Below are 144,179 nucleotides of genomic sequence, written 5' to 3' on the forward strand. Positions count from 1 at the left end.
GCTGGTCAGTTGGTCTTCGGAGACTTTGCTCTAGCGGCGGTGGGGAGGTAGTGGGGTGCGGTGGTGTTTGGTGTGTTTCTTGAATGTGAAGTGGACGCAGTGGTGGTCAGTCCAGTGGAGTTCGGTGGTGTGACTGAAGGTGACGTGGTTGCTTGCGGAGAAGATTGGATCGAGCGTGTGGCCGGGGATGTGGGTGGGTGTGTTGACCAGTTGTCTGAGTCCGAGGTTGGAGAGGTTGTCGGTCAGTGATGTGGTGTTGGCGTCGTCGTTGTTCTCCAGGTGGAAATTGAGGTCTCCAAGGAGGATGTAGTCCGTAGAGGCGAGGGCGTGGGTGCTCGTGAGGTCGGCAATGGTGTCGCTGAAGGGGGCTCATGGTCGTGGGGGTCGGTAGATGAGCGTACCCCTGAGGGTGGTGTTGGGGTCGGTGTGGATCCGGAAGTGCAGGTGTTCAGCTGTCTTGAGGGTATCGTCCGTTTGGGTGTGGATTTTGAGGGTGGATTTGTGGGCGATGTCTATTCCTCCTCCGATTCCATTGGTGCGATCTCTTCTGGTGATTTTGTAGCCGTCGGGGATGGCTATGGCGATGTCAGGGGCTGAGGAGTCGTTCCACCAGGTTTCAGTCAGGAAGGCTACATCTGGGGCGGTGGTGTCGAGCAGGTCCCAAAGCTCGATGGCGTGCTTTCGTGCAGAGCGTGTGTTGAGGAGGATGCAGTGGAGGTGGTTGGTGTTGGTTGTTGCAGGCTTCTTTGTTCTGTTGCAGGTGAAGTTGCATGTGCGGCAGGAGAAGGGGCCTTTGGTGTTCTTCGGTGTGGCCTGAAAGCAAGCTGTGGCAGGCCCGGGGTTGAGGGCGAAAGGTTCGCTGGCTGAGTAGCGGCGTCTGGTGGTGCGGGGGCGTGCGGACCAGGGGGGGTGGCGCTGGGCGCGGACGGGCGCAGACGGGCGCAGACAGGCTTGCCTCTGGGGTGCCTCCGGTGTGCCAGCGGCACGGACACGCAGCGCCAGCCATTAAGAAGGGAGGGTGGAGGGAGGAGCAGCTGGGAGGCGGGAGAGCGCAGCGAATGGAGGCGCGAGGGGGGCGGGCCGCAGGGAGGCAGCGGCAGGGGAAGCGGCAAGGGGGAGCGCCCAAGGGGCGAAAACAGTCAAGAGGCACAAATGGAAGCAGAATGGAGCAAACGGCACAAAGAGCACAAAGTCACAGTAAAAGTGGCACAATGCACACGAGTATAGCGGCGCTGATATGGGGCAAAAGGCACAAAATACAGTCAAAGAGTACCGTAAAAGCGGCACAATGGACACAAGTTTAGCGGCGCAGATATGGGGCAAAAGGCACAAAATACAGTCAGAGAGTACAGTAAAAGCGGCACAATGTACACGGGATCAGTGAAGCTTACCAGAGCCCACTAGACAGGCCTCGAACACGCTAGCAGCAGCGTGGGTGGGGGTCAGGGACACGGGCACAGCAGGTTGGTGCTGCGGACGTGGGGGGAGCGAGCTCAAGACCGAAATCAGGTCAGAGGTCGCTCCCCCTCGACGCGCAGCGCCAGCCGTTAAGAAGGGAGGGGGAGGGAGGAGCAGCTGGGGGCCGGGAGGGCACGGCGAATGGGGGCGTGAGGGGGGCGGGCCGCAGGGAGGCAGCGGCATGGGAAGCGGCAAGGGGGAGCGCCCAAGGGGCGAAAACAGTCAAGAGGCACAAATGGAAGCAGAATGGAGCAAACGGCACAAAGAGCACAAAGTCACAGTCACAGTAAAAGCGGCACAATGCACACGAGTATAGCGGCGCAGATATGGGGCAAAAGGCACAAAATACAGTCAAAAAGTACAGTAAAAGCGGCACAATGCCTACGAGTTTAGCGGCGCAGATATGGGGCAAAAGGCACAAAATACAGTCAGAGAGTACAGTAAAAGCGGCACAATGTACACGGGATCAGTGAAGCTTACCAGAGCCCACTAGACGGGCCTCGAACACGCTAGCAGCAGCGTGGGCGGGGGTCAGGGACACGGGCACAGCAGGTTGGTGCTGCGGACGTGGGGGGAGCGAGCTTGAGACCAAAATCAGGTCAAAGGTGGGATCAGGGGTCAGCTATTTTTTTTAGAAGTGATGGGGGCCATAGGGTGAGGGGTCACTCTGGAGTCCGGCTTTAGGGCTCAGGGCAGGGGTTGGGTATTTTTTTACAACAGCTGGGGGACAGGGGTGGGTGCACCGGGGTCTGTTTCTAGGGCTCAGGGTAGGGATCAGGAAAAGCCTTTACCACACATATGCCTTTAACACTCATACTTTAAAATGAAATTTGTTGTAAAGGCATGCCTGGTAAAAGCTTATTTGTTGTAAAAAAAAAAAAAATGCATGGAAAAGGTTATGCGTGGTAACGACATGCGTTGCAATGGAATGCATTGTTACATCATACAACTGTTAGGTGATATGTCCCGGCTGGAATGGAAGGACAAATTCCTGTATGACTTCCGTCCATTACCTCTCCTACGTCCAGTTCTGTACAATATCATGAAAGACCTTACCTATGTCTTTTTTATTGCACTGGAGTGGGTCAAGAGAGGGTGGTACCTGAAGCTCTTGGGCCTGCACATTTGTCCTCTGATCAGGCTTCCACTTCAGGAGGGCCTCCTGTCTCAGCAACATGGTGTGGTCTACCATCTGAGTCTCCACAACTTACTCCTTCATGTGTGGAGATTTAGCAGCAGCAGCTACATGCAACTGACTTGCTGACTGAGGTGACGGATGTCAAATATGGGGCCAAACAGCCTTCACAAGTCTGTCTATGCTGGGGGCTAGGCAATGCTTAATTTGAGCTGGTGGGTTCTGGTGCTTGGCACCTGCACTTAATTGGCAACTACAGCACTCGTGACAGTCTGCCAGAAGGTGGGGCTGTCTGTCTAATTTAGAGATGAGCACAACAAGAGTTGATTATTAATTCAATATACATTAAAATTACTACCCAAGTCATTCTTTTAGCTTTGGAGGACTGGAATAGCCTGAATTGTCACACTTGCAGGAGTGTGATGGTTAGTAGTTGCGTTGTTACTACCACTGACAGTAGTGGCAGGGGCAATGTGTGGTGCAAGCTGCAGTGGTCTCATGACGAGAGTCTTGGCATTTATATTTTTAGAAATTAAGCACAAGTGCATGGAGTGGTGCCAGAAACCTAGTGCCCTGCTAATCTAAATAGCACATTGTACGGTGGAGGGCAGGAGGGAGAGGCAGGTGCAGCACATGGAGAACAGCTGGCAAGTGGGAGGGGACAATAGCTGTAAGCTGACCACCAAGGGGAGGCAGGTGGGCTTGGGCAGAATACAGACAATGGGGGACAGACAAAAGTGGAAAGGGCAGCAAAAAGATAGTGGAGGGCAGACAAGAGGGGCAGGAGCAGCAAGCTGACCATGGACGGTAGGTGGGATGGGCAGGGGTACACAGTGGACAGTAGTTGGAAGGGAGGAGGGGCAGTGGAAGCACACAGATAACAGAGGGTAGGGAGGAGGGACAGAGGCAGGAAGCGGACAAGGGAGGATAGAGTGGGAAGGAAGCAGCAACAACCTGACTAAGGGATGGTCTGGGGCAGTAGACCCTGTGGCCAGCCAGCACTATGCAGCATATAGACTGTGGTCAGTGGGGGCTGGCCAGTTGTTGTGGGTGGTTACAAGGCCAGCTGAAGGCCATGCGCATTAGGGGTGCCTGTAGAGGGAGTGTTGGATGCAGGGCTCGGCCAAAAACTGTGCATAACTGGAGGTAGTGGGTCTGGGTCAACCCCGAAGTGCCTAGCCAAAGGTCAGGTGCAGAAGGGGTGTTGGCTGAATATGATGAAAAAGCTCCAGAAATTCACTGAAAAACAAAGGTTAGATATTTGTTATAGTTAGGTATGGAAATAGGATTTTAGCTTTTGTTAACAAAAATCTAAAAATTCCCTAAAAATCAAAAGTTAAATGGACATAATAATTAGGTGCTGAAATTAATAAAAATTAGTATTTGAGAACAGCGGCTCACATAGCGGCCGAGCGTGTGACCCAGTATGAAGATCTATAAACCCATCATCCCCTAGCCCCTGAAATACAGCACTCCATAATGTGGGTCCTCTGGTGCGCCTGCTCTTGCCAACCAACAGCGCAGAGCTAGATCTTCCCCTAACCAAGCAGGAGAATCATCTGGCAATGACCGAAATGCAGTCAGGGAAAACCCTTGGCCCCAATGGTTTCTCCTTCAAGCTGTTCAAACAGTGCTCTTCTCTGCTTGTCCCGCATTTGTTGGCTCTCTATGAAGAGGACTGGAACATGTGATTTCCACCTTATGACTTAAGAGGGGTTTCCATAACATTAATTCTCAAACCTGACAAGACCCATGTGGACTGTGCCTCCTATTCCTCTATCTCCTTAATCAACATGGAATGTAAAATCCTTGCTAAGGTACTGGCCTCTCGCTTGGCCTGACTAGTGCATTCCCTGGTCCACTTGGACCAAACGGCGTCATGCCCAATAGGACCTCCAGAAATTGCCTCCACTGGTTACATCTGGCCTTGGCTCGGATGGATGAGCTGGTGGATTACAGCACCCTCCTCTTGGTAGCCGTGGAGATGGCGTTCCTAATAGCGGTTCTGCAAAAAATCTACTTTGGTACATGCTTTATTCATTGGATCAAGACACTCTACACTGACTTATGGGTCCAGGTCCATGTCAATAGAGTATTGTTGGCAGCTTCTGCCATCTGGGAATGACTATTGCTCGCTCCCAAAAGTGATACTGGGAACTTTCTATATTTCCACTCCTGTCTAAAATTAAAAACAACTTTAAACTTTGGACGTCCCTACCGCTCTCTCTGGCTGACCAAGGGGCGCTTTTCAAAATGGTGACCCTGTCTTGCTTCTTATACGTCTTTCAGCACTACTCACCTGCTGCACTCATTTTTCAATGGGTTACGGCCTCAAATTAGCTCATTCCTTTTGGCAGGGAAAGTTCCCTTTGTCCTCTTTGAAAAATACCTTTTTATGACATACAAGGGGAGATTGTGATTGCCTGATGTCCAGTTGTATTACTGGGCATCCCAGAGGGTACAAATGAATGACTGGTTCTAAGCAGACAGAGGTGATCCCGGTCTTCAGTTAGAGTTTGACCTCATTGAACCATATAGTATCCTTAACCTGTTGCCCTTTGCTGGCACGACGCATTAAAGCACTTCAAATGTAACAGCAATATCATTGTGGCAACATTGCTTTGGCAGGGTACCTGGCCATCAGAGACGGCACAGATTTCAGGGTTTGTGAGCTGTGTCCTGAGTCGCATCTCCACGTTGGGAGATGTCTGGACAGGTAGCCATATTTGGTCCTTCCAAGAGCTTGCCAGGGAATTGCAAGTTAGCTCCTCGGAATTCTACAGATGTTTACACCTCTGGCATGCCATTGGCGCCTACATGGACATGTCAATTGTATTAACGTGCAGTTTTATTGGCAAAACAACAATAAAAAGTGTTATAAAAATAGCATTTGGAAACCAAAAAAACACTGACATTCGCCAGCTATAGTTCACTGAGTTAACTATAACTAGTGCCCCCACCATGCACTGCTTGTGATCTCAATATTACATCACTCATGACATGTTAAATCACTTCATTGATAATATCACTGATGACGTCTCAAATGACATCATTGATAACATTTGAGGTGACCAAACAATCCTAAAAGGTTAGTTAGCTCTCAGAAACATAAACCATCGCTCAGCATTGCTGTGAATCAGCCTTGTTTGAGGTTATTTGAACGTGTTTCATTTTTTGTGCAAAATTATTATTATACTTGAGAGGCGAAAATGTATTTGCAAATTATGTTTGGACTTCGCAATTTGATCAGCATACCTATGTTCATATGTTGAAATAATTTAATAGAGCATGATAAAAGTAGTTACACGATTCTGATTGCAATAATATTAGAACCACAACACTGTTGTTAGAAACATATTTTGGTATCTGGTATTTTTAAAATAAAAATTGTATTCTTAATTTAATAAATGTAAATCATTGCAACAAAATATGCAGAAGAATTCCCTTCATAAGTGTTCAACTCAGAAAAAAGCTGGTATCAGATTATTGTAAAAGTGATGCTACTGTAAAAGCCTTAAAATCTGCAACCACATGAGGGAATTAGTATTTATCTTGTTTCGCATGACAAAATAATACTTTAGGCAAACGTTAAGAAAAAATATGAATAGAATATCCAAACTTCTTTCATTCACATTTGCCATTGTTACGGTATTTATTGCCTTCCTGCTAGTCAGTAACACTCATGGCACCGTGCAAACAGCAGTTTTGGAATCCTTTGAGTTATTGTACCATAACGTTTCACTAAGCAGTTAATCAGGCCGTACCACAATAAACAGGAAAACCTCTTTTTGTATCCTGCCACCTTCCTGGATTTAGGCATTTAAAATTAATTCTCTATTTCATGATTTACCAAACTTGATGCAAATTAAAGTAAATAGAAGTTGCAGTAAAAATAATCATATAGATATGTTTCAAAATTAAGATTTCTTATGGATAATTGTTAAAGCCTCCTCTATTTGTATAAAGGCCAGTGCGTCGCTTTAACCACTCAGCCCCATCTACACTTATGGAGGTGTCATCAGCATAATCACATTAACGACCTTGATCTGGTAAATCAGGTTCTGTGTTGACGTTTATGTAGATATCGCCTTCTCCAAGGAACACAACTCCGACCAGTCATCACTCACGGGGTGCCATGTTCAGTCCATAAACATCACGAACTGTAATGTGGGTGACCTGCATTGACAGGGTGTCTCATCAGCACTTGCACATCACTGTCACACTGAGTGCTCCCATTCCTCCCTCAAGCAAATGAGCACTCTGTCTTCTTTCTGATATCTTCTGCTGCCAGCTCCGGGTGCTGGTGAGAGGTACTGCTTTTGGGGCTTATGTGCAGAAATGCCATGCGTGTGGGACAAGGTGGCAGCATTGGTGATGCTACTTCAGCCCACACCTGAAAATAAAACAACCATTAGGGTCCTTTTGCATCCTCTTGGACCTAATGCCCATATGATTTTAGTCCACAGAAAAGTATCCTGAGGGCTAATCCCAAATATGAATGAATGATACTTTATTCATGCAATGGTTAATAGAGACTCACTCAAACCAACCAATGGCTGAAAGTGTCTGACCCAAATACTCTGTGTATATTGTTTATCTATGATCACAGGTGCGTTGGCAGACAACTAAAGATGTCTGAGGCCAGATCTAAGAAGAAATGTGTAAGAAAAGGGAGAAACTTTTAGTAAAAGTAAAGTAGGAATCTCTGTATTTAGGAAAAAGGTGTCAGTGAGTGATAAACTGATGGCAATAAGCAGACAAGTGTGGAGCAGGTGTCCACAGCATGCACAGTACAATAGCAAATTGTGGGAAATACTTTTTTTCTGCGTGGTCAACCCACATGTTTTATCCTCACTGGACACTATTTTTGTCTGCTGGCTTTAGAACTCTGTGCACTTTAGCCCTGCTAGGCCGTCGTAAAGTACCTGTGCTCCCCATTTAAATATGGTCAAATAGGAAATACTCCTAACTGATATATTTATCTTGCCTTTATGTCCCTAATGTATGGTGTAAAAAGTGTACTCAGAGCCTGGAAGTTAAATGCCACTAGTGGACTGCAGCACCTATTGTGTCATCTTCTACAGAGGCAGCAAAATCATGGCTTTAGTCCTACCACTGTAGACTGACTGTAACTCTGCAAAACATGCTCTGCAACCTATTAATATTTTGACTTATAAATACGTCCCTTTTAAATATTAGTAAGTCACCCCTATGTGAGCCTTGTAGCCCACAAGGTAGGGTACATGGGATTTAAAAATAGAACATGAAGAAAATGAATGCTATTTTTTTTCTATGGTTACAAGGCCCAAAAAAGTTATTTTCACCGTATCGGGCTTAGGTGTCTTGTGTAGAAAACCAGAGTACACGTTGAAACACTAATATTTTATCCCCAGAATTGGTCTAGGCAGAAGAACAATTAACTGTTTAATTATTAAAAATCCAATTCAACTGAGAAATTGGATTTTCAATAACTATTAAGGAAGAATAACTTTTAGAATATTACTATTTACCTGCCTGAACTGTCAAAAGGCTAGTTAGCACAATCTTCTGACAGCTCCTAGCGTTTACTCAGCCATGAATAGGTGTGAAATGCCTCACAGGAGCAAACAATAGGCTGACTTAAATGGAAAGAGATGACTCATCTGAACTTCATACAATTTATGTGGGTAGGCTGTGGACCTTATTTTGACAATACAGTATCAAATTTTGCTTGACATGTCTTTTGAGCCACATGTAACACTTGGGGCACACATGAAAGGGAAAGTCAGTATCTCTGTATCCACTGTCTGGTTGTTGGAGGACCCTGCTTTTGACCTACCAGATTTCTGCCTCTGATTTGTTGTGGTTACGCTGCCTGCCCCAAACTGGATTTTTATGTATGGGAGGACACTGAGATTACCATAGTACACTCCCCAACACACACTCAGAGCAGAGTCCTAGTTTAGTGCAACCGTATAGTTGGTAGGGTTGGTCCCAGGAATTTTGACCCCTTTTGCCTAAGGCGTTCCAAGGAGTCACCCCATTCTCCTAGCTGGTTCCACATGTAAAGGTGGCACCTTCAGGCACTCACTTCAGAACACGCTCTGGGCCTGTGGAATATCAGAAGAGGTTTGGACCTGTTGACTGTGACCTGAAAGGAACACTGAATGATTAGACCTCCTCCCTCTTGTAGAAACAAAGAAATTAACTCTAGGGGTCAGTTGCCTCACCTCCTGTGTGACTACAGAGAGAAAACAAATTACAAGAGGCTTTTTCCTAGAACTACCCAGCTAGCCAGTGTCAAAAGGACATGACCTGAACAAATGAGCTGGCCTTTGCCTGACACTCTGCGAGTCCCTAACGCCACCATTTGTGCGCCATATCTAAGATACAGTGCACCATGGCGGTAGTTAGGGAACTAGCATTAGAATTTCTTATGCTAGTTCGGAGCTTTGCAGGATTAGTGTCAAAAATGTTGATGCTAATCCTGCAAACCCCATTGTAAACAATGGTGTGCCTCCTTTTAATGCCTGCTCTGAGCAGGTGTTAAAAGTGCAGAAAACATTACACAAAGAAATCTCTTAGATTTCTTTGCACCATTTTTTCATCCCCCCTAACGGGGAAATTAAAACATTGTGTCTGGTGCAGGCATAATGTAGCGCAAAGGGTTACAAAGTGCTGCAATGCATGCATTGCGCCTCTTTGTAAATTTTGTGCATCGATTTTGGCCTTGTTGGCCCACATTAACGTTTAAAAAAATGAAGCTAATGTGGTGTAAAGAGGCGCTAGGGGCTCTTAAGTCTGCCCCTTGGTCATATTTCTTGAATTCCATTTTTTCCATCATTTAACCAGACATTGTAACCCTTGACATAAGTGATTTTTTGAGGAAACGACCACGTAGTCAATTTACCCTCATTACTGGGTTTCACCCAATCTCCTTCTTGAAATTTTGGAGGATTTTTTATAAGCCTCCTGCTGTGCCTTGCTACATATTTATTCTGGTATTCTTTTACTCACTTCTTTAGTTTGTCACTGTCCACGCGCAATTTGCTCATCTAGGCAGGTGCAACTTTGGTGCATGCTTCCCTGTCTCTCAACACTCTGAACAGTGTCTCATTAGTTGTTGTGTCAGGTGTGTTGCGATAACTTCATACCAAGTTCCTAATCTCGCTTTTGCTGTCTAAACCTGATTCCATCTCAATTGCACGCATTCCTTCAATACTCTGCTAAACCGTTTCACAAGACCATTCTCCCGTGGATTATACACAGCTGTTCTATGATGCTTAATTCCATGGCTTTTGAGAAATTTTGAAAACTCATCTGATGCAAACTGCGGTCCATTATCTGACACCAAACACTCTGGGTTCCCTTCCCTCCTGAACACTTCATGACAAATCGTTATTATTTCAGAAAATTTTATCTCCTCTGTAAATGCCACTTCTGGACACTTGGAATAGTAGTCTACGAGTACCACAGAATACATTTCTTCAATCCCATTAGCATGAAATGGATCACAAATATCAATTCCTACCCTTTCCATGCTTTTGATGGAAACTCATTAGCCCTAATAGGAGTGTCAATTGGAAATTGTCCCTGCATGCACACACAAGACAATTTCTCACCAACCTGGCTTTTTCTCTGCCCGTCCCAGGCCACCAGAAATCCATCCTCGCTCTTCTCTTCATGGCAGACATGCCATTGTGCCCTTTGTGTATCAGTTCCATAAATCTAGAACACAATTCTCTTGGCACCACTAACCTACCACACCCTCTGAAAATATCATCCACCACAGATAATTCTGACCATATATTAGAATAGTCACACAATTCGGGCCACTCTTCCTTGTTGACCTTCGGATGAGATATGTTCAACAGAATTAATTGTAAAACTTTATCCCTAGACACTGCCTGTTTCCATTCTTTTTGTGAAATTGCACCTTTAGACACATCTTCTACATTAGCCACCACCCAATCTTCAACAGCTTCACATTCCCTTTGATATGAATAGGCAGTCGAGACAAATAATCTGCGTTTACATTCCTCGTGTCTGGAACATTCTTAATTTTAAAATTGTGCTCCTGTAACTGAAATAATCACTTAGCACTTCTGGGGATTGGTCTTGCTGCTCCACTTGTGGAAAATAAATTTACTGGTGGTTTATGATCTGTGCGTAACTCGAATGGTGCCCCACACATACATTCGAAGTGTTGCACTCCCCGCCAGCAAGCCAGAGCTTCTTTTTCAGTGGTGGAGTATGTCCCTTCCATGTATGCGATGCAATAGCAACCACCCTCTCCTGATTGCCTTTCACTTGCATCAATACATCCCCAAACCGTACATGATTGCAACCGTAACTACAATATTCTTATCTTGAGGATTAAAATATTTCAAGACGACTGCTTTAACAATGGCTTTTTTATGTACTCAAAAGCAGACTGATATTCCTTGGTCCACTCATACAGTACTCCCTTCTTCATTAACACTCACAACACATGCACTCTTTCAGAGAATCGTTCCACAAATTTAGAACAATATTCAGCGAGACCCAAAAATGATCTGAGTTGATCCCTATTTGTCGGCGGAGGTACTTTTTCAATTTCTTCCACTAATTTTAATTTAGGTCAGATTCCATCACTCGACAGAGCGTGCCCAAAGTATTCTACTTCCTGGACACAAAATTTACATTTTTCTTTGATTACAGTCAATCCTGCTTTCTCAAGCTTTTGCAATACACTGTTTAACACTTCATTGTGGTTCGGTACATCAGGCCCCCACACCAAGATATCATCTTGGAAATACAACACATTTGTCAGCCCTTGTGATATATTCTGCATTACACGCTGAAACACTGCTGACGCATAAGCTAATCCAAATGGCATGCTCACAAATTGAAAAGCACCTTCCGGAGTGAAGAATGATGTGAGATGTTTTGACTCAGTGTGCAGTTTCACCTGGTAATAAGCACTGGAAAGATTTAGTGATGAAAAATACTTAGCATCCCTTATATTCATTAACATCTCGTTTGTGCATGGCAGTGGATGTCGGTCCACCCAAATGCGCTCATTTAGGTCCCTGAGGTCGACACACATTCTGATTTTGCCATTTGTCTTGGTCGCTAAAACCACCGGACTTAACCATTCGGAAAATTCTATTGGTTCTATTACTGCTGCTTCACATAATCTATCTAGTTCTTCCTTCTATTGCCTTCTCAATGCTAAAGGCACATTTCTGACCTTATGCACCTTGGGAAGGCTGTTTTTATTCAATACAATTATGTGCTCAAATTGTTCTAAGCAACCCAATTGATTATCAAATAGTTTGGGGTACTTATTGCACCAGAAAACCCCAGCATAGATTTATCTGTTACTAGTCAGAGGTACTTGGTCAGGATGGTTAGGATCTAGGACTATGCCTAATGTTTTTTGTTCCTTCCACCTCTATAATGCTTTTGCTTGTTCTACTACATAAACCTTTGTTTTTGCCACTTGCCCTTTATACTCCAGTTTGGACTAAAAAACACCCAATCAAGGTATCTTACCTTCTGGTTACACATCAGGAGCAACGAGATCGGCATTGGGCGTTCCTTCTCACATTGCTCGGTTAATGATAGTGTATGGGGAACATGAATCTGCCCACATGTGCATCTCCTTGCCATTTACCTTTAACCAGCACTCAGGAGGATGATAATCTCCTTTAACATTACCCACAAGATTTCCCTGTTGATTATAGTTATTCACAACTAATATTTCAACCTTGCTATCATCAAACAAACTCTCATTCAAGCCTGAACTATTGTTACACACCGTTTCTTGCACAGCATTTACATTTCCGTTGACAGTATGTGTACCTTGTTTACACATTCTCGAAAAATGCCCATTCTTTTTACATTTAAAACATTTGGACTTGATGGCAGGACAAAAATCAGGTTTAGCCATGTGTCTTCTTCTTCCAAATCGATAACACTTGCATTTATCAGATTGACCTCTAAATGACTGTTTGGTGCTACCAACTTCTCTCCGTGACCCAGATTGCTTTACAGGTTTCTGTATCAAGTGAATATCATCAGTTTTAATTTTATCCCTTGTTTGTCCTTCATTCAACTCCTTCACATATCTAGACATGTTCTCCATATATCTAGCTATCATTATGGTTTTGTTGAGTGATGGATTCTTTAGCCCGTATAGTTTTTCTTGAATTTTGGTACAATTTGTTCTATTTATATACTGATCTCTCACAATTTCTTCTTGTAAGTCTTTAAACTTACATGTGCTAGCTAATATTCTTAACACAGAAATGTACAGCTCCACACTTTCACCGGGCTGTTGTGATCTTGAAAAAAACTTGTGTTGTTCAACTACTGTGCTTGTTTTTTCCCAAAGTTGTCCTCTAAAGCTTTAATAACTTTTTCATACTCATCTTCTAACACTTCATCTGGTTCCGAAGATTCATCATCTTCATTGTTATCATTGTTTGTTGAGATAGGCAAGGTATTCAGTACTTTTTTCCATTCTACACCCAAATTATATTTCAAAATTGCTAACTTTCGCTTTGTGTTGAATACGTCCCCATGTACTGCCTCTAAATAGGTCTCAAAAGACTTCTTCCAATCTTCCCATGGCATTACGGGATGACCTGGATTTAGCAAAAGTTAGTTGGAGGTGTGATTGATTGCATTTTCATGTTCACTATTGCTATGCCTTACACTGTGCATTGCAAATATTAATGTTCATGAAATGCTAAAATTGTAAGCTTATTAACGACTATTAAACTGTAATGGACCTGTCAATCAATCAATAGATCATATTTATAGAGCGCAACTACTCACCCGTAAGGTTCTCAAGGCACTGAAGGGGTCAGTCCTTTGTGCTTCAGTCGAAGAGCCAAGTCTAAAGGTCCTTCCTGAATTGAGGCAACAATGATGAATGCCTAAATGAAGAGGCAAGGTGTTCCAGCTCTTTGTTGTGAGGTAGGTGAAGGATATTCCTCTGGCCAAGATCTTCCATATGCGGAGTACTGTGACTAGTGCTTGTTAAGCAGAGCAGAGAGGTCTGGCTGGGGAGTAGAAGGTGATGCAGTGGTTGAGGTAGGTAGGTCCTAAGTCGTGGAGTGCCTTGTATGCATGGATGAGGAGTTTGAAGTTGATCCTATTCTCGACGGGGAGCCAGTTAGGTGTCTGGTGATGTGTTTGCGGCAGGGGACATCCAGGATGAGTCTGGTGGAGGCATTTTGGATGTGTTGTAGTTTCTTCTGGGTGGTGCCAACGTAGAGGGTGTTGCAATTGGCGAGTCTGCTAAGGCCAAGACGTGGGTTGTGGTGTTGCAGCAGTCATTTGGGATCCATTTGAAGATCTTCAGAGAAGTCGGAGTGTGTGAAAACAGGAGGATGTGACCGAGTTGACTTGACGGGTCATGGTGAGCAATGAATCCAGGATGAAGCCGAGGTTGCATGCATGGTTTGTTGGGGTGGGGTGCCCAGGGAGGTAGGCCACTAGGAGTCCTCCCAGGCTGATGTGGAGGGTCACAGGATGAGGATCTTAGTCTTGTCCCAGTGGAACTTGAGGCAGCTGTCCTTCATTCAGTGGTGATGGCTTCCAACCCGTTGTGGAAATTCTTCTTGGCGGTTGTGGGGTTTACAGTCAGTAAGATGGTCAGCTGGGTGTTGCATAGGAGACAATGTTCAGTCCGTGGTTCCTGATGATGCATGCAAGTGGAGCCATGTAGACATTGAAGAGTGTAGAGCTCAGGGAAGAGCCCTGTGGGACTCCACAGTTGACCTGTAAATAACACTAATAATAATGGTGTACTATGTTTTGACTAATATAAGAAACTAAAACAATAAAAGTAGTCACAGTGGTCTAGTTGCAAGTCCTCTTTCTATTGCTAGTACTCCAGATTTGACTTGTCCTTCCTCAATTTCAAAAAAACTATTACTTGGGGTGGAGTTTCCTGCTTGGAATGGGCTGTAGTCAAGAAAGGAATGTGCTTGTGCAGCCCGAATGGATTGCCTCACCCCTGCCTTAATGTTCCCTGCAGCATGCAGTGCGCATCGCCGAGGGAAACACTGGGTAATATATCTGTATGCTGCTGCTGCACACGAACCATTCACGCTGGATTGATCAAAAGTATCTTGATAGGACACTTGCGTGTTACGCGCTGCTTCTAGTACACGGCTCTTCAACAGTATTCACACACTGCCCCCTCCACGCACCTCCACAGAACAATCATTGTTTACACGTGCTGCTCTTTGCGAGCAATCTTGTTTTCGTTAAACTGTGGCCGTGTGTCCTCACGCGGCATGCACTTGCTGCTCCCTGTGTGCTTTGTCCACACATCAGCGCAGCTCGTGCTACTGATGACGCAGAAAATGAAGGTTTTCATTTATTGACGCTTAAACGTAGTGCTGCAATAATCATGTGTGACTTTAACCGAACTAATAAAGATTGTACGGGGACAAAATGTGCCCTCAGAGTAGTTTGCCAACATTTATAAGCGTGCTTTATATAACGTGGTATATTAGAATTGCACTAATCCGACATAATCATAAACGTGTGCTACGATTTGCTTGTTTGAAATGTTTTAGCTTAGCATAACTTTAGCGGAGGCTTTGGCCTAGTTGCCTGGTCTCACGGTTTAGATGCTCGTATTTTTCCAATGTGCTAATAAACGTGTATTTTTGCTTGAAGCTGTACTTTTCCACTGAGATCGTTCACATGCTTATCTTAAGGTTACGTGCCAGCCTGGCATTTTTCTCTTTGCTCCAAGGTCAATCTGCAGGTGCGGACAATGGAAGCTCTGAAAGTGAGTTAATTGGTATAAAATGTTGCAACTTGCGTACCCGTCTCCAAGGATAATGTATGCCTAAGTAAAAGCTTGAGAACTGTTGTTTTTGATTGGACAATTTGAAGCCAACCTATGAACCCTCCAATGGAAGACCCTACTGGATTTGAACTGTTGTCTATTTAAACCAGGTGCACGAGAGGAAAGTAGCCATTACAGCCATTACAGCCCGATACCCGCCATTTTGCAGGACATTGCAGTTATGGCCCACCTTGCTGCGACGCCATTTTGAAAGCGACTTTGATGCTTTCTCTAATCGAGAGAAAGAGACTTTAAATGATTCTTGCCCTAGAGACTTTAACTTTGATCCCTTGCATGAAGTAGTAGTTTTATCTTGCCGCCTTGAGGCAATTGCCCCGTCACCCTTGCCCCCTTGCCCCGTCCCATGCTGATCGAGAAACGGTACCTGTGAGACGAAGACTTCCTTGTATGCTGATCGTAATTGGTAAATATGAAAGGAAATTGTAAAATTGCATTGTGTTTCTTTTAGGTAACCAACTGCTGATTTTGATAAGATCCCTAGTTAGGAGTTTTCCAAATTTATGTTGCTAAATTGTTTTTGCATGAAGACCCACATGCCGATGCTAATTTGTGGTTAGATGAGGATTCTTTTTGTTGCACGATGCAATTTGAGACCTTGTTATGCTGACTAAATGTATGCAATTAGTTCATTACAGATTATAGTATTAGTGATTTGCATTGCTATTATCGAATGCCTTGTTATTCAAATGCTGCATAGATTGCACCTGTTTCGCCGTTATGGACAGCTATTAAGGTTCATTTACGTTTATCATTTGGTGTTGAGACACATCTATATTGTGCTAGCTTTGTTAATATAGGGAAATAAATTCACTAACTTTGAATAAACTGGTGTGGTTATTCCTGACTGAAAGGTCAGGGTTCGCCGAAATGTATTCTGGATTAATTGTTAAGTGTTATGTTGATCAAGGTATTGCTTATGTTCGTTATTGATTACCAATTACATTAAGTTGGCTGGTCTCGGGTGAAGAGAGTCCCACTTAGCCAAAAGATTCATCGGCCTAAAGAGCGTCCAAAGTACGGGTAAAATTATCTGTACGGATCGCTCTATCACTACACTAACGCTTTGCTTAATGATGCTTGTGAACACTCACTTGCCCAAAAACATACATTTGCCTCTTGCCTGAAGGATTTGTAGGATACAGCTCACGGTGCTCTACAGCGATGCCGTAGCAGTCAACCAGCGCAGCCAGATTCTCTCTGTTAATGTCGATAGCAATTATCTGCCAGTGACACAGTGCGACACCAGAATTGTTGACCCTTCCTTCAGGGGTTGACTCACTTCTCCAGGGTCCCGTACTTGTCGCCAATTTTAGGATGAGGTCAAGGCCGAATTAAGTAGGAGGACTTTATACATGAGCAAGTCATGCACAGTCAACCCCTGGCAGATCTCTATCCTTTTCCGTGTTAGAATCTTCTGCGTCTTTAAGCAACATTAGAATTTCACGTCATGCTAATAATTACAACCAAAACATAGCATCACTGTTTTAATAGTGAGTAAATGCTTTACACGTTGCCCCAAGGTAAGCCTGTCTTCTCTGTGCCATGGCTACCAGATGGTTGAGCTCAGGCTAATGTAGTGACTTTGAGGTTTCACCCTGACAAGGGTTGTGATTATGCTTGAAGTAGTAGTCGCCCAACCCAAATAATAATCAAATGCCTTGCGCACATCATTTGATTCTGAAGGAGGGGTGTAGCAGTAAGTACAAGAATGTGAGATGCGTGCTGCATCATCTTAACACTCCTATTTTTGTTTCCGTTGGTTATGGCGCACTAATTTAACAGTTTCTTAACCAAATTAGAAGCGTTGTCGAAAAATTGCACATTTGTGCTCCACATTAACACAAAGGCTGGATAAAGGGAGATATGAGACATGATGGCCTAATGCTATCAATTTAAATTAAAGGAAAACCGTTTCCATGCCACAGGTCGAAAATACAGCGTCTCCCAGGTTTAGGCCCGAAAATCAGCAGCGAGGTGGTCTAGATTGCGCTGTTGCACTGATAAATAGAGACGCTCCAGATGTAATATTAGATGCATTGTATACATTCCCTCTTTAGTAGGTCCAATTATCTTAATGCGTGTTGTAAACGAGACTGATTCAAGGGCTGAAGTGCAGGCAGAGGTTCAAAGCCACAAAACGGAGATGGGTCCAGGGACCAATCCAAGCGAACGACTCCGCAGTTCGTTTGCTTCAGCGGGCAGCTTCAGGGATTATCTTGACGGAAATTAGGTGATTGGATGGGGTATACAGAAACGTACTTATTTTCCTACTGTCAGCCCCCGAAATTTGTTGTTGGGACTCGATCCATGTTTTGCGAAGGGTCAAATGAGCACCGGCTCCAGACGAAAGCGGTTAAAAGGAGTCTATTCTGCTAACAGAAAAGAAACATACGTGAACTATTCTCAAGCACAAAGGCAGAGCCCCGCTCAAATATGTTCGTGTAACATGGGGGAGATAATTAACTGGGTGATGCAGAGAATGTCTGTGTCGTTACAGAGCCGCAGCACAGATTAAAAATCGGAAAACTGAAACGCAGAAGAATGATACCAACCAAGGTCTGGTGTGTGTGGTTCAGGTGCACTGTTTGCTTTAAAGAAAAGCCAGTTATGGCAAGCGACTATCACCATTTGTTCCAGCCCATCAAAAGCCGTGTTGTTAAAAGTATGATACTTTTGGTTTCCCTGCAAAGATTGAATATTTAATCAGTAATAGTAATATTTCAATCGGAGACGTTTCAAGGCATGGGCAAAGTGGGTAATTGTCCAGGGCTTCTATCTTCCAAGAGAAAAGTGAACTGTCTCTCTATTTGGCATCTATCCTATTTCTTTTATCTAAACTTCTCACTGCCTATCTACTTTTGACTCATGATCCAGTGCTATTTTAAGGATGTTTGGGTGCCCAGGCAAGATATATTTTAACTGTTTTCATGACCCTGTTGAAAGTTAACAAACAGCTTATTATTATTAGGCATCACCCGGGTTTGAATTCGCATGAAATCTGCAATAAAGTTACATTTGTTTCTGATCATGAACCTTCCCAAAATGCATTGCTTGGGGGCTCTGAACACTTTAAGATGACACTGATTTCACTAAACGCATTCCACCATTTGTGTGCACTCTTCCTCTGCACATGACCTCTAATCACTCCTGTTGCCTGAAATCCCAAAACTGAAACAGGTACAAAAAGCCGTCAAATATGTGTTTGGTCACAAATTGGCCAAAATCCCAATATAAAATGGGTAGGGAAGAGCATTCTCTTTTTTCTTAGGGGTTGTCTGAAGAGGAAAATGAGAAAAGCAGGGTTAGATAAACAAAGATACCATTCCTATTATTGAAACAATCATTTGCAAAGCCAATAGGTCTGGTGGTGACCTCCAATCTTTGTCATTGTCCATACCCTGACGTTTTTTGTGGTTGTTACCTGCCTCTAGCCACCATGAGGTAAAACATGCCTGTTCCCATTAAAATACTAGGCAAGTTAAAATTAAACTAAATAAACCAGAAAAGTGTAACCATTACTGGTACTACTCTCACATCTAAGGAATGGGTGGATGCAGCTATCCTTCATTCCCTGCATCCTGACTTTCTTCTCCCAAGCCATCTGCGACTTCAGGAAGCTAGTAGAATGGGAAGTGTAGGAGGCTGGCCTGGCTTGTAGTGGGTACCAGAGGTACTTACACCTTGTGCCAGGTCCAGTTATCCCTTATTAGTGTAGAAGAGGTGTTTCTAGCAGCTTAGACCGATAGAAGGTAGCTATGGCAAAGCAGCTTAAGCTGAACTAGGAGACATGTAAAGCTCCTATATACCACTTATATCATATGCACAATATCATAAGAAAACACAATACACAGAGTTACTAAAAATAAAGGTCCTTTATTTTTATGACAATATGCCAAAAGTATCTCAGTGAGTACCCTCAGTAAGAAGGTAATATATATACACAAGTTATATGTACACAAACCAAAATTAGGTAAGTAATAGCAAGAAAAGTAATGCAAACAGTGTAGAATCACAATAAGTTGCAACAGGAGCACATAGGTATAGGGGCAACACAAACCATATACTCCAAAAGTGGAATGCGAACCACAAATGGACCCCAGATCTATGTGAGCTTGTAAAGGGTCGCTGGGACTGTAAGAAAACAGTAAGGGTTAGAAAAATACCCCACCCCAAGACCCTGAAAAGTAGGAGTAAAGTGCACCTACTACCCCCAGAGAGCACAGAAGTCGTGATAGGGGGATTCTGCAGGAAGAACACACACCAGCAGTGCACTGACCATGGATTTCCGGACCTGAGTACCTGTAAGACAAGGGGACCAAGTCTAATAGTCGCGACAGTGTCGAGAGGGGGAAGGAGGCCAGGAAATTCCAGCTGAAGGTGCAAGGAAGTTGCCACCGGTTGGAAGAAGCTTGGAGTTCTGCAAGAAAGAAGAGGACTAGGAACTTCTCCTTTGGAAGACGGATGTCCCATGTCGCGGTGAAGCTTGCAGAGGTGTTCCCAAGCAGAGAGACTGGAAACAAGCCTTGCTAGCTGCAAGGGTCGTGGTAGAGGTTTTTGGGTGCTGCAGGGGCCCAGGAGGGACCAGGATGTCGTCACTTGGAGGAGGAGACAGAAGGGGCGCTCAGCAACTCAGAGAGCCCGCACAGAAGCAGGCAGCACCCGCAGAAGTACCCCAACAGGCACTTGGAAGTAAAGTGACCCGGAGTCCACACAAAGTCACAAAAGGGAGTCCCACGACACCGGAGGACAACTCAGAAGGTTGTGCAGTGCAGGACGGAGTGCTGGGGACCCAGGCTTGGCTGTGCATAAAGGAAATCCTGGAAGAGTGCACAGGAGCTGGAGCAGCTGCAAATCACGAGGTACATAGCTTTGCAGTCTAGCGTGGGGAGGCAAGGATTTACCTCCACCAAACTTGGACTGAAGAGTCACTGGACTGTGAGAGTCACTTGGACAGAGTTGCTGTGTTCCAGGGACCATGCTCGTCAAGATGAGAGGGGACCCAGAGGACCAGTGTTGCAGTCTTTTGGTGCCTGCGTTAGCAGGGGGAAGATTCCGTCGACCCACTGGAGATTTCTTCAGAGCTTCTGGTGCAGTGTGAAGGCAGGTTACCCCCAGAGCATGCACCACCTGGAAACAGTCGAGAAAGCCAGCAGGATTAGGCGCTACAATGTTGCTGGTAGTCGTCATACTACTTTGTTGCGGTTTTGCAGGCATCCTGGAGCAGTCAGCGGTCGATCCTTTGGTAGAAGGTGAAGAGGGAGATGCAGAGGAACTCTGGTGAGCTCTTGCATTCGTTATCTCAAGAATTCCCCAAAGCAGAGACCCTAAATAGCCAGAAAAGAAGGTTTGGCTACCAAGGAAGGAGGATTGGCTACCAAGAGAGGTAAGAGCCAATCAGAAGGAGCCTCTGACGTCACCTGCTGGCACTGGCCACTCAGAGCAGTCCAGTGTGTCCTCAACACCTCTGTTTCCAAGATGGCAGAGGTCTGGGGCACACTGGAGGAGCTCTGGGCACCTCCCCTGGGAGGTAATGGTCAGGGGAGTGGTCACTCCCCTTTCCTTTGTCCAGTTTCATGTCAGAGCAGGGCTGGGAGATCACTGAACCGGTGTAGACTGGCTTATGCAGAGATGGGCACCATCTGTGCCCATCAAAGCATTTCCAGAGGCTGGGGGAGGCTACTCCTCCCCAGCCCTTCACACCTATTTCCAAAGGGAGAGGGTGTAACACCCTCTCTCAGAGGAAATCCTTCGTTCTGCCTTCGTGGGCCAGGGCTGCCTGGACCCCAGGAGGGCAGAAACATGTCTGAGGGGTTGGCAGCAGCAGCAGCTGCAGTGGAGACCCCGGAAAGGCAGTTTGGCAGTACCTGGGTTCTGTGCTGGAGACCCGGGGGATCATGGAATTGTCACCCCAATACCATTCCATGATCTTAGACATTTTACATGGCCATGTTCGGAGTTACCATTGTGACGCTATACATAGGTAGTGACCTATGTATAGTGCATGCATGTAATGGTGTCCCTGCACTCACAAAGTCCGGGGAATTTGCCCTGAACGATGTGGGGGCACCTTGGCTAGTGCCAGGGTGCCCACACACTAAGAAACTTTGCACCCAACCTTCACCAGGTGAAGGTTAGACATATAGGTGACTTATAAGTTACTTAAGTGCAGTGGTAAATGGCTGTGAAATAACGTGGACGTTATTTCACGCAGGCTGCACTGGCAGGCCTGTGTAAGAATTGTCAGGGCTCCCTATGGGTGGCAAAAGAAAGGCTGCAGCCCATAGGGATCTCCTGGAACCCCAATACCCTGGGTACCTCAGTACCATATACAAGGGAATTATATGGGTGTACCAGTATGCCAATGTGAATTGGTAAATGTAGTCACTAGCCTGTTAGTGACAAATCTGGAAAGCAGAGAGAGCATAACCACTGAGGTTCTTGTTAGCAGAGCCTCAGTGAGACAGTTAGGCATCACACAGGGAACACATACAGGGCAGATACTTATGAGCACTGGGGCCCTGCCTGGCAGGGTGCCAGTGACACATAGACTAAAACAACATATATACAGTGAAATATGAGGGTAACATGCCAGGCACGATGGTACTTTCCTACATGAAGGACTGACATAGTTCTAACTTCTGCCCAGAAGACTGTTTTTGTGTGCCAGTGGAAAAGATAATGGCACCGCCCATGGAAAACTCATGCATTGGCTCATATTCACCGGCACTGTGCCTAGTGTCCCTGGTTGGATATGTATTAGATGCTCAGCCAGTTGTCTGCTAAGGCTGGACTTGTAACTCTGATATTGGTAAAGTTTGGAAGGATGCTACCATCATTATATGAAAAAAACATTCACCACATGCTTGTAATTGAAAGAGAAGGCCACGCTAAAATGCCCTGAGTCAGGGCAGAGAAAGACCAGGAAAACAGGAAGAGAAGCCAAAATAATTATCTAGAGTGTAAGGAAATTCCTCTTTTTGCATGATCATCCCCAATGTTTTGGACCAATGCTGTTTTTTTATTTTATTAGTCTGAGAGTTCACTGAGGCCTGCTAACCAGATGTCAGTGCAAGTGTTCTAACCTCTTCCAAAGTAAATGTTGATTTGACTACCCCAAATTGGCATAAACTGACTTACATATAAGTCCCTAGTATATGGTGCCAAGGGTACTCAGGGCTACAACACTGGTTGTGCCACCCTGTGCCACTGCAGCCTGGAAAAGCAGTTTTAGACTGCTGATTCGACTTTGCCATTTAAGTCAAATGGCAAATCCCTCACTTACCTTAACAATTAATGTATATCTCCCCTAGGGAAGGCCTATGGATCCCTGAGGAAGAGAGCAATATATTATTAAGTAGGACATATCCTTTTTAATCTGTCCTGACAGCAACACTTCCAAATTGTTGTTTGCTGTGGAAAGGTTAGTAGCCCCATTGGCTAACACAGAGTTACCAGATGGCCCTCCAGCCCAGCTAACTTCTGAATGGGACTACTAAAATGAGTCCTTCAAGGTCTCAAATTAATTGTGGCATTAAACCCGACTTATTGCCCAAGTCGAATTTAATGTAACTTTTAAGGAAAAGCAACTTTTAGAAAGTTGCCACTCTGTAGCCCAGTTTGTCCAGTGGTCTCATATGGTTGATGGCCACCATACAACTTTCTGCCCTCATGGGCAGCTAATGGGAACAACTCCAAGGCTTAGCAATAATGGTAGCCTGCGACAGAGAGAGTAGGAAGCCACTCAGGATGCTGGCCCAAAAGGCAAGCTTCAAGGGTGAAGCGCCCTTCAGTAGGCAAATGGTGATCACATTGCTAATGGGTTGCCCTTTTGCTCAGGTAAACAGACTGGTGGTGAGAACAGAAAGGGGACACCAAAGTTCAAACTGGGGCCTATATTTATACCTTTTTAGCGCCGTATTTGCGTCATTTTTTGACTCAAAAGTGGCACAAACTTACAAAATATAATTGTATTTTGTAAGTTTGCGCCACTTTTGCGTTAAAAAATGAGGCAAATGCGGCGCTAAAAAAGTATTAATATGGGCCCTTGTCTGCAACTGGGAACTGCTGGCCATCTCCCACAACAGCTCTCTGTTCCTGATCAGCTATTTGTGTGCTATGTAATTGCCTATACCAACAACCAGTGCCACAGCAGCTGCCTTGCTGGCAGCAGCCCTGCAGAAGTACTGTGCTGGGGAGATGAGAGGGGCAGCGCTGGAAACTTCATGTAGTGGCTGGCACAGTATGAGGAAGCAGTGGCTGCAGCACTTGTGGGTGCATCAATGGGGCAACAGGAGCCAGGCAGTAGCACATATTTTAAAAAAATGATAAAATCGGTGTTCCGCACTAATTTAAACAACATAGTTCCTAATGTGTGACAGGACAGGTCATCCATTAAAAAATAAAAATAAAGTCGTTCTGAAATAATGGGTAAAAATAGCTACTGCATAGATTTAAAAGTACTTGGACAGTGCTCTCGGGGAGGACTAAACACCATAAGAGGCATGATGTATGCATGCCCTTGACAAATGTGGAGAACAAAAAATTGAGCCATGATGGTGGCAGCAAATGAGAAGCGATGATCGTCTGCAAGCCCACAAAGTAGATACAGCAAGTCTCTTAAGAGACTGCGCATGTGCGCTGTCTAGAGCCAAGACCTAACGAGATTACAGTCGGAGCAGTGTCAATGAGCAATAGCTGTTGTGGTGAAGCAGTGGAGCTCACAACCAGAAAACATGCCTCCCACCCCTGACCGGTTTGAGAAAGGTGCTGCCGGACTGGGCGTTCAAGGCACACTTCTGAGGTGTGAAGTCAGATGTTTTGTGGAGTTGATCCAGAGTCTCATGCCCTGCCCTGGTATGAACTTTGTGGGGGTGATTCAGGCTACACCCTTGACTGTATAATATGAGTAACCCAACCATGAACCAGAGGAGAGGAGAAAGGGGCACCAGGAAATGCTCTGGAATGTTGGTTGAATTCACACAGGCAGATTGTGCAATATGAAAACTTCAGCCCTAAGACTCTAATTCTGCCATAGATGTGGGCACCGGCTCTGGTATTTAGTGGTGAATAATGTATTAATGTATGAGAAACTGCCTCTACTCACTTTAAGCCTATTTCCTGATGGTAGATTTGACATGTGGAAAGAGAACAACTTGCTTTGTTTTCACCAGTGACACTGAGCCAATACTTTTGGGACACTGTTTCACAGGAGCTGCCCATGAAAAACTATATGAAGCTTGAAGGTCCTAGCACCACAGAAGCGAGGGTGCTTGCAGATGCAAATTAGACCTATCGCTCAAAAAAAGATTGCGACATACTGCAGATGGAGTGCTACAATAGCACTGACATTGAGATGTGTGTATGATGGCACTGAGAAAGACGCATTGTGCACTGTGGGACCATGCTGCAAGTGCAGCAGCCGGGGTACTTCTTTTCTACGATGGCCAAAGCGAAACGTGGATAAGAGCAAACAAGCAAGGATGACATTGCAGCTCTGGCGGAGTGCAGCAAGAACAAAAGAAAACCACTACACTACAAACAAGGAACAGCTCTTGAGGAGCACACAAAGAACTTTAACCGAATTATGTAAGCTATCCTGGACACAAAACAAACCACATTGACACAGTGGAAATTGATGTTGAATTTTTAGGAACGAATCATAAAAGTTGTCTGAGATTGTTACACAGTCGGAGTCTGCAGTGGCAATCATAAGACCACTAAGAACAAACTGGAAAACCGAGTAAAACACCTCTGTGCATCTGTAAAGCTGCCACGGGAGAGGGCTGACAATGCTGAAAGTTGCGCTCCCCGTCATAACATTTGTAGTGTAAGGTTGCCAGAAAGACTAAAGGGTCAGACTCCTGTCATAGTTATCAAAGAATGGTTAATGCAAAATATACATGCGGACACTCCCTCTGAGTTTTTTTTCTATTGAAAGTGTAGACAGGCTCTCATGATTATCGTTAGTTGTGGGAAACCCTCCCAGAACTATAGCAGTCAGACCTCTTAATTTCAGAGACAGAGATTGGTATACTGCAAACAGCAAAAATGCATAAGCCTTTGCACCTGGAGGGGAATAAAATCTATATTTTCTTTGATTACACCTTGTCAGTGAAGAAGCAGCAGAAATCATTCCTGAAGGTCAAAATGAATTTCAATTTGCTACTGATAAGAACTGGATGGAGGAAACTGGGATTTACTTTGGAGGTTGTCTAACAGGCCAACCCACAAAACGAAAATTGTTCAAAATTATCAGTGGAGAATTGTGAATGATAATCCTGCAAAACAACAATCCGCTTTAGAAAGGCCATATTCAGTAGAAAAATGTGTCTGAATACAGAAATTCTTGAGAACTGGATTCTGATGCTTTCAGGACATTAATGGAAATGCAGATGACTCTGTCTCTGAGGCCATAGTGGCTAGAGTCACTCCCATAACATAAGATGAGTTCCTCTACTATATTATTGCTTGTAAATTATTGAACAACACCATTGACCTGGCGGCAAATATGTAATATGAGATAGAAAGGTCGATGTGGGTGCGGACTGAATAGCGGACATTACAGTAATTCTGTTAAAATTGTAAGAGTGAGAGGGGGTTGCCTGCGATGGCTGTGACTGTCAGATACCCAAGGACTGGACGGTATGTTAACAGTGCTAAATGTTTTGGCTGAAAATTATTAAGCTATTAGTTTAGTACACAATAATACTGAGTTGGTTATTTGCTTTATATTGACATGATCTCATGGCAATACCGAAGACAATCATCTGACTGTATATGTGAAAATATTTGCACTATGATATGTTAACAATAAAAGGAAAAACTGAAAAAGATTTTTTTACTTTATTGTTTATGCGTCCAACAAATTTAGTATAAAAATGTTTTGTTTGGTTAAGGTGGAGAGCCGCAGTTGACCCATACCAGGAAGTTGGGAAGTAAAGCATTGAGAGCTACATTAAGTGGAATTTTATTGAAACCGGAGATGGGAATTGGGCGAGGTATGGCTTGTCTGCAATGCAGGGAATGTCTGGTGAGGGCTAGACTGGTGGAGGGTTGAGAAACAAGAGAAGACATTCCTATTAGGCATTTACCCATATAATTCTTGTGTTCGTACATGTAACAACATAACCTGGAACATAAGGGGTGTGGTAACTTCCACTAAACGTTACAGAGTGCATGCTTTGTTAAAAAACTGGAATGCACATAAAGGCCCTCACTATGACATTGAAGGTAAATGCCACTTACCATTGTGCTGAAGGCTGCCAACTTACTGCCGCGCTGGCTAATATCCGTTCACCATATTATGACACACACACCCCAATCCGATAGAATACAGCCACATACAGAAATCCACCAGACCCAAGGTCAGTGATAAAGTGGCGGTCCCAAAACCCACACCGTTACACCAACAGAACAACGCCCGTAACATTATGACCCACGAATCACCACAGTGGACATTCAACGGCAGTAAACCATTGGCGGTACATACCGCCGCGCTCACAATGGACACCCACATACAAAACAACACTACATTGGTTGATTCAAACAGCACACACCTGACACCCATACACACAGCATACCTACACCACTATAAAACACCCACCCACATTACCCACAACCCTTTACCAATAACTATTGTCACCACAAGACTGAGAAGAAGAGCACAGAGACAACTAGACACACACCACTCACACCCATACACCCCTCACGCATTCCACATCACACACCCCACCACATTACCCAACACACCCTCACCAACACACATCACACAACGCCTATGGCACCACAAACGCACCCCCGTTTCACTGAGGAGGAGTGAAGGGTCGTAGTCGAGGAAATTGTCAGGGTAGAGCCACAGCTCTTTGGAGCACAGGTGCAGCAGACATCAATAGCAAGGAAGATGGAGCTATCGCAGAGAATCGTGGACAGGGTCAACGCCATGGGACAGCATCCATGAACAAGAGATGACATCAGGAAGAGGTAGAACGACCTACGGGGGAAGGTACGTTCCATTGCAGCAAGACACCAGCTCACCATACAGAGGACTGGTGGTGGACCCCCACCTCCTCCCCCACAACTCACAGCATGGGAGGAGCAAGTCTTGGCATTGGTGCATCCTGAAGGACTCGACGGAGTTGGAGGAGGACTGGACACTGGTAAGTCTACTTTTAACAATTATTACCCCCATACCTGCATGCCATCACACACCCTCATCCTCCCTCCCATCACTCCACCACATCTCACACACCCCACCATCACATCTCACTAATCACAATGCCAAGCCCTGCAGGGACACTTATCACCAAAGCATGCACAGCAAAGGGAAACTAACATAACCACAATACACCAACATACACAAGCAAAAGCTGGCAGGGGAACAACAACCATAGAGGGGAAGCTACAGAAGTACAAATGTCAGATACCTGAAGCATAATACATCATTTACATCCCCACAGGTACCCCAGCCAATGTCACTGGAGAGGAGGTGCCACCACTAGCCAGTCCCTAAACAGAAGAAGCCCACAGTGATGACAGTAACTCTGGACTTCAGGATCTGGACGATCTACCTGGCCATCAGGGACCACTGGACAGCCGGTCACCCAAGCCCACTCAAAGACCACCACAGGGCCTCCTCCATCAGGATCCAACACCACAGCACCCACCCAGCGTATTCACACCTCTGCCCCCAGGGCACGTCAATCAGCAGTGTGCCCACCTGTACAGGGACTCCAGGCCACACCTCGCGCACAAGACAATCAGGGACCTAGGGTCAGTGGCAGTGGGCACACTGTTCAGGGGACAGAGGGACAGGCCAACAGGGACACTGGGAGGAATGCTTTACACCAGGGGGAGGACAGGAGCAGGGAACCGACTCTCCAGGAAGCACTCTCCGAGATCCTTGGAGCCTACCAACATTGCCAGGACAGGATGGGCCAGATCCTAGACAATGTGCAGGAGAACAGGTGGCTGCAGGAGGGACAATATTAGGGGATCAGCACCCTGATCTCCATGGCAGGGGTGCTGGCAGACATGGCCAACATCATGAGGGAGGCAACAGCACACCAGCGGGCCCCTGCCACTAGCCAGTCATCTGAACAGCCCTCAACTTCCGCTGCCGCTAGCGGCCAGGAGGCCCCGCCACAGGACCAACAGGCCACCATCACTCCTCCCCCTGCAGAAGGTGAACCACTCCGCAAATGTTCCCTGTGAACCAGACAGAAGCCAGAGACACTTGCCAAGACTACTGCCAGGAAATTAGACTCTCCGGATTGTCCCCCTTGTGTCCCACTCAGTCACCTTGTACTGCCATTGCTCCCCTTCCTATGTCTCCATGGACAATGCACCTGTGCTACAAACAGACTGGAACAATACCCTGGACTTTCTTCCATCATCATCCCATTCCATTGCACTTTACCCTCTATATTTTAGCACAACAATAAACACCCTTGGATGAAAATCGACTATTAGTATTTCATGTATTGCATATTTGTATTGATTGAAACAGCTACAACCATTGCAAACTAACTGTAAGTACTATGAGCATAGAATTAATGACCTGTATCTAGCTGTTGTGATCACACCAGGAGAATGTTGTCATATCACCAACATCTGCAAACTGAATATTCCTAGGTAACAGTAAGTAGGGTAAAGAAGTGGATAATGCCAGTGCCACACCGAATACACCAATACTCATAGAAATGTGAAGTTGCACCATCTCACCTGTGTGTCATGGGATGTACTACGTATCACTGATGTTCTGTTGTCCCCATCCTCATCCCCTGCATCCTCATCCTCACTGTCCTCAGGGTCCACTGCTGCCACAAAGACATCTCCAGTCTCCTCCTCCTGCAGAAAAGGTACATGCCGTCTGAGGACCAGGTTGTGCAACATGCCACTACTGTTGGACCTGGCTTTTTGACAGGGTCATCCCCAAACTCTTTGCCTCCTTCCTCCAATTTTTCTGACCTGTTGTTGTTGGCTTTTGAACTCTGGGCACTTTACCACTGCTAATCAGTGCTAAAGTGCATATGTGCTCTGTGTAAATTGTACTGTTGATTGGTTTATCCATGATTGGCTATTTAATTTACTTGTAAAACCTTAGTAGAGTGCACTATATGTGCCTAGGGCCTGTAGATTAAATGCTACTAGTGGGCCTGCAGCACTGGTTGTGCCACCCACTTCAGTAGCCCCTTAACCTTGTCTCAGGCCTGCCATTGCAAGGCATGTGTGTGCAGTTTCACTGCCACTTCGACTTGCCATTTAAAAGTACTTGCCAAGCCTAAAACTCCCCTTTTTCTACATATAAGTCACCCCTAATGTGTGCCCTAGGTAACCCCTAGAGCAGGGTGCTGTGTGGGTAAAAGGCAGGACATGTACCTGTGTAGTTTATATGTCCTGGTAGTGTAAAACTCCTAAATTCGTTTTTACACTACTGTGAGGCCTGCTCCCTTCATAGGCTAACATTGGGGCTGCCCTCATACATTGTTGAAGTGGCAGCTGCTGATCTGAAAGGAGCAGGAAGGTCATATTTAGTATGGCCAGAATGGTAATACAAAATCCTGCTGACTGGTGAAGTCAGATTTAATATTACTATTCTAGAAATGCCACTTTTAGAAAGTTAACTTTTTATTTGCACTTAAATCTTTCTGTGCCTTACAATCCACGTCTGGCTAGGTTTAGTTGACAGCTCCTTGTGCATTCACTCAGACACACCCCAAACACAGGGTAGTTTAGTTTAGTTTAGTTTTCAGAATTTGTAAAGCGCATGGCGGCCCGGAGGCATCCCAGCGCTAAAAGTAACGAAACACAAGAAGGAGAGAGAGCCTGTATTAGTTACAGAATAAAAAGGTTTTAAACTTTTTCCTAAAGAGGCGCTCGGAAGGTTCCAAACGGAGCTCCGTAGGAAGGGTGTTCCAAAGGTGGGAGGCTCTAGTAGAGAAGGAGTTATTACCCCAGGCTCTCTTGAAGCGAGAAACATGTGCATACCTAAGAGAAGAGGAGCGAAGGCTCCTGGAAGGGATGTAGAGGGGTACTCAGCCTCACTTGCATACATCTACATTTTGAATGGGTCTTCCTGGGCTGGGAGGGTGGAGGGCCTGCCCTCACACAAAGGACTGCCACACCCCCTACTGGGACCCTGGCAGACAGGATTGAACTGAAAGGGGACCTGGTGCATTTCTTAGCCGCTCTTTGAAGTCACCCCCACTTCAAAGGCACAATTTAGTATAAAACAGGGCCTCTGCCCTACCTCATCAGACACTTGCTGGAGAAGAAACCTGAACCAGAACCTGCATCCTGCCAAGAAGAACTGCCTGGCTGCTCAAAGGACTCACCTGTCTACTTTCTACAAAGGACTGCTGCCTTGCTGTTGGCCTGCTGCTTTGCTGAGCTATTGTCTGGTTGCAAAAGTGCTCTCCAAGGGCTTGGATAGAGCTTGCCTCCTGTTCCCTGAAGTCTCAGGACCAAAAAGACTTCTCTTTTTCATTTGGACTCCTCGTGCGCCGAAAAATTTGACGCACAGCTTGCTCCGCAGTGAGAAAATCGCTGCACGCCGATCCAGAAAGACGCCGCTCGACGCAACGCCTGCGGTGCGACCGGAACTTCACTTGTTTCCTGACCTTCCATAGGAGAGTACCTAAACTGCATGTGCTGCTGTGACCTTTGTCTGGAACCTACCATGGCCTGTGTGACCAGTGAAAGGGCCCCAGCCTTCATTTCTGAGGAGTTGGAGCGACTGGTGCATGGGGTCCTTCCCCAGCACGGATTGCTGTATGGGCCTCCAGACCAACAGGTGAGTACACTGTGGGCACGATGCATGTGGCATGAATGCATGGAGTTGTGGGTGAAGGCATCATGTAAGGGGCGTGGGCGGATGTCTTCTTGGCAGTGTACATGTTGTGGGCTGGGCTATGTGTGTGCCAATGGTGATGCAAACGGGTATGGTGGGCCATTTGTGTGACAGGCTGGACTGTTTTTCTAATGGTATTCTCCTGTCTGTATTGCCTCTGCAAAATTGTCATCCTGTCCTTATGTGCGTTAGCATCATCTGGCGGAGGAGCAGAGGTACTGGTGACAGAGGGAGCTGCATCCCACAGGACCCTGGAGGCAGAGCCCACTGACGCTGAGGGCGCCAGTGGTACGGAGGGCGAGGGGAACACCACGGTGGAGACTGGAGGGGACAACACAGACTCTGATACCTCCTCCAATGGGAGCTCCTTGGCAGTGGCGGACACCTCTGTGACCACCCCAGCTACAGTTACAGCTGCCACCCATGTACCAGCACTGCCCTCCCAGTAACCCCTCAGCAAGTTGCCCATGCCCGCTCACCCAGGAGGTGGGCATCTCCTTCGCCCCAGGCACCTCAGGCCCTGCCCCAGTGAGCCCCGCTGCCCTGAGTGAGGAGGCTAGTGACCTCCTGCGATCCATCTCTGTAGGGCAATCAACCATTGTGAATGCCATCCAGGGGCTGGCATCCCAGATGCAGCAATGGAATGCATTGATGGAGGGCATTCACGGTGGATTGGCGGCCCAACAGAGATTGATTCAGGCTCTGGCCTCCTCTCTGATGGCAGCCATTGTCCCTGTTTCAGCCACCCCCTCTCCAGCTTCCACTTCCCAGTCCCATTCTCCTCAACACCAACCCATCCCAAGCACACAGACACAGAGTGGCACAGGCAAACACAAGCCCCACACTTCATCCCACAGGCACTCACACAAACACCATTCAGTTGCAGAGACGACAACATCCACTGTTTCCACTGTCTCCCCTCCTCCTCCTCCACTTCCACCTCCCACCCAGTTATGTCTACACTCACACCTGCATGCAATACATCAATATCCACTACCAGCATCATCAACACACCAAGCAGAACACACACCTCACTGGCAGACACCGCCACAACATCCATGCACCCATCCCCTATGTCCTCTCCCACCGAGTCTGTCCCCCCCTTTCTAAAGGACACAAACGCAAGCTCCCAGACACCCAACAGCCATCCACCTCACAACAGCATACAGCACATGCACCTGCACCCAAATCCAGCAGAAATATACCTCCAAAGACCACTCCCATTACTCCTCCCTCTTCCCACCCCAACATCCCTAAAACGCATTTCCTTTCCACGATTGACCTCTTCCTTACCCCTCCCCCTATCCTGCACGTATGGGCAGGGTAGTAAGGACCCAGCCCAGCACCTCAGCCAAACAGTCCACGGGGCCAGTGGTAGCACCACCTACTCATGGTTACAGGGATACTAGACCAAGAATACTGAAGGGTAAGGAGGCAGCACAACCTGGGGTGAAAAGGAAGAGTCCGGCACCAGCTGTGAAGAAGGGGATGGAGCCTGCCACAGATGCGAAGAAGGGGAAGGAGCCTGCAACAGCCTAAAAGAAGGGGAAGGAGTCTGCACCACTAGGTAGAGGTGATAAGAGCCAATGTACTCCTGCCAGGAAGGGTAAGGGATCCCCAATTCATGACCAGGAGGAGAGGAGGCAATCTACGCCAGCGGAAGTTGTCAGCCAAACACCACCACCAGCTGTCACAGGGCCCCCATCACCAGCCTTGGTTGTGCAGCCATCACAGAGTGCAGGGGCTGACCAGGAGCCTCCCCCAACCACCACCAAAGTGCAGCCATCACAGAGTGCAGGGGATGACCAGGAGCCTCCCCTAACCACCACCACAGTGCAGCCATTAGAGAGTGCAGGGGCTGACCAGGAGCCTTCCCCAACCACCACCACCATGCAGCCATCACTGCCGGCGGATACCATGTAGTCCAGCCTCCAGGGGCTACTGTTTGGCCTGCCTCCTCCAGAACCAGTGGGGAAGACACCCACTAAAGAGACTGTGGCCTTGCACTCCCCAGGACAAAGCAGTGGGCATGTTGCCCCCTCCAGAACCAGTGGGGAAGACAGCCAATTGAGAGACTGTGGCCTTGCACTCCCCAGGACAAAGCACAGGACATATTGTCCCCTCCAGAACCAGTGGGGAAGACAACCACTAGAGAGACTGTGGCCTTGCACTCCCCAGGACAAAGCACAGGGCAAGTTGCCCCCTCCAGAACCAGTGAGGAAGACACTCACTTGAGAGACTGTAGCCTTGCACTCCCCAGGACAAAGCACAGGGCATGTTGCCCCCTCCAGAACCAGTGGGGAAGACACCCACTTGAGAGACTGTGGCCTTGCACTCCCCAGGACAAAGCACAGGGCATGTTGCCCCCTCCAGAACCAGTGGGGAAGAAACTCACTTGAGAGACTGTGGCCTTGCACTCCCCAGGTCAAAGCAATGGGCATGTTGCCCCCTCCAGAACCAGTGGGCTTGTTCCCCCATCCGGCTGAAGTGCCCTTCTGAGGTGCCTGCCTATTTAACAACTGATGCCCCTGCAGTGTTCTATCCAGATTGGTGCAGGATTCAAGTAGGGCCTTGGACTGTGCCCTGTGGCCATGTGGGCCCTTTGAACTATGGGCTGGGCAGTGTCCCTTTTTTATACATGTGTAAATATCTGTTTCATTGCCAAATTTGATTGTTGATTTTATTGTTGGACTGATTACAATCACTTTCATCAGTTCCTGTTGTCCTTGCATTATTCTGCAGATTTTCGGGGTCTACTTGTTTTTGTAATGGAGCTGGTTGAGTGTATAGCATCTGTGTGTGTCGATTGTGTGTTGTGCGTGTGTGTGTCACTCTCGTTTTCCTCCCACCCTCCCTTGTGTGCTAGGTGGCTGTACTCACCGCCGTCGTATTCGCTGGCGCTGGTGTTCCAGGTGGAGCACAACGTAGAAGGTCATTGGGAAGACTTGCAGTTCGGGTTCCATGGTGGCATGGTTCTTCCCTTTGTCTCCAATGGTAAGTCCTTTGACTTTTGTGCGGTTTCCACCAGTCTTTTGATGGCGTTGGTACCGTCCCAGAAAAGGTGGAGGTTTGCAGGGTCAAAATATGGTGGGTGGTACTTTGTCTTCCGTCTGGCTGTAGACGGCTACCGCCGTGGTGACTGTTGTTTCCGCCCTGGTGGTCAGTGTGGTACATTGGCTGTCTATCGGAGATATCACCACCATGGTCATAATTCGGTGGTAATTACCGCCAGCCTGTTGGCGGTATTAATGCCACTTTATCACCCTCCGCCAGGGTCGTAATGAGGGCCATAGTGTACTTACTGGAAACCCATTTGGCTAAAAATTAATTGATTAAGTTAGGTAAGAATGAAGAGTACATATAGTTGGAACAACTAAGTCAGATTTCTCTGGGGGCTCACTTATAAGCTTAGCATAAGGTGTGCTGTTCACATTTAAGAATAGATATATTGATGAACGGGGAGGTTATGCCTTGTAGGAAGAGTTGCTGAATGGCAAAGAAGTGACAGTAGAAAGTATATATGATCATATAGTGAATCAAATGTAATATCTTAATTCCTGGAAGATGTATATCTAGTTGTGCAGACTGTTCTGGCACCAGTCATAACATTTGTACACTCTCTAAATAGGCAGTTATCCAATCCAGTGAGCATGAGGATACTATGATATGCAGCAAATGCCCTGTTAATTTCAGTTTGCAGATTAGTGACAACCCTTCCAAGACGGCATATGGCACAAATGGGTTGTCTGATAGTGTTCACCCATACTACGCAACATCACAATATAAAATGTTAGACAGAGTGTTGAAACTTTTCAAATACTCACCACCAATCACAGATCTGGGCTCAATCCATCATTATTTTGCCTGCACATTCCCCCAGTTTGGCGCCAGGCCAGCCATATGCAAATCAGTCTTGCCCTGCTCCCTATAGGAGCAGTCCAGCCCAAACTGCCAAGCCAGGTCCTCCCCGGACAGGATTCAAGGATCCTAAGACCAGTTTCAGAGTATCACCCTTCATCAGCCAGGCTAGCTTGAATCCAGTGGCACAGAAAGCAAGGGACCCAGGTCTGGGCAGCCCGAACTGCCAAGCCAGCTCCTCCCTGGACAGGAGTCAAGCATCCTAGGACCGGTTTCAGGACATCACCCTTCATCAGCCAGGCTAGCTTGAATTCAATGGCGCAGCAAGCAGGGGACCCACATCTGGGCATACCCTAGCCACTTATGCCCATTATTGTACTTTTTGATGCAAAAATGATATTGCGCAGTTTTGCGTAAAAAAGTACAGCACCGGCTTGCACCATTCCAGGATGCCAGCCGAGCCACAAATTTATGGAATGGCACAATCCAGTGCAAAAGGTGGGCTAGCGTAAAAAAAAAATGACTTTAGCCGGGTGGGGATGGCGGTATGGGAGAATGGGGTTTTGCACCAACAAATGACATTAGGCTGATTCCTGTAAGGAAGTGCCATGGACTAGATCGTTCGTGAACCTTAGCAGTTCGGAGCATTTACGCCCAAGCGCATTATATATGCGCACTAGCTAAGTGAAAGACTGAGTATCTTCCCATTCCACAATCGGTGATAAAAGGTCAGATCAAAGAATGTGGATGCAATAAACACAGTGAATAAAAGGCATTGTGGTCTCCATTTGTCCTGATGAGGCCCAAACACGAAGGGGCCAAAACGCATCAACATTTTTTGTTAGATTGCGAGGTTGCATGAAAGATTTATTGAACCTTTAAGGGATGCACTACGCAGTTATTGATGACTCAGAAGGAAAAGTTTATAGCGGGTCATATGCGTATTGTCTATAGCACAACCATCGCAGATATGTGGATTATTTCTTTAAGGGACTATGGCCCGTATTTATACTCCGTTTGCGCCGAATTTGCGTCGTTTTTTTCGACGCAAATTCGACGCTAAACTAACGCCAACTAACGCCATATTTATACTATGGCGTTAGAGGCGTCTAGCGCCAAAGTTCCCGGAATGTGCGTCATTTTTTAGCGTGAACCCCTTCCTTGCGTTAATGATATGCAAGGGAGGCGTTCCCGTCTTAAAAAATGACTCCCAGGCCTTTACGTGGTATTTATACTCCCGGGCAAAAGAGATGCCCGGGAGTGGGCGTGGCTAAAAACGGCGCATTTGCGCCGCTTTTTAACGCCTGGGTCAGGCATGGCGTTAAGGGACAAGTGGGCTCAAAATGAGCCCAGAGTGCCCTCCCCTGCCCCCAGGGACCCCCCCTGCCACCCTTGCCCACCCCAGGAGGACACCCAAGGACCGAGGGACCCATCCCATGGACATTAAGGTAAGTTCAGGTAAGTATTTTTTTAAAAAATTTTTGTGGCATAGGGGGGCCTGATTTGTGCCCCCCTACATGCCACTATGCCCAATGACCATGCCCAGGGGACAGAAGTCCCCTGGGCATGGCCATTGGGCAAGGGGGCATGACTCCTATCTTTACAATGATAGGAGTCATGTTGATGGGGGATGGGCGTCGAAAAAAAATGGCGCAAGTCGGGTTACGACGATTTTTTCGACGTAACCTGACTTGCCCCATTTTAAGACGCCCATACGCCATTTTCCCCCTACGCCGGCGCTGTCTGGTCTACGTGGTTTTTTCCCACGCAAACCAGGCAGCGCCGGTCTGATTGCGCCGTCTAACGCCATTCCATAAATACGGCGCCCGCATGGCGCTTCAGAATGGCGTTAGACGGCGCAAAATTTTTTGACGCTAAACTGCGTTAGCGCAGTTTAGCGTCAAAAAGTATAAATATGGGCCTATATAACCACATCGTTTGCAAATGTAGGAGAGCAATGACATAAATTATTCTTGTGACATTCAGGATTTTTGAATTTATATGTTTGTATTTGTGTGTATTTATGTGTATTTAGGATGCTTTTCCTTAATGATTTCTCAACCATTTTTTCCAATGAATAAATGTTGACATTTACTTTCATGACCATGGGAGTATTTATAACCCCTTAGTGTATGAATTTAATTTGTAGATTCTTTCCTACTAGTTGACCATACCCATTTACTGTATTAGGCTGATTGGGGGCAAAACAAATGCCTCTAACCAGCCTGGTGTCATTTTCTGATGCAAAACCATCCATCCCACGTGACTCCTGTCTTAGAAAAGACAAGAGTCATGCCCACCACCCCAAGCCAGCACAGGGGACAAGGGTCCCCTGGGCATGGCAATTGAACCCTGTACTATTCTATACTTACCCTACCCTACGTACCCGGGATGGGGTCCCCCATCCTCCGGTGTCCCTCTGATGTGGGTGGGGGTGTTCTTGGAGCTTGAGGAGGGCGTTAAACCATGGAAATGGGTCCACAGGTCCCCTAATGCCTGGTTGAACCATTATTTGGCCCCTCCTCCCACCCGTGCGTCATTTTAGCATGGGGGATAAATATGGGGCTAAGGGATTAGAACCATTTTTAGATGGAAACACCTACCTTGTATCTCATTGACGCAAGGTAGGTTCACGCGTCTGAAAAATGGGGCAAACTCCAATACTTTGATGTTAGACGGGTCGAGCGTCAAAATATAAATATGGAGTTAGTTTTGTGCCGAATTTGTGTAAAAGAATAATGCAGATTTGGTGCAAATGGAGTATAGATATGCCGCTTAGGGCGCACAAGGAAACATCACAACTGATCCTCATGCTGGAGAGTCAAGACTGATTTGCATATGGCTGGGTTCAAACTGTGGTGGCATGGTGAGCAAAAGAACAATGGATTAAACTCAGATCTGTGATTGGGGTGAGTGTCTGAAAAGCTTCAGCACTCCGTCCATCATCCTTTTGTATTGCTAAAGTTGCCCTAAGTGGGAAGGGTCTGCCCAGACATGGGTCCTGTGCTCACTGTGCCACCGGATTCAAGCTAGCCTGGCTGATGAACGGTGATACCCTGAAACCAATCCAAGGATGCTTGTTTCTGGTCCACGGAGGACCTGGCCTGGCAGTTTGGGCTGGACTGTTCCCATGGGGAACAATGTCAAGACTGATTTGCATATGGCTGGGTCCAAACTGGGGTGGCATGGTGAGAATGATGGATTAAGCCCAGACCTGTGACTGGGGGTGAGTGTTTGAAAAGTTTCACTACTCTGTCCATCATCCCTTTTATGTTGCTAAAGTTACCCCTTGCTAGCCATGCCTTGATCCAATGCCAAAATAAAATGCATTTGTGTGGGAGTAGACTTCAAAGCAGTCCTGGATTGCAAAAGTGACAGGTCCAATCCCCCATCACTGGGATCTCAGTATAGAATACTATCACACAGAGTCAAAGATTGGACTTGTCAATGGCAGCTGGTTTGACATATGAAGAATGTTTCATCCTGAATCTTTGGAGTACTCATATTATTCTGCAGTACACGAACTTTATTCTACTTTAAATACATTTCTCAGGGGTTAGGGAATGGAAAGCAGAATTGACAGAGTTGCATATGTGGCTGGTACTGAGTCTGACCATAATCCTTTGTGAGCAGTACTGTCATGGGGAGGAGTAACAACCTTGGTCCTGACAGGGCAACTGCAGGTGGAGGCCTCACATGATGGGCCAATGAAAACAGAAATTGGGGAATAGATTCATAAATGCTTTATGAAGAACGCTGACAAAAACAGCAGTTGGGCCATAGAGTGGGATGCATTTAAAGTGGTGGTACAAAAGATTTTAATGAAAACAGTAAATGGTGTAAAGTTGAAATTAAATAGAGAAATTGGAGAGATTGAGCAAAAAATAGAAATAGAGGAACTTGAATCCCAACTTGTTATAAGTTCTGAGTATATGCAAACACCGACTGTGGCCAGGAATGGGTAAGATATTTTGGTGGGAAGATTCCAAGGGGCGAACTGTAGAGCATATGCTGCCAGTCAGCATGATGAAGAGGACAAAGCGGGAACTTACTGGCAGGGCTAGTGAGGGGGAACACCACCAGACAGCTCATTTGTGCCATGCCATGAAGGAGGGGTTGTTGCTAATTTGCAGACTCACAGAACATTAACTGCATATCATAGGATCCTTATGCCCCCTGGAATGGATAACTGCCTATTTAGAGAGTATTCTGACGGGTGCCAGAACAGACTGCACAACTATATATATATATCCCTAACAGTTGAGGGAGTAAATAATGTACTAGATCAATTGTTCACCCCTAAGACACATGGATATTTGGTTCACCACCAGAGTTTTACAAGATTCATGAAAATGATTTGCCCCAGACTTTTATTGCTCTAAATTGAGGACCTGGAGACAGGAGACTTGCCAAAATCTACAAGTAAAACCTTTGTAGTGATACCACTGAAACAAAGCTGATACACCTTACGTGATAGGTCTTACCGGACACTACTCTGTTGAACACTAATTTTAAGATAGTGGGGAAAATATCAGGGAATAGATAACTACTGATGATTAAGAACTTGATACATCATGATCAAAACAGGTTTATCGCTGACGCTAGCACTGACAACTATGTGCGATATTTTGTTTTGAATGTTTGGATAGGCTCCCTAGCCCACCAGCAAGCAATTGTTGCATCACTTGCTATCAAGAAAGCATTGAGTCCACAGCTTTGCCTGTAGCAATTTCAAGTTATGAAAAAAATGGGACGGGGAGCAGGGATCCAGAACTGGATTGAGTTACTTTACTCTCAGTCAATGGCTAGGACATTAACAGGAATGATTATTGCAACACAGTGGGCAATATGTAGGGGAGCAAGACATTTCTGCCCACTCTCTCCACTGGTTTTTACAATGGAGCCCCTGACTTGTGTGATTAGAATGAGGGGCCGAAATTGGGGTATACATTTACCATACTTTCCATTCTATATTAATATAGGCTAATGAGGAACGTCTATTTCCTGGACACCACATTAGTTGGGCTCACTCCAATTAGGGTGCCTGAGTTTAAAGGTATTTCTGCTATCAAGGTAAACGGGAAATGTCTTGTCTGTTTGCTTTCAGGTTGATGGCTGTTTTGGAGCCAGCTCTGGACTTGCTTGCACAATTGAAATGGGAACAGGAAATCTTGAAGCATTTAGGGGTTCAAATCTATCATACCGATTAGAAACTTATGGTGGGAAACCTAGGTAGGGAGGTCACAGCAGTCATTTTGATGTCAGCTTCCCCTTTTCCACTTAGGTGGGGTAGCAATAGTGAAAATATTGATGCTGCTTATACAGTTGTATGTTTTCTGGCATTACCTCTTACAATCAGAACAGTCCTCAAGGAATTGAACACACCTCTGTCAGAGTTGATATGTGGTGGTACCCGTAAACGTATTTCATTAGAAAAAATCATGAGAGCCCTGGATAGGGAAATCAAATAGGTGCCTGTTAGAACCGAAAGCCTTTGGTGTGGTCTTCATGCAACCTTTTTGTCTGTTCACATTATGTTTGCAGAAATTCCTTTTTGTTGGTCTTAGGACTCTCTGTACTTTCCTGCAGCTAACCAGTGCTGAAGTGCTTGTGCTCACTCCTTTCAGCATGGTGAAATTGGTTAATTGGCACATTAATTTACTTGTAAGTAGCTAGTAAACTGGTATTACATGGACCCATGGTTGTGTAAATTATATGCTACTAATGGGCCTGTAACACGTGTTGTACCACCCACTTAAGTAGTCCTTTAAAACATGTCTCAAGACTACAATTGCAAATAAACTTTTTGTCAAGCCAAATACTCAGGCCCGTATTTATACTTTTTTAGCGCCGCATTTGCGTCACTTTTTGACGCAAAAGCGGCGCGAACTTGCAAAATACAATTGCATTTTATAAGTTTGCGCCGTCTTTGCGTCAAAAAGCCGGGCAAATGCGGCACTAAAAAAGTATAAATACGGGCCTCAATTTTTAATATATATAAGTTACCACTGTAGCAGGCCCTAAACAGCCCATAGGTTAGTGTGCATTGTATTTAAAAGATACTGAATGTTTTTTTAAGTTACACATGTCCTGCTAATAAAAAAGCACCTTCATTTGTTTGTCATTACCCTGAGGCCTACCTATCCCATAGGATAACATTTGGTTACCTTATTACATTTAATAAGTTGACTTTTGATTGGGAACAGGTAGCAATCCCATTTTTGGTTTCAAAAGAATTGTGATTCAGAATAATTTTTAATGGTTAAGTCCGATTTTAAGTTGAACCATTTGATGCCTGCAGAATGTGTGTTGGGTTGCATAACTGGGTGTAGTTGGCAGTTGACTTCTATGTATTTCTACCAGACACTGTGGCAAAGGGGGACTAGCTGTTGGCAGGATGGCCCATTCTGCCAGGATGGGTGTGGCAGAGCTGTTCCCTGCCCCACTTACCTTTCTAAGAGGCTGCCTTCAGCAAACTCATAAAGAACTTGACAGTGACTCCAGTCGTTTGTCACCCTAGACATCTTGGAGCCTAGACAAGGGAAGGGTAGATATTTCCAGCACCAGATGTAGACAGGCTAAGAAGTTTCTCCCACTTCAAAGGCTAGCACCAGATATAAATATTGAACCCTCAGACCAACTCTTCATCTTCAGTTCACTTGTGGACCTGTGAAGGAGTCCCAGAAGGAAGAGATGCCTTGTGCTTCATAGGACTGACCTGATGCTTAAGACCTGCTTTGTGCCTGAGAGGACTTCCCTGCTGCTACCAGAGGACTATCCTGCTGCTTGAAGCGTGGCTTGTACACTCAGAGGACTGCCCTGCTTCATTAAAGTCTCCCTTGCTGCTTGATCCCAGGACTACTGGAGTAGCTCCAATGGATATTAGACTGGCCTCCTGTTCTGGGCTACATAGAAACAACCAGCTTCAAAAACCTTGTTCTCACACCTGGGCCCTCCTTCAAATAAGTCCTGCCCTCCAAGTGTGCCCCACCAGACCCAGACCCCTGGAAGTGGTACAAAAGGTGCCCAAACTAGCAAAGGCTAAAACTTGGGACTTTCTACCAAAAAGTGGACTGATAACTAATATGAGACTAGGACCTACCAACTCGCCAACTGGCCCAAGGTGCATCAGTAGTCAGCCTTTTTAGAATTGTTTTGGTCCTCCTATCACCATCCAGCTGCATACGCTAAGACCCAAGCACATCCGTCTATCCTATGTGGCATGTGTCACCGACAAGACATTCATTTGCTTCTTGCTCTTTTGCGCAGCAGTACCTCCAATCTCAAGCCCAGAGAGAGAGTTGTAATCATTGGACCATTATAATATGTTTTGCCCATTTTGCAAGGGATCCCATTTCATCCCATCTGAAGGGGACTTACTATCTGCATCCAGTCTACTAACATAACTGACAGAGCACAACCATTCTACAACTGTGGGAGGGTCCGGAGTAATCCATTTATTACAGATTTCCCTCCTTGCAAGTAACATTAGGAAGACCAATGACATTCGTGCCTTGGTTATGTAGCAGCACAAGGCTGGATCAACCCCAAACCTTAATGTCACAACTCATGATTTCACGAAGGATCTTAGTTACACCCCTCCAAAATAAGGTTAGTGCCGGGCATTCCACAAACATATGCTTATTGCCTTCCCCACACTTCTTGCATTCTGATGGCCTGGCATAAACGTAGCCCACCTCAACAGGGACCAGTAGGCTTAATGAAGGGTGAACATATGATTATTTTTGAGTGTTGCAAGTTTTACAGTAGAGTACAGTAAATCTAAGGATACTCGCTATAAATGCTCTTTGTCCAGCTCTGAAAATGATTTTTCCCTATGTGCATGTGGGGCTCTCATTTTCTCATCAGCTGCGGTGATGATGGTCCAGTATTAGCGAGCGCTCTCGTTCTTGAGTTGATCCTTAGCGACATATGTAGAAGCTTTTGGCGCAGGGCAGCGTCGCAAGCCTTCTTGTTTCACTGCACTGTCCTGCATCAAAAGAAAAGGGCAGAAATGCACCATATCTACAAGATATGGCACATTCCTGTCCTTTTTCACTGTGATGGCTCTCAGAGAGCTACTATGCGCTAATGCAGGTACCCTTGCACCATGGTGCAAGGGACACCTTCCTGCACAAAAACAATCAAGAGAGGCGTTTTCCTCTTTCTATGTGTGCTTCAGAATGCAGCACACATAAAAAAGGAAACTAGAAGGAGAAATAAAGGTATTTCTCCTTGTTGTGCCTCCCTTACACCTCCCCTGGGTAGGCTTAGGCTTTTGACACATTCTCAGGTTTACAAATCCTTGTAAAGCTGGGAATGCGTCAAAATCCATGGGTGCTGCATGGGAACATCCACTGCAACACCCATGGAAAGGCTCCCTTTCCTGCCATGAAACCATCTGATTCTCCTTCCTAAAGTCTCCCCAGGTATAACCGTTTTGGTTTCAGAGGGGCAGGCTTAGTTAATCCTTAAGCCACTCCAGGGGCCCCAAAGAGTCCAAAATTGGTGCTGGGTCTGCATAGTAGTGTATCTCAAGAGCTTTCCTTAAGTATACCCACATCCTTAAAGCCGTCAATAAAACTTTCAACCTTACACGGCTAAGGAATTTCAGGTCTCTGAATTTAAACAGAAACTTTCTAGGACCAATATGCCTCATCATAACCCTGTACAGTTGTCCCATACAAGAGTTATCAAGCTCCCCTGCCAAGAGACGGAAGTTCTCCTGTTGAAATGTATATCAGTAGGCCTGGAAATCTGGGAGAGCCAGTCCCCTCTGCTTTAGCTCCCTCCGAAATTTCTTACAGGTAAAGCTACTGACTTGCCTCTGGAGAATCTGCAAATACTTTTTAGAGAACGGTAACGGTAGAGAACAAATCATATTAAAAAGAAAGTTCAGCACGGGTAGGACCAGCATCACTCCCACAAATACCTAGGTGCAAGTTTTCACACTTTCCAAGGTAAGCATCTATCCCTCTACTGAACCTAAATAAATTGATTCCCCGCAGCTCTTCCAAACTCTGTATGATCGTAATCCCCAAGTATCTAATTTGGTGTTTAGCCTTCTGCATTGCCTTCTCTCTGCTCCATGACATGATCTCTGTCTTCCCCTTGTTAACTAAATATCTTGACATACTTCCAAACTCTTCTGCAAGTGCCTCTAGCCTGGCACCAGAAAGCGTTGGATTTGCGGTATATAAGATTATGGCCCTCATTATGACTTCGGTGGTCTATTACAAAGACCGACAAAGCCACGGGTGCCAGAAGACCACCATATTACGAGTACTGAGGGATTTCTGCCACACTTGGGGTGGAAATCCTTCAACATTCATGCTGGTGGTCGGTGGCGCAGAGGCGGTTCCACAGCTGTCACCACCATTCCAAAAAGACTCTGCCCGCTGTATTACGAGCAGTAATACGGCATGATGGTGTCCTGATGGCGGGCCACTGCTGGCGGTGGAAGCACTGGGTCCCATTCCCTGGTGGGCAACCTCCTCGCCTGACAAAGTAAGTCAATCGTCGCACACACAACATCCCTCTCCCCTGTCAGACGATCGACTTACCTTGTTCTGATCAGGGTGTATTAAAGTTTGGATGCCACTTATTAACCTTTTAGCCAAGATGCCTGCAAAGACTTTATAATCGCAGTTCAGCAGGGATATAGGCCTATAAGAGTCCACTGATTTAGGATCCTTTCCTGGTTTAAGCATCATAACATGCCCCATGATGTCAGGATTGCGGTGCCCTCCCGATAGATGTTGTTAAATAGTACTCCTCAAAAGGGCACCAGTGTGTTTAACATGTATTTATAAAATTCACCTGGGATCTCGTCAGGGCCTCGTGCTTTCCCATTGGCAAGACTGCTAACCAGCTCTCTGATCACGGCATTTGTGATCTCATCCTGCAGAACTTTCCTCTGCACTTCTGAGAGGTGGCAAAGATTCCTGCCTCACAACCACTGTTCTACCAATAGGGAATCTGTGACCAACCCTTCGCTGTAAATACCACTAAGATTATGCAAGATCTCTTTTTTGATTTCCTCCAATTCGTTCAGTTCCCTGATTGTTCCTAGCTATACCAGCAACTCTATATTATTTCTGTTCATGTCAAATCTCACCTTCCAGGCTAATAATGCTCCACTGTTCCTTCCATATTCAAAATGTTGGAGCTTGCTGCCTCCCATTTGACTTGCATCCTTTTCTCCATAGTTGCCTTGTGTTCCTCCTGTAACTGCTCCAGCTTGAGCCTCAAAGGAGAATTAGGTTTCAGGTTCTGCCTTGCTTCTACCTGCAGTGCTCTTTCTTTCTGCACAATTTTTATCTCCAGATTTTTCTGCACTTTTTAGGCTTTATTATTTTGGATATGTGATATTTTTTAAATACAGCCTTGGATAAAGAACATATATGCATCCCATACCACTGTGTTGCTTGCCTTGCCGCTATTGATATCTATGTACTCTCTTATTTGTCTTCTCAATGTCTCCATAGCTTCCTTGTCCTGCAAGACCTCCCTTCTCAGTGTCCGTCATTGAGGCAGGTTTACAAGTGGCAGGTTTAGTTAAATCCCCACTGAGGAGTGATCGAATAGCACTGCAGGTACATGAGATATTGCAGTGGACTGAATGAATTGGAGAGCAGTGTACAACAAAGAAGTTAATGTGGTAATGATGCTTGTACATTTTTCTATAAAATGTATAGTGTCTCTCTGGTCCCCCCTCCTTACTCTCCAGATTTATACTAAGCCCAGGGCCACCATTATAGCCTTTATTCTTTTCCTGACTCTACTGGAGGCTGACTGTGTCTTGGGTACTAGGTCTTCTGCTTCCTCCTTCATCCTAAGATTAAACATCTAATTTTTTCAGATGACTTTCAGGATAGCTGGAAATTTAAACTGCACCTTAGCACCCAAGTTTCTAAGTGTAGCCATATTTTCTCCTAGCTCCCATTGCTGTAATCCTCTATACGTCATACCTAGTCTGGTATGTGAAGGAGTCGTGCACCAAAGAGACCATTTTTTAGGGCAATGGATAGAATTTGCTCCTTGCAGTGTATGACTGAAAGTTTATCAAGATCTTCCTGTGTGTTTTACTATTGGGTTCAGCTTAACTGGCTCTCTGTGGATTTTCTGGATTTCCCTTTGCTGTTTTTGTTACTCTGGACACTTTACCACTGCTATCCAGTGCTAAAGTGCAAGTGATCCTATGTAAAATGTATGTGTAATTGGCTTTCCGTGATTGGCACATTTAATTTACTAGTAAGTCCCTAGTACATTGCACTAGAGGTGCCCAGTGCCTGTAAATCAAATGTTACGAGTGGGCCTTTAGCACTGGTTGTGCCAACCATATTAGTAGCCCTGTAAGCATGGCTCAGACCTGCCACTGAAGCTTTAAACTGCCAATTCGACTTGGCAAGTGTACCCACTTGCCAGGCATAAACCTTCCCTTTTTATACATGTAACACACCCCTAAGGTAGGCCCTAGGTAGCCCCATGGGCAGGGCGCAGTGTATGTTAGAGGTGGGACATGTACGTATGTGTTTTACATGTCCTGACAGTGAAATACTGCCAAATTCGTTTTTCACTGTTGAAAGACCTGTCTCTCTCATAGGTTAATATGGGGGCTGCCTTTAAATGTTATTGAGGTGCAGATTCCATTTGGGAGCATAGTGGAGTTGATTTTTAGATTGTGTGTTTGAAAATGCCACTTTTAGAAAGTAGGCATTTTCTTGCTTATACCGTTCTGTGACTGTGCCTGTTTGTGGATTCCCTCTCTGGGTCAGTTTGACAGTTGGGCTGGTTGCACCTCTCTTTAGACAGTGACACAAAGGGGGCTGAGGTGTAGCCTGCATATGTTGATGAGCCATCTGTGCTGGGTGGGAGGGGAGGAGTGGCCACTCACACCTGAATGAGCTGCGCCTGCCCTCACACAATGCAGTCACCAACCCCCTGGTGTGTGGCTGGGGCCTGGCCTGGACAAGAAAGGATCTTACAAACACTTGAGACTTTAGATTGAAGTTTGCCAACTTCAAAGGCAGAAAGGGGTATAAGTATTGGACCCAAAATCCCAGATTTTAGATTACTTCAAGGATTCAAGAGGAACCTCTGCCTGGAGAAGAGCTGAAGAACTGAGGAGAAGTGCGGCCCTGGCCTGTGACTTTGCTGTATTGGCTATCCTGCAGTTGCTGCTTCTGCCTGTGCAAGGGGACAAAGACTGGACTTTGTTCCATTCCTGCTTGAGAGGTAACTTTAAGGGCTTGGAGTAGAGCTTGCCTCCTGTTTTGAAGCTTCAGGGACAGCAAAAGCTTCACCAACGTACCTGAGTCTACTTGATGTGGACTCTAGCTTGCCAGAGGGCGCCATTCCAGTTCCTGGAATCCTGGAAGTGTATTCCTGGAGAAAAAACAGTCTAATGACACCAAACGACACCGTGCAACTTCACAAAAGACGCCACTGTCCGGAACCGGAATGCTACTTGCCCTGAGGTCATGGGCCTTGCTGAGTGCGACGAATCCAATGACCCTGTAAGCTGATGCCACTACGCCGGAACTGTAATGCCGCCTGCCCAGAGGCTGTGGACTTCGTAGAAGTGTGACGACCCTGTAGGCCTCGCATCGCTGCAGCCGTTGATCCTGCCCAACTTCACTGACACCGGAGTGTCATAAGTCCAACGTCCGTGACGATCCAATGTCATCACAGCACCTGCTCCCTGTGATGTAATTGCGACCCGTGAGGTTGCCCCACAGCATCGTGACTCTGCCGGACTTTGCATCTGCCAGAACCCGACTTCGCATCTGATGTTGCTTCACCTCATCTGCCCTGTAGTGAGGACCCGACGCCGCTATCCTTCTGCCTCGTGGCACCGGAACTGACGCCGCATCAGATGCAGTGACGCCGCTCTACCCGACTCCATGCACCGGCCTGTTTTCTACTCGTTTGTTAAGGTACTGTATCTGTGGGTTGAACAACTCCGTAAACTGCACCATTGGAGTTGCATTGTAGGAAATGACTCCATCACGATGCTTCAGTATTTATGCCTCAAGGCACTGTTTTCATGCTTTTAAGTGCTAAGTTTGTATTTTTTAACTGTATGTTGTGGAATTTTATCGTATTTGGTCTTGTTTATTTAGATAAAATAATTACTATTTTTCTAAACCTGTGTTGTGTCATTTTGTAGTGGTTCACTGTATTACTGTGTGTGTTTGTACAAATATTTAACACATTGGCCCTCATTCCGACATTGGCTGGCGGCGGGCGCCGCCCGCCAAGCGGAAGCCGCCATTTGGCCGCTCCGCTGAGGCCATTCTGGCTTTCCCGCTGAGCCAGCGGGAAAGGCCCTGCAACAATGAAGCCGGCTCCGAATGGAGCCGGCGGAGTTGCAGGGGTGCGACGGGTGCAGTTGCACCCGTCGCGATTTTCACTGTCTGCAATGCAGACAGTGAAAATCTTTATGGGGCCCTGTTAGGGGGCCCCTGCACTGCCCATGCCAGTAGCATGGGCAGTGCAGGGGCCCCCAGGGGCCCCACGACACCCGTTCCCGCCATCCTGTTCCTGGTGGTAAAAACCACCAGAAACAGGATGGCGGGAAGGGGGTCGGAATCTCCATGGCGGCGCTGCAAGCAGCGCCGCCATGGAGATTCAGCCCAGCCAGGGGTATTCCGGCGGGAAACCGCCGGATCCCCTTTTCTGACCGCAGCTTTACGGCCGCAGTCAGAATGGGCATTGAAGCACCGCCAGCCTGTTGGCGGTGCTTCCGTGTCCCTCCACCCTGGCGGTCCATGACCGCCAGGGTTGGAATGAGGGCCATTGTCTCTGGGTTAAGCCTGCCGGCTCGTGCCAAGCTACCAAGTGGGTGAAGGGGGTTTAACTGAGTGTGATTCCCCTTTACCCTGACTAGAGAGAGGGTCCTTGCTTGGACAAGGGGTAACCTAACTGCCATCCAAAGACCCCATTACCAACAAGTGACTTACAATTTAAGGCACTGCATTTGAGCCAAAGTTCAGGAAGGTTAAGCACAGTTTAAGTTAGTGACTTTTGTAGTTTACCCTCACAAGGATTGTGGTTGTTACTTGAGAAGGGTTCAGACCCTCAGAACCAAAAACCCATTTTCCAAAGAGCACATCGGAACTTGCTGTGTACGAAGATCGGTAGCCCAGACAAAGTTGGCCTTCTACTGGATGAAATAGGACTTTGAGGCACATCGACCCCTGTGGCAAAGGTTGCCCCATTTTGCTAGTGGAGCCAGGAATAACTGGAATGACACCACTGTTGACTGCAGAGCACCCAGAGCATCTTTCAGCATCCTCAGCATCCTGCATCCCCAGCATCAGGGCCATTCCATTGAAGTATATGGCGGTCTTGATGTAAAGTGTGGAACTACACACACTTTGCTTTGGCAAACAGGTCATTGTCCAAATAGTCCTTAGTTGTGACCCTGACCTTTTCTCTGTCAGATTTGATCGTCCTATTGGGCCAGAGTAACTGAACACAACTCTTTCAAAATGTTCAAAAGTTTATAAATTTTACGTTTATCATTGCTTGTTTGCAACTTGGACTAAAAAGCTGGAATCTATGTTTTTATTCAAATCTAAATTTCCGGAACCTTCTGGTGGATTTTGCTCATCTTGGTGTTTACAAATTCATAAAAATATAATCAATTTTTACAAATAGTGTTGGATTTTGTTAATTTTGTGTGACTTTCTTATTTTGTTGTTTGGGGCCTTAAATGCTTTACACTAGTTCCTTTGTTTAATCCATGCTGCTCAAGAGCACAGATACCCAGGGTTGAGCTAAAGATTTTATAAACCAGCCTGACTGGATCCAAGACAGTTTTGTGAACGTATTGCACAGTAAGGTTGCACAACCATACCATATAGTACACCACAATCCACACACTTGGCATTGCATAACAATTGGGGTTAAATCAGTCCAGCTCTTATCAATGAGCCAGTTGGGCAATTTTTTGCTTGTTGTTCTTGGAAATAGCAGGTATTTTGTTTTCATTTATTTAATCTTCAGGTAGGAGGTGTACATCCAAGTTTTCCTGGCGAGCTTGGGATGTTGGATTTCTGGAGAAAATGAGACAAAGAAACTTAAATTTATAGTTGTGTAACATTAACTGTTCATGATTGCGATATTATTATCTGTAAGTAGTGTCACAATAGGCAAGGGACAAACTGGCACCCTGGCAAACTCCTCTAGTGACCAGATTCTTCTGTGACCTAGAGATATCTCTGTGAATGAGCTGGTGCAAGTAGTGTCTGAATGAGGTGCTTGCAGTACCTGGACTGGTGAATTTTTGGAGCAGAGGAAATGTTCAAATATAGATGTGGGTTGTTAACTTATTGATAACTTTAAAGTTATTATCTGTGAGTACAGTACTAAGAAGTTCCATATAGGATTTAAGATTACAGGGGACAGTATGGAACCCTGGAGCACTCCACAGGTGATCATGATCTTCAGGGACTTGGATGTGTCAATGTGGTCAAACTGGTATCAGTTAGATAGGTATGAGGAGAAACAGTGAGGGATGTTTCTGGTAAATCCTATGAAAGAATTCAGGGTATGGGTAAGGGTTGTGGTCAGTGGTTTTGGAAGCATCTGAGATGTACAGCAAAATCATGGACTAGGAATAATTCTTTTAGCAGCAATACTTACTTATAGGATAAGAAAATTATATTCACACAATGTTCACCTTATGTTTTACTTATTCAGAGCAACAAAGACAGTTTTTGTGTGATGTTTTAAATACCACTTTAGATTCAAAGGGCTTCAATGTTCTTTCACACATAATTCTAGTCCCAGATCGATTATTTGGCAATCAATAAATTGCTTTGGTGGGGATGATAAGATATGTTTATCAATATCTTAATGAGTACTTTATTTTAACAATTAAATGATGTAAATTTGCATTGAAAATGTTCCACTGAATATATATTTATCATTCTCACAATCAGAATTTGCAGGACTTTTATTCCACATGGCATTTCTCTGATAGACTTAATCTCTTGGGGGCTGGTTTTGAAAGCCCAGGGCTGCTCCGTGTGCCTCTATGTTTTTTCCCAGAAACCCTAGGATTATTACAGCATGCACAGTTAGGCTCCCGGAGAGAAAGAGAGTGATAGAGAGAGGGAGGGTGTGGGTAAAGCAGAGAGAAATTAATCAGAGAGGAAGAAGAGAGAGGAGGAGGAGGGGAGAGAATGGATTAATGGAAAGAGAGACTGTGCAAGGAGCTGAGGGAGCAGGTGCTGGCTTGAGCTTTTTTCTGCCTATGGTTTCCCAGGCCAGCCATGATCACAATACGGAATGTTGAGAAGGTTGTTCTGACCATCTAATCCACATAGATTTTTCACTTTTTGATCACCTGGTTTTAGACCTTTTACTGTAGGGGATCCTCATTACCTGGAAATCACCCACAGTAAACTCATTGCAAATAGATTGCGTATGTCTACCACCAGTGCCGTCGTTTAGACTACTGCAGCTCAGCTAAAGGTGAGAGGCAATTGGCTGGTTACACGTGAATACGTGTGTACCCAAGTCTACACAGGTGTGATGGCTCTGTGTAGTTCTTGGGCTGTGAGAGACCTGTCGTACACAGCCCAGGAACTGTGCACAGGTAGCCTGGCACAGAAGGGACAATGCAGGCTTGGGTATTGACCTGGGATAGGCCTTATAATGTGGGTGTACACAGATAGGGAAAGTCAGTGTGGTTTACTATCTTCTCTGCAGTCTGCTCGAATTTAACCCAAGACTCCAGAGTTGCACTGATGTACAGTGAAACCTGTCTGAAAAGAACAATTCTGAAAAGTCCAAAGACATATATGTGCAACATATAGGTGATCCAGGGATGACATTTTTCTCTAGCTCAGCTCAGGATCAGAGCCCAGGCATTTTGTCACCCTGCTGGGCTGGGTTATTTACTTTTCTCCCCAGCTGCAGGAACAAAGGACTCCCCCACAGAAGAAGCATTTAACAGTGCTTATGTCAGCTCCCGAGAAGGAAAAGGGTGGACTGCTCTACATCAATAAGCCAGCTGTCACTCAGTGCCAGAAAGAGGGCCTGCCTCAGGCCACTAAACAAAGGATGGAGTCCAGACTTCTGGAGCTAAACCAGGAGGAGGAACCCCTTGACTGCCGGATTGACCCAAGGACCTGTGAGGCACTCCTTACACCCTCTGTGGACCAGTTGGGAGAAAGACTGGTCTTCTGCGCACAGGGACGGAAATGCCCAGAGGAAACCTAAGCAATTGCTGGTGCAGAAAGCCTGTGAAACCAGCTCCATGCAAAGTTCGTCCCCTTTGAGGCCAGAAGGATGAAGAAAGTGCTCCAGGTGGTAAGGGCTCACCACCAGAATAAAACCAGCCATTAATCATCAAACTCAGCCCAATGGAGCCTGGGTTATGGCTGTTTGAATTTAAGTGACCTTTAAACTTTGTCTGGGCTGGGGACAAAGCACTGGGGCTCCGCCGCTGTAATTCAACCTGCCACCGGGGTGGGCAAGGCTGCTCCCAGAGCAAAAAAAAAAAAAGCAGGGAAGTGCTGTTGTGCTTTCCCTGTGAGAAAGAGGAGTGTGGGGGAGGTTCATTGTGCCACTGGGATATGACAAAGGGGGCCAGGACCCCATCCCTGGGTCCCATGCATATGCGAAGCGCAAGAGAGCGCCACCTTGCACCTCACAATATGAAAAAGGGGCCTAGGACCCCCTCTCTATGCCCTGTGAAGAGATACTGGTGATTGCACCCCCCCCCCCACGATTACAGAAAGGGGGCCAGGACCCCATCCCTGGGCCCCTGTGTCACAGGAGAGAAGGGGGAAGGGCTGCTGCACTCCTCCCATGTGGCCAGCCTTCCTCATCCCTTAGTACATATAAGTGGGGGAGCAGAAAGGCAAGCCACATTGTGCGCATCTAAAACCGCCAGCTTTTGTGACTGCACGCAGAGGTGATGTCAGCATCCGAAGCTGTTCCTGGCATCCCGAGGCAGGCTCCTGAAGCTGTCCCACAATGTGAGATCTAGTGGGGGATCTAGCTGGCTGCTTGGGTGGGAAAGAGCATCAGAACCCAAAGAAAAGGGCTTGCAGACAGATACCACCCAGCTCCAACTTAAGCAAATAAAAGGAAAAAGGCAAGTCAGAGCAACTCCCCCTGGGGTAGCAAGAGAGCCCCAGCTCAAAAATGTATAAAAGTGCATGTGGGACACCCCATAATGCCCTGCAGGGCCTGCCTGCATTGTTGATTAGACAACACTCATTTTGGCTTTGTGGTGCCTCCAGGAGAGCAGGCTACTACCAACATGTAACACAGGTGCAGGAGGAGTTGCAGGAGAAGCACAGCCGCCCCACAAAAGAATTCCAGAGTCCCTATCCTAAGTTGGGTAGGACCCTAAAATGATAACCCATCAAGGCCGATTAAATAATTTTTAAGCACTCCCCAGGCTGGCGCTTTCGCTCTACAGCTGCAAGTGCTGTGTTCTCTAAAGGCAAAGATTATGGTTGCAATCTTTGTGGCCTGAAGTGGTTCAAAGTGAGGTTTCATGCTCACAGACACTCTCTAGGGTTAAAAGAAGGTAATTGTACATTGCTGTAATTCTAAACATTACACTTTTTAGGGGCTATATATGAAATGCAGTATTTTATGCTAAATGTTATTAACAGTGTCTGCAAACAGACAGAGAGAAAACATCTAATTACTCTGAGATTATAAATGTGATATTTAAATTGTATTATTCATTATCAAAGTTATGTTGAATTCACCAATTGCCCAGACATGCTTATACCCTTTCACTTGTGAATGTTTAATGAATACATGACACCGACAATCATTCATGTTGAAAGCAGGCATATTTTAGTGGCAATGTTAAATGTGTTCCTTCAAATTGATAGTCCATCATGGCATTTTCACACAAGTAAATGTTTTGACATGTGGCTGTTGACCTTGACCTCCTTTTTGTTGGAGCAAGATGGATTACACAATGTCACCAAGAAGCATTTCCATCCACTTTTGTATATTTGTACATTTCTCCACAGTATTGAGTAGTGTGTTTGTAATAAATTTACTTTTCCTTTTTCAAAAGAAAAAGCACAGACTGGACAATCATTTATCGAGTGTTATTATTATCTGTGAATAGGGATTTCTCGCTCACACCACCTCCCTTGAGTAGGCCTTGGAATGCTTTGCTTCGCTACCTGTGAGAGTTAAGTGCTACAGTGGTGTGTTTGGCTCCCAGTGGAGGAAAAATGTGGACCCATTACTTGTGCAGGTCACACAACGAATGTCCCATTTTCTAAGAGAAAGTAATAACATTTGCCTAGAGTTAAATGTGAAATGAGGATTATACCCTTAGCGAGAAGCTTATTTTAAATCTATCTTTAATTTTATGCAATATAAATCATTTATTAAGGAGAGTGAATCTTTGTACACAACTAGCCCAGGATAACAGATTTATACTGCCTCGCTTCCAGTAAGATGTGCTTTCTTAGGGACATGTTCACATGCCTGTGGTTGGAAAAGTGACAAATCTACCCCTACATGTCTTTCCTGCAATTCAAATAGATTTCTATATTCGGTTAAAGAAACAAAGAATTCCAGGGGTAATATGGCAAGTGTAAGACAGACCTAGATTTACAAAGAGACTCCAACATCACAAATTGACGTCAGTGGAATTTCTCTGTAGGTGGAAAATACAAATAAGGAAAAGTGTGTTTGAGGTGTTGTTTTCATCACTACGGGGACATAGTCTTCCTGTGGCTGAACCCCTTCCCCTTCTCCACAATGAAATATGTGTGTTTCCACAGTGGGAAACAGTCCACAGAATGTTTGTGGGTCCCCTCAGTCTTCAACGTTTGTGACAATTTACTTTTCAGCCCTACGAAGAACGCCCTCAACAAAGAATCATTTTCAAAACTGGTGGAAATTCCAGCACTAAATATTCATGAATGCATTATCACACGCATGTTAGAATTTATTACTTCAAATTGCTTTAATTGTCTACATAACTCTTGCATACACATCAAGTTGTGAAGTAGGTCCTTAGTGTAGCAAATGGGTTCCATGCATTTAGCTCCATGGAGTTCTTTGCAATTGATTACCATTGTTTTGGATTTTTACTGTGAGCCACTCTAACCACCTCAGTCTCATTCTCAGTAAATTGGCAGTAAATGGACAGAATGATAACTGCTATGGTCCACTTTTTAAGATAAGGGTACTAATGCTCAACCAAGGAAGAGGCTCTGAGCTGATTACCAGTGACCATGTGAGCAAATCTGTTTCCACATGTTTGCAGATTGTTTGTGTGTGGCTACCATCTTGTACCTGTGCACAGGTGGCCAGCTTGCAGAAGGGACTCTCAAGTGAAATCTGCACCTAATTATTGCTTCACTCCACTAAGGCTGACAGGGTCAAGCAATGTACAAGTCTAGAGGTAAACATGTACCACAAGTGTAGAATTATAGCACCTACATCATACCTACACTCCATATGACACATTTAAATTTGTCATATGTCTCTGGCTTAGCTTAGAAGCCACTCACTTCAGAGAAATGAACATTGTTCGGCACAGTTCCTGGTTAAGAAAGGGACACAGAGAACATCTGCATTGGTTAATTAGCTTGTCACGCTGCACCTGGGCTTGGACAGCCCAGGCTCACTGGAATAAAAGCAGGGGCAGAAATCTGGAACCAACACAAGAGAGACTTACCTTTGACAGTTTGATGCAAAGTGATCATACAGCTGTGTCAATTATGGGCAGATTTGAAACTCTTGCAGCAGCTATTTCCATAGACATCTTACATATTAGATTGATCTAGAAAGCAGTGCATGAGTTTGGGGAATTGGTGGAGTGATGATATGGTACTCTACTATTGACTAGGTGTGCCTGACCTCTAAACCTTCCACTTCCACTTAAAAAACACTGCACAAGAGAGGAATACATGAAAAGCTACTGGACCTGGGAGCAAAAAATGCAAGAGAATGCTCAGCTGGAAGGAGAAGTCACCTAATGCCCAGCAAGGGTGGACTTTTGGGCTTTAATGGTAGCAGACCCTCAGGACTAGGGCAGGTCTCTCAAGGACCAGTCGTACTGTCCCTGTTATACCCCCTGAGAAAAGCTGGGGGAATAGAATCCTGGTGGACCATGAATAATTTCCTTGGAACCTCTGTGGACCTCTGTGGACTACCCTTTGACTCAAGTGACAAAAAGGTGACCTGTAAATAGCCAGGAGGCTGTGGGACGTGGAACTGTGGCAGGAGAGATGTTCTGCTTGTTCTTGTTGCTTGCAGAAGAGCTAAACAGAATGACCCTGCACAAAACAGCACCGGGAGCCAGGCAGAAGAAAGGCGTGGTGTAAGAAGGCTTAAACACCTAGCGCCCAATGAACATCACCTTTAGAGGCCATGTGTGGTGAAGGAGCAAAAAGATACCCCCTTAGAGAAAAGTGGCCCACCTGGGTCAAAAATATAGGCCCTCTTTACGACTTTACGACTTCAGCAGACTTTGTCTTCTGACCGCCATATTACGAGTACTGAAGGATTTCCACCACAATTTGGGCAGAAATCCTTCAGCATTCGTGCTGGCAGTCGGCGGCACAGAAGCAATTCTACAGCTATCACCTCCACGCCAAGAGGACCCCTTCCGCCGTATTACGAGCAGTTATATGGCGTGGCGGTGTCCTGATGGCTGGGCACTGCCGACAGTGGAAGTGCCGGTTCCCGTTCCCTGGTGGACAACCTCCTCTCCAGACAAGGTAAGTCGATCGTCCTAGAGGGAGAGGGGTGTGAGGGTGGGGGTGTTGTGTGCATGTGTGAGTGGGTACGCCCACAGCAACACCCACTGCACGCCCCTTCCATGCACAGTGCTGCATGGAAAGGGGCCGTATTTACAAGGTGGCGTTAAGCCACAAAAAGTGCTGGTAGTGGTTCCAGTCTAAACATGGTGAAGTGTATCTCTGTCTCTCTCTAACTCTGTCTATGTCTTTTTCCTTCACACAGTCTTGATCTGTTTTGCACACTTTGTTCGCGATCAGAATTTCCTTTCTTCCTGAGAAATATTTTTCATTCTAAAACGTCACAGGTGGTCAAACAGTTCCAATGTAAAAACGTTGTTACGGCAGGAAAATTACCGCTTGAGAGTCAGTATAATACTGAAGTAAGGTACCAAAAGCGATTAGCTTATGCAACTAGAGTAATTTCCCAGTCCGTAAAAAGTGGCAAAAGCTACATTTCTACATATTCATGTGAAAAATCAGTTTAATATAGTGCTCTGTACCCTTGTTTTGAGGGGCCCTCTCTTATTTTATTGTTGCTATCCCTAGAACACCTCCCTGGGCCTTGGGCAGAGTATCCCAATGCAGTGATTTGTGCTGCATTGTGTTACTCTGGATTTATCAAGCTACTCAGGACTATGCAAGGTGGCCATGCATGGCTTGAGAAATTGTATTTGGTAGTTGGTTTTGCTTGCACCCCGCTGCATGGTGCAAAGGTGATCTAACTGCTTCATGAATAAATATAGCCCTCCATATCTGAGACTACATAGCATTAATATCATTTTTTTGTACTGCCCATTTTTGAGGTTTTGTAATAAAATATTTGATTTACTCTGCTAATTGTTTGGGATTGATGTCAAAGAGAGTGGTGACTCCTATCACTATATCAAGGGTGCAGTACCCGAGCTGCCAGATGTAAATTTTAGGATTTTCAAAATATTGGGGTTTGGCTTCCACAGTACATCAACTTGCTTGATTGCGACAGTGGGAAATTGACCCACACCTTGCATAAGGCTGAGAGGGATATTGAAAAAAAAGTCTAAATGGAGAAGCTCCTAATGTGTAAACTCACCATCTCCTCCATGGCATGCAGAAGTGCGCAAGTCAGTCAGGAACTGATCTGCTTCCACACTCCTGCACCCTATTCATGATTAGGATTGATGGCAGTGGGGCTCTGGTCAGTAGCACCTTGTTCATTTACTGCAACTTAAAAAAAAGTTATTTCCCTCCTACCATTTGTGTGGAGACAGTGAGTCATGTCACATATACCAACCCAGGGCAAGGCATGGCTAGTACTTAAGTGACAACCCCTACCCTTGAAGAAGGGGGGTCAACAGGGCTATAATTTCCCTTTCCGAGTTTCAGTAGGCATTGCACATCTTCTTTTCCCAGAAACATTGTGTCATTGAGGTAGGACAAGGATAACACGGATGCTCCCTGTTCATGATTATGCTGCAAGCAACAGCGACCATTTTTCATGAGATTAATGCCATCTTTCACCAATAAGAGAAGCTCAATTGTGACATTGTTCCCTCTCCACTCTCACCTCTTCTGCACTAGCCTAATTTTCTGTATCATTGATGGTGTCATAGAGGCATGTGACACTCCTCTCAGTGACACCGTAGAGGCAAGAGAATGCCTTTTATATAGTGTGACATGACTGCTGCCAAGGACATCACATGTGGGTGGAGCTTAAACCCTCTCTCAGTAGCACTTCTCAATCCGGTTTTCCTGATTGGTCTTGTGACAGCTAAGTGAAGCAAGATTTTTATGTTCTATTGTTTTATAGCTAATTGTATGTGATAATGTAACCACAATCATCTGCCCCTGTTTTTGATTGCTATTCAGGGGCAGAGGAATAATGGGGAGCCAAAAATAACCTTTCCCAGCCCTAAATGTAAAATAATTACTGGCCTCCAACCACCCAATTCACCCAACTCTCTGCCATCTCACTCCCTCCACTCCCAAAGCTGTGCCCTCTGCTTTCCATGAAATGACAAAGCCAGCGCTGGGCTGACAGGCTCTCGGAGAACCCTTACAGAGGAGCGTGGAATTATTTTATGACATAGCAACACTTGTAACAGCTTTTGTTATCCACTGTCACTATGTCATAGCAGTGAATAACCACATTTAGACCCATATTTTTACTTTTTTAGCGCCACATTTGCACCACTTTTTGACGCAAAAACTGTGCAAACTTACAAAATACAATTGTATTTTGCAAGTTTTCAGAAAATGACACAAATGCAGCACTAAAAAAGTATAAATATGGGCCTGGGTTTCCAGGTAGACTCTACGGTGGGCTACCAAGCTCCCAACATCCAAGGAACTGTTCAGACATCTTGAGAGTGGGCAAAATAGTGCCCTCTGGTATTGTTAGATGCCACACATAACCGGAAGTCGTCAGAAGGTGGGAGGGAACCTGGTTGCCCATTGGCTAGTGACCATTTCAACACTCCAGGGCACTTTCTAAATTTGGCACCCTGAACCTCAGATCACGTGAGAACTGGAAAAAGGACCAAAGAATGACTGCCCTGCTGACACCTGGACCGAGCAAAGGGATGCAGCACTGTCTGCTGGACTGCACCTTGCGTACTCTTGGGCAAGGGGCTTTTGGTTCCAGGCTCAAGGAAAAGATGATTCTGAGCCCCAGACAAAAGAAGTGACTCTAAGGTTCAGTCGATTGGCCTCCTGCAACCAGTACCAGGACCCCATCAAAGCTGAAGAAGCCTCATCCGACAAGTTGGTAGCTACATTCCTGGAATCATCACCATCCATCATGAGTAACTGATCTTCGACAGCCAAAAGTTGCACCAGAGTGAGCTGGACTGGGAGTCTTGTCTGAGTCCTGATTGGTCACCCCAAGGCACACAAATCTCCACCAAATGATACCACTGGATACGCTGTTTACTGAGACAGGTAGCCCAGTGGCAACTGGCCTTCTCCTGCCTCAAAGAGGACATTGAGGGACCCTGACGTTTGTGGTTAAAGTCACCCTACCTCATCCATGGACTGAGAAGTAACTGCAAGGAAACTACCATCAACAGCACAGCACCCAGAGCATCCTCCATCTCCTGCATCCTCAGCATTATGACCACTCCATTGAAGTCTATGGGGGTTGTGCTGTAAAGTTCAGAACTGAACTGGAGAACACTTTGGTGACCAGGTAACTGTTCAACTACTCCATAGTAGCTCCACTGGCACTCCTTGTTAGATTTGGTCTCCCCCAGCTGGGCCAGAGTAGCTGAACACAACTCTTTTAAAGTTTTTTTGCTTGTTTGTTTGTGGTTGAACTTAGGTTTACATTTTCTTATCTCTGGAATCCTCCAGTGGATTTTGCTCATCTTGGTCTCATAAAAATTAAAAAACTATAATCTATTTTTTTTGTTTAATGTTATGTGACTTTCTTTTTTAGTGGTTTGTTTAAGCCTTCCTGCTCAAAGCCACAACTACCCAGGGTTGAGCCAAAGTTTTTGCAAATGAGCCTAAATGGACTTAAGACAGTTTTTGTGAGTGCATTGCAAAGTACACCCAAACCCTCACATACAGGCACTGGGGGCAAAAAAAACGTCAAAAATATAGACGCAAGGAGGTGGTGAATATGATAAAATAAATATTAAAAAGTATTGAATTGTCTTATATAAGAAAGAAATAGGGAATTACTAAGGGTGGGGCGAGCGCCGCTTCGCTGGTGGAACTAACAGAGTTTTTGGCACTCTGTTGGAGCACTGAGTTCACCCAAAAAACTCTGCTAGACCTGCCAGCAGAGTGGAGCTCACCGCCTGCGCACTGCAGCCCAGTTATAGACAATCTGCGCTTGCACTGTGTAGCCCATGACTGGGCTGCAGTGCGCACTCTCGGGCCATCGTTGGCACGGCAGCATGCAGCTGCTCCTGGCACTAGCTGCAGATTGGATCTAGCGGGGGCAGAGAAAGGCAGAGCATAGCTGACAACAAGGACCCAGGTGAGTCCTGTTTTTTTATTTGTATTTTTCTCTGTGCACACTTGTGCACAAGAGGCTTGAAACAGCAGCTTTTGCTGCCTATGGCTCTGGCCTAAATTCAGGCCAGGGTCATAGGCAGCAAAAGCTGCCATTTTAGGTCTCTTGGCAGGCCTGCCCCGTGTGTAGTGCACCTCATGAATGTGCCCGATCTTGGAAGTGCCTGACCCTGCTTAGCGCTTCTGAGATCGGGTGCATTCAGGACTCTGCGGCTCACGGAACTCCACCTCCATGGAATTCCACTGAGTTTTTCATCAGTGGAACTCTGTGAACTCCGCCCGGGCCTAGAAATTACATCACTTGTATTTACAAGCATCTTGGTTTGGGAGAAATTCAGCTTCTACATATGGCAATGCCTATCATCTTGCATTGGAAATGGGTTAAGCCAGACCCCCATTCTTTCCTTTCCTCATGGAGGACAGCAGTAGTGGAGAGGAAGGTCTGCCATATTGAGGGTTGGTATTATGTTTTAATGTGCTGCTATTGAGCTATGCCACCCCCTGGCAATGCCATACTTATGTGGCATGACCTGTGGATCATCTGTGTTGCAAATAGTCTGCAAGACCGCTGGAAGAAAGAGTACCATAAGTAGACCGGCTATTAGGCTGCCTCAGCTTGGGGGGGGGGGGGAAGGCAGGGGTCGAGTAGAGGACCTGATGTGATCCCATAGCTGACCTGACCGGTGGACCACAGGAACCCACTCGTGTAAGAGGCAAGGTCCACAAAGAGGCCTCCAGGGTGGGAGTATTCATTGAATTTGCACACAACAAATCTAACTTTTTAAAGAGAAAGTTAAATAATGAAAGATATCCTACCAATATTATGTTTGTGGTGTATTCAAAGTCTGGGATATGTGGTAAAAGATAGCTAAATAGACACTGGTGGCAGTTATGATGCATGAGGCCTGTCTGGCCTTCCATTTCTTGTTTGGTGCTTTACTTTGTTAAGGAAGATAAAGAAAGAAAAATACAACTGCTATGGCTCAAACTTTTTTCTTAAGTAGCAGCCAATGCTACCCATGGCCATTGCTGGTGCTGCCCTTTTCGACCAAGGTGGCCACCTGTTAAATGCAATTGATTGCCATTGATGCCTGGTCCACTTATTTACACATTGCCATTTGGAAGATGCATTCGGAATTATTTTACAGTTATTATCGTCGTCATGTTGGGGTCACTGCATACTGTATTGCACATCGGTATGTCTGACTGATTGCAACAGATCGCTAGGCATAACTGAGCACCTATTTCCAAAGTGCCAACTGTAGATGGTGTTTTCCTTTATATTAATTACTGTTCTGTCCATTACGTTGGGCTTACTGCATATTGTACAGGGAGGCAGTGTACAAAAAGATAAAAGAAGCCTATATTTGGCCAATAATTTAGTCTATATTTTTTCAGTTATTACTGCCAAAATTGTGGTGGTAATAACTGTAAAATATAGATTAATACAACTTCCAGATGGCTCCACCAGCGCCTCAGTTATAACTATCAATGAGTTGTATCCAAAAAAGTAAACCACAATCGGTGTTTAAAGGTCTCGGCTACGACTGCCAGGATGGAGCAAGCTGCAGCAGTGCATGTGCAGTGGGAAGGCAGGCAAGGAGAACGCCAAGCTGCTGTCATGCACCGGATCAAACAAGTCGATTAGATGCAGATCAGCAAAATGCGACTCTCCTACTTGGAGGAGTGACAATGCTAGGACACAACCAGTGAGACAAGTTGTTAGCGTCATCTGCTTGACACTTGATGGCATCCAAAAGCAAGTATCTTTAACTTTGACAGGCTAGCAGCGCAGTGCATGAATAGGCGAATGGGCCCAGTCTATTAATTAGGTCAGCTCTATTAAATGCCCTCGTTACTAGCACTGTAACTCACTAACTTTAAGAGCTCTTGCCCTTATATAATTGATCTTAGTGCTCAGCATCTGTAAGCACCGAGCCAAATCAATCACTGCATATTGTTTTCCTTTCAAGCTCTGTCTTTGCTCTTCCACTGTAAATACTTTCACTCTATTTGGAAAACATTACCACCACTACAATTTTAAAATTACAGTTTGTAAAACTACTGATAGGACTTATGTCCCTCTTCCTTTTATACCTTACACAAGCAGAATATTACATAAACAAAATATGTTTCCTGCTCCACACAGATCCATTGTTTTGCTATAAATACAACCCTACCCCTTTTGGTTTTCCCAACGCAAGTTTGTTTTTTCACCCTACATCAGTGAGGTGGTGCTTGGTGGTGGTCTTGGTAACAGCAGGGACGGCTCTAAGGCGGTGCGACTGTGCTACCTCCCGGGGCGTTGACTTCAGGTAGGGCACCTGTTATGGTTTTGAAAGCACCTCCTGTCATGTTCCTTGCTGCCAGCAATTTTCAACAATTATAATGTCAAGATAACTCCAGTGATTATTGGACCTTCTAGAGAAAGATCGAATTTTGTCTAGTGGAAGTTTTAACTCATCATAAGGTAGCGCTGAGGGTTAATATGCCTGCTGCAAAGAACTTATACCATACAGACCACAAAGTGCATATAACGTAAATAGGTCTTTGAGTTACTGCTTTTGTTGGAGATATACTTTAGTTACTTGCAGTTTATAACTTAAAATCCTAACATAGAACAGTGATCTAGAGAGTATCATCAAGGGGCTGTGTGGAAACTGCAAGGTATAGGTTAGAGAGTTTTGATATTTTCCCCAGTCTTTTTATTATCCTCATGTTGCAAACAGTGTTCATTTGGGTAGAAATAAATTCTTATTAGAAAAGACAACTCCCAACTATGGTTGTACTTTTACAGTCTGAGTTTGTGTTTCTGCAGATCAAGCACTCAAACTATACTGCCTACCAGTATGGATGACATGCCTCCTACATCTCATATTCCTTGGTCTTACGTAACATTTCCTAAACACTGATTTACACACAGATCATTGATTTGACTTTGTATAATGTGTTTGTGATGCAAAGTGCTCTGACATGCTTCACTATTATGAGTGGCGCTATAAAACTGATTAGATGCATCTGAGAAAGAGTGGTTATGGAGACTTGCGGGCACTGTTAAAGGGTGTTGGTGAGGGAATCTGTGGCGAAGATGGTTATTGGGGGATGCCAACAAACATTGTCGCACTGCGTGTCACCAATGCTAAAGCCAGCCCTGGGTAACAGTATAGCATTGGTTTTGGTGGGGTGCAATGTGGTGGTGTGGTATTGGTGGTTGTATTAGTGGTGTTGCTTATATTGATATTGGTGGTGGTATTGTTGGGGATGTTGCAGCTAGTGATGTTGACAGTATTGGGGGTGATGGTAGTGGTGATTTAGTATTGGAGGTCTTGTGTTATGGTGGTGGTGTGGAATTGGTGGTATGGAACTGGTGGTGGGGTGGTAATGCTATTGGTGATATGGGTGTTTTTGGTGGGCATGTTGCTTTTGGTGCAGTTATTTGTGGGGGTGATATTTGTGGTGGTATTAGTGGTGTAGTGTGATGGTGATCATATTGGTGGAATTTGTGTTGATAGTGGTATTGATGGTGTTATTGTTTGTGTTGATATTGGTGGTTAGTAGCAGTGGTAATGTTATTGATGGCATTGGTTGTGGTGCTAGTGGCAGTGATGATATTGGTGGAAAAGGTAGAATTCCACGTGTGACGTAAAGACTTGAATGTAACAAACAGTATAATGTTTGAGTGACTTTGTATATGTAAAATAGTCCCTTAGGTACTGCAATGCAAGCACTTCATATGAACGGGAATGATACCCCCAACCACCAGTTGAATGAGGCGAGCAGCAAATACCCCTCTAGGTGGAGCCGAAGCCCACTCTATATATTTGAAATTGCATTAATGTATATTTTATAAATAATTGATGCCAAGGGCTCAGTAGGCATCAAAACCTATCTGCAGCGAAATCTAAAAATTGCCATTGATAGGCTCCACTTCTAGCCACCAGAATATGATACCTACTAGCAACCACTAACTTTATAATAATAAATCTAACAATATAGAACCACAGCCCGACTAGAAAATCTGGACGAGAACTATAGTCTCCGTAAAAAACATACTTACTGCCAGCACATCTCAAACTGTCTTTGTTTTATCATGATGTAGCAGCATTTTATGAAAGAGCGCTGTGTGATCAAGGCAGATGCTTATGAATGCAAGCTGTATTTCTGATGCTCGACAAAGAAGTGAATCAGCATTGCAGCAATGCTTCCAGAAGTGCCTTCTGCGAAACCAGGCTGTCCGATTCATTCTGCCTCTCCTCAATCACTAACAGTAAAGCCTTAGGCATGGCCGTCTAAAGGCAAAGGCCGTAAAACCGTGTCACTCGACAAAGGGGAGGTGAACAGACCAAAAGAGTCTTTTGTTCATAAAACCACCCAGGTTGCAGAATCAATGGAGTGGCGCAAACATGTGTTTACAAGGAAGCATGTGGCTAGCAGGCTGGTCAAACATTATAGTATCTACAGACACCTAAGTATATCCCGGCTTTGAAACACAACTCGGAGTCACACATTAATAAAAAAAAGCAAACAGTCACAAACAAGACAGCATTCAACATAAAATGCGCCATTGCTTTAGGCCAGTTGTCCTTTCTTTAGGACACACGGTTTCAGCCTTCCTTTTGGTAAGTAAACAGCTCTCACTTTTCTTGTCCTTTTGTGTGTAAATTAGAAAAGTAATAACATGAGGGAAATGTTCAGGTGAATAAAAGTAAACAAATATATGCACATTACCCTATTTCACTCCCTGCAGTCTCTGACCATGGTTTAAGTTGTGTATAGCCAACATTGCTGACCTGTTTGTTAAAACGAGTAACAACAGGGAATTTCCCATGACACCCTGCCAGCAGGCCCAAAACATGTGGGTATGAATGGTAATGTAAACCTAACAAACAGTGGATATTAGTGTGCTTCCTGGCCACTATAAGTAATACTGTACTGAAAAGAGGAACAAAAAGGCCCTCAGTTAGGGTTTTGCACTGAGATTATTTCTAGCATTTCATGCATCCATTTTTGTAGATTTCAGTGCAGCGCCCTAATTGGGATGGGTATTTCCAAACGTGGGTCTTCTGCACACTGTGCTACTGGAACTAAGCTATAGCTAACTGAGGAGCTCTAAAAAAGGGAACACGCGTTGGCAATACCAATAGGTCTGGCTTTTAAAGAAAGTTGTGTTATTGTGAAATATTGCAAATAAATAGCATGGGAATGAATACGTGTGTGTATGGAAGTAAACAATTGTAGAAAGGAGGTGACAGTTACACTGCCAGGCCAGAACGAAAACTCCATGTAGGCTAATGACAGTCCTCCCTTCTGTGCTGCTGCCAGAGAAAAGCAACATAAATTATCTAGTTATGTAACACACTTTAACAGCATTACAATGTAATGTGTGTGCCCCTGAGAGTTCAAATTTATGCAGCTGGATAAATTAACAAAATGAACACGCTGCATGGAGGGCATGCACTTTTTTATGGAAGCACACAAATTCTGCCCAATCAAAACATGTACTCCTTGCTCCCAATATGTGGACAGAGTCAAAGCCCCTCTCTAGTAATGCTCACATAACTGTCTGGCGACAGCTTTGCTGTCAAGCCAGACCATAAAAATCAGTTTTGGGTTGCTTATGTTACAGTTCAAGGAGAACTTGGCCCTGCAGTTTGGACTGGACTGTTACTACTGGAGCAGGATCAAGATTGATTTGCTTACGGGTGGGTTCAAACTGAAGTGACATGGTGTGCAAAACAATGATGGCCTGGATGTGGCCCCAAGTAATTACCAGTGCCTGAGATTATTCAAGCGTTCTAGCCATCACTTTTTTGTATGCCAGATTACAGAGCCAGGGCAGGGTTAAGAGAAAAGAGTCCCCAGTAATGCAGACTCAGCACTTGCAGCCCATAGCCCTGGCCAGGGGGGGAGGTACATGGACCAAACTGACCAACGGCATCAAGTTGAAGCCAGGAACCTGTAGGGGCAAAGACACCGCCTTATCAGTAACAAGAACAAGGACAACGAAATAGTTTCATGATCTTTGAAATCATAATACTGAATTTGCCTGACAATTAATTTGCCTGACCGGCCTGTACGTTGTGACTTGAGATTATGTTTTGGAGGCGTAATACACTGAGACAATTTACTCTAGAAGACGTCTGTTTTATCTTACCCAGTCTTTAATGGGTCTAATGTGGGGTGTATGGCCGAGTGTTCCGACTACACAGGTTAAGTTAAGCCCTGGGTTCCAAATTTTGGAACTGGGGGCCGGCGCTTACATTTCACACATCAAACACTGAGCCTGCCCTATCTGCATTTGAGAAGCATTGGACTGTTCCGGAAATGTCTCTCTTTACGCTTCAAGACTCTCCCAGCACAACTGCGAAAACAGAGTCAGGATTCTTTCCCGGGGCTGGGTTGCTTTTCCATGAGAAAGAAAGTAAAAGAAAATATAGTCCCAAGAAAACTGCTGAAAGAAGTAATCCATCAGGGAACAAACTAAGTAGGGCAGAGCTCCCCAAGCAACATTCGTCCTGCTCGCGAAGGACAACACCAGTCCACAAAACAACACTTATGGGGAAAAGGTCAAGTTAGTTGTGACTAATGAGGTCAGTAGACGAGGGATTTGTTCAGGTTTCTGTGCTTCGGGGCAGAGGTTGTAACGACCTTTCACAGACTAATGAATTGAATGCATGTCGTACAGTGGTAAAATGCAGGAATGCATGACTAACTGCTGTTCTCTCAGCAAGACTTTATTTATAGCCGCAATACAGCAGCGGCATCTGAGAGCGTCCTGGCGGTGGATTTTTTTAAATTATTTTTTTATTATTGCTTTATTTTAAAAGGCCCAGAGATCTGAAGCATTCTCAGCACACACGTAAGCGAAGGAGGACGCGGTTTCGGATTTATCTTCAGCGAGGGATGGTTATCTCTTAATTGAAACATTAGCTTTCGTGATGACCTCATGCCTTAGTGAGATGTGAGGAGAGACGCTCGCCTAGGATCCACTCGGGAAACGGAACCTCTTGCCGGACAGGAAATGCAGCGAAGTGCCCTGTAATGAAGGCACTAGAAAATAAACGACATCCCAAGTGTGCCGCTGACCTGGTTATCTCCCCACTCAGTGGTGCGTTAGGCTGGACTGTTTCACTTCTGAAGACGGGGCCCGAGTGCACCCTTCCATCCCTTAGTTGTTTCAGAAGTGGGCTCTTCTGCACATGCAGTATCCTATTTCAGTTGAAGATTATTCTGTCAAAATGTTGGGGCCGGGGTGAGTGGGGGTTGGGTGGGTTCCTTCAAAGCCACTTGGGAAAAAATAAATATTTTCGCAGCAAGCGTAGCGAATATCTGATTTAGTGGATATATGAAAAGCGTATTACATTGGCAGATATTGCAAATATACATTTATCGCTTCGACTTTACTCCGAAGTGAAAGAAAGACGAAGTGGGTTATTTATTAATGTTTTCCAATGGCGCTCGAATTGTGTAAAGGACGCAAAGCATTACATTACATCGATATACTTACTATGAAAAAAGCGTAAATTGTGCAGTGCCACATTAGTCCCGTGTACCTGTTAGGTGTTTTACACCGCAAACCTGGTGCTGTGAAAACACTGAATGTAAAAAAATGGTTTTCCTCTTTATAGACTGGCACAGAAACCAGTGCAAAAGAACAATATTGTTAACAGTAAAGGTTTGTACTACGTGCTGAAGTGGCAGATAACAGCTGTTACTAATACCCAGTATAATAGTTCACAGTTCATTGGACTCAGGAGTACGTACAGCACAATCTGTCAAGCCGCGAGTCAGAATTGTGAGTTATGGACCAACATATATATCCGTGGCAAGATTTGATTTCACACAATCATCCTTCCGACATAGCATGACTGGTGGATGCGGCATCAGCACAAACCAAACACTGAGCGACTGCACTAGTTCAGTACCATAGACTTAATTGTGTGAATGACTATAGCGAGGACAGACTATCAACATCCGTAGGTAGACCGAATCTGTAGGTATGAGAGAAGGGTTAATAACACCCCCTTATCAGTAACAAGAACAAGGTCTACGAAATTCCAGCACAGAAGTTATCACTTTAAAAGTACACTCACACATACAAGAAAACCCCACACAAAAACATTCTTTGAAAAAACAACATTGTTCAAACGAACTATGCTTAGCTGCCCAAACATAATCTACCTTCGTGCACTGCTCACACATGATACCACTAATCACTAATGCCATCTTCAATCAAATCAGTAATGATATCACATAACAACAACTCAGCGATTACATCATCAATGGCATCACTATAATCCCACTGCTTTTTGAGAGTTGGTTTTATTTATTGTATTCTGCTGGTATCTGATGTAATTTATTGTTCTCACATATCAGCTTCCATACGACCAAGCATCCAGCCCTTATTCGGACCTAACCAACTGCACATGACCTTCCTCTGGGAGCAGTGGGATTTACACCCAACTTCCTGTGTTGTCAACCCTTGCTGTTGAAGAAGTCCAATCACTGCAGGCTTAACCAAAACAACCTACCATGTGACAAACTCCTAGTTGGGAAGCCATTGGCCATCACATTTGGTCTTTGGCAAGGTCTTGCATCCACCCTCGGGGCTATTTCTGGGGCCTTTCCAAAAGCCACCATGCTGCCCATTCCTTTTGCACTTGTCTTTCAGTTGTGTGCTGCAGAGATAGACAGGCTATCATGTACTCAACATTGAGGGTGGCCAACCGCTGCTGCACACAGCTTTTGGTTGTGTACAGCCTGAGCTGGTTTGCAAACCTAGCCTTCGGCCAGGTGATGCACCATTTCAATATATTTCCCATATGGCCAACCCTGCTACCTACACATTGAGCAAATTAAGCTAAATTTTTGTAAACCAACTTTCACGCAGAGCTGACATTCTGCACCATAGTTATTAAAAATCTAAACATACGTGTGTCATTTTTATTGATTGTATCTTCAGCAATGTGCACAGGCAATACACAATAATCCACAGTAAAACTGTTTTGCAGCATACATTCGAAATTCATATTTGCCCACGACATGCGCAGTGTTATCATCAATAATGTCATTTCAGATGTTGCAGTGCATGCTATCAATAATGTGATCAAACATGTTATAGCTACTCGAGATAACTAAAAGTGGTGAATTCTAGTGGTTTTGTTAATTCAAATTGGTATATGTTAACTCACATTTTCACCTAATTATAAAGTCCCTTTGACCTTTGGTTTTATCTGTGAATTTCTAGGTTTTTTTCAAATGTTAACTTAGATATTGCTACAACTCCTAACTATAACATCTTCTTAATCTTTGTGTTTTTTCAGCCGTGAGTGGCAGAAGGTTCGGTGCCCAACCGCCTCCCACATGTGCCCTTTTGCCGTGCACAGTGGGCCGGTGGGCGCAGGTCCAAGCCCTATGCCCTGCGCTCAATTCCCCACAGGTGCCAACCCACTTTATTTATCATTTTTTTTGCAATACCCCAGATTCACTGTGATTCTCCCGGGGGGCCATGCAGAGCTCACTGGTGGATCTACAGTAACTATGACTCTTGCCTCCACCATACACATTTGTGTCGTCAATGCTGCCAGTTCAGTTGTCATCAGTAATGTCATCAGTAGTAGTGCAGAACATGTCATGAATGTGTAATATGCAAGGTCATAAGCGGTGCGTGTCAAAGGTGCAAGTTATGGTTACTAACTATAATATCACTTTCTCCTTTGTTTTTTTGAGTGAATTTCTTGGGGTTTGTTTAACATAAAGCAATGTTTTATTACCATACATAAGGCCAACCCTCTACTGAGCATGACCTTTGGTGGGGCATGGTGTAGGTGGGATTGGCTGCAGGGCCTGGCCTGCGGCCCACCCTGTACCCTATCCTCCACCAACAGCCAACCCTGTGCCACACGCAGCCTTTGGCCGTGCACACCAGGGGTTTGGCTGCTGGGCCTGGCCAACCCTCTGCAGACACTCAGGACCCACCCTCTTTTAAAAAAAAATTCTGATCCCGCAAGACTCTTGGAGGAGCAAGAGTGGCACCAGCACTTCAGTTGACCTCTTGCAGCGGGCCAGGATACTGCGCTGGCTCTCGTGGAAAACCCACGGGATCGCAGAAACCCCCAAAAGATATTTTTTCAAAGTTTCGCCCACGGGGATGGTGTCCCTCTGGGTCACCACCATAACGGTCAGAGGGTCAGGGTACCACCACCCTGCCACATTATACCTTATTTTTTACATTTTCAGGATACAAAGACCAGGTCACTGTGTCCTGAAATGGCAGCCTCAACAAATCTTTAATGATGCCGCCAACCAATCAGAGCGCAAGCTCTAACAGGAGTTTGCGGGAGCCTTTAGATCCAGATGAAGTGAGGCAGATGATGGGGAAAAATAGCCCCCTCGGTAATCATGTCTCTCGATTATTTGAAGTTACATGATCGCAGGACTCTCACAAGCCTCTCACGAACCCAACTATACAGATATGCAAAGTTTTTGAATCTTAATTTCCAAAAATTACTTAACAAATTTATACAAAATGCAAATTTTCTGGACCAAGTTTGACCTTTCTGCCAATTCTGTTCAGCTTTTTTCGTAGTATCGCTGTTCAATTTTCTTAAGGAAAATTTAATGTAAAAAGTTATTTTTGGGACTCTCCACTTGTTTCTCAGCCACCGCTTGGCAAATCACCCTTAAATGTTCCAGGATGGAGCAGAGGATTAACTTTTTTTTTAGTTTTTTTTTTTAGAAATGTTCAAGAAGATTTGTCGAACAGGGCCAGTTATTAACAAACCAAAACATGCTTTTTCCTATGGTAGCTAGGTCCTAACTATAATTATCCAGTGATGGCCACCACTTTGGTTTTTTTCAGTGAATATATGTATAACAAAGTAACATTATATTTAGGTGAATATATCAGTGACCACATGAACATTTTGAACTAGAAAAAACAGACCTTCACCAGTTATTGTTAGTGGTGCTAACTATAATTTGTGTCCCCACCATGCACTGCTTAGGATCTTATATATTACATCACTCATGATATGTTCGATGGCATCATTTATGAAATCACTGATGCTATCTTAAATGACATCATAGATGACATCACTAATGACATCTCTGATGACATTGTCCAAACATCTTTTGCTCACATTGCTCCATTAACAGGTATTGCATTAGTGCTATCAAAGTACCTGCAAAATAGCTTAGAATAATGTGAAGCATCATTAATGCCATCACAGATACAACTCCCTTAGCTGTAGTAAGCATGTGTTATGTGCAAGATTTACCTTATACCATACACTTCACTGGTATCCTAGTTCACATTAACAATCAACCACAGATATATGGGAAGCCCTCATTACAGACACTGTTCACTATGTATACAAATGTGCGGAGAAAGTCAAGTACCTCAAAATACTCAGGGGCATATTTATACTCCGTTTGCGCCGAATTAGCGTCGTTTTTTTCGACGCAAATTCGGCGCAAAACTAACGCCATATTTATACTTTGGCGCTAGACGCGTCTAGCGCCAAAGTATGAGTAAAGAGCGTCATTTTTTAGCATGAACGCCTTCCTTGCGTTAATGAGATGCAAGGTAGGCGTTCCCGTCCAAAATGACTGCGACGCAAATGCGTCGTATTTATACTCCCGGGCAAAAATCACGCCCGGGAGTTGGCGGGGCAGAAAACCCCGCATTTGCGCCACTTTTTAACGCCTGGGTCAGGGCAGGCGTTAAGGGACCTGTGGGCTCAAAATTAGCCCACAGCTGCCCTCCCATGCCCCCAGGGACCCCCCCTGCCACCCTTGCCCACCCCAGGAGGACACCCAAGGATGGAGGGACCCACCCCAGGGACATTCAGGTAAGTTCAGGTAAGTATTAATATATTTTTTTTTTTTGGCATAGGGGGGCCTGATTTGTGCCCCCCTACATGCCTCAATGCCCAATGACCATGCCCAGGGGACATAAATCCCCTGGGCATGGCCATTGGGCAAGGGGGCATGACTCCTGTCTTTACTAAGACAGGAGTCATGTAAATGGCGTCTGGGCGTCGTTAAAAATGGCGCAAATCGGGTGGAGGCGATTTTTTGCGTCAACCTGACTTGCACCATTTTTAAGACGCCCTAGCGCCATTTTTCCCAACGCCGGCGCTGCCTGGTGTACGTGTTTTTTTTCCACGCACACCAGGCAGCGCCGGTCTGCTTGCGCCGGCTAACGCCATTCAATAAACACGGCGCCCGCATGGTGCTTCAGAATGGCGTTAGCCGGCGCAAAATTTTTTGACGCTAAACTGCGTTAGCGCAGTTTAGCGTCAAAAAGTATAAATACGGGCCTCAATATCTGTTCCAAAATTAATGCTCTACTATGGAAAGCTTTTATCTCTATCAAACCCCTGACAGTCACAGAACTTACATTGAGAAATGAAGTTGATACAAGTAGAAAAGTGGGTACTGTAAATCAGTGTTTACTCTATGGAGAGGGTTTACTTTGTACCACACTGTTTGCAGACAATGAAACTCTCATGAGAAATACACTACGTAGTATTAAAAGGTATCTACTAGGAATAGTGTACACTTTATGGAACACTTGGCAAAATAGACACTATTCACTTAAAATAACTAAAGACTGGAGGTGGTAAAAATCATATCACCTGCAGCCTTCACACTGTGGTGAAAACTTCACAGATAGCTCATCTTCTGAAGCAAAGGAAGCACATGTACATAGATTAACACCCGGTGCCCAAGTCTTCTATGATGTAGAAATCGTTATGCTTAGAAGATTCTGGGCCTCATTCTGACCCTGGCGGAGGGCGGAGGCCGTCAGCCAGGGTACCGCCGCTGAATGACCGCACCGCGGTCAAAAGAACGCAGCGGCCATTCAGACATTTCCTCTCGGCCGGCGGGCGCTCTCCAAAAGAGTGCCCGCCGGCCCAGAGGAAATGCCCCTGCAACGAGGACGCCGGCTCAGAATTGAGCCGGCGTAGTTGCAGGGGTGCGACGGGTGCAGTTGCACCCGTCGCGTATTTCAGTGTCTGCTTAGCAGACACTGAAATACTTTTCGGGGCCCTCTTACGGGGGCCCCTGCCGTGCCCATGCCATTGGCATGGGCACGGCAGGGGCCCCCAGGGGCCCCGCGGCACCCCCTACCGCCATCCTGTTCCTGGCGGGCGAACCGCCAGGAACAGGATGGCGGTAGGGGGTGTCAGAATCCCCCATGGCGGCGCAGCAAGCTGCGCCGCCATGGGGGATTCTAAGGGCAGCGGTAAACCGGCGGGAGACCGCCGGTTTGTCTCTTCTGACCGCGGCCGAACCGCCGCGGTCAGAATGCCCTGCGGGGCACCGCCGGCCTGTCGGCGGTGCTCCCGCCGACCCTGGCCCCGGCAGTCTTAGACCGCCGGGGTCAGAATGACCCCCACTGTCTAATAACTCAAAGCTGCTTACAATATTTGGTGCCTCATTTATGAGGCCCTAGTTGCACACTGTGCCACCGGAGTGTAATTTTTTAGTTAGTTCTGCTAACTACAACTGGGGAATTTCTGTGATTTATTTAGTTCAAAATGTTAATGTTTTCACTGATGTATTCATCTATCTATAACATCACTTTAACCTTTGTTTTTTCAGCGAAAATAGGAATATTATATAATATTGTTTTATATTACATTATATTATGTTATATTACATTATATTAATGAACCATATGATTTGTAAAGCGTAGGTTGTGACCTTGGGGGAGGGGAGGATGTCCAGGCGCTATGAGTTGTTGCTGCAAACTTCTTGTCGAAGAGCCATGTATTGAGCTTTTTCCTGAAGTTGGGGAGGGTGTGAGTGGTACACAGGTGGCGGGGAAGGTCGTTCCAGATCTTGGCTGCATGGTAAGAGAAGGATTGACCACCGCTGCGACTGTGGCAAACTCTCAGGACTTGAGTGAGGGTGAGGGTTGTGGAATGGAGTTCCCTAATAGGCTGGTGGAAAGAGAGTCTGTGATTAATTAGATTAGGTCCGATGTTGTGGAGGGCTTTGAATGTGAGAGTGAGAACCTTAAAGTTGCACCTTTTGCACATGGGCAGCCAGTGGAGCTTTCTGAGGTGGGGGGGTGATGCTGGTCAGCCTGGGGAGGTCAAGAACGTGTCTTGCCACTACATTCTGTATGGTTTGTAGGTGGTGAGTCCGATGTAGAGGACATTTATATTATTAATATATGAATATATATATATATATATGAAAAACCATCCCCAAGTATAGCCAGGAAGAACGCGCTCAATCAGGAGAAGATGGTGCAAAAATATTTATTCCAGAAACCTCATGGCATGTTTCAACTCCATAAGCCTTGTTTTCGATATGGTACATTATAACCCAAAGTGTGATATACAAACATAAGCATTAACATAGTGGAAGGAGACACACATACACCATGTGGGTGCCATAATGGAATTGATTAAAACATAATACATGAGTTTCCCAGTTGTGTCTCAATGAGCTGTCAATAAATACATGAATATTTTCCAAGGGGAGAGGATGTCAATGTCCATTCTTACAATCAAATAGCATACCTTTGAGCAAGATATCTAACATTCTAATATTAAACACAAGGATGTAACTCGAGATTCTGGCTTAGCCAACTCATGCCTGTTAGAAATTTGGTCTCTAGTTGACAGAGGTATGCATCCTGTCCAAGCAGGGACCACAATCCTAGTCAGGGTAAGTCAGATACACACCCTAAAATAATCTGTTCTCACCCTCTAGTAGCTTGGCCTGAGCAGTCAGGCTTAATTTGAGAGGCAATGTGTAAAGTATTTGTGCAACAGTTAAATTGCAATAAAAAGTGAAAACCACACAAAAAACCCCACAGCAGTTTAGAAACATAAACACTATTTTTATGAGTAAAATAAGACCAAAATGACAAACATCCAATAAGTAGAACTTGAGATATGAATTTTTAAAGAATAACTGAAATATAGTGCTTTGAAGTCAATAGTGCTAAGGTTCGGGTAAATCCAAAGTTCAGGCCGGCTGAGATGGAGGGCAGGCCGGTTAGAGGACCCACACAGGGCCCACTGAAAAGTACCTTGGATGAATGGTCGTGTCGACGTCAGAGAGGCAATGTGAGGAGATGTGTCAATTTTGATTCGCCCAGTCAGGGATGCGTCGTCATTGAGCAGCGCAGATATTAAAGCGGTGTTCTTGAGGTGAGGCGTTGAACCATTTGCAATGAAGGCGATGCAGCTATGTGAAGGCGACGGGCCGAGGCTGGTGGTGAGGCGTTGATCCTGAGGCGTGCAGTCGTCGATGTCGAGACCTCATCCTCGGTGGCAGCGGCAATGCATTGGTATTGAGGGAAGATGCTGCAGTTCCAATTGATTTTTGTAGAAGAACAGCTGTAAAGCCTTCTTCCAAGGCCGAGGACTGGATTGGCTTCTCTTAATAGGGCAGGGCTCACAGTTGAAGCAGGATGGAAGGAAGTCTTTGATGGTTCTTTGATTTCAGAACAGGAGGTAAAATCAGCAAGCTCTCTGAGTCACTTAGGGGCATATTTAAGAGCCCCTAGTGCCATTCCAATGCCACTTTAGCGTAATGTTTTTATGCTAATGTGGCGTTAGAAGGCCACAAATGCCACGCCATATTTACAAAGAGGTGCAATGCATGCCTTGCGCCACTTTGTAACCCTCTGAGCTACATTATGCCTGTGCCAGGCATAATGTAAGCAAAGGGGGCGTTCCCCCATTGGGGGAGCAAAAAAAAATGGCACAAGGAAATCTAACAGATTTCCGTGCGCCATTGTTTTTCAGCACTTTTAACACCTGTTAAGAGCAGGCATTAAAAGGAGGCATCCATTGGTTACAATGGGCCTCTTGGTGCTTTGCAGGATTAGCTTCCAAATTTTTTACACTAATCCTGCAAAGTGCCGGACTAGCGTAAACAATTCTGATACTAGTCCCCTAACCACCACCCTGGTGCACTGTATTTTAAATACAGTGCACACATGGTGGCTTAGGGGGTGCTAAGGGGTCAAAGAAAAGTGGCACTGCACTGTGTGCAGCACAGTTTTTCTTAAATATGTCCCTAAGTTTCTTGGAGGATGTAGAGAGTTAAGTCCAGTACTTCTCACTCCCAAGCAAGAGGCAGTAGGCAGTAGGCAGCAGGCAGCAGGTCAACACAGCAAAGCAGTTGAGCAAAGTAGCAGTCCCTCCTGCCAGCACAGTAATCCTTCTTACTGGCAGAATGTCCTCAGATCCAAAAGTGGAGTGATTTGGTGGGGTTTGGAGTCCAGTACTTATACCTAGTTGAGTGTTGGAAGTGGGGGAGACTTCAAAGAAAGGCCTTTGAAGTGCACATGTTCCCTGCCCTTCCTTTCCTGGCTCGAGACATTCTACAGGGGGTTATTAAGCTCTTTGCATAAGGACAGACACAGACCTATTCAGGTGTAAGTGCTAGCTCCTCCTTCCCATCTAGCCCAGGAAGGCCCATCAGCCTGATGATGGGCCATCACGATGTAAATGTCATACCCCAGCACCCTTTGTGTGTGACTGTCTAGAGGGAATTCACAAAGCCCAGCTGTCACCCACCCCAGATGTGTCTTTAGAGACAGGAAGAGGAACAGAATAGTTAAAGTTAGAAAATGTCAACTTCCTAAAAGTGCTGTTTTCAGACTTACAATTTAAAATCCGACCTCACCATAAGTTGTTTTTTTAAATTGTGAGTCCAAAAACAGCAAACTCCAAATTTCTATCTTTTCTTAACTGGAAATCACACTTAAAGACTGTTTCAAGGTAATCCCAATGTTATTCTATGGGAGAGATAGGCCTTGCGATAGTTAAAAACAAATGTAATAGTTTTTCACTACAAGCACATGTTAAATGTAAAAGTACATGTCCAGCTTTTTAAATACACTACACCATGCCTTTAGGGATAGCTACAACCTACCTTAGGGGTGACGTTCATGTAATAACAAGCATTTGAAATGCAATCGGTCTCGTATTTGAGAAGGTTAGAGCTCTTGGCGTTGCAAATAGCATTTTTTTATACTTTTGTTTTTTGTATGCAGTGGAGTGATGATATTTGCATAGCGCTATTGTCACTCGTATGGCCTTGCAGCACCATAGAACAGTATTTTCTGGTTCTCCGGCACCACAAGCTCTAACTTTCACAAATGCGAGACTGATTGCATTGCAAATGCTTGTATCTTTTTGCCAAAAATAATGCGTCGGCTGGCTTTCATTGGCTTCACCCAGGTTCCGCACAAACAATTCATGGGATCCTAGAGTGAACAGCTGAATTTCCAGGACTGACTTGACAAGAACCAAGAACACACTTCTCAGAAAGCAATGGGTTTCCAATGTAAAGCTTCGGACTGGAAATCCATGTCCTAAATTACACATCACACTGTGCCATGTGATGCATCATATAACCTTAAAACTGATGCCACCACTGGAAAATACGTCACATGGCTATTGGCTTGAGAGGTAACATCACAGAAAATGCTATGAAATGGGATCTATGTCAACAATTTAGGGGATGTGATTGCATGTTTTCTAGTTCATGTAATAACAAGCATTTGAAATGCAATCGGTCTCGTATTTGAGAAGGTTAGAGCTCTTGGCGTAGCAAATAGCGTTTTTTTATACTTTTGTTTTTTGTATGCAGTGGAGTGATGATATTTGCATAGCGCTATTGTCACTCATATGGCCTTGCAGCACCATAAAACAGTATTTTCAGGTTCTCCGGCACCACAAGGTCATCCGAATGGAAATAGTGCTATGCAAATATCATCACTCCACTGCATACAAAAAAAGAAAGTAAAACAAAAATGCCATTTTCAACGCCAACAGCTCTAACTTTCACAAATGCGAGACTGATTGCATTGCAAATGCTTGTATCTTTTTGCCAAAAATAATGCGTCGGCTGGCTTTCATTGGCTTCACCCAGGTTCCGCACAAACAATTCATGGGATCCTATAGTAAACACCTGAATTTCCAGGACTGACTTGACAAGAACCAAGAACACACTTCTCAGAAAGCAATGGGTTTCCAATGTAAAGCTTCGGACTGGAAATCCATGTCCTAAATTACACATCACACTGTGCCATGTGATGCATCATATAACCTTAAAACTGATGCCACCACTGCAAAATACGTCACATGGCATTTGGCTTGAGAGTTAACATCACAGAAAATGCTATGAAATGGGATCTATCTCAACATTTTAGGGGACATGATTGCATGTTTTCTAGTCTGGATGACATTGTAAGCTGTTATGAGAGCTTTTCTCTCTCTGGCCAGTGTACATCACTCTACCACAGTTTAACTCCAGTAGAAGCTCCACGTTTCACTTTTTTACTCTGCTGCTTTTAGATGGTTGTTGGTTTTCTCTTTTTGGCATGGAAACTGGAATTTACCATATAAAATCATAACCCTCCCCCCACAAAATGCAAACTACTAAAATAAATTTGCTGACTGCAAAAACAGCACTAACCTATTTCAATAGGTACGGTTGGAAAAAATGTCTTTGGTTCCCCAATGTGAGTCAGACCTCTCATCAGAAATTTGTGAACATCTGACTACCTTCAATTTACTTCCAACGCATTCTGACATTAAATAAGACAATCAGGTTGGATTATTAGACGTGCTTCTCTAGCTTACAAACCAAAATATGGCAGGGTCTTTATGACATCATAGCACAGAGAGCCCTGTGGTTGTTTAAGAAACTCAACTGTTTAGACTCACCCGCTGCTTTAGAAAGTATGGCCCAGTCGATTTGGAGCCGTATTTCGGGTAATGTGCACTGATTCCCACTTGCGGTGCGATGTGCTCCACGGAGGCACTTTTAGTGAAGATCACGTGTGGGTATAATACTGACCCGGGGAGATCTCGATTCTGGCATGTGAAGCTGATCTTTGCCAGTTGGAGTGAGTGTTTTGGAGTGGATTCCCTACATTGTCTTGCTAATATGGGGATGGATTAAGGGGAGTGAGCAACCCATGGACCAGCATTTGTGGGGCCCAGTAAACAATGCACGAGTTGTTCAAGTCAGTTTGCTCTCCTGGGCAAAGTCAGGTACAAAATGTGATGCTTTGAGCAGCTCCAGCACCCATAGCTTCCAAGTTTACACTTCAGATGTGTGACATTTTCATATTTTCCATGCATTTATGTGTAACATTTTAGTGCCTTATGTGTGACATCATGAGTGACACCTGAAAGAGAAGAAAGCAGTTTAAAAAAATAACGTTATTGATTTCTGGTAACATCAGCAAGAAAACATGGCAACAAGTCAGTCATAAACAAGTGCCAATTAAAAACAAGCAACGACGTGGGAGGGGTGGTGGGTCACAAACAGGAAACTCAGGGACAGGCAGGAGGTGCTGGGGGATGGCATTGCGAGCCGATTCAAAGAGTCATGGCTGCATGAGCGTGAAGGAGAGACACAAAAGAAAAAAATTCATTTGCTCACAGTAAAACGTATCAGCAATCGTGCAATTGTCCATGTAACAGGGCCAGTCTTCAAGGTGGTAACAAAACAGCTTCAAGGCGGGACAAATGTAAGGTATTTACGAAGAACATCAAGGGATTTTTGAAAGGCACGAACAAAAGTGATGGGCTTGAGGTGGACGTGGTTAAAGCCCACAAATAGACACCGGCACATCGAAAAGCAGCGCTTGGGCACTGCTACGCTCAATCTAAAAAGGAAGGTTTGGGCCTTGCAAGTGGGTGCACTAGCCAGGTCGAAATGGAAGTTTAAAACTGCACACACAGGCTCTGCAGTGGCAGGCCTGAGACATGTTTAAAGGGCTACTGTAGTGGGTGGCACAATCAGTGCTGCAGGCCCACTAGGAGCAGTTAATGTACAGGCCCTAAGCACATATAGTGCACTTTACTAGGGACTTACACATGCATCAAACATGGCAAATGTGGATAAGCCAATATCACCATGTTTAGAGTACAGGACACCTGCACTTTAGCACTGGTTAGCTGTGGTAAAGTGCACAGAATACTAAAGTCAGTTAAAGTGAAGTCATAAAAATAGGAGGTAAGAAGGCAAAAATTCAGAAGAAACAAAGTTAAGGATGTCAGGTCTATCAATGCCCAAGGGGGCTTCCATAGTGCATGTATAATGCTCAAAATGGATTACTCAAAGTTCATAAACTAATAGTTCTGTGGCCCCTGCAATTACGTCTACATGAGAAGTACATATATAAATTGATAATACCTACTGGTGTCCATCCATTTAATCCAATATATTACTTTAAATCAAGAGATCAGCTGTCACACAGTGCATTTATAAATGTAGCACAGTACACAAAATCATTCTTTTTAAATGTCCAAATGGGCTCCACAGCCTTCCATGGACCTGGGGTAATGACATATGTCATAGTCCCATTGACTTGATTCCAAAGCCTAGTACAAATGATTTGAACTTGCAAGATAGCCAGAGAACCATAGATGTTTTTCGGGCATCAGGCAATGTTGGACTACAAATGAGTCAAAAAGTCAGTCAAAGAGAACAAGTAAAGATAAAAGAACAAACAAGCAGGGGCAGCTGGTAATAATTGACATGAGGGGTGTTGCCCTACCATTTATGTGGAAAGGGGGAGAAGTCTAAGGTACATGCCAGTCAGATGCTCAACACAGAGCTAAATTGTGATGAAAAAGAGCGTTCCAGTATTAATTGAAGTTCGGGGTTAGTTACACATGTGCCGGGCTGGGTGTACGGTGTGAATCGTCCTCAATGCAGAAGCCAGCATTATGATGTCAGGGTGGTAGGCATGGCTATTTTTAGCTTGGCTTCATTTGTTCATCGTAGGACATTGGCTAATGTGACCCAATGCATGGTTAGCACCACAGAGTGACAGCAACAGGCAGTCTAAAAAAGCCGGGCAAGGCAGGCCAGTGATCGAGTGAGTGACATACACTGAATGGGAGCAGGCTCACACCACCTGATGGTTTAGCTGTTGAGAGGACAGGCTGGTGAAGGAGTCCTGTAGCTTCTTCTATGAAAACTTGGCACATGAGTTAAGCTGGACTGGTCAGAGTGCTCAACACATTTCTGCATACTACTGTCCTTCCACCTGCATCTATATGTGCCCTTTATTTGTATTAGGACAGGGCATAGAAAAGGCATGCCTTTGCTTCTGAATGATACACCCAGTGCTTAATTTAAGCTGGTGGTTTCCAGTGGGGTGGGGAGGGTACACCGGCACTTATTTTTGAGGGCTGGCGCTTAGTTTTCTGCACCAGACATTTACTGCTAGCAAAAGGCACATAATGCAACGACGGAGGAAGGGAAAAAATGAAAAGCGTCACAAAGGGGGAAAGCGGAAAGCTGAAAGAGTAAGCTGAAGGGGCAGAGAGTGGCTGTAAATGGTTTAAGGAGGCCTGAGTTGACTTTAGGATTACGCTTCCTTGGTATTCAGTGCTTGCACATTTCATTGCAACAGCCGCGTGTTTCAAAGGAGAGCTTGGGCACCGGCATGTTTTTAGGTACAAACTTGGCGCTGGTGCATACCTGATCACTTTCCATGTCAGCCCCATCCCCAGTCTCTCTCTCCCTATGAACAGGCCGTGGTAAGTCGCAGATACTCCATTCTTCATTGCTTAGTGCTTCAGCTGCCTGTAATTTTGCCCCCATATCCTGGGTGACTTACTAGCTGAGCTCAGTCAGCATGCAGAACTGGCACTGCAGTACCTTCAACTCCGGAGAGGTGCTTTGGATGTCAGGTGAGAAATCCCTTTATCATCCTGTGGCACCACCCTTGGCCATGGTTAGAAAAGGAGTAGGACTAGACAAAACATACATACTGTTGACAAAAAAACACACTTTTACTTAACGAGGGTACATTAAGGTTTGTAGAATAACAACCAGAGCTGCTGACTTTGGAATTGGGGAGCCAGGTTCGAGTCTCAGCGACGACTCAACACCTTGTGATTCTATACAAATCTCTTAGGGGCATATTTATCAGCCTCTAACATCACAGGAGCGTCCCTTTTCATGACGAACCGGTGGCGCTATGCCCTGTGTCGTATTTACAAGGTGATGTTAGGCCACTTTTTGTGGCTTAAAGCGACCTTGTAAATAAGACCCCTTCACACGCAGCCCTTTCCGTGGAAGGGACGTGCAGTGGGTGTTGGTGTGGGTGTGCAACAGCAACACCCATTGCATTTTGTCGCTGCCTCAGATTTATGAGTTTTCGTAAACTAAAACAGCACCAAAATCTAACGCCACCTCAGGAGTGGCGTTAGCAAGGCACAACTCGGAGGAATACTTTTATTCCTCCTCACTTTTTGCTTTTTCTATGTGTGCTGCATCCTGCAGCATGCATAGAAAGAGCAAAATTCCAGTAATGATTGTTTATGTGCGGGAAGGTGTCCCTTCCTGCACATAAACAATCATTTGAAAATGACGCTTAGGCACTTCTGTGTGTGCTGCATTCTGCCAAATCGCCTTTAGTGATTGTGTGCAGGAAGGGGCCCCTTACCGAACATAAACAATCACATCCCTCAATGCAGACATCCTTGGATGGTGCAAGGATGCCTGTGTTGGTGCTGGCAGCAAAATTTAGAGCCAGCACAGAGGACAACATAGGGGTGCATCATATTCAATATGCGCATCCCTGCATTGTGAAACTGATGGAGCGCGGCGCTTCCAATTTGGTGCAGGGTCGCCCTCTGTCATTTTTCCACAAATATGAGCCTTAATCTCCCAGTACCTAAAACAAAACAAAATGTCTGTGACTTTGTGTAATGTGACTAGTGCTCATGTAAAACACTTCAATGCCTTCGGGTCGAGTTCATGCTATATCATACAGCAAAAAAAAGATCTGCGAGAGCAGCTGCCCATATCTAAGTCTCTACCAAGTGTTTATAACATTTCAATGTTAGATGTCATTTTGTTAGTAGAATGAACGAACATACTGAAATATATACTAGCCTCATGACATCTGCAGGACCTTATCAATTGCAGGCTGCTTATCCAGAAGTGCTTTGTGCGTCTGGGCTATTTAATTATTACAATCATGGGCTACATCACTCAGAACCCAATATGCACCAAACTAGGAATGCCTTGCAGAATAAAGGTGTCCTTTTTAAATAATGTCATGCCAGCTTGCAAATTTTCCTCTGATTGTAAGTCTTGAAGCCCAATTTCTCCCCAGCCCTCATCCTCATAAGGTACTGAAAAATACTAGACATCTTTACAGAACCGGAGTTACACTTACAGCACACTGCACAGCTCTCTTTGCTACCAGCTGCCTGGCCTGTGAAGAGGAGGGTAAGATCAAGAAAATTCCGAGTGACACATTAATAACAGATGAGTTAAGTACGAGATCACCAGTGCAGAAGTGTGTGTGTTTGCATTTTTTTGTACATCTACCTGGATGTAGGTTGCTGTCTAGATTTGTAAAAGAAGCTGAACTCCCTTCCCTCACACTCTGGCCTCTTCTCCTGCTTCAGTGACTCCTTTCCCTCATATCCATAGATAGATGTTTATTGTTCCATAACCAGATCTCTCCTACGCGCACTGCTCTCAGTACGTACATCATTGAGTGTGCGTCTGTGTCCCTTGGCAAGCTAGACTTGCATTTCCAGTAGTTAGGCAATGAATTCTAGGTGTATGGAAGTCCCTTGTGTGAACTGTTTCATCGTATTTTCTCTCTCTCTTTACAAAATAAAGGAAGTCCTCTTAATGAATGGTTATAACATTCAAGAGATAGGGCAACCAGCAATGTTGAGAGAATCCTTTGCAAGGAGATTGGTGCTGTAAAAGAGGTGTATTGTGATAACAACATGAAAATATGTTTAAGCAAGTAAAAATATATGATTTATTGCAAGCGAAATGCGAGTCACCTGACAACTGGTCGGTTGCTATCACTCCAACTGCCGTCGCGCCGCCGGACTCGCTCTCGTGGAACCTTGGTCGAGTCACAGCATTCTTAATTTCAATTCCACTGACCACAACATTATCTCTCTTTTTTTTTTTACTAATCTCAAAGCATAAACTGAAAATTAGTATAATCTTATGAATATTAGTACTCTAGATAAAAATAATATGAGAACAAAAACAAACAATGAATGATATGAGACCAAAGCAAGAAACATAGCTCTGACACACTGCTGTTATACAAATGGTTAAAAGACTAGATGAACATACAATCTAAAACAAAATAAAAGAAATACGAGGAAGAAATAATCCATAACGAATCAAATACTCTGGAATTACACGTCCTACTTCAATTTCCAAGGTAAAATATTTTCACGGGAAGATCTGCGTACACCCATTTTCTCTGTTACGTTAGGATCTGCCTTGGGACCTTCTGGTGGACACAACACTCCCCTTTGCACACTTGACTCCTCAGTAGGACCCGCCACTGCTGCGCAACATCCTGACCAACCGTAACTCTTGGTACCAATGGGAAACTTCTCATGTATCTTTACAATCTTACCCATGTTTCACCATCGACCCCTGTCCACCATTACCGCATTGCCATTTATTTTCTTCACTCTCACAGAATCACTATAACCAGCTTCCCCTTTTCTTACAAAAGTACTGTATTTTATACGTACTAAGTCCCCTGGGCATACACACCGTAGCTTGGTAGCTTTCATGACATCATACCTGTCTTTCATTCTATTCTGATCTGCAACAACTCTCTCAAACTTGTCTACTCTCATTCCATCTCACACCTCCCTTACTGACACACAGGAAAGAGAATGTAAGTGGGTTTGCACCCTTTAAGAGCTTTAAACTGAGACATTTTTGTTCATGAATGCGGTATTGTACGATAAAACCATAACTTAGTTTTAACAGCTTCTTCTGTATCAAAATTGTGGGTCCTATCCCATTTAATGCATTCTCGTACCACTCTGTTCATTCTCTCAACCAAACCATTCGTTTGGGGATGATATAGGAAACTATTTAGATGACGAATTCCTGATTGTTTTAAAGCATTCTCCATTTCAAAGTTGACAAATTGTACCCCATTGTCTGATATGACTGCATGTGGGAAACCTTCTCTCATGAAAATATCTTTCAGGAACTTAACAGCATTGCATGTAGAAGGTGTGGCACAGAAATGTACTTTAGGCCACTTGCTGTGATAATCCATTAAAACAAACGCATAACGAAGATTGTGAGGAAGAAAATGAAACAGGCCAACCGTGTCAACACCTAGCTTCACCCTGGGTTTTTCTGGAAAGTCTGTAGGTTGTAGAGGCGGTGTGTTAACTTTTAAACCTTTCCCAACACTGCTGCAAACCACACACTCTTTTACTACATCATCCCCATCTTTATCCATAGAAGGCCACCAATAATGTTCTCTTAGTCTCTGTTTCGTCATTGTAGCACCCAGATGCCCCTCATGAGCTGTGTTTATCAATCCAGCACAGACACCATAAAGTGGAATACACTTCTCACACCTCATCAGCACATCATCCTCAATAGATAATTCTTCAGCAATTTTGCAAAATGGTTGTACTGGCAACTCCAAAGTTTTCTCTCTTGGACAACCATTTATTACAGGATCCCTCACTTTAGCTAATACCACATCTTCTTTCTCTGCATCTTTCTAATCCATTTTGCTACATTTTTTACATATAGGTGAATCTATACTTGCAACAAAGCAGTCTTCTTCATCCTCCTCCACATCCACCCTCTCCTGTTCAGAAATAGGCAACCTAGATAAGAAATGTGCCCTTAAATTTTCTCTGCCAGGATTGTACCTAACTTCGGGGCAGTATTGCAGCAGTTTAGTAGTTAACCTAGCTATACGTGGAGTAGTATATTTAACCTTATCACCTCTCAAAATATTCACAAGGGGTTTGTGATCAGTTTTTGTTATAAATTTTCTACCCCAAATATAACTTCCACATTTTTCACACGCCCAGATGCACACAATAAGTTCTTTTTCAATCACTGAATAGTTCAACTCAGCTTCTCTCAGCACCCTTGAAGCAGAACTAATGGTAACTTTACCCTATGAAGATTCCTGGGTTAGAACTGCTCCCAGTCCATATTTGCTGGCATCTACAGTAATTTTACAGGTTAAAATTGGATCATAAGAAAGCAACGCTTTAGCATTCGTCATGCTAACCAATTCAAAAGTGTCCTGACTATCCTTACCCCACTGAAATGCCACATTATTTCTAAGCATATTATTTAGAATCTTCATTTTGGTAGCATACTCAGGAATAAACCTAGCATAAAATTCACACAAATCCACGAATGAGAGTAGTTCATCTTTATTCTTGGAAGAGGGACACTCTCTTATAGCTTTGACCAAACCAGGTCTGGGGCTGATCCCTTCAGAAGAGATTTAGGGGGTTATTCTAACTTTGGAGGAGGTGTTAATCCGTCCCAAAAGTGACGGAAAAGTGACGGATTTACCACCAGCCGTATTACGAGTCCATTATATCCTATGGAACTCGTAATACGGCTGGTGGTATATCCGTCACTTTACCGTCACTTTTGGGACGGATTAACACTCCTCCAAAGTTAGAATAACCCCCATAATGTCCAAGGAACTCCACTTTTTTCCTCCAAAATTCACATTTCTCCTTTTTCACCACTAAATCATTATTCTCAAAAACACGGAGCACCAACCTGAGCACTGCATCATGTTCATCTAAGTGTTTTGCGAAAATTATAAGGCCATCCTGGAAAATCACAACGCCTTGAATTTTCTTTAGTAGCTGGCATATAACCCACTGGAAGGCACAAGCCGCAGACACCAGACCAAAAGGCATCCTACAAAACTGGAAACTGCCAAAAGGTGTGTTTAATGCCGTAAAATGCCTTGAGTTTCCTCAAGCATAACTTGGTGATCTGCTGATGCCAGATCAATTTTGGAAAACCACCCAGCCCCCTTAAGTTCTACTAAAAGATAATTGATCTTGGGCAGGGGAAAGGAATGAACCCACATTTCCTTGTTTATTCTTCTTAAGTCAATGTACAAACGCATCTCGCCATTATGCTTATGTGCAATGACACTAGGCGAAAGCCATAGACTAGACTCAATGGGTTTGATCACACCATTCATTTGTAATTTCTCCAATTCTTGTGAAAGATCATCCCTCAGACTGAATGGAATTGACCTGAGCTTGTGTTTAATAGGAACTGCCCCTGTTTAACTTTGATTCTGTGTCTAAATCCTCTAATGCACCCTAACTTACTATCGAAAATTTTGTGAAACTCCTTGGACAATGTGTCAATATCAGATACTAACAATTCTTTAACCACCATCACCTGTTCACTAGAGCTTGGATTCAACACCATGCCAAAAAAGCCTTGAGGGAACCATCCTAAAATGTTTAGGGCCAGATGTAGCAAAACAAAAATTTGCGACTCGCATTTTGCGAGTTGATGCGACTCGCAAAATGCGAGTCGCAAATTGGAATGCAGGGAAAAAAAACGTGCCGAAATAGCGACTCGCACCCGGTGTGCAAAAAACGAACTCGCAATTAGCGAGTAGATGTCGCAAATTGCGATTACCTTGAAAATTGATTACAGGTGCAGCAGAACACTCCAGAAACCACTCCAGAACACTCTGGAAACACTTCCTGGCACATGATGATGACATCACAACCAGGAAGTTTACTAATACACCTGGGAGGAGGCAGGACCACACCCTTTTATAACTGCCGAATTTCACACAGGACAAACAGCAGCTGCCATGGAGGGAACACCAAGGAAGAGGAAGCTGAAATTCTCTGAGAGGGAGCTAGAGGTGCTGACAGAGGAATGCTGTCAGCACTATGATGACTTGTTTGGGAGATCAGCCCTCAATGTTCCTGAAGCCACCAAGAAACAGCTGTGGCAGGACATACAGGACAAGATTAATTCCCTGGGGGTGAGCCATAGGACCATAGACGACATAAAGAAAAGGTGGTATGACCTCTGCTCCCGGACCAAGGAGAGGGTGGCTGAAAGGCTCCGGGAGATGAGAGGCACAGGAGGGGGACCATCGTCTGTACCACCACCCACACCCCTGGAAGAAAGGGTGGAGGAAACCTTGGAGCAGGAGGCAGTGTCTGGATTTGGGGACCTGGACACCTCAGAGCCCAGCACATTAACCGGTGAGTACCATGTGATATGCCTGTACCCCTATCAATGCCATACCCCCACCCACCATGTACACAGGGGCATGCACAACCAAGATAGCTCCATTTCAGGGTAGCAAATGCCAGAATGATGCATTATGGGAAATGTAGTCAAGTAGGCAGTTCATAGGCAAATGTTTATTATGAAGTGTGCAATAAATAGTAGACACTGACAGTCTGTTCCCCATGTCCCACAGGTCTCCAACAAGACACCACCAACACTCCAAGCAGCCAGGCCCATGAGGACACCTCAGGACCCGCCAGCACCCCCACCTGCACGGTCAGCAGCATCCCTGCAGTAGCCACACCTGCTGCAACAATTCCACAAGAGGCTGCCCCAGCAACAGGCAGGGATGAGACAGGTGGAAGCACAGGGCAGCCACCGCTGCGCAGGTGTCGCAGGTCCATACCATCAGGGCTGCAGTCTGCATCCGGGCTACTTCCTCCCAGCACCAGTGAGGCACATCTGCTGCGTGGTCAGCGCCTACAAAATAGAATTTTGGGGAGGATTAGTGGTGTGCTGCACCGCTTCGTGCGCAATAACCATGCCAGCATGCAGCACCTCAACACAAGGATGGACATGATTTGCAATAACACTGGGGACCTTGCCCTTGCCATGAGGGAACTGGCGGGAGGACTACTGGCCCAGGCCGAGGGTGGGCGGCGCAGAGATCGTCAGCTCATGCACAGACTGGACAGGATGGCCACATCCATCGGCAGGCTCGCCATGTACACCACAGGCCTGTCGAGGAGGACAGTTGGGCTGCAAGTGGAGATGGGCCATTTCGCTGGGGATGCGGCTAGGGGCCTGGGACGTCTGACCCACATTATAGAAATGATGGAGACACGGGAAATGTCGAGGGGCACAGGGGAAACACCCCAGGACAGTGAGGAGGGCTCGAAAGTGAGCAGTGTCTCTGTCACTGACAGCAGGGTGCTCAGGAGTGGCAGGCAGAGCACCACGGAAGCACCAGGGACCAGCCAGGCTGGCAGGAGGGGCAGAAGGTCTTAGAGATCACCCTGGACCATAAAATGTGGCACATGACGTGAATGTGCCACATGCCTGGTTAGCATTTTCATGCCCATGGACAATCAGTACTTGTGAATAGTTTCATTAATGCACTAATAAAACAGTTATTTTTGTTCCACTTAACAAATGGAGTTTTTGGTCAATAGGTGAGTATGGTGGGAGTTGACACGTACCGTCCAAAATATTGTGTTGCAATGTGTTCCCGTCTCAGTCTGCCTTGATTAGCTATACTCCTATCCCCATGATGGCGATGTGGTTGTTCTTGCTCTTCATCATCAGGATCTGGGTCTGCAGGGGTGAGAGGTAGCCCACGTCGGGTGGCTATGTTGTGGAGGATGGCGCATGCGACCACAATTTTGAATGCGGTAATGGGGGTGTATTGGAGGGCACCTCCACTGCGGTGGAGGCATCTGAATCTTGCCTTCAGGAGTCCGAAGGTGCGCTCGATGAGGTTCCTGGTCCTCTTATGTGCACTGTTGTATTGCCTCTCTGAATCATTGCTGGGTGTTAAAAACGGAGTCATGATCCAAGGCCTAAGAGCATATGCACTGTCACCTGTTTGGCACAAAACGTACACTGTTAGGAAGTCCAGATTGTCGTGCACAGTGACCTGGGTGTATGTCTGCAAGTGTCTGTGGCTCTACCTAGGAGGTAACCGTCTCCGAATTCCCCACGTTCCAGGCGTTGATGTATCCCACTATGCCTAAAAATGTATGAGTCATGGGTACTGCCTGGAAACTTAGCTACAATGTCCGTGATGACATAATGGGCGTCACAAACAACCTGAATATTGAGTGAGTGGGTACACTTTCTGTTGCGGAAAAGGTGTTCTAGATTAGCAGGGGGGCATATTCGAATGTGTGTCCCATCTACACACCCTATGACATGGGGAAAGTGGGCAATGCGGTAAAAGTCCAGCTTGGTGCTGTTCATTTCTGCCTCATTCCTTGGTAAGTATATGAAGTGGGACATGTGTGTGACTAAGGCATCTAGGAAGGCCCTGAGGAACCTTGACACTGCACTTTGGGATACCCCACCTGCCACAGCAATGACCCCCTGATAGCTCCCTGAGGCCAAGAGGTGCAGTGAGCATAGCACTTGCACATGCGTAGGGATGGCGCAGCCACGCAGAGTCTGGTGTTCTAGCTGTGGTTTGAGTAAATCTATTAATTCTAGTATGGCTGCGCTGCTAAGGCGGTATTTGTCATAGATCTCTTCCTCAGTTTGCTGAAAAAGAGTCTGCCTTGTTCTATATATCTTCTCCTGTCTGTGGCCCCTCCTCCTCCTCTGCTGGGCTGCGTGGACTCTCCTTCTCACTGCTATCAGGTATATCTCCGCCATCTCGTGTAACCTGGATGCCTTCTGGGTCTCCTTTTATACTTTGGTAATGGTTACCACCTGCTCTGAGTTAGTGGTAAATGGGACATGCAAACTGGGCTTTTTGCGACTAGTCGCAATTTGCGAGTTGCAATTGCATAAGGTTTGCGACTCGCAAATTGCGACTTGGTATTTGCGGATCGCAAAATGGGGTCGCAACGGATGCGAGTCGCAAACGGGTCCCATCGCTTTTTGCAAGTCGGAAATGGGCTTTTTGCATCCCATTTCCGATTTTGCACTGTCACAAATAGCGATTTGGCCCGTTTGCGACTCGCAAAACTTTGCTACATCTGGCCCCAGGTCCCTTAACTGCAACATAGACTTTGCCTTGAATCTTGCATCCCTTAAATTCCAAAACGTCCTCAATGTAACCCTCAAATTCAATCCTTCTGCCTTCATACAAAACCAGGGCTCTATCAGGGGGAAACATATCCTGTTACACCATGTCTTCTTAAACAATTCAGAAGTCACCATGGTAATGCATGACACCGAGTCCACCAGTAAATGCAAAGTTTTTCTCCCAACTGCAACATCCACATACGGTTCCACACACTCACCCAGATCCCCTGTGACTACACAATCATCTGTCACCACAACAATCATATCCTGAAATTCCGTTGCTAGTTGCAGGTCTGTGACATAATCAGATTCAGTAATGCTGTTAACTTTAATGATTTTGTTTGTCCCACTTTGACACACCTTAGCAAAATGACCCATCTTCCCACATCTGTGACATACAACTGCCCTTGCTGGACACCCTTTGCCATCCCTCCCATGGGGAGCATTACCACATCTAAAACAAATATTAATACGTTTAACAAATTGATTATCCAGACTTTTGTTGTCCTTTCGTGTAGACATATTTGTAATTGCATTAATCTTCTCATCCACTTTTGGCTGAATGGCAAGTTCCTTGAGAGCAACCTGTGCAAGTTCGATACTCTTTGCCACCTTAATCACCTCTTCTAGGGAAGGATCCCCCAAGGTGAGCAATTTCTGTTGAATGTTTTTGTCTATGCAATGACCAATAAACTGATCTCTGACCAGCTGATCATAAAACGCACCAAATTGACATTGTGAACACAATTTTCTTAGGGCACTAATATAGCCATCCACATTTTCATTGTGTAATTGCACCATTTTAAAGAACTTGTGATATAGCATCACCACACTAGGTTGCCTGTCGAACCTTATAGACAACTTCTTTACAGCTTGATATTCATCCAACTCTTCATCATCTCCCAGGAGGACCTTTGGGAGATGTTTAAAAATCTCTTTACCTTCAAAACCTAAAGAGTGTAGTAATAAGCATTTTTTCCTTTCAAGTCTGAAACATGAAGCACCAAATAAGTCTCAAACACATCTAGCCATTGCTTCTAAAAAACAGGTGGGTTGCCAGGAACTTCTAAAAAAGGTGGTGGTGCATTCACAGACTGCATAACTAAAAGGCTGTAGACTAGACAGTGGAAAACAGCGTATAAACTGGGGCCGTGCGTGTCGGCGTACACAAGAATGTCTGGATGCAGTGACAAGTAAATACAATAAGCTGTGCGCGTCAGCACACATAACTACTGTAATGTTACTGCAGAGCAGGTCTCACACGCTGGCACAATAACTCGTCTGTGTGTGTAAACGTAATAAGAGCCTTGCTTTAAAATGGGATGGGAATATAATCCAAAGGCATTGCTTAGCAATGCTCGATAAAAGCGTGGTGACGGAAGACCCTTCCTGTGCGTTGTGCGTCTGTAGAAGAAGAGCTGCGCGAAAACCTGAACCTGAGCGCGAGCTGCCCACAAAATACTCCCAGTTTATTGATGAGATATCAAAGGTAAAAACCATAGTCATATAGCTGCTGTGGTCCAAAGCACGCCGTTTCTCAATTTCAGACCCCACTGCGACCTCGCTAAACATGTCATCCTGCAATCACACTAACACGTCGGCCTCCGATCTCTCCTCGCCCAACTGAGTGGCTATGTGGGCTCCTCAGGTGGCTCAAGTCCCTCATCGCCAAAATATGTTGTGATAACAACATGAAAATATGCTTAAGTACGTTAAAATATATGATTTATGGCGTGTCCAAGATGGCGACCGGGTCGGACGCATAAATCGCAGCTCCGACCTGGCCTACAACAAAGATCCTGAATAAAGACGCCTTGAACTGCTGCGGGGTTGAAAACCATCCCCCCCTGCCGCGGAACCAACGTGACGGAGGCGGCGGCGGGCGGAGCGTCGAAGGAACTGCCTGGACACCTGGCTCGCGCCCGTTCCGAGGGACGCACGAGGCGCCTATCCCCGCCGCACGATCGAGCTGGGAGGCGCCCGAGCGCTACTAACTCCAAAATATCGGGGCGACCGGAGCCGTGATCGCGTGGGGTGGCGGAGCTCCCCATAGGCGGTAAGTGGTGGATTGCCCGCATAATCACTGTGCCTCGGGGGACCCCACCCCAACGCGGCTGCGGCTGGAAGACGCCGGGTGGTCTGAGCAGGCAAGACGCGCGAGCGCTCCGTGGACCTCCTATGCCCCTCTGGAGAACACGTAGGCCCTTAACTAGCCGGGACAATGGCTGAAAGGCCGCCAGACACAAAGAAGTATGGATGCTTGAGGGGCTATTATACCGCGATTCAGCCATAGTGGGTTGCGGCTATGAGAGAACGGGCCGGTCCATCACAGCAGGGGCAAGTAAAGAAAAGCAGAGCCTAGTCTGAGGGTAGACGAAGAGTTGATGCCACATCAACGCAAAAATTAACAAGAACGCAGACGGAAACAAACAACAGAAGCAACCGACCTTTGTGGCACCTACTGGTGAGTGCGTAGTGGGAAAAAGAGGGGCCGCCTGACATCCTCAGGCACTGTGGTGCAGTTAGACCCCTCTACACCACATGGGACACGCCGCCGGCGCCGAAGCACCTAGCCACTGGGATAAAATTAAACAACGCAACGCTGAATTCAGAGATCAGCAATATCTTTGTACGGGAAGCACCTGATGGGAAAGCCAAAGACCCGCGTGCGCCCCCTGGAACCATGGACCCTACTAAGCCGCCTCTATTATCTGGGGCTTTAGACACATATCAAGCCCTTCAGAAAATGGAAGGGACATTGCAAATGCACTCAACACAATTCGAAAAAGTGCTGCAAGCCATACTTGACACTAAAACAACTCTGGAGGCGAAGATTGGCTCAATTACAGAAGATGTTAACCTGCTCCGAGCAGACCAACAGGCGCTAGCAGAAAAGGTCGCTGAGCTCGAAAAAGATACGTCGCACCTCACACCATCTATGCTTGAGGTTAAATCCCAACTGGGTGCTATAACAGCAGAAGTTGAGACACTTAAACGCAGAGCCGAAGAAGCCGAAGGCAGATCGCGTCGAAATAACATCCGGTTCGTGGGATTTCCGGAACGCGCCGAGGGCCCCAATACAGAACTGTTTATCGAACAGTGGCTGATTGAATCGGTGCTGAAAAATAACGTTCCCAAGTTTTTTTCAATAGAACGCGCCCACAGGGTCCCAGGCAGACCCCCACCACCGGGTGCTTATCCACGTCCCCTCATAGCAAAATTACTGAATTACCGCGATAGAGACCTTATATTACAACTATTCCGAAAAACAGGCCCAATGCACTTTGAGAACATGCAAATAACCGCCTACCCGGATTACACAGTAGAAGTACAAAAAAAACGAAACTCATTTTACCGGATCAAAGAGCGCCTAAGAGAGCACAATATTAAATACTCCTTGTTGTTCCCCGCTAAACTCCGCATACAAGACAATACCCGAACTCTATTTTTCACTACTCCTGAAGACGCGTGGACATGGCTTCATGCAAAAGGACTAGCTGACCCGCTACCCCCCAATGACAAAAGCCTACCCCCGAGGAATAAACGTAGACCTCGCAGTAAACAAGATAACAAACCTTCCCCTGAACAATCACGAGTTGAACGATCGCTACTGCTACAGTCTACGTTGCGTTTCGCTAACGTATCACCGACATCCTTATCTGGGCAATCAGAAGCAGATCCTGACCTAGAGTTAAACTCCGACTCTACGGAATCTGCCCGCGGCCCTAACCTCACTCCACGATCAGCAGATGACATTTGTTAAATCTTTGCCCCTGAAGACTGGAGGTCGTCCCATCCGCTGTTCCTACCCGGATACTTTCGTCGTCTATAATCGCATAATCACTTTCAGTGCCTCGTGTGCTCGGCTCGCTGCCGCTCCTGTTTGGCAAGGACACCAACATGTGCAAAATGGGCCGGGTCTAAGACACTCAACCACCCGTAGTCTTGGAACACCCCCCGCTCCATATGGACGGTTACCCCAAGATGACAAGTTTCGTTACCCCCTTGTTTTTACCACAACTGCTACTGTTGCTAAATATAGCAGATTTTATAGTTGTAGTTGAATGGAACGTTTTACTGTTATATGTATTGACATGTACTATTTGCAGTGCGCCACACCACAATGTAAACCTAAAAGGCAGGTCACACATTCCAGTAGCTAAGAGGCTAGATGATATGTATATGTATCAAATAACAAAGAAAATCGGGCTTGCGCAACCACAGGCGGTACCCCCCCCCCCCACGTTGCCTCACTTAAATCTCATGGCATCTCAAAATCAGCGCTATACCACACACTATAAAATTCTCACATGGAACGTAAAGGGCATGGCATCCGTAAGCAAAAGGCAACGGATTTATACATACCTCAGGAGGCACCAGATACACATAGCCATGTTGCAAGAGACCCACTTAGATGAGTCCTCGTTGGCATATACCAAAACAAAATGGAAAGGCCAATTATATGGGACCACCTTCTCGACATACGCCAGAGGAGCTATAATCTGGATAGCCCCCGGGGTTCCATACACTATGTCCCTCAAACAATGCGACCCAAACGGGCGGTACGTGATACTGGAGGGTACTTTAGACGGAGGCCCCTTAGCCCTGATAACATTATACACTCCTAATACAAACCAACGTGACTTCCTCGGGACATTGGGCAGTAGCATGATCAGCGACCCTGCAACAGATGCAATATGGGGCGGGGACTTTAACTGTGTTCTAGATATCTTGAAAGACCGTTCTACCCCTCCACTGGCTCACACCCCGGCTAAACGAGCATCACTCGACCTGGTAGATTGGGCTTCCAATAATGGGCTAAGCGAAATTTGGAGAACTTCCCATCCCACACTTCGTGAGTATTCGTTCTACTCACCAGTGCACAAACTTTACACTAGGTTGGATATGTTCTTCGCTACACCTAGCATAATCCCAAAGGTAACTACATCTGGCTACCTAGCCCGTACTATATCAGACCATAACCCACACTATTCCATATTGCTTTGGGGCTACATACATGCCCGTATTCCAACATGGCGCCTGCAGCCAGACGCCCTGACTGACCCCCCTTTTAATACTGAATTGGCCACATGCCTGTCGACCTATTTCTCTTTAAATAAAAACACAACATCAACCCGAGCCACTGAGTGGGATGCCCATAAAGTAGTAATTAGAGGACACTGTCTGGCAGCATCTGTGGGCATTAAGAAAATGCTGACCACAGAGTTATTAAAATTGGAAGCCAAAATACACAGAGCGGAGATTGAGGTCTCAACAAATAATACCCCTCCAGAAACACTAATATCACTGAAAGCAAAATACAGAGAAACGGATGACAGTCTTAGCAGACATGACTATAGACACTCTAAAACGAGACAACATGCTGAAGGAGACAGATCGGGCAAATTGCTGGCGTGGTTGGTGCGTCAATCACCGCAATCATCGCCGATAGGAGCTATCAAATTACAAACAGGAATTGAGGTTAACACTCAAGCTGACATCAATAAGGCCTTCTACATGTATTATCACACGCTATACCAGTCCTCTACCCCCCCTACAGAACAACAACTGGCTGAATTTCTAGTTCAGATTCCCCAAAACTCGAACATCGTCAACAATGCCGATATCCTAGACGGCCCCATTACTATTGAGGAGCTTCGCTCTCTCAGATGGCACGTGGCAAGACCCCTGGCACAGATGGTCTGCCACCAGAATATTACAACTCACAAAGCACCCACTTGTTGCAACCCTTGCTAGAGGTGTTTAATGAAGCGTGAAATAGAAAACAATTGCCAGACTCTATGAGGGAAGCATTAATAGTGGTCCTGCCAAAGCCAGGGCGTGATCCACTGGATGTCAGATCATATAGACCACTCTCTCTATTGAACACCGATTGCAAACTTCTAGGGAAAATCCTAGCAAATAGATTGCTCCCTCACATGTCACACTTAATACATCCCGACCAGTCGGGATTTATCCCGGGTAGATACACCTTTTTTAATATAAGGCGCCTAATCCGTATCATGCATAATACTACTGACCAAGAAAGTGTGACCGTGTCACTAGATATAGAGAAGGCATTTGACACGCTGGGTTGGGAATATTTATTCCGCACCCTCAAGGCATTTGGATTCCGGAGTGGCTTTATTAATTGGATTACTATACTATATTCCAAACCAACAGCCCGAGTTAAAACCGGACAGGTAGTGTCGAAGGCCTTCCCTGTGAACAGAGGAACCAGGCAGGGCTGTCCGCTCTCACCATTGCTGTTCGTAATAGCTATGGAACCACTTGCAATTAAGTTCAGGGAATGTGCACATAAATGGGGCATAAAGGAGTTTGACGCATATCACATAATATCCTTGTATGCAGATGACGCCCTGGTATATCTGCGTAATTACTCTGCCTCCCTGCCTGAGATAATGCGTATACTGAATAGGTTTGCTCTTGTCTCTGGCTTGCATGTGAATTGGTCTAAATACTGTATCTTCCCTCTTACTTGTCTGCCCCCTGAACAACGAGCGTCTCTCCCCATGCATCAACTACCATGGTCGCACCAGACCTTCAAATATCTAGGTGTTCAAGTATATCACTCTATGTCAGACCTAAGGGAAGGTAACTTAGATAAGCTGCTTCGCTCCACCCGTGGCTCCTTGACATTTTGGAGTTCCTTGCCTTTATCGCCTATGGGCCGGATAGCAATAGTCAAGATGCTAATATTACCGAGATTCTTATACTATTTCTCTGCACTCCCGTTGACCTTGCCACGCTCGTTTTTCCACAAAGTGCATTCCCTACTAACTGACTTGCTCTGGGGCAGAGACAGACGTAGAGTAGCCCTAACTACCACGCAATATCCACAAGAGGACGGTGGCCTGGGCATGCCGAACTTTGAGCTATATTATGCAGCAGCCCAACTTCAATGGGTCACTAAATGGCTCAACGAGCCGTCCAATGCAGAGTCTACAGCAATAATGGCTTATATAACCCCAACAACGATATTGACATGGTTATTAACGGGTCTCCCTCATTTACTACATAACACTCCCTTACTGGACTCTGCCAGACACTGCTGGAAAAGATATGTGCAGGGCAAAATACAACCCCTCCCCTACTCTCCCCTAATCCCAGTACCACAGCTGCCGGGCATTCACGCCCTATCCTCCCATCATGACGTACGGGCGGTTAACACTCTGAACACAGGAGACTTATATTATGACTCCAGAGCAATCAAGTTTGCAGATCTGGTGGCTGTGGAGGTAATACAACCACAAGCCTTTCTGACATTCAATGCCATAACTAATCTCCTACGTAACATATGGGGCTGCGGTCACAACGAACCAAACGAATCCCTCCTACTTACTGCAATACTTTCTATGGGCGAGGCAAAACGTGCTGTTACTAAACTATACAAAATACTCCTAACAAGAAGCTGCAAAGCCCTAACCCAGGTCAAGCATCGCTGGGACTCCGTCCTTCCTGCACCAATTGCACAAAAATCCTGGGACACAGCCCTCACTTCGATCAAGTCCGTATCTCGCAACTCCAGACTAAGATACACGCAATTTAATTATGTGCATCATGCATATCTCTCCCCAGCTCGTATTCATAAAATATACCCAGGCGCTAACTCCATATGTCCAAGATGCCCTACCCCCGCAGCAACTTTCTACCATATGGTCTGGGAATGTCACGTGATCAACAATGGCTGGAACCAAGTCGTTGCTACAACCGCAGACCTGATAGACCAGCTGCTAACTCCTACTCCAGAATCCTGCCTGCTTAATATACGACACCGTACAAAAGGAGATAAACACGTTCACAAATTTGTAGATTTAGCATTCGTGACATATAAACGCCTGATAGCTACACATTGGAAGGCCCAAAATGCCCCTCCTTACTCCCTTTGGCTACGAGACCTACATGATTACACATTGGCGGAGTCTCAAACCCTGAGGCAATCACAACATAGGGGTCAGATACAAGGCGGGACCGAAAGCTGGGACCTTTTCGTAGTTAGAATTTAATCCAGAGATGACAAATACCCACCATGAGTTAGTCCCTTCAACATTCTTGGGATACGCTATTACTAAAACTATTCATAAAAATTGATTTTGCCGAAAACAGAGCCATTTTATTGTACCACCACGCCTAGCCCATAATATATCTACCCATCAGCCGCTCCATGATACTGATATCCCTTCACACCAAAGCGCACACACTGAAATGTAGCCCTTAGGGCCTGTACGGATATATGCTCCCACTATAATAATTGACGCCAACATATATATTTAAGAATAATAACCACCATGTCATGTGTTATTAGTTCTATAAAGTTTATGGAAAGCCAGTACACTAAAATACAGCAGTGTTGTGCAGTGTAATGTACAAACGTTAAGAAAAGCATATGGAGAGAAACTAGGTGTTTTCTCACCAAATCATACGTAAGGTACTGCTACTTTTGTGCCTTGTTTTGTATTAAATTTAATAAACAGATTAAAAAAATAAAAAATAAAAAATATGATTTAATGCAAGCAAAATACGAGCCACTTGACAGCCGGTCGGTCGCGATCTTTCCAACTGCCGTCGCTCCGCCGGACCTGCTCTCGTGGAACCTTGGTGGACTCACAGCATTCTTAATTCTAATTCCACTGATCACAACAAGGTGCTTTTCTGACAGGATGCATTGTACTCACTAATGAAGTATGAGCAGTGGTCATGTACAAAAGAGGGAGGCCTGTTCTGTGCAGTGGGTTCTGTACTGTGGATGAGCTTGATTAGAGCAATAATTCCCTGCTGCTTCGGAGCTGTGAGCTCTGTACTTGGAATAGGAACTCTGCACTTAACATAGAGCTCTGAACAGAACTGGTAGATCTGTGCTGACCAGAAATCTGGCCTGAACTGTAAGTACTCCTCTAAGCATTAATGGAGCTTTGTCTTCAGCAATGTGTCACATGAGTACAAGGAAATGTGGCTTACAGCCAGCGTTGCCTACTTTGGATCTGGGGAACCCGGTTCTGGTCCTGGCATCAGCCCACCATCCTTTGGTTTTGGGCAAACCATTAAGTCTCCCAGTGCCCAAACAACGTAAATCTGACCTTGTGTGATGTAATCTGGTGCTCATGTAAAGCCCTCTATGTCCTTGAGCCATATCTACGCTATATTACCTGCAAAAAAAGAGTTAGGACTTTTTTGTCCCAGCAGTGTTGAGCAGGGTGGCTGGCAAAGTTCAAAGAGCTTTACAATGAGACACAAAGATGTTACATTTTGCGAACCAAGTAAATATGTATCATGACAGTGGAATCTTTTGACTTCTTTCTAATGATGAAACGTGCTGTAATATGCACCATTTGAACTCCCTTTTTTCAAAATGTTGCTTAAATTTTATTGAAACCATGTGTGTTATAAAAGGTACCATGTGAACCTTTTTTTAAATTCTGGCGAGAAGAGGCTCCACCCCTGAACACTGCTCTTTCACTTTGGCTTGCTTGTTGTGCATGCCTGCTCCTTCAACTTGGATCTCAACTTTTCCCCCCACCACTTTTAGAATCCACCAGCCACCACTGCAAACAAGCATCCACGAAACATATGTGAAAGCTACTGGCTTTAGCAAAGTCTTTTAGCCATGTTTTAGAGCTGTGTGGCATCTGTACAGCGTGACTAAAAGTTAGAAAAAAGTGCTATGACACAGCCAGGGCTGACTATGTTATAGCATTTTTTTAATGGCAGATGGAGGTGGGCAACACAGAGAACAGGAGGAAGTACAGATCATGAGCAGGCAACCTGATCAACTGGAAGGATGGGAGAGGGAAAATACAATGTTACTGTAAAAAAAAGTTCTTAGACACAGCTCTGCACTGGCATGTCATAGTGCTTTGCTTTCTTATATCTGGTGAGTGGTGCAACAAAGTCAACACCAGGGTGGGTGTCGAAGATAAGAAGCAACATGGACAACTGGAAAAGAAACTACATAGATGAGGGGAGGGTAAGAAGAAACTCAGACAATGGAGGGTGGGAGTCGAAGAAGCACTACAGAAAAAAGAAGGGAAGGAAAAAGCAACACAGACAACGGTGATGGGAGGGGAAGAAGCAACATGGATGGGGGGTGGGAAGAGGCAACACAGACAGCAGGGGTGGGAGGAGTGAGAGGAAAGAAACAGCACAGGAAGAAGTACCTCAGGGGAAGAACAAAGAAAATAGTACCTCAGTCAAAGATAATAAACTAGGTTTATTAAATAGTTAGACACAATACAAAATCAGGAAACATTCAGATGCAGTAATAAACCCAAAGTCAATTGCCATAAAGGCTCATAATGGTTTCATAATATGGCAGACTGAATATCTGTCACGTTTGTGGCAGAGTATTTCCTTCCACCAAGACTAAATCAGGCCCAAAGTCTTGAGTGTGCAGCAAAATCAATAAGAGATCGAACAGTATTCCTAGTAGATACCAAAGAGATTATGGCTCACTCTCATATTCCCGGATTTGTATACAGATTTCTTGCATAGGTAAGTACAGAAACTTTAAAGTCAGCATGGTATGATAACTGATCCAAAAAATAACAATATTACATTCAAATACATCACATAACTCTATCACCTTAGCACTAGCCCACTGCTTGAATGTTGATTCCCACCTTCTGGCCTAACATCATCAGGAGGTGTTAGAACAAACTACAGATGTTACAAAAACAACAGAAAAAGATTGTGAATGAATCCAAGAAGGTGTGCAAGCAGAAAGACCTTCAGTATTGTAACAAAAGGCTTCATCCACAGAGCCTTTCAAGAACAGTGTCATATAAAAATAAGCAATCCACATCTTGCTTCGCGTACTGTTGGGAGAAATACAAGTAAGGAATGAACATCATGATCCGACACCCATATTGAACAAGATGGCATTGAGGCCTAACTGAGGCCTAGTTAGACCAAGCCAGACAAAGCATACTTTAACACATTGTAATAATTTTGTTACAATTGCGTTAATTTCATGCCATGTGACTTGAGGTGCAGAACAACTGTTATTAATGCATTGTAGTTTAAATACACCAAAACTTCTAAATGGGTTGTGCTCAACTTTTCGTCAGACGCAGCACACACCCAAGAAATTTGGAATAGTAACACCCAGGAAATTTGGAATAGTATTATATTGAAAGCCAAACTAGTGCAGATCGTATGCAGGATATAGTAGGAAATGTCACTGTTAGAAATGGGGTCTCTAGTTGGCAGTCAGTTTACACCCTATCCAAGTAGGAGACTTCACTCTAGTCAGGGTAAGGGAGATACGAAGCTCAGACAACCCCTGCTCACCCCATTGGGAGCTTGGCACAAGCAGTCAGACTTATCTCTGAAACAATGTGTAAAGTATTTGCACAAACACATACATTAACATAGTGAAAACACCACAAAAGGCCTCCTCATCAGTTTAGGAAAATAGCCAATATTTATCTAAATCAAACAAGACCAAAACGGCAAAAATCAAACATATACAAGCAAAGATGTGAATTTTTAAAGTAAAAAGAGTCTTAATCCATAGAAATCAATGGGTTTGTTGTTTTAGCACAAAGTACCTGGTATGCATCAAAAATAACGCCACACGGGGAGGGCGTGTGTCAGAAATGCAGGCGATGCGTTGATTCCTTACTCACAAGTGAGGCCGTGAGTCAATTCTTTCTCTGCCCGGTAAGCAATGTGTTGATTTCCAGACAAGCAGCCTCTGGTCTTTGTAGGGATGTTGAAGATTTTGGCTCCCAGGGACGATGCGCTGAAAATCCGGACGCACAGCAGCAATGAATCTGCACTGAGCTGGTGCTGTGTCGTTTTCACAGGCACTGTGTTGATCTTCAGCTGCGGCGCATGCGCTGCATCGATTCTACTGCCGCTCAGCACCGGTGTGTGTATTTTCACTCTGGTTCTGCCAGCTTATCCTTCCACGGGGCCACAGACTATATGTGGCACCACTTGGCAAGTCAGGGGGGTCTCAGCAAGAGAGCCCAGGTGCTGGCAGATAAAGTCTTTGATGTCCCTGAGACTTCTTAACAGGAGGCAATTTCAGTCCAAGCCCTTGGAGAATCTTCACAAGCAGGATACACAGCAAAGTCTAGTCTTTGTCCTCTCTAAGGCAGCAGCATCAACAGCAGGCCAACCCAGCAAAGCACATACAGCTTAGGGGCTGTACTCCTCCTTACAGCTGTTCAGCTCAGCAGAGGTTCCTCTTGATCCAGAAGTGTTCTCAAGTTGCAGGGTCAGAAGTCCAATACTTATACTCATTTCTGCCTTTGAAGTAGGCAAATGTCAAAGGAAAGTCTTTGTAGTGCACAAGACCCTGCCTCTGCCTTGCCCTGCCTCCGACACACTCTAGGGGATTGGGGTCTGTATTATGTGAGGGCAGGTGCAGCCCTTTCAAGGGCAGTATCTGCTCCTCCCTCCCCCTAGCCCAGAAATACTCATCAGGATATGCAGGACACATCTCAGCTCCCTTTGTGTCACTGTCTAGAGTGAATTCACAAACAGCCCAGCTGTCAGTCTGACCCAGATGTGTATTCAGCAGCCAAGCAGAGGCACAGAATGGTTAAGCAAGAAAATGCCCACTTTCTAAAAGTGGCATTTTCAAACAGACAGTCTAAAAAACAACTTTACCAAAAGATGTTTTTTTAATCGTAAGTTCAGAGACCCCAAACTACAATCTCTATCTGCTCCCAATTGGAAACTGCACTTAAAAGATATTTAAAGGCGATCCCCATGTTAACCTATGGGAGAGATAGGCCTTACAATAGTGAAAAACAAATTTGACAGTATTTCGCTATGAGGACATGTAAAACACAACAGTACATGTCCTACCTTTTAAATACACTGCACCTTGCCCATGGGGCTACCTAGGGCCTCCCTTAGGGGCTCCTAACATGTAGTGAAAGGGAAAGTTTGGTCCTTGCAAGTGAGTACATTTGCCAAGTCGAATTGTCAGTGCAAAACTGCACCCCCAGACACTGTGGCAGGTCTGAGACATGTTTACAGGGATACTCATATTGTGGCACAATCAGTGCTGCAGGCCCACTAGTAGCATTTGCTTTACAGGCCCTGGGCACTTTTAATGCCTTTTACTAGGGACTTATTAGTAAATCAGATATGCCAATTAGGGATAAACAATCATAACCACAATTTACACAGGGAGCACTTGCGCTGGTCAGCAGTGCTAAAGTGCCCAGAGTGCGTATTTTCTTTTAGATAAGTCACAATCTGTTTTCAAATGATTTTGTCCTCATAAATGTCCTTGTTAAATTAATGTTTTAAATGAGTCATGTTAATATAGATACCACAGCCGGATTTGCAATTTTCAAACCAACTTCACTGAGGTGTGGGTGGATTGGTGTTACTGTATTATAGTACTTTTCACACCTAACACACAGCTTCTATTCGATTCTATTCTATATGAGTCTACATAGTGCATAGTTACCCGAAGGCATCCCAGTGCTGTTACTGCATCACAGAGTAGAAGGAGGACATTATAGCAAGTCGTTCTGGAAGAGCCACGTCTTTAATTCCTTCTGAAAGGGGAGTTTCTTCTCAAAAGAGATGAGAGAGAAAGGAAGACAGTTCCATAATTTGGTGGCATGGTAGGAAAAAGACCACCCTCCGTATTCATTTTTCTGATGGCAGGGGTCTTTGAGAAAAAGGATTCAGACGAACACAACAGTCTTCCAGAGGTATAAAAATAACAAGGGGCGAGAAATCAATTGCCCCTTTTTTGTTAATTATGAGCAAGCGAAGAATACACACACATTAGTGATCGTTTAATATGATGCTCATTAATATAAACTGTGACGTTTAATATTTGCATATGTTTTGTTTTTTGCAAAAGACTTTACGATCTGTACTTTCCCACTTTATCAAATTTCTCCTTTTGAACGGGAAGCCCGGCCTGGAGATGACGGTGCTTATCTTAATTCATCCATCTGCTAGTACATTTATATTTTATTTGGAGGATGAAAACCCACCTTTCTTGTGGCTGGTTGTGAGCTTCTGAAGTTGTCTAAATGAGGCTTTGAGCTAAACTTTGCAACCCACTTCAACTCATCTAATTTCCTGGCTTTCGAAGTTATGAAGTACACTTGTTTTGCTGCAACTTTAAGGAAAAATATGTACATCTTAACCTCAGTATACGTTTATTTCCTGATACTCTTTCTTATTAAATTAGAAATATTTATGATAAATGTATAATGATATGTTTAGAGCACTCAGATATCTTAGTTTGTGCTAATAAGGTCTTTAAATATAACAAAAATAAAATAAATACTGTAATTAGAAAATGTCATAGGTTCCTGGTAAACATGCAGATCTTTATGAAATTCTGCAGGGTATACTTAATTGATGTTGCAAGATGGGGCTTCCTAGACAGACCTGTGGGGCAAATACTAAGGAGACTATCACCTTATAATACCTTAGTGGCAACTGCTGTCTTAACATTGGAATTTGGGATTAAGAGCTCCTTTGCACAATGTCTAGTGGGAGTGGTCCGGTGGCCCTCCTGTCTTCTGAAAAGTGATGGTAACTCCCTAAGACATTTTTTAAGTAAATAGATTTTTTAATTGAATAAAGAAAAATCCTAATTTTTCAGAAATTTTAAAGTTGCCTTAGATCTATTAGAGTTGGACCAAAACCTGGTATCTTTGTTATTGCCCTTCCAGCTTAAGACTTGTCTCAAACAAGCATTGCTTGATCTAACTTTGATCTAGAAAGTAGCTCCTGTTGCAAATAAAGGGAGCTTTGAAACAAAAATAAAGGATTCTATCATTACGAAAAGCCCCTAACCATGTTTGACTTGAAACATGCCCCATGGAGTCAGACCGTTCTGGACCCCATTGCGAGTAGATATGCTTCCACTAAGCAGTTTAACATCTAAATGACACAGGTCGCCAAATGTCTGTAATATCTGTCAAAATGGTGATCAGGACTTGAAACGTCCTATTTGTTTGTCCCGCTCTGTTGTTGGGTCGGCTCAAGAAATTAAGACCCCCTTTTCTGAAAGTATCTGTGAAGATAACCTCTAAGGCCCTGCAACTGACCAAATGAAGTGGTTTGCATTCAAATTTTTCACTTTTTAAACGTTTTTTTAACTCAGTACTGAAATACCCAGTATGAATTCTGTTGTCAAGTGTAACACAGGGGGCAGGCACTTTATTTGTTTCCCAATGATTTTTATTATGTGTTTGCTTATTTCATTAAATATGTTGTCTTTTTATGTGGAACTCCTGGGAGCTCCAAATCATGAAATAAAAACTTGACTTGCATAGTCTTCATATACCCATTAAAGCGCATGATAAATTTAATCAGTCCAGCAAGTTCCATTTGTTGATGCATCTTACTTTTACTGCATTGTCTTTAGAGTCATGTTGAGACATAGTTCTCAGGGAAGTCTATCCATCAGAGCGCCTTTTACGACACAATTAGACTTATTACATGCTTCCTGTCCTATAGAAGACAGGTGAAAAACCTTGGCTTCCCAATTAGGCTCTCTGTTAAATGTCAAGGATGAAGGCCCCTGAGGCTGTTCTGTGTGCTACCTGATTCTTAAACTGTATTTATTTTTAAATAGCTAACACACTGAACATATATTCTGACCTGTTGCTCATTGATGCTCTGTCCTTTCAGTGACATGATAAAATGTGCATTTCTGTCTAATTCCTTTTTTTCCCTGCACACCTCTTCCAAACATTATACTTTTCCAAAAGCATTTACATTTATAAGTACATTTATATAGATGTTGGCAGCTTGCCGTGCCATGCTACTAAGCTGTCATTTCAGTTCCTTAAGGCGAATGTTTGGAATGTCAGACTAGTGTCACAACAAGTGTTTTCAACTGTACATTGAAACTTCTCTCCAATTGCTCACACTTCCTCATTTTTTGCTTAGATCTCTTGTCCTTTGTTCTGTTTCTCCTCTTCCATTTCTTTTCCCTTTATCTCTTGCCATCGTCCACCCTAGCCCTAATCCCTCATTGAATAAGCAGACAAATTCTGCCCCAGGGGATGTTTACCAGACAGCTCTTGTGTGGCCTGCAGCCTTTGGACACAATAATCCACTTTCCGCTATTGCCAGTTGGTCTGGAAATATGACGCTGTGATAGCAGGTTACTTTGAAAGTATCAAATCGCATGACCTGGAAGAAATATTTTTAAAGTACGTCTTTCTTGTTTTATCAACATAACGATCAGATGTTGCATATGGGATTGCATCTTTTAAAATAGCTATTCAAAAATATATCTTGGACATCATGGGGACATCATGGGGCCGATTGGCAGAAAGTTTTGCTCACCGAAGTTAAATAATACGAACAACAAATCTGCTTTAGTAAATAGGAGATCGTCATCCACAGAACTAGAATCTGTGGTCGTTTTTACCCACAGGTGGAACTTACTATCGAAGAAAATCTGACAGCATTGCAGCGTATTTTCCAGATTTCTAAATTTCGAGGTAGCATTGGGGGAAAGCGGGTGGGGTAGCGGTGTACAGTTGAATTGTAGTGAACACCCACAAACCTTTAACTTGAGAAGTATAAATACCACTATAAAGGGGTAGGAACTACTTACGCTTGACTAAGCATAAATACCACTATAAAGGGGTAGGAACTTCCTCCCCAAGAAAACAATATTTTCCTTGCGGTGCAAATAATATGGTCTAATCTTGATTCCTTCTATACTTACTCTATGGTTTGTCCACTCTGCAGATTAATTGAACGTGATTTGCACAAGTACTTCTAGAATTATTTTGTGAATCCTGAATCAACTTTTCAGGATTAGGAAGACAGAAGTCCTAAACTCGCAGATGATCACTGGAAAGACAGTTGATGAATCAAACACCAGGATAGAAGTTAAGACTGCAAGCCCCAAAACACCAGAACATGGGAAGATGAGAGGACTTAAGGTTGCTTGGAAGGGGTGTAAGAAACAGATTGCAAACCTTGGCAGGCATTTGCTTCCCGACTAGGTTAACCTCTTCGGGTACTTTTTTGGATAGTGGATACCTAAACCTGAAGTTGGTGTGCAGAAGCTGCCTGACAACTTCTCATGTCGGTGCAGAGCTTCTCACTATCATAGTTCACCACCGTATTCAATCACTGCACTCTTGTTGTTGTTTTCTTCATATTCTATTTCATAGTGTAGTGGAGTTAGGCAGGATTGTTACCTTGCCTTCTTGTTACTTACCTCAGTAGTATTCCTGATTCCTTAAGAAAAAAGGGCTTGGCATGTGTATCCTGGTTGGTGTTGGGCTCATCACAGTACCTTCTGCCAAGGAGTTCAGTGAGCAACATTGCCGTCTGAATCCTACATTATTTGTTTTGGATGTGTCCTTTATGTGTCCTAGTTCCTTGTTATTATGTATCTGTTTGAGTGTTCATTTCAAAGCCTCAGCACACTGATTGTAGCTGCCTTCTCCTTATTGATGTTCTGAAGTAGATGAATGCAACCTGTCTCTCTCTCTCTCTCTATCTTTCTATCTCTTTCTCTATCTTGCTCACCCTCCTTTCACCTCTGGCTCTCTGTTTCATCTGCAAACACATGTACTAATCAACAGGAAGGGGGCGGGAGGAGTAGGATTATCGTCGGAACCACAGACTGGTGTTAGCGCATCGATCCTTAATAAGTAAACTTACAAGGGGACGCGTATAGGTCGATGAACCTTTTGACTCGTTTAAGATGTTCTTACCATAGCTCCAGAACAGAATCAATAATCAATACACAATAATCAATAATCATTACTCAAGTCAATAATCAAATATCTATGGAGTCAGTAATTTTCACACCCCATGACTTTTCAGCCATGAATAACCACACCTTTAGTAAAAGTTTAGTAAGTTTATTTTCCTTATATTAACAATACTAAAATCATGTAGATTAATCTCAAAATCAAATCAACACACTTAGTAATAATATTGATTAACCAAATGACGCAAAAAGCATCACCTAATCAAAGCTTGAATCACAATACATTCTAAAGCATCAGCACAAATCTTTAGCACAGTCGACTTCAATAGTTCTACATAATCCATAAAGTTCAGCAAATTAATTCGTCACCCAGTTGTCTCTGCAATTTGTCGATTGTCATGTGGATACCCTCAACTAATCCAGACTGGCATCAGCATGTGGGGCTTCATGCAAAACAATTTAGGACATGAATTTAGAAAACATCTAGCTAAGAAACAATTAAGACAGCGCAGTGGGTACCTAGAAAGAAAAGGCATAAAATGCAATTCAGTCACATTGTCATATCTACCTATCCATGAAATGGGTCAACAAGCAGAATCAGTCTTTGTCCTCAGGTCATTAGTCGATCAGCATAGCATTAGCCTCTCAGTCAGAGAGTATGAGCCCAATATCATGATCTCGAATCTCTTCTAAGTCTCTTCTTCTCTACAGTGGGCTGCCTAAAAATTCTGGTCTCTCTTTCCTCTGTCACATTGTTATTTCAATGTAATCCAAACTATCCCCTAATTTCCAATTGGTCAATTATTAGTACGTTATTACTCTACCCAATAGTGATTCTATACCAAATATATGAATTGTAATATTTCACCTTTCACACACGTTGATTGGTCCACTTTACGATGTTCTCATCATCTGGCTCATCAGGTATCAAATTTGTTGCATCTTCTTCTCCAGTCAGTGTCTTCATTGTTTGCGTCCAAGGAAAGAACCTCTAGCATGCATTACACACAGTCCGATACATTTTTAAGGACACTGTCTCATGTTAGTCAGTTCTCATGGAAAGCTTCCGCTAAGCATTTTATTGAAACAATGACAATTTCACAGTTAGTTCACTCTGTCTGCATTTTCTATTAAACGCTAAGAAATACAGCTTCTACACGAGCCCTGGCAAAACTAGGCCTAAACACTTGCTAAGTTAAGGTCTACAATTAATAAGCTGAAGCATATTTCATAACCCTCAATATGACATATTACTACATGAATACAATACATTTTCAATATTTCATGAGTATTAATCATTAATTAGTACATTTCGTTAACACTGGTGGCCATTCTTCGAGGTCACAATTTCAAACGTGCACATTATTTTTCTACGTTATTCATTTCTATATAATTCATTATTCAAAATACATAAACACTCATTAATAATTTCTAATTAAGACATCTGCTTCAGCAATGTCTTGCAAAGCTTTACACAGCTGGGAACCCACTCAAATCCTCAGACGAAACATTCAGTAAGTGAATGAGACACATTGTCTTCCTCACTATAGCAGATGCAAGTCCACATGTTGCCATGCTTTTGAGAGCATTATCTACTAAACCCAAAAGCACAAAGGTGAAACAGTCATGCACCCACACAGGAATATAATTCACCCACAATTTTCCTATGCAACTGGCTTCAGTTGGTATGATTGTTGGTCATGTCCTGTGGGATAGTTAGGGGCATATTTATGAAAAATGATGCACAACTGCGCTAGTACAGTGTGAGTCATTTTTTTTAATGCGAGCTGGTGACATTCCTTAGCACCATCCTTGCGCCATATTTATGAAATTACATAAGACGTGGCAAAGGAATGGTTAGCGTGAACAAAAAAGGCGCTAACAGCTGTGACATGCCGTAAGGAAAAATTACGCTAATCCTGCAAAAGTGGCGCTACACCATTTTGCGGCACATAAACATGTTGCAAAAGGGTTAGCGCCATTCTTACGTCACCTTAGCATCAAAACAAAATGCACAAGCAGGAAACAGTGCAATTGCAAGAGAAGATGGAATCATCAGGCCAGGAGAGACCCCAGAGAGACCCCAAACACCCAAGTATTAGCCAGGAGGGTCCAGAAACGTCACAGGAGAGGAGAAAGCGCAAGTGTCGAGTGAGGAGGAGCATGTCATCCTGGTGACGGAGCACCACCAATTCTTTATCACCTCCAAGGGGCAGGCACAAAGGACACACTCAATGCATGCTAAAGATTTGCATCAGAACTCATAGGCCCTGAATCAAGACACACCATCTTCACCCAAGCCACACATGTACTGACTCTTTAGTTGAGCAATGCACTCCAACATATACACAACGTCAAAATAGGCCACTCACTATGGATATACTCCACCATGTATATAAGCACCACATTGTCTGGTAGGCACATGAAAAAAGTGTGGCTGTGGCTGTGCCAATGCAACACCCACTGCATACAGTCAAAGCCTCTGTACCAATACAATGTAGACATCAGAGACTAGGACGGATGTCAATACCACCCCCAGGGTGGTGTCACTGGCCAAAATGCTCCCCTTCCTCAATGTTGCATTTCCTTTACTCATGTGTGCTACACCTCCCTGCACATGAACAAATCATCACTTCAAGGCAGGCACCCTGTTATAATGACGAAACAATGCCTGTGTTGGTGCAGGGAGCACCAACCTGTGCAGGCGCAGGGGGAATTGCAGAACTGTACTGTATTCAAGTAAATATTGCACATCACTGCGTATCTAAACTACTGCAGTTTACTGCAACACATTTTGCAGCTGCCCTGAGCCATGCCAAATGAGAAAGAAAATCTGGGAATGGCCACAAAATAAAATGCATACAATACATTGTGCATGTATGTGAACATCATGTGTGCAGCTGTACAAGTGGCTGCAATCACACCATTTGACAAGATAGAGAGCTAGATCAAACAGAAAATGATGATGCGTGCTGCTGTGCAAAATTAGGCAGCATCATGCACCGTCATTTTCAAATGCAGGATGGGCCATATCCATAAGAATACACCGCACCCCTATGAGACCCCCTGCGCAAGTGGAAATCAGATGTTGTGCACCAATGCAGCCACTCCTGCACCATAGAGCACTTCTAATGCCAAATCGCCATGAGTGATTGTGTATGTGCAGGAAGGGACACCTTCCCACACATAAACAATCAAACCTTTCAATGCAGACATCCCTGCATGATGGTGCAAGGATGCCTGCATTGGCACTAGGCAGCTCAATTTAGTGCCATAGAAGAGAGCAGGGGTGTGCCGTGTACAAATAAATATGTTGCATTGTGAAAATGATGCAATGGGGCGCTGCCACTTTTAACACAGCGTTGCATTCCATCATTTTCCATTACTAGTGAGCTTGACTCATGTGTGATGCACAGTCCTACATATAAGTACAACCACAAACTTGGGTCAGTGACTTGTCACTGAGGCTCCAGAGGCAACTACATGATGTCCCATGTCAACAGCCAATGCAATTGAATATTGATTTTACACTATCTCATTGCAGAGGATGATGGCTTCCCTCCTGCCGACCTGCCTGTCCTGGATTTTGCTGATGACATGGATGCCCAGCTGCCAACCATCAATGAACAGACCCTCCCTGATGTCCTAGGATCACTCCATACACTACCTCCAGTCGCAGGGAGGACACACAGGCGGTCATTCCGACCCTGGCGGTCATGGACCGCCAGGGCCGCGGACCTCGGGAGCACCGCCAACAGGCTGGCGGTGCTCCCAAGGGCATTCTGACCGCGGCGGTATGGCCGCGGTCAGAAACGGAAAACCGGCTGTCTCCCGCCGGTTTTCCGCTGCCCTGAGGAATCCTCCATGGCGGCGCAGCTTGCTGCGCCGCCATGGGGATTCCGACCCCCTCACCGCCATCTTGTTCCTGGCGGTTTTGACCGCCAGGAACAGGATGGCGGTGAGGGGTGTCGTGGGGCCCCTGGGGGCCCCTGCAGTGCCCATGCCAATGGCATGGGCACTGCAGGGGCCCCCGTAAGAGGGCCCCTAAAAGATTTTTAGTGTCTGCCATGCAGACACTGAAAATCGCGACGGGTGCTACTGCACCCGTCGCACCCTTCCCACTCCGCCGGCTCCATTCGGAGCCGGCTTCCTCGTGGGAAGGGGTTTCCCGCTGGGCTGGCGGGCGGTCTTCTGGCGGTCGCCCGGCAGCCCAGCGGGAAACACAGATTAACTGCGGCGGTCTTCTGACCGCGTAGCGGTATTCTGTTGGGGGAACTTTGGCGGGCGGCCTCCGCCGCCTGCCAAAGTTAGAATCACCCCCACAGTGTTGCAGGGTTTCCACATGAACCACCCAGCCACCAACACATGCCAACAGCCCTGGACTCCGAGGACCCAAAGATCAGCTTTCAGAGGACAGTGGTAGGAGTCCAGCTGGAGCTGGCCAAGCAGGTTCGGGTGGGGGTGGAGACCATGGCAGGCAACCTTGAGGGAGTGTGGATGTACCTCAGTCCAAATAAGGACAACTCAGCTTTCACCAGAGGCACCCACTCCTCACTGCATGGACTCCAGCAGTCTCTGGCGAGCATAGCTGCCGTCATGAAGCAGAGGCTACAACAAATGCCCCCCCCCCAAACTGCCAGCAGTATGCAGAATACCCTGGGGTCCATACAGCAGGAAGTGACCTCTGTCAGGGAAAACATGACTGCCTACTGTGATGTTGCTGCAGTGTTGAAAAATCAGCAGTTCCTCCTTGCAGCAGTGATGCCTTATGTGTTGCCACAAATAGCAGCAGCTGAGACGTTTAACTCCACATCTCTATCCCCTGAAGTGTGTGTGGCTGCCTCAACCTCTACAATAGCATCATTCATGGCATAGGAGGCACCATACACATCGGAGGATGAAGACGTGGAAGGAATAACATTCACAAGGAAAAGCACCCAGTAGCACTATTATGTGCCACATGGACAGTTTCTCCTTAGTTCTGGGCTTAAGATCATGCCAATGTTGTGACAGCAGGAAATGTGTCCTCTTCACCTAACCACTGTTGAATTGTCTGCTCTGTGCTCTCATTGTCTCTTTCATACCAACTGGCAATTTTTTTAACTCCTCACTAATGCACACTACTTTCAACCATGTCTCATGACATGTCCCTCAACCCTCGACTCTGATTGTGCTGCATATGGCTAATATTCACTCATGGGGTCTGTGAAATGGATATAGTATAGAAACCACAATTACAATTGTACCTGTACGTAAAGCACCTTGTACACATGTACTATTTCTACTTTTACTGTGATCCATCTACTCAGCTAAAAGATAGCATTGTGTCAATCTATGGCAATGTGTACAGAATATCAGTACATGAGTGCTTGACTGTCAGACACTAAGCCACACACTAGGATCCGAACAAGAGAAAGCTGAATGATGGTGTTGTTGGCTACATCCAACTTACTGTGTATACTATATGATTTTGAACCCATATCCTTTGAAGTAGACATACGGCATGGATGGCTCAGAACCAAATCAATGGTAATTTACCCAGATGGGAGTGCCAGTACAACTTATTTGTGTGGAACAGGAAAAGCTAACCTTATCAGTGATGGCCACCTGTCAGTGTTGCAGGATACAATTCCAAATGTGCCTGTTGTCGGATGTACCACATTTGCCAACAATGAAATTCCAGTACCCCACCAATAACAGGTGAAGTACCATATTTACCTGTCAAATATAGAGAATACATACACACATTGTGAATGGCTGGAACACTGGATGGCAAATGTATGCACTAGTAGACAGTATGTAGCAGCCATTCTGACAGCTCCTTGGTCATAGGGGATTTACATGGGAAACCTGGGAAACCAAGACAGTAAACATACCCTATGCCATTCCTCCTCCAGCTTGGCCAGTACACTCATTAGAAGCCCCGGACACTCAATCAAGATGATTAGGCTGAGATGAAAAGGTTTTATTTTAAAACCACATACCAAAAGAATACCTAAAACATACCCTACGCTAAACTAACCTATACTAAATATACTTAACAACAACACCTATCTAACCTATTCTAAACTTATCTTACACATGTGGCACCACACTCTAAACATTGCCCCCACCCCCTTTAAAAGACAAGATACAGTAGGACAACATAAACTATGACTACACATGTACTAACCTAACCTATGGCCTAAACAAATATATATATATTTGTGGTATTTTTATTTAGTTATTTATTTTTTTATACACAAAAACCCCAACAGGACCTTCCCACCCAGTTCCCAACAATGGAAAAGTAGAAAACCCCACCCCCACTATACTTAACCTTACCTATACCTACCAAAAACTACACATCTAAAACCCAATATAAAAAAAAATTAAAACAGTAAAAGGGAGGGGAACTGGGAGGTTGTACAACACAAAAAAAGTTAATATCCTGCTTTTCCTAATCTTATTCTTGATGTATCGCAACATCCTCCGGTTCTTTGCTGATTTCTCCTCTAATTTTGTTGAGTCTGGCTAAAATCTTGCCAGTGTCCCTTCTTATGTCCTGTTCAAACTGGCTCGGGACTACTGCAGCAGGTGGCTGAACTTGTGGCTGGGTTATGACTGGTGCAGCTGACATGGGGGGCCTTGGTCCAGCTGTGGCCCCCTGAACGCCTGACGACTTTGCTCAAGTATCCTTGTGTGGTTGCTGTGGAGGTCACCAGGTGCAAACGCACGGCATTTCCCTGATTCTTTCTCACTTCTGAACGTCCTGCCCATTTGGCAGTATCCGGTCTCAACCTCCATTATGTGGCTGTAGCGTTCGGCCCTCTTGTGAAAAGCTCACCTCTGTTCTTGTGTCATGTTGGCAGCTGAAATATGAGGAGAAGCAAGCATCAGTATCAGCATTGGGTGGAGATTGTACAGGTATATAGTGTACACTGCAACTGTAGATAACACACACATTGCTTAACAATGACTTACTCCTCATCTATGACTATTTCCTACCAGCCATCAACAGTACCATGTACATGCCACTGGGATGACGGTAATCCATTGTTTACCAACAGGGCCCAGAGCTGATTGGACAAAATTGCCCATGATCAACATTTGTGACATCTAACTTGTGAGGATCATGTGCCCCACAAGTCTGGATTTCATGTGTCCCTGTGCATAAGAGGGGCTGTGCTTGCAATCTATCACCTCAACGCCCCTAGTGAAACATCAAGACTTACCCAGTCATCATGGAGGCAAGGTGTGGGCCATATGATAGGGGGTCTGGTAACTTCCCACCTGCTATTCAAAGGTTTGGTAAATCAACATTCATGTGTCCTGGTGTAAGACATGGCCTGAGCATACCTTATAAGGCGGCACGCCATTGCTCATGATGTGCCCACATGTGCAACTGATGCGATGTTCCCAGAAAGGTTGGCCAAAGCTTGAGCTGCACATGAAAGTTGTCAACACATTACAGAAGTAAAGCCCACTACCCTGTGCTATGTAGTGCTACATGTGTTAAACGGCACACACATGGTGGCTGTCTGGGTGCCCTTGGGCCCACAGTAAGTTTGCCTGCAGTGGGTGCTGCAACAGTATCCTGAAACATTGTGCATCATTTGTGAAGTAGCAGGTGCGTACACAGCATTCACATCATATGCATATGTGATATGACCTACATCACTCACAAATATCATGGTGGCAGGACAATGTTGTGAAAACTGCTGCGATCTGGCGTGGGAAGAAACATAGGCCCTCATTATGACATTGGCAGTAAATCCCACTTAACGCCACGATGACTGCCGCAAATTTACCGCCGTGGATATCCGTTCACCATATTATGACACACACACACCAATCCATCAGTATTCAGCAACATACACAAATCCGTCAGCCCAAAGGTCAGTGATAAACTGGCAGTATCAAAACCCACACCTTACTGCCAACAGAGCTATGTCCATCAGAGGCGCTAAGGGTCATGGTGGAGAAATCATCAGGGTAGAGCCACAGCTATTTGGAGCACAGGTGCAGCAGATATCGATAGCTAGGAAGATGGAGCTATGGCAGAGAATCGTGGTCAACGCCGTGGGACAGCACCCAAGAACTAGGGATGACATCAGGAAGAGGTGGAACGACCTACGGGGAAGGTACGTCCCATAGCAACAAGACACCAGCTCGCTGTACAGAAGACTGGCGGTGGACCCCCACCTCCTTCCCCACAACTATCAGCATGGGAGGAGCAAATCTTGGCAATCCTGCATCCTGGGGGCCTGGCCGGAGTAGGAGGAGGACCGGACTATGGTAAGTCAACTCTCTACTTCTATCACCCCCCTACCTCACATACCCCCACCCTCACCCTCACTCCCATCACTCCACCACTTCCCACACACCCCACCATCACATCTCACTCATCCCAATGCCAAGCCCTGCATGCCGTACTAATGCATGGACACCCCTCACAGCCCTTCATGGACACTCGTCACTAAAGCATGCACACTATAGTCAACTAATCATCCCACCATACACCAACGTACACAAGTGAAAGCTGCAGGGCAAATACAACCAAAGAGGTCAAGCCACGGATGCACAATATGTCAGACACAGAAATGATAACACTTCATTTACATCCCCACAGGTCCCCCATCCAATATCAGCGGAGAGGAGTTATCAGCAATATCCGGTCCCCCAACAGGAGAGGCCCACAGTGATGACAGCAACTCTGGTCTTCAGGGACCTCTGGACAGCTGGTTACCCAGGCCCAGTCACACACCACCACAGAGCCTCCCCATCAGGAAACACCACCACAGCACCCACCCAGCGTACCCACACCTCTGTCCCCATCACACGTCAATCAGCAGTGTGTCCACCTCTACAGGGACCCCAGGCCACACCTCATACCCAAGACAATCAGGGACCTGGGGTCAGTGGGCATACGGTTCAGGGGACAGAGGCACAGGCCAACAGGGACACTGGGAGGACTGCTGTATGCCAGGGGGAGGACAGGCCCAGGGAACCGACTCTCCAGGAGGCACTTGCAGAGATCCTGGGAATCTATTAACATTCCCAGGACACGATGGGCCAGATCCTGGACAATGTGCAAGAGAACAGGTGGCTGCAGGAGGGACAGTACCAGAGGATCAGGGAGGACTTGCAGGCCATCAACAACACCCTGATCTCCATAGCAGGGGTGCTGGCAGACATGGCCAATATTATGAGGGAGCAGTCACACAACAGCGGGCCCCTGCCACTAGCCAGACACCTGAACAGCCTTCCACCTCCGCTACCGCTAGTGGACAGGAGGCCCCGCCACAGGACTCACAGGCCACCAGCACCCCTTCCCCTGCAGAAGGAGAACCACCCCTCAAACGTTCCCTGCAATCCAGACAGAAGTCAGAGACACTTGCCTAGAACCCCACCAGGAAATTAGACTCTCCTGATTGTAACCCTTGTGTCCCACTCTGTCACTCTGGCCACCTTGAACTGCCATTGTTCCCCTTCTTATGTCCCCTTGGACAATGCACCTGTGCTACAAACAGACTGGAACAATACCCTGGACTTTCTTCCATCATCACCCCATCCCATTTCACTTGCCCCTCTATAATTTGACAATTCAATAAACACCCTTGGAAAAAAAAGAACTTTGGAGTATGTCATTTATCAATTATGTATTCATTGTAACACCTACAAACATTGCAATTCAACTGTACACAAAATGAGCATAGATTAATGGACTGTAGCTGGCTGCAGTGATCACACCAGGAGTATATGTGAGGTCACCAACATCTGCAAAATGAATTGCCAGAAGGAACAGTAAGTGGGCTTAGAGGTGGGAAATAACAGCATGCCAGTGCCACAGAAATTCCAATAAATGTAATTGAAATGTAAAGTAACGCTGTCCTACCTATGTGTCATTGGAAGTATTGTCTGATCACTGATGTTCTGTTGTCCTCATCCTCATCTTCTGCCTCCTCATCCTCACTGTCCACAGGGTCCACTGCTGGCACATGGACATCTCCAACCTCCTCCTACAGCAGGAATGGGACTTGGCATCTGAGGGCAAGGTTATGCAACATGCAGCATGCCACCACTATCTGGCAGACCTTCTTGAGTGAGTAGCACAGGGATCCACCTGTCAGATGGAGACACCGGAACCTGGCCTTCAGGAGGCCAAAGGTCCTTTTAATTATCCTTCTGGTTTGCCAATGGATCTCATTATAACGTTCTTCAGCCCTTGTCCTGGCATTCTTCACAGAGGTCAGCAGCCATGAGAGGTTGGGGTAACCACAGTCATCTGAAATATTGAGGGACAACATTTAGCCACACATTATCCCACATGGCCCACACCATACCCATACACCAACATATACTGGGTGGGAACCAGGGCTCACCTATTAGCCACACCCTGTGCCTCTGTAGTTGGGACATCACATTTGGGATGCTGCTATTCCTCAGGACAAAGGCATCATTCACCGCCCCAGGATACTTAGCATTGATGTAGGAGGTGCACTGATCTGCCAAGCGTCACTGCCGGCGGACAGTACGTAATCCTGCCTCTATGGGCTGCCGTACGACTTGCCCCCTGCAAAGCCAGTGGGTGTGACACCCACCTGAGAGACTGTGACCTTGCACTCCCCAGGATCAAGAGCAGAAGGCATGTTGCCCCCTCCAGAACCAGTGGGTAAGACACCCACATGGTCAACACTCCCCAGGATCAAGAACAGGGCACGATTCCCCCTCCAGAGCCAGTGGGTGAGACACCCACATGGCCAACACTCCACAGGACCAAGTACAGGGCATGTTGCCCCCTCCAGAACCAGTGGTCTTGAAACATCTCCCGATTCAGGTGCCCCCCCATGCCCGATCCCCAGTACCCATGAGGTGACTGCCTATTTAACAACTGATGCCCCTGCAGTGTTCTCTCCGTGATGAAGCAGGTGATGTGTGTGGCCTTGGACTTTGGCCTGTGGCCATGTGGACTACGCAAATAATGGACTTGATTGTGTCCCTTTCTCTGTACATATGTATATATCTATTCTCTTGCCTAACTTAGTTTTCATGCTGTGTTGATCTCATTACATTCACTTTTGCAAAATTGTTTTGTCCTTGCATTATTCATCCGAGATATGGGGTAAAATTGTTTTTGTAATGCAGCTGATTGTGTGTATGGTGTTGGGGTGTGTGTGTGTTGTGCGTGTGTGTGTCACTCTCTTTTTCCTCCCACCTCCCTTGTGTGCTAGGGGGCTGTACTCACCGTCATCGTCTTTGCCAGCATTGGTGTTTGTGGTGGAGCAGAACGTAAAAGATCATTGAGAAGACATGCAGTTCAAGCTCCATGGCAGCGTGGTTATTCCCTATGTCTCCAATGGTGAGTCCTTTCCCTTCTGAGCTAAGTTTCTGCCAGGCTTTTGATGTCGTTGGGACAGCCCTGGAAAAGGTGACCTTTTCCTGGGTCATTACAAGGTGGCGGAACATTGACTTCTGCCTGGCTGTAGGTGGCTACCTCCGTGGTGCCTGTTGTTTCCGCACTGGCGGTCGTGTGGTACATTGGCTGTCTTTCGGAGATCTTTCCACCATGGTCATAATTTTGCAGTAGTTACCGCCGGCCTGTTGGCAGTATTACCGCCACTTTAACACCAACTGTCAGGGTCGTAATAAGGGCCATAGACTTTCCCCACAACCATCTGGAGCTTAGTTGTCTACTAATTGTGTACACTACTGACTGTTGTGCAGCACAATAGGGCTCCTTGCAGTACTACAGACTCATTAAATCTGAAGGGTGCTGAGGCACCTGTGGTGTATATGTCTCCTACCTAAGCCCCCTAGAGACCTCTGCAGATATAACCCAACACTTTACCATATTGTCAGTAAACGTAAGCTATGTGTGGCACACAGTGCTGACACTATTGCTGTGACAAAGTGGTTGTCAACAATCATGCTGTGCACATAAAAAGCTGCCCTGAGATCTATCATGGTAGACGTCAATGAATAAGTGGCCAGCCATTACAATTCCTATTTCACACAATTGCATGCCAGCACACATTGCCCCTTGAACTACAAGGAAGACATTCTCATTGCACAACATTCTGACATAAATGATGTCATCATCACTTCTCCAATGATATCATATCATTGGTCAGGCAAAACCATCTTTCATAGCATTCCCCACTTCAGACTGACTCACACCAAACCCTGGATTAGCACAAAGACACACAAGATGACACTTACTGGATGCATCGGGGTCTTCAAATTGGGCACAGGTCCACCTGCAAGACATGAATGGAAAACATTGCTTAGTGTAATTTGTACATGTCAGTTAATGTACGACATTGTTCACTGTCAACTTGTTAGGCTTAGTGAGCAAGTCATCCTAGTGGTAGAGCAGAACAACTGACAAACATCTAAGATCAATCAATCATGCCGTCTCAGATAATATAGACCCACGTATCTACAAACCATCACTCTCCCTGACATTCCTGTGGTGCTTCTCATGGCACCATTTATACATGGCATTGTCATGCAGGTGTCCCTCTTACACCTCCATGGCCATATGGGACTGCTTGACACTGTATGTTGCATCTGAGGGACATGCGATGGTTGTTTCAGTGGCTGTACCTTTGTGACACCTATAGCATTTGAGCCTGCCTCAGATGTTGTAGACATCTACCTCATTGCCACAGCAAACTGACAAATTACTACCCAGGGGATGTGTGGGTATTCCAAGGTGTTGAGGAATCTGTGATTCATCTTTCAGTGAAGTAAGTAATATGTGTGTGTCATCACAAGGTACACACATGATCAATAATGCAATGGGAGTTTTTACTCATGTGAAGATACTTGTACCTACCTACACATTGACTGATTGAAATCATGGATGTATTGCCAATAGTGTGTGGCCAGCCATTGTTGCCATGGTACTCCATTATTTGTCCAGGGAGGGATAAGAACATGGGCATAGAAATCTGCCTCAACACAGACACTTGCTCTGTGGTCCAAGGATGCATTTGTTGGTACAGGCTACTGAGTAATGTGCCGGTGATGGAGCAGATGCAGGTCAGCCCCATATTGTCAGTGAGAAGAGGCAGGCCTGCGGAACTGACTTTGCACATGTGTGTGGTAATAGACTTAGTATAGGGTGTATGTGATACACAATAAACTGGAACAGGGAAGTGCTGGTAGTCTGGACCCAGTGCATGGTCAAGCTCCCTTGCCTGGCCTTGGCCAATGACACAAAGAGGCCAATAGAACAACAGTGGTGCAGCACCAATTGCATCTATACAGTCCTTGTGGCTCTCAGTGCACCCCTTACCCCCGCCGTGTGTGAACCTAATGAAAATTAAGGCACAGCATGATGCAGGTAGGGTCCAACTGCATTTATTTATGTATAGATAAATGATGTACTCATTAGGAGTTGGAACAGATCATCACAATTTCTGCTGAGTAAATGGGGGCCCATCTCATACATTTGTCTACCTTCATATCACACCTGCTCTCAGCAGCCGTTCAGAGTGCATGAAAAATTGAAATAAGGGATTTCTCATTTTACTCAGTGGCTTATACATTTGCCACCCAAACAGGTTTTGCGACCCCCTGCATGGCGCAGGCCTCATTTGGTGCTGCTCATTACCGAATTGCTCTATGCATGCATCACAACACTTTGCAATGTTTGTGCAGAGAAAATGGTACATATGCCTTGCATCAGCTTCATTATTGTACATTTGAATTGCAGACCTAAGTTGGCCCTGGGACTCTTCACACAGGTAGCATACGACATGTCAAGATCCACAACCATTACATGCAGCCCTCAACCGTATCTGCAAATGTCATGCACATGCAAAAGAAAGGACTTTGTATGGAAATGGGAGACTTACCACTGCTCCACCAATCTCTATGCCCAGATGATCCAGCAGATCCTTCTCTTTTGTAACAAAGTCTGCCCAGCGGTGCTTGAGTTGGTGATCATTTCTTCCTGTCCCAAAGATACATATTAGGTGGTGGAGCACTTTGTCCCACCGCAGCCGCCTTGCCTCTGTGGGGTAGCCAAGAATGACACGGCCACCCAGTTGCAGAATCATAGGGTGGTAGTACTGAACCAGCCATTTAAAAAAAACCAGCTCATCGTCTGACAGCTGCGCCATCCTCCCTTTCCCAGACATACTGGACTGCAAATACTGTTCACCCAAAACTAAAAATTAACATATCTAACACCTAACCCAACTACCCCAACTACCACAATAAGTATATTACTACCCCAGACAAACACCCCACAATACAGAGACAAAAACATTGCACTTACAATACAAAAGACAAGTTTAAAAACAAATAAAACACAACACCTACAGGACACATCAAAATAAACACTCCAAACACTCCAAAACTTCTACAGCACCAGCTCCACACACCCTCACACAGTCACAGACAATAAGACTGTGAAGTGAAAGTGAACTCACTGTACTATGTTTGCAGGCAGGATGTCCTGTTTCATCACTTCCAGGGCATGTGCGTCACATTTCCAGTCATGCGTTGTTTAATTTTGACACGGCGGTCATGCGTCGATTTTTCACCATGGCATGTTGAAAGGCGCGTGAACGTGTAATTTGCGCTCCAGGCCCAGGTGTAATTTTACTTACGTTGCAGTGTGGAGTTGATGAGTTTGTGTCATTTCTTTTTACACAGGATGGAATTGCATGGATTTTTGCATTGTATGCCTTGAGTGCACCCTGATTCACTTAACACGTCACATGGGCTGTACTTCAGTGTTATATATATTGTATGGCTACATGTGCGTGACTATCCAGTAATGTAATTACGGTGACATTGGTATGTCAAATCTATAGGTTTGTCTATGAGTCTGCTGCTTTTTATTACTCATACCTTGTGCATATGTGCATGTGTAGCTACACTGTGTCCACATACATGTTGGCACTCATGTGCTATGTGTGTACACATGTGTTTGAATTCAAATTTGTGGGTGTTCTACATTGTTATATCTGAGATACAAATGTACACATACCTATAATACAATATATATGATGGCCTAAGTCCAACACATGGTAAGGCATGTGACAACCATGACAATTTGTACTCAGAGTATTCAGTGGACTTGGACTGCATTGACATCATGTTACCCCTGGCAATTTGCATGTGCATGTGTGTCCACTCTGTGGTGAGTTGTTGAATTTTACTTCAGGTTGCTGTGCTACACGTGTGCCATTTAGTTCCCTATACATCTTAGTTGCAGGAGATGTCATGTACACATGTGTTAGTGAAGGTTGGTATATAACATGTGTGTGTAAAGAAATGTTGTTTAATTTCTGTAACATATGACGGTAGTGGTGTGTTCATGGGATGTGAAACTTCACATTACTATCTTTCTGCATAGACACATGTTGGCATTTTACCAATGCATGTGTAGTCACATCACTGCCACTTATGTTTCCGTATGTCAGAACACATATGAAGGCATATTGTTTCAGTCACTGATCTTGTGATACCTAGGCCCTTATTTTTGTGCTAGATCACCTTTTGTTCAGAATCCAGACACATTACCATGCCTGAGCCATTATAGTGGTACATGTGTCCTGAGATATGTGGCATATGTGTGCATGCCTCCAACTGGGCACTCACATTTGTCGACCTCATATTTGTTATGACTGTCACATACAATGGCATACCACTGTATAGCAGTGTTGCAGTCTGGCATAAATGGCAGCCTACTCATTATCACCACTGTGTGAGTTTGTAAGGCAACACAATCCAGTGGTTGCATGTGAAGGGGCAGGTTAATGGTGCTCCAGTTTACTCCGCCCCCTGTGCACATGCATCAGGCCCCTGACAATGTCATATGTTAATGTAGCCAGAGCAGTGGTGTGTGGGTTTATTGAGCAGGGATCTAGACTCTTCATGATTGTTACTCAACAAAACTATGCACACTCCCCAGCAGACAGACACATGCACAATTGTGATCATAGAGACCAGGATATCACATTTTCCTCTGCAGTACTTGATGTCAGCCTTCCCCTCTCATGTACAGAGTTTGGGTGCTTGCACATGTAAGACATGTCTCATTATTTGATGTCCTTAGTTGTTTCCATAGGCAGCTAATTTAGGGCTTGTATATCTGTTGTGACTTCAATATTGGAAACGTACCAGGGGACAGATGGTGTTGTCTGTCACTGCCTCCTGTCATGGTGGCATGTGATGGGCAGATACCATGGTATGCTAGTGGCCAACAGGACTGGGTTATGTACTGATCTGGCCACCCTCTCTGTACATATGTTAAATGTTGACATGTAGACAATGATGTGTTATACAGTCAGTATTGGTCTATGTGTGCCCCTTTTCTATGTTTTCCTGCATTACAGGTGAGGTATGTATTGTCATTTACATTTCTCCCATTCTTTAGGCTGCTTGCACTTTGTACACACCTTCTACAACAACATTGTCTGGTCATACATGGACATGATGCAGCATGTGACTTGTGTAATTTGAAGATGTACACATCTCCTACTACTGGCTACATAATAGTTATGGTTCCATTGACAGTATTTGCATTAGATGTAATGAGTTCCACACACACATGATATTACACCTGCCACAGCACGTGTGTTGTCTCCAAGTGCCTCCCGTGTTGTATTTGCAAGTATTTGTGGGTGTCTCAAAGCTGTCCAGCCACAACCTCCATTGAAATGGGTATGCATTTCTTCCAGCATGCCACAACCTAGGTAACTCTTACCATGACTGAATGATGTTGAGGTGTAAAATCATCTCAGTGCTGTACTGATCATTAGCCAGTTGCAACATATATGGCTAGGTCTACTCCTACTCAGTTTGATATTGTCTCTCAAACATTATTCAACAATGCTGGACACAGTAGCACATCCCACACCTGATTGTGATGTTGGAGCCCAAAACATATATGGGATAAATTGTTACTGTTGCTACCATGCACTTGTTCTGTCATGTAAGTGACAATGAGTGGTGTTTATTGTTATGTGCTGTGTGATGTTGTTATACAGAGCATACTAGGTAAACATGCTGACACATGTGAAGCATTGTTGATACTGGCAAACCCGTTGCTACCTCAGACATACACCCGTACGTCAGTCTTCACATGCTTATCTGGATTTGCTCTAGGCATGTGTCAAGTCAGCACCTCATGTTCATAGTGTAAGACACTCTGCCTACATCCGACTCAGAGAAATATTTGGTGGTGCATTGTCCCAATAAATCCTTAGATCCTGACAATGGGTCATGTGTTTGGATAGTGATTCTGCACCCATAGCTGCTTCTTTTGTCTGGCAACCCATTGCACACTCCACAGCCAACGTGTGTGTGCCACATGTGAGGTACAGTCCACCTTGTGTCACTGTTGTGCCCAATGGCAGTACCAGGACATTATACCATGGATACACTGTGCAGGCTCAGCATCAGACATTGGTCACAATCCCTGGACAATTACTGAAGGTCCATACTTACCAATGATGTCTCACCCTTGTCACACACGTACCATGCAGGCAAAGCTGCAGTCACCATGAATTGTGACAGTGTTCTGTTCCTACATTACTTAATATCTATTTGTTGACAGGCCCTACCTTATGTGTGCCACTCTTGCATACATCCTGTTAGGCATGGTGTTTTTGTGGTGAATGGGCTAGTTATTAGCACCTTGACCACTTGTCAGTTCAATATATGTAGTGGTGCATGGATATAGGCCTTCAGGAGTCACATGACCGTTAATTGCGTGTCACTGATATGTGAGATGGAAGCAGCACACCCTCTTACATCACAAACAATGTTGCTAACAGACTTGTCACCTTTGTGTTTATTACCTGCTCACTGAAGTTTGAGTAACATTCCAAAGGTATATGTAGTGGAGAATGAGTAGACCAAGGAAAAGCAGGTTCAAATATTTTATTTGTGCTATTTACAATGTGGTGTTTTTAGTATAGTGACTATGTGTAGAAATTCTCAACAATGTGGAGTCTCCTGAAAACACCTACAGCAGTGTTCTGTTGTTCCCCCTCCAAAGTATCTGCTCCATCATCATCCTCCTCATTGGGGACATCAACGTGGTCATCCCAGGGGATATTTCTTTGTACACAGATGTTGTGGAGGATTGTTTTGCAGACGAGTGGTGGAGCATACAAGAGGCTTCCTCCTATCAGGGCCAGGCACCTAAAGCTTGATTTCAGGAGCCCAAATGTCCTCTCCACCACATTGCATGTTTTCCCATACCCCTTGTTGTAGGCACGCTCTTCCACCGTTTGTGGGATTGGCAAATGGAGTCATTATCCACTGCTGTATGCTGTACACTTGATCAGCTGCAAAGGAAAGATAAAAGATTTATTGGTAAATCTTGATAGTGGTTTGGAACATACCATGGCAGTTGTTAGTTTTAGTTGGAGTGGTGACACAGACTTGCTTGTGGTATAGTGTATGTTCATGTTCTTGTGAAATGGTTTTATGGTCTGTGTTGATGGACATGACAATCTTGAGTAGAGGCTCAAGGGCCTGGGAATTTTTATGTTGATCCCAAAATGATGGTTATAATTTAGGTAAATGTGTTGTGTAGTCCATATTTGAAGCAGTATTCTATTGTTGGATGGCACCTACCACCTCCTTGCACCACAATGGTGTCAGATGTTGAGACACCATAGTTGTCCTACAAAGCCAGACTGTGCCGTCCAAGTCACCATGTGGCACTACGCATGCAGTGTGACACTTTGTGACCCTTTGTGGCAGATGATGCTTGGGCAGCCATCAAGTGTGTATCACACATTAGTAGGATGATGTAATTTAGTGCAGTAGTACCTCCTAGCTTCCAATACATGATTTCGCACAGACACTTTCTACACATGCACAGTGCAGGCTTTGGGAGCGGACACAGCTATTTTTCACATGGGTCCTTTAGTATGGTGCATGTAAGGTCAGGTATGTCCTTTATACTCCTGCCAAGTCCTACTATGGCATCCTTGATTGTTACAGTTTTTTCACAGACTCTGCACCATGGTGGAGCGTTTCTGGTATATGGAACAGACAAGGTGGTGTTAGGGGGCACTAAGGTTGCATATGAAGTGGCACTGGAGTAGGCGCTGCCCTGTTGCTCATGATTCTGCCCCAGGGTTTTTAATGGCAGATAATTTTGTATATGTATGTGTGCGACACAATGCAGCAGACAGGTGTTTGTGCACACTACAGGTATGTCAGGTATGTGTAGCTGCTATGTAGTTGGTTATCGCACCACTTGGGTGGCATTTGATTTAGGTTCTGCCAGAGGCTTGCACATCATGATTTACATGGACTGTGCCTATGTGTGACTTTCTCAAAATGACCATGGCCTATGCCATTGACATGCCTGGGCACTTCTTTGTTTGGTGAAATGTGTGTATGTGATCTGTATTTAATTGTCAAACTGTGGACTCTTGTAGTCATTTGTGAGCAGCTTCTGTATGCAAAGGGGACTTTGCTCCACCTGTCCACACGTGGTGTGCCAGCTAGGGTGTGGCTGTGTTATGTACATGTGGGTGTATGTGTTTGTGAAATGCAATGTATGCAATGTGGTGTGGCATATTGCATAAGTGTTGTTTCATGTACATCTATGTGGCCCTGCCCATGTGTAATTAGTGTGGTATTTGTCTTGTTTGTCCTAGATGGTTGGTCTGTTGTGTGTTATGATTGGTACAGTGGCTTACCTATGAGTAGACCATTGCCATATTGGACATCCTGGAACCGCTCGTTGATGGTGCAATGGAGAAATATGTATGCATCATGTATGCTGCTGGGATATTTAGCAAGGATGTTGGTGAAGAGCCCTCGCTGGTCCACGATGGTCTGCACATTGATAGAATGTGTGTGCTTGCGGTTCCTATATAGGTGTTCCGTTGCTGCAGGTGGCACCAGTTGAACATGGGTGCAGTTCATTGCACCCAGCACATGCGGAAACCCAGCAATTTGATAGAAACTTTGCTTGGTCTTCTGCTGCAGATGCTGGGTGTTTGGGAAGCAGATGTGGTGGGGTGTGAGGCGTGTGATAGCATCCAGGACCTTAGGTAGAAGGACCGAGAAGGATGGCTGGGAGACCCCAGCCACTTGTGCACCCATTATCTGAAATGATCCAGACGCCAGCATACGGAGAACAGCGAGGAGTTTGTTTATGGGTAGAATGTTAGTGGCAGTTTGCACCCTTGCTGTCATGTTTGGCGCAATATGGTGCAGCTGGTGTACATTGGACTTCTGGTTCAGTCTGTACATCTGGATCACATCTTGTTCCTTCTGTTCAAGGATGTTTGTGCACTGTCTGTAGATCCTTTCCCTCCTTCTTCGCTGCCTTTGTTGCTGCTGTGGTGGTGTTTGGGGTTGCTGCGGTGGTGCTAGAGAGACCTGCTGTCTTCGCTGATGTCTGCGGTGTGTGCCAAACTGGAGCAGTACCACTTCCATGTTGTCCTGGAGGTTTCCAAAGCTCTTTCTGTGTGTTTTCCTTGAGTAGTGGTGTGTGGGCCTCTTTTTAATGCCTGGTCTGACCAATTTAATGCTAATCAAACTTAGTGCCATTTTTTAAGTCTGCTTCCGTGGTGTGAGTCATTTTTGCATATGTAGGTAAATATGGCGCTAAAAGGCTAGCATAATTTTTTGGAAGGGAATGCCCACCTTGCATCTCATTGTCACAATGAGATGCAAGGTGGTTTGGCGCTCCCTTAAAATGGTGCTAACCCCTAAATTGTTACGCTGGACGGGTCTAGAGTCAAAATATAAATATGGAGTTATGTTTGCGCCGCTTTGGCGTAAAGAAAATGACAGTAAGGTGGCACAAACATTTCATAAATATGGGCCTTAGTGTATTCACCAGGAATCCCCACCTACCTACTGAAAAATTGTGCTTTTGGAAGACCTCATGGTAAATAGTTGTGATCCAGAGGAAATTCCATGGACAGGGACACCACTACGAGCCAAACTACATTTCCACTGACCAAACTAATCTAAATCTTGTACAAATAATGCAGGCCGCACCTGGTTTTCATTCTCCACGGCACCGTGAAAACCTCTACCACCATTATATTCTTAAATGCTTGCATGTAAAATACAAAACAGTTTTATGTTCTCACACTTACTTCTGACCCAATCTTAATAACCGGGGTATACACTATTTCTTGAGCTATGTATGTATCTCCTTGTTTCATACTTGGTAACAAGATTTTCTATTTGTTTTTTAATATTTGGAATAGTGTGATGCAGTGTTCAAAACCCCAGTTGAATGTTTGAATGCACATAAAATATTCTTTTCACGTTTAAGGCAGAAAGCATCAAAATGACCGCACATTTTTCTGTGAGACAGAACCCAGAAAATATTCACAGACTCTGGTGCATCAGTCACACAACGCACAAAAGACACCAAGCACTGGTCATGGGCATGAGTGGGCAAGAATGGGCATGAGAGCACCAGCTTCTATATTTATAGGTATTGTGGCACCTACCATCACCATGTGTGCTACGTAACCTAGGGTGCCGGATGGCACGCTACAGACCGCTTCCTTCTAAACTCAGAAATTACAATGCAGCCTACCACAGGGATCCACACTGACTCCACTGCTCTTCAATATCTATCTCAACCCAATGTCCTCTCTAAGTAGATGCTTTAGACAAACTTTCAACAAATATGCATATTATATACTAGTTACAATAATATAAAAAAGTTCAGACTCTAGGCCCAAATGCCATCCCTGATTACCTTAACAAAGTCAGCCATTGACACATACCTTTAATTAAACTGTGACACAACGGAAGTGTGATACATGGAAATAAACCTTTAAGGCTTATTAACAAAGATAAATTGGGTGTAAATGAAAGTTTATGATCAAAGGTACCTTTTTTACACCAGCCAGGAATTCTCAAATGATAGTCTTGCAGGTATATATGCATTCATATGTGTGGATTTTGCTTTCATTTACCAGTAGGTCCAACTCCTGCATAAAAACAACATAGTCTTCAATTAACCCATGCAACACTCTCCTTGGTCTTGCTACTAAAACCACGTCATCCACATATAAAATAATGGGGAGGGATCGAATTCCTATATATGCATGTTGTGACTTACTTGGTTCCCCCTTCTCCCCTTTCACTTCTCTCTAATTAGTATGCTCCATTGAAGCTCAATTAGAATGTTGAGTGCTTTGTCAGACTGCCCTGCGTGGTAAAACTGGGGACACTTTTTGCTGTAACTTAAACTTACGTTGAATAAAGTACTTACCTATGTACTCTTTGGATTACTTCCCTTCAACTGGCAATGAGGATGGGATGCTGTGCAGGGGATAATGGAGTGCCTCCACCCCTGTAGACATTTTCTCACCAAACCTTGAAGACTATACAATACACGTACTGAAAATCATCTCTGCTGTTGAGCTCTATAGTTGAGCTCGGGAGACTGGTATATGCCGCGGACCACCTTCCCTGCAGTTTCCTCATCATCAGACAGAAATCGTTGCCTTGCTGCAGAGATCCATTTGCCACAGAATAGTAGGTCAGATCATCGTTCCTTGCAGGCAGTTCTTTAGAGAGGTTTACATAGGTCCCCTGTGCAGACGAATACGCCAGCGTGTTGCTGTGTACTTTTGCAGCTGCAGTACAGAGATCAACGTCCCTCAGGAAATCTGTGCTGACTGTGTACCGCTTTTCCTTCCTCCTTGAGGTGCCTGAGGTAGGTGTGCTCTGTATTGGAGGCCGTACCCTCTCATTGCCTATGCCGCATTCATTTTTTAGCGGTTCTTCCTTTGAGGAAGGTTGGGAGGAGGGTCCAGTGGGGCCCTGCCTCTTCATCACCATGCAGTGTCCAGTTTGGCTGCCTCATCATCGCCTTGCTGCATTCCTGTTTCGGTGACTCTGCCCTGTGAGTGAACATAGGATTGGAGTTCAACCTTGCCACACCCTTACTGAAGTTTGGTTGCCTGTGGTAGATGTATTATCAAATCGTACCTCCATTTGCCAGCGTGCCTTCCTTGTTCAGGGTGCCTGCTTCTTCCTTGTTGAAACTCATCTTTGCGATGGAGTGTGCAGCTGAAATTGTGCCGCAGTAATTCAAAAGGCACGATATATCCTGAGGTACAATTTTTTGCCATTAAACATAAAATCAGCCATGTGTTTCTCACTGAATTATCCAGAGGTACAATATAAGTATTTATAAACATTCTTCTCTGATATTGGTGCCTGTTCACATTGCCTCCTTGTCAGTTACAGTCTTTCTACTCCTTAAGATTGCTTATAATGTTGCTCTACTATTTTACAACATAGTGAAGGAATTGGTAGCGACTTGAGTATTGGACTGTCATTTACAATTTAATAGAGCATTACCTTCAATATTTTTATCTTTATCACTTTTCGTTTAATAGTCATATTGCTGTTGTTATTGTTACTCTTCCTTACATTGCAGTATCATTAAGTATGAATATTCACTCTACCTTGAGTTCCACAAGTATTGTAAACATTTTTACTGAGCATACATAATGGCTGAGCAAGTAAGAATCAGCTTTCACCCTTCTTAAACGAAATAGGAGAGCCAGATTTACCATAGGAGAAGTGGATAAAGGTTTCTGAAACTTACCTATTCGCCATAGGTGGGGTTAAATGTAATCCTATAAGAAAGCAGCACATTTTACTACATAACTAGGAATACATGCCAGAAAGATATATAATGATCTTCCTGAACTGACTGAAGGGGAGGGAGGTTAAGTAGAAGGAGCAAAACAGGATGTATATGAAGTTACTCTGAAAAGATTAGAGGGCTATTTCAGGGAAAACTTTATGTAGTCTTAGAAAGATACATTTTTCAGCAGGGTTCAAGGGAAAGAAGAAAAAGTTGCATATTACTTTGTGATATTAAGAGGGTTGTCCTCCACTTGTTAATTTGGTCAACATATTGACTCCCTAATATGAGATCAGTTAGTAACATGCACAAACAACCTAAAGTTCAAGAAAAACTACTAGCCTTAAACTCTAATCTGCAAGAGGCTATTGACATAGCTAGAGGAATAGAACATACAGCAAAATGCATTAAAGAAATGAAGGTTCACATGAAGGAAGAGAAGTGTAAAGAATCTGTAGATGTTAATAAGGTAAATGTAGTAGAAGAGGTTTTCAAAGTAAAAAAAGTCCACTTAAAAAATCTAGTAAACATTTCAACAAAACAGACTAGTTGAAGTGTTTTAGGTGTGGGAACATCAATCATCTAGCTAACAGTCCTAGATGCTTAGCAAAAACAGCACAATGTAGGAGATGCAACAAAAGGGTACACTCTGCCAAGGTGTACAGAGACAGTGAAGCTAAGGTAGTTGAAAAAATAAAGGGGGTCATTCTCTGACCGCCGGGGCCAGGGTCGGCGGGAGCACTGCCGACAGACCGGCGGTGCCCAGCAGGGCATTCTGACCGCGGCGGTTCGGCCGCGGTCAGATGCGGGAAACCGGCGGTCTCCCGCCGGTTTCCCGCTGCCCTGCAGAATCCTCCATGTCGGCGGAGCGCGCTCCGCCGCCATGGGGATTCTGACACCCCCTACCGCCATCCTGTTCCTGGCGGGTCTCCCGCCAGGAACAGGATGGCGGTAGGGGGTGCCGCGGGGCCCCTGGGGGCCCCTGCAGTGCCCATGCCAATGGCATGGGCACTGCAGGGGCCCCCGTAAGAGGGCCCCACAAAGTATTTCAGTGTCTGCTATGCAGACACTGAAATACGCGACGGGTGCCACTGCACCCGTCGCACCTTCCCACTACGCCGGCTCAATTCTGAGCCGGCGTCCTCGTGGGAAGGTTGATTTGCCCTGGGCTGGCGGGCGGCCTTTTGGCGGCCGCCCGCCAGTCCAGGGCAAATCCCAAAATACCCTCAGCGGTCTTTCGACCGCGGAGCGGTATTTTGGTGGGGGAACTTTGGCGGGCGGCCTCCGCCGCCCGCCGAAGTTAGAATCACCCCCAAAATCTTTAGAAGAGAGGTGCACAGTGAGCATAAGTATGTTTTTCAAGTAAACTCTATTGGAAGCAAAGAAAGTGTTGATTACCCTACTTGTGGCATTACTTTTGGTTATGTAATTTCCAATGTATATGCTGACTCATGTTCTCCCTACACACTAATTGATAGCAACATATACAAGGAAATATTTGTAGGTAAAAGCTACAACATTGAACCAGCAGACATCAAACCTGATGGTTATAACAAAGACAGGAATAGGAATAGCTATCATGCGTATTTCATTCAAAGGCAGAAGTACATTATGGAAGGTGTACTTAAAAGAACAGAAGTCCAACTTATTAGGATGGAAACTCAAAAAAGAACTAGGAATTAAATTGACCCTAACACTAAAGAACAAGTACTCATGCTTGATACATCAGTGGTAGGCACAAGTGTATGTGAATAATTCCCAGACGTTGTTACAGAAAGACTGGGGGCCTGAGTTAGAGTTTGACCGATGGATTACTTCATCACAAATCTGACGGCTATCCCGTATGCCGTATTACCACTCCCATAGGATATAATGGGATGGTCATACTGCAGATGGGATATCTATCACCTTTGTGACAGAGTAACCCAATCCGCCAAACTCTTAATCAGGTCCTCGGTCAATCAATCAACCAATCATCATTTATATAGTGCGGTTTATCACCCGGTAGTCTCAAGGCGCTAGCAGGGGACATGGGTCAGTAGAAGAGCCAGGTCTCGAGGTCCTTTCTGAACTGAGCCAGCGATGGGGACTGCCTGAGGTGGAGCAGCATTAAGTTTCCTGTCTGCGTGGTGAGGTAGGAGAAGGATCTGCCTCCAGCTGTGTTCTTCCGGATCCTGGGGCTAGTAGCGAGGGCCAGTTGAGCAAAGTATAGTTGCCTTGAAGGAGCATAGAAGGAGAGCCGGTGGTTGAGGTAGGCAGGTCCAATGTTGTGGAGGGCCTTGTATGTGTCAGTCAGAAGTTTGAAAGTGATGCGTTTGTTGATGGGGAGCCAGTGTAGGTCTCTCAGGTGGGCCGAGATGGGGCTGTGGTGGGGGATGTCCAAGATTAGTCTAGCCGTGGCGTTCTGCATTCTCTGGAGTCTTGATTGGAGTTTCTTGTAGATTCCGGTATAGAGTGCGTTGCTGTATTCGAGTTTGCTGCTGACGAGTGCCTGGGTGACTGTTCTTCTTGCGTCAATGGGGATCCACTTGTGTGGAAGCATGAGGATGAGACTTTGTTGGTTTGGCGGGCCATGGACTGTGATGAGTGGAGAATGATGCCGAGGTTGCATACATGGTCAGTGGGAGATAGGACAGTTCCGATGGCACTGGGCCACCAGAAGTTGTTCCAGGCAGTAGAGGTGGGGCCAAGGATGAGGATCTCTGTCTTATCTGAGTTGAGCTTGAGGCAGCTGTCTCTCATCAAGTGGGCAACTGCCTTCATTCTGTTATGAAAGTTATTTTTGGCTGTTGATGGTTTGTCGGTGAGGGAGAAAATGAGCTGTGTGTCATTGGCGTATGAGAGGATGTTGAACCGTGGTGTCAGACAATCTCAGCGAGCGAGGTCATGTAGACATTGAAGAGGGTGGGGCTCAGGGAGGAGCCCTGGGGAACTCAGAACCTGGTTTCTTTTGGCTTCAAGGTGAAAGATGGGAGCCTGGCTCTTTGGGTGCGGCCGGTGAGGAAGGAGCAGATCCTCTCCAGGGCTTTGCCACAGAGGCAGGTGTTGTGTAGTCTAGTGCACAAGGTGGTGTGGGGGAGCGGTGTTGAAGGTGGCAGAGAGGTCAAGGGGGATGAGGGCAGATGTCTTGCCGTGGTCCAGTAGGGTGCGGATGTCATCCATGGCTGCTAGGAGTGTGGTTTTAATGCTGTGGTTGCTCCTGAATCCGGATTGGGAGGGGTGGAGGATGTGGTTGGCTTCTATGAACTCTGTGAGCTGCGCGTTAATCGCTTTTTCGGTTACCTTGGCTGGAAAAGGGAGCAGTGAGATTGGTTAGTAGTTTTTAAGCCCTGTTGGGTCTGCAGAGGTTTTCTTTAGTAGGGGGTTTATCTCCATGTGCTTGCATGTATCTAGTAAGGTGGCTGTCTCAATGGAGCGGTTAATGATACAGCATAGTTCGGGTGCGTTGATGGAGCTAGCTTGATTAAAGATGTGGTAGGGACATGGGTCTGAGGGTGCCCCAGAGTGGTGGTATTCATGAGCTTCAGGGTGTCTTACGGGGTGAGGAGGGTCCAGTGCTTCACGATCGGTTGTTGATTGGTGTCTGTCGTGGTGCTGGTGTGTGGGGGTGATGCGCATTTGCTTGCAAATCCTTCATAGATGTCATGAATTTTCCAGTGGAAGAAGGTGGCAAGGCTGTCGTAGAGGTCTTTGGAAGGTGTGATGTCTGTGGTGTCCGTGCTGAGTGTTGTGAATTCCTTGACAATGGTGAAAATGTCCTTACTGTTGTGCGTATTGGTGTTGTTTCGCTCCTGAATGGCAGATTTTCTAGTCGATCTGATGAGCCTGTGGTGTGATGTGACAAAGTCTTCACAAGCTTTGTGGTCTGTTGAGCTCTTCTCGCTTCTTCACTTTCTCTTGAATCATCTGCATGTGCTATTGGGTTCTTGGAGGTCGGGGTGGAACCCTCTGGCTCTCCTGTGGTGTTGATTGCTGGAGAGTTTCTTCGGGGGGCCAAGGTGTTGGCACCATCGATGATCCATTGGTGGAGGTTGTGGCGTCCCTGGTGTATGGTGGTGGGGAGTGGTGGAGGACAGGGATGAGCTGGGCTTCAGAGACCTTGGTCCAGCTCCTGAAAGAAGGGGAATGGGTGCAGTGCCATTCGACCGTCTTGGTGAGGGAAAAATGGACGCAGTGGTGGCTGGTTCAGTGGAGTTCAGAGGTGTGTGAGAAGGAGATGTGGTTTCCAGTGAAGAAGACAGGGTAAAGGGTGTGACCTACTGAGTCCGTGGGGAGATTGACCAGTTGCTTGAGTCTGAGGGTGGCAAGGTTCTCCATAAGGATAGAGGTTTTCGGGTCACTGTGGTTGTCATGGTGAAAGTTAATTGATTGATTGATTGATTGATCAGCGGAATACCATAAAGTGGCTCTACTCAAAGATTCACAACCCCTAACATCAATCACTACTCCTTTTGGGACATATCAATATTGCAGGATGCCGTTGGGCTAGCGTCAGCAGCAGCTGTTTTCCAAAGAATAATGCAATGTATTTTAGAAACTGTCAAGCTATCCTGTGCTTCCAAGATTATGGGGGTTATTCTAACTTTGGAGGAGTGTTAATCCGTCCCAAAAGTGACGGTAAAGTGACGGATATACCACCAGCCGTATTACGAGTTCCATAGGATATAATGGACTCGTAATACGGCTGGTGGTAAATCCGTCACTTTTCCGTCACTTTTGGGACGGATTAACACCTCCTCCAAAGTTAGAATAACCCCCTATATCTTAATACATGGAGCTTCTGAAGAAGAACACAATGAAAAGCTGAGATTAGTTCTTGGAAAATTTAAGTTGGCTGAATTGACTACAAGGGGAGAAAAATGCAAGATAGGAGTCACTGCTGTTGATTATTTAGGGCACACTATGGCCCTCATTACAACCCTGGTGGTCGGTGTTAAAGCGGCAGTAATACCGCCAACAGGCTGGGGGTGAAACAAAAAATGGGATTACGACCACGACGGAAACTGCCAACACAGACAGCCACTTTAACTGCCACGGTGGTAGCAACAAACACCGTGACGGTCACCGCCAACAGACAGGCGGAAGACAATGTACCGCCCACCCATCACAACCCGCCAATCTGCCAGCTTTTCCGGTGCGGTACCAATGCCATCAAAAGCACGGCGGAAACAGTGTTTGGAGGGGAAACCACTCACCTCTCGACACTCAACGAGAACCAGGACACCATGTAGCACGAGTTACAGGTCCTGCCCATGCTGGTCTTCCTCCTCATCTACCAGGAATACCAAAGGCGGCAGCGACGACCATGGTGAGTACTGCACCTAGTACACAGGGGAGGGGGGGAGGAAAAAGAGAGTGACACACACATGCAACACACAACACACCCACCCCACCCCTACCAATACCCACAACACCATACACACAAACACATGCAGCAACATTACATTTACACCCCGTAACCCCCTGGAAGAATGCAAGGAAAAAAGGAATAGAGTTAAATCATTGATATTTTCAGAAATAGGCAGATATACATAACGATTATAAAAACAGTATTTACAAAAATATGCAATATGTACATAAGGCCATACATTGCCCTTTCCAAATGTTCGTAGGTCACTGGGCCAAAAATCATGGGCCTAGCCCACACTTGACTCCTACCTCAATACGGAGAGAACACTGCAGGGGCATCAGGTCGAAAACACACAGGCACTTCAGGGGGACGGGGAAGAGGGGGGCACCTCAGCCGGAAGATGAAATAACGCCACTGCTCCTCAAGGGGGCTCCATGCCCACAGCAATGTCCTGGGGAGTGCAAGGCCACAATCTCTCAAGTGGGTGGTTTGCCCACTGCTTGTTCCTGGGGAGTGCAAGGCCACAGTCTCTCAAGTGGGTGGTTTGCCCACTGCTTGGTCCTGGGGAGTGCAAAGCCACAGTCTCTCCAGTGGGTGGTTTGCCCACTGCTTGGTCCTGGGGAGTGCAAGGCCACAGTCTCAAGTGGATGGCTTCTCCACTGGTTCTGGAGGGGGCTTGGGGCCCAGTGTGCTTCATCCTGCCAAGGATAGGATGAGTGGATGCCTTTATCCACTGGTTCTGGAGGGGGCGTAGTGCCCAGTGTGCTTCATCCTGCCAAGGATAGGGTGAGTGGATGCCTTTCTCCACTGGTTCTGGAGGGGGATTGGTGCCCAGTGTGCTTCATCCTGCCAAGGAGGGGCTGAGTGGACGCATATCTCCACTGGTTCTGGAGGGGGCTTGGTGCCCAGTGTGCTTTATCTTGCCAAGGAGGGGCTGAGTGGATGCATATCTCCACTGGTTCTGGAGGAGGCCTTGTGCCGAGTGATGCAGCACTTGGGGTGTGGCAGTTCACATTCCCTCACCTGGGTGTCTCAGGCACGAGATTTGCAGGGACCAGGTTGCATGATAGTCCATGGAGGCAGGGCTAGACTCCATCCTGTGGCGCCTAAGGCTGCAAACTGATGGTAGTGCCGGTGCTGGTGGGGGTGTTGCCAGTGGTGGTGGGAGGCTCCAGCCTGTCTCCTGCAGCCTTGGACAGCCACCCACTGGGGCTGCTGGTGCTGGTAGTTACCTACTGTCAGCGGTGCAGGTGGTGGTGCTTGTGGCGGGGCTGCTGTCAGTGGTGGAGGTAGGCCCCAGCCCTTCTCCTGCAGTCTCGGACGGCTGCCCATTGGGGATGCTACTGCTGACAGGAGTGGTGGCAGCGGTGGTGCAGGTGGCATTGCAGGTGGCGGTGCTTACGGCGGTACCTGTGGCAGGGCTGCTGGCGGTGCTGCCCGTGGTGCAGGTGGTGGGGCTGGCGGTTCTGCTTGTTCGCACCAGGCCTTCACCTGCAGCCTCCGACGGCTGAAGTGCCTTGCCTTGGGTTTTCTGCCCCTCCCTCACCTTGGCAGATGCTGTTGTGACCTTGGCAGCTGGAGTTTTGGAGGAGGCCTTGCTGGGTGGGTCGTGCTCCTTGCTGCATGTTGTCCCCTTCTTCACCTTGGCAGGTGGCGGAATGGTTTGGTCCTTTGCACGGGTTGGAGGCACACTGGCTGACTTGATGGGTGTCCCCTTTGAGCCTCTGGGAGTTGCACGTACCACAGCGGATGCCGACTTGGTGGCTGAGGTGCTGGCCTGGGTTCTGGACACCCTGGCCTGAGAGGAAGGACGGGGGAAGGGTAGGGAACAGGTCAATGTTTGCCAGGAAAAGTTTTTTAGATACACTAGGGCGGGAAGAGGGGGAGGGTTTCGGAGTGGTGGTAGGAGGTGTCTTTCTGCTGAGTTTGGGTGAAGGTGCATGTGCTGGATGCTGTTGTGAGGTGGATGGCTGTTGGGTGGGTGGCTGCTTGCATTTTTGTACTTTGGGAGGAGGGGTCACAGACACACTGGGAGAGGACACAGGAGACGTGTGCATGGATGTGGGGGTGGTGACTGCCAGTGAGGGGTGAGTAGTGATGTAATGATGCGCGTGCTGGTGATGGAGGTAGTGGATGAGGATGTAGTGCATGCAGGTGTGAGTGGAGACGATACTGGGAGGGAGGTGGGCGAGGAGGAAGAAGGGGACACAGTGGAGGCAGTGGATGTTGGTGTGTCTGCATGGGTATGGTGCTTGTGTGAGTGCCTGTGGGATGATGTGTGGTGCTTGTGTTTGCCTGAACCACTTCTGTGTGTTGATTTGGGTGGCTGCTGGTCTGAAGGTGTGCTTGGGATAGGCTGGGGTTGAGGGGATTGGGACTGGGTAGAGGAAGTTGGAGGGGGGAGGCTAGACACAGGGACAAGGGCTGCCATCAGGGAGTTGCCCAGAGCCTGCAATGCTCTCTGTTGGGCCTCCAGGTCAGAGTGAATGCCCTCCAGGTATGCATTTGTTTGTTGCAACTGCCTCTCGACACCCTGGATGGCATTCAGAATGGTTGACTGCCCAACAGTGAGGGATCTCAGGAGGTCAATAGCCTCCTCACTGAGGGCAGCAGGGCTGACTGGGGCAGTGCCTGAGGTGCCTGGGGCGAAGGAGATGCCCACCCTCCTGCGTGAGCGGGCACAGGAAACACGCTGAGGGGCTACTAGGAGGGCAGTGCTGGTGGGGGGGTGGTGGCTGTACCTGTTGTTGGGGTGTGCACAGAGGTGTCTGCGACCGCCAAGGAGCTTCCATTGGAGGAGGAGTCGCTGTCTGTGGTATCCCCTTCCCCTTCTGTCCCCGTCATGGTGCTCCCCACGCCCTCCGTCCCACTGGTGCCCTCACAGTCAGTGGATTCGGCCTCCAGGCCCATGTGGGATGCAGTTCCCTCCATCACTGGTGCCTCTGCTCCTCCGCCAGATGATGCTAATGCACATAAGGACAGGGTGACAAAACAAAAAGGGGGGAAGAGAGACAGAGGATACACTTGGTCAATGCCAGCAACACTTCTATTGTTGGCGTACACAACACACAGGGAGCAGCCCTATGCACTAGGCCATCCCCAACCAGTTACTAAGATAGTCACCAGCCCATGGGGTAGAATGCCTAACGCCATCAGCTGCACACCAGAAACCCACAGGACCCTGCCCAGTAGTAGATGCCCACTAACCCTATTGGGGTAGGAGTGCTTCAGAGCTTGCCCAACTAGGGACCTTCCCTGCCATCTTCGCCCTGGCCTAGGGCACCCATAGCCCACATCTCCCACCCACGTACCTCTTAACACTCGCAAAGTCAGGAGTCAGACTCTGTACTCACTCCCTTGTGGCTGCTGTGATGCCTTGAAGCGCCCATCCAACTCCGGAAAGGCCACTGCCAGGATGTGGAACATCGGGGGGTCATGGTGCTACGGGCACCCTTTCCTCATTGGGAGGCCAGCCCCAGCTGGGCCTCCGCCATCTTCTTTGCCCAGCTGAGCAGGTCCTCCCACCTTTCTTCAGCAGTGGGTGCTCTGCCTGTCAAAGACCCCCAGGGTCTGCACCTACTTGGCGATGGCACGCCAAATACTCTTTTTCTGGTGGGTGCTGACCTGCAGGGTAAAGACAGCAGAAAAGGGAATTAGTCAACCGTCCGGACCGTCAGACTCATGGCCCACCAGATCCCTCCCATCCCCTGACGGCAATACATTGTCCACCTTACCTGCTGCACTCTGGCCAGGACGCCTCTGCCCCCCCTACATGTGGCTTACATACACAGCACTCCATACATTTATGGCCCACACATCATGCTCACAGTGTACTCACCTGTTTGTCTGGTGACCGTAGAGTAACGTGTACTGGGGTAGGACCCCATCCACCAGTTTCTCCAACTCTTCCGCAGTGAAGGCAGGGGCCCTTCCCCTTTCCCTGCTGTGACCTGTGTCGGTTACAGACACAAGTCACAGCAGCACTTGCAGTGTAGGTCCTCTCCTGTTGAAGGTCAGGTAGCAAGTGAGTGGATAGATAGAAAATGGCGGTGACGTCCGCGGCGGTGCGTACCATCACTGCCGGCGTACATCGCCATTGGCTCCAGGAACCCATTGGGCCCAATGATAACCAATGCAAAGTTGCGTGGCAGTCATCGACCTCCTACCGCGACGGCACACAATGCCAGCGCAATTACCTCATTTCCACTTGTCCCTCCTCACAGGTCAGGCATCAGCCATTTCACGGGGGCACAGGGCATGGCACCTAACTGCATCAGAGCAGACATTGGCACGGCAACTGATTGTCGGATTCACATTTTGTTTCTGTAAAGTAAACAAATCATCATTAGTGCAATAGATGTGGGAATATGACCCTCTGCTCACCGTTCTCTTCCATAGGCTTCAACCGCTGAGGCTGAATATGAAATGGTGGCATCCTCCGGTGTACAGACCCCTGCTGGACCTTGTGACAATAAAGAACAGACACATTATCATTCCATACAGACTTTATCAGTCCACAATCCAAGAACTGTGTGTCCAATTGGAGACAGACCTGATGTCATCTATCCGCCAGCCCACAGGTATCCCACTCTAGTGCAGGTCCTGTCAGTGCTCCATTTCCTGGCAAGTGGTTCCTTCCAAACAACAGTGGCCATGGCATCAGGGATGTCTGAGTCAATGTTCTCAAACCAGTTGATCAGAGTGTTGTTAGCCCTGTTGAAACACATGCGCAGCTACATCGTGTTCCCCCAGGGGGAGGATTTGGCCACAGTGAAAGCTGACTTTTATGGCCTGGGTCATATCCCCAACATCATTAGTGCCATTGATGGTACACATGTGGCATTTGTTCTCCCCCTGGAGAAATAAACTTGTTTTCAGGAATAGAAAAGCTATCACTCTATGAATGTGCAGATGGTGTGTTTTGCGGACCGGTACATCTCCCATGTGAATGCCAAATATCCTTGCTCTGTGCATGACGCCTTTATCTTGAGGAATAGCAGCATCCCATATGTGATGGGCCAACTCCAGAGGCACCGGGTGTGGCTAATAGGTGAGTCAAAGGTCCCCACACACTATGGCACATATTTCTACTTTTTAGCGCTGCATTTGCGTCATTTTTTTATACAAAATCCGCGCAAACTTACAAACTGCAATTGTATCTTGTAGGTTTGCGCCGTTTTTGCATCAAGAAATGATGCAAATGCGGCGCTAAAAAAGTGGAAATATGGGCCTATGAGTAGGTGTCTGGGTATGGGGTTGTCCCTAAGGGTTAGTGTGTGTCTAACAGTTGTGCCTCGATATTTGCAGGTGACTCTCGTTACCCCAACCTCTCATGGCTACTAACCCCAGTGTGAAATGCCAGGACAAGGCAGAGGAAGATTACAGTGAGGCACATGGGCATACAAGGAGGATTATTGAAAGGACATTCGGCCTCCTGAAGGCCAGGTTCCGGTGCCTCCATCTGACAGGTGGCTCCCTGTACTACTCACCCAAGAAGGTGTGCCAGATCATCGATGCATGTTGCATGTTGCACAACCTGGCCTTGAGACTCCAGGTGCCTTTTCTGCAGGAGGATGTGCCTGGAGATGGTCTTGTTGCAGCGGTGGAGCCTGTGGACAGTGAGGAAGGGGAGACAGAGGAAGAAGATGTTGACAACAGAAGCAATATAATTCAGCAGTACTTCCAGTGACACACAGGTAAGAGCAAAAGACCGCCCGCCAGCCCAGGGAAAAACTCCCTTCCCACGAGGATGCCGGCTCGTAATCGATGCCGGCGGAGTGGGAAGGTGCGACGGGTGCAGTGGCA

This window comes from Pleurodeles waltl, chromosome 2_1 (assembly GCF_031143425.1).
Source record: "Pleurodeles waltl isolate 20211129_DDA chromosome 2_1, aPleWal1.hap1.20221129, whole genome shotgun sequence".
NCBI lineage: Eukaryota > Metazoa > Chordata > Amphibia > Caudata > Salamandridae > Pleurodeles > Pleurodeles waltl.